The 124,366-nt window shown below is 31.8% G+C and overlaps 12 protein-coding genes across 17 annotated transcripts; 3 read left to right on the top strand and 9 right to left on the bottom strand.

Moving 5' to 3' along the window:
• The first annotated feature begins 5,652 nt into the window (after nucleotides 1-5,652).
• Nucleotides 5,653-7,220, top strand: LOC129881969 (cytochrome P450 94C1-like). The gene has a single exon (XM_055956078.1). The coding sequence runs from the start codon at nucleotides 5,653-5,655 to the stop codon at nucleotides 7,129-7,131; it is 1,479 nt and encodes a 492-aa protein (XP_055812053.1). The 3' UTR covers nucleotides 7,132-7,220.
• Nucleotides 7,221-10,910: 3,690 nt separating this feature from the next.
• Nucleotides 10,911-21,187, bottom strand: LOC129882137 (GDSL esterase/lipase At5g03610-like). Of its 2 annotated transcripts, none has more exons than XM_055956301.1 (5): nucleotides 21,078-21,187; nucleotides 20,130-20,411; nucleotides 17,486-17,760; nucleotides 12,024-12,327; nucleotides 10,911-11,171 (listed from the first exon to the last, which is right to left on the bottom strand). In XM_055956301.1, the coding sequence occupies exons 1-5, from the start codon at nucleotides 21,121-21,123 to the stop codon at nucleotides 10,954-10,956; spliced, it is 1,125 nt and encodes a 374-aa protein (XP_055812276.1). In that variant the 5' UTR covers nucleotides 21,124-21,187; the 3' UTR covers nucleotides 10,911-10,953. The 2 variants fall into 2 exon arrangements, with proteins under 2 accessions (XP_055812276.1, XP_055812277.1); XM_055956302.1 differs by having other exon boundaries at nucleotides 10,911-11,168; nucleotides 21,078-21,186.
• A 6,981-nt stretch (nucleotides 21,188-28,168) lies between these two features.
• Nucleotides 28,169-33,717, bottom strand: LOC129882136 (probable uridine nucleosidase 1). 2 transcript variants are annotated; one of them, XM_055956300.1, is made up of 9 exons: nucleotides 33,285-33,717; nucleotides 30,826-30,941; nucleotides 30,620-30,679; nucleotides 30,164-30,346; nucleotides 29,972-30,076; nucleotides 29,312-29,408; nucleotides 29,101-29,208; nucleotides 28,722-28,857; nucleotides 28,169-28,537 (listed from the first exon to the last, which is right to left on the bottom strand). In XM_055956300.1, exons 1-9 carry the CDS (start codon nucleotides 33,367-33,369, stop codon nucleotides 28,429-28,431), a joined length of 999 nt encoding a protein of 332 aa, XP_055812275.1. In that variant the 5' UTR covers nucleotides 33,370-33,717; the 3' UTR covers nucleotides 28,169-28,428. The 2 variants fall into 2 exon arrangements, with proteins under 2 accessions (XP_055812275.1, XP_055812274.1); XM_055956299.1 differs by having other exon boundaries at nucleotides 33,279-33,715.
• A 2,999-nt stretch (nucleotides 33,718-36,716) lies between these two features.
• On the bottom strand, nucleotides 36,717-44,397 carry LOC129882135 (transcription initiation factor TFIID subunit 12). Its single transcript, XM_055956298.1, has 8 exons — nucleotides 43,618-44,397; nucleotides 42,476-42,637; nucleotides 41,851-42,354; nucleotides 39,135-39,209; nucleotides 37,832-37,910; nucleotides 37,694-37,758; nucleotides 37,567-37,602; nucleotides 36,717-37,284 (listed from the first exon to the last, which is right to left on the bottom strand). The coding sequence occupies exons 1-8, from the start codon at nucleotides 44,254-44,256 to the stop codon at nucleotides 37,156-37,158; spliced, it is 1,689 nt and encodes a 562-aa protein (XP_055812273.1). The 5' UTR covers nucleotides 44,257-44,397; the 3' UTR covers nucleotides 36,717-37,155.
• A 4,674-nt stretch (nucleotides 44,398-49,071) lies between these two features.
• Nucleotides 49,072-51,949, bottom strand: LOC129882134 (uncharacterized). The gene is made up of 11 exons (XM_055956297.1): nucleotides 51,698-51,949; nucleotides 51,462-51,556; nucleotides 51,087-51,144; nucleotides 50,750-50,944; nucleotides 50,451-50,527; nucleotides 50,186-50,268; nucleotides 50,031-50,082; nucleotides 49,895-49,963; nucleotides 49,694-49,780; nucleotides 49,527-49,591; nucleotides 49,072-49,402 (listed from the first exon to the last, which is right to left on the bottom strand). Exons 1-11 carry the CDS (start codon nucleotides 51,825-51,827, stop codon nucleotides 49,309-49,311), a joined length of 1,005 nt encoding a protein of 334 aa, XP_055812272.1. The 5' UTR covers nucleotides 51,828-51,949; the 3' UTR covers nucleotides 49,072-49,308.
• Nucleotides 51,950-52,518: 569 nt separating this feature from the next.
• Nucleotides 52,519-58,551, bottom strand: LOC129882133 (uncharacterized). Of its 2 annotated transcripts, XM_055956296.1 has the most exons (12): nucleotides 58,479-58,551; nucleotides 58,217-58,357; nucleotides 57,739-57,833; nucleotides 56,516-56,573; nucleotides 55,529-55,723; nucleotides 55,241-55,317; nucleotides 54,737-54,819; nucleotides 54,552-54,603; nucleotides 53,316-53,384; nucleotides 53,115-53,201; nucleotides 52,948-53,012; nucleotides 52,519-52,823 (listed from the first exon to the last, which is right to left on the bottom strand). In XM_055956296.1, the coding sequence occupies exons 2-12, from the start codon at nucleotides 58,344-58,346 to the stop codon at nucleotides 52,700-52,702; spliced, it is 1,035 nt and encodes a 344-aa protein (XP_055812271.1). In that variant the 5' UTR covers nucleotides 58,347-58,357; nucleotides 58,479-58,551; the 3' UTR covers nucleotides 52,519-52,699. The 2 variants fall into 2 exon arrangements, with proteins under 2 accessions (XP_055812271.1, XP_055812269.1); XM_055956294.1 differs by having other exon boundaries at nucleotides 58,217-58,551.
• A 1,583-nt stretch (nucleotides 58,552-60,134) lies between these two features.
• Nucleotides 60,135-63,922, bottom strand: LOC129882132 (sm-like protein LSM7). The gene is made up of 6 exons (XM_055956293.1): nucleotides 63,787-63,922; nucleotides 62,978-63,050; nucleotides 62,139-62,220; nucleotides 61,731-61,802; nucleotides 61,267-61,319; nucleotides 60,135-60,574 (listed from the first exon to the last, which is right to left on the bottom strand). Exons 2-6 carry the CDS (start codon nucleotides 62,978-62,980, stop codon nucleotides 60,485-60,487), a joined length of 300 nt encoding a protein of 99 aa, XP_055812268.1. The 5' UTR covers nucleotides 62,981-63,050; nucleotides 63,787-63,922; the 3' UTR covers nucleotides 60,135-60,484.
• An 841-nt stretch (nucleotides 63,923-64,763) lies between these two features.
• LOC129882131 (CAAX prenyl protease 2) lies at nucleotides 64,764-75,337 on the top strand. Of its 2 annotated transcripts, XM_055956291.1 has the most exons (8): nucleotides 64,764-65,102; nucleotides 65,934-65,990; nucleotides 66,134-66,346; nucleotides 67,528-67,639; nucleotides 68,613-68,681; nucleotides 71,661-71,723; nucleotides 73,849-73,926; nucleotides 74,993-75,337. In XM_055956291.1, the coding sequence occupies exons 1-8, from the start codon at nucleotides 64,818-64,820 to the stop codon at nucleotides 75,124-75,126; spliced, it is 1,011 nt and encodes a 336-aa protein (XP_055812266.1). In that variant the 5' UTR covers nucleotides 64,764-64,817; the 3' UTR covers nucleotides 75,127-75,337. The 2 variants fall into 2 exon arrangements, with proteins under 2 accessions (XP_055812266.1, XP_055812267.1); XM_055956292.1 differs by lacking the exons at nucleotides 73,849-73,926; nucleotides 74,993-75,337 and adding an exon at nucleotides 73,642-73,842.
• Nucleotides 75,338-83,575: 8,238 nt separating this feature from the next.
• LOC129881432 (protein LITTLE ZIPPER 3) lies at nucleotides 83,576-85,324 on the bottom strand. Of its 2 annotated transcripts, none has more exons than XM_055955639.1 (2): nucleotides 84,531-84,619; nucleotides 83,576-84,238 (listed from the first exon to the last, which is right to left on the bottom strand). In XM_055955639.1, the coding sequence occupies exon 2, from the start codon at nucleotides 84,233-84,235 to the stop codon at nucleotides 83,975-83,977; it is 261 nt and encodes an 86-aa protein (XP_055811614.1). In that variant the 5' UTR covers nucleotides 84,236-84,238; nucleotides 84,531-84,619; the 3' UTR covers nucleotides 83,576-83,974. The 2 variants fall into 2 exon arrangements, with proteins under 2 accessions (XP_055811614.1, XP_055811613.1); XM_055955638.1 differs by lacking the exon at nucleotides 84,531-84,619 and adding an exon at nucleotides 85,222-85,324 and having other exon boundaries at nucleotides 83,578-84,238.
• Nucleotides 85,325-95,605: 10,281 nt separating this feature from the next.
• On the bottom strand, nucleotides 95,606-101,068 carry LOC129881431 (probable purple acid phosphatase 20). Its single transcript, XM_055955637.1, has 5 exons — nucleotides 100,922-101,068; nucleotides 98,740-99,034; nucleotides 96,871-97,445; nucleotides 96,580-96,668; nucleotides 95,606-95,890 (listed from the first exon to the last, which is right to left on the bottom strand). Exons 1-5 carry the CDS (start codon nucleotides 101,066-101,068, stop codon nucleotides 95,719-95,721), a joined length of 1,278 nt encoding a protein of 425 aa, XP_055811612.1. The 3' UTR covers nucleotides 95,606-95,718.
• A 15,108-nt stretch (nucleotides 101,069-116,176) lies between these two features.
• On the top strand, nucleotides 116,177-120,834 carry LOC129881430 (purple acid phosphatase 22-like). The gene is made up of 5 exons (XM_055955636.1): nucleotides 116,177-116,343; nucleotides 116,904-117,198; nucleotides 118,741-119,309; nucleotides 119,901-119,989; nucleotides 120,371-120,834. The coding sequence occupies exons 1-5, from the start codon at nucleotides 116,194-116,196 to the stop codon at nucleotides 120,597-120,599; spliced, it is 1,332 nt and encodes a 443-aa protein (XP_055811611.1). The 5' UTR covers nucleotides 116,177-116,193; the 3' UTR covers nucleotides 120,600-120,834.
• Nucleotides 120,835-122,160: 1,326 nt separating this feature from the next.
• On the bottom strand, nucleotides 122,161-123,138 carry LOC129881429 (zinc finger A20 and AN1 domain-containing stress-associated protein 6-like). The gene has a single exon (XM_055955635.1). It carries the CDS (start codon nucleotides 123,005-123,007, stop codon nucleotides 122,543-122,545), a length of 465 nt encoding a protein of 154 aa, XP_055811610.1. The 5' UTR covers nucleotides 123,008-123,138; the 3' UTR covers nucleotides 122,161-122,542.
• Between the last annotated feature and the right edge of the window lie 1,228 nt (nucleotides 123,139-124,366).

Below are 124,366 nucleotides of genomic sequence, written 5' to 3'. Positions count from 1 at the left end.
AAGATTCTTGCTGAGCAAAAACTTCTTCCAGGGCTCAAAAAGGTTTCACTACCCTTTTGTGAGCATTGTGTTACCAGCAAGCAAAATAGACTGAAGTTTAGCAGTTCCTCTGCTAAAAGCAAGAAAATACTAGATCTGGTTCACTCTGATGTCTGGCAAGCACCGATGGAGTCTCTAGGAGGAGCGAAATATTTCGTGTCATTCATCGATAATTACTCTAGGAGAAGTTGGGTGTATCCAATCAAGAGAAAGGCAGATGTTTTTCCAGTTTTCAAAGAATTCAAAGCGCGGGTGAAACTTGAATCTGAGAAAAAGATCAAGTGTTTGAGGACAGATAATGGAGGAGAATACACTGGTGATGAATTTAATAACTTCTGTAAACAAGAAGGTATTAAACGACAGTTCACGGTGGCATATACTCCACAACAAAATGGAGTAGCAGAGCGGATGAACAGAACCTTGTTGGAACGGACAAGAGCTATGTTGGCAACTTTAGGGTTGGAAAAACCATTCTGGGCAGAAGTAGTCAAAACCGCCTGTTATGTGATCAATCGGTCACCATCAACCGCAATTGATCTGAAAACGCCAATGGAGATGTGGACAGGAAAACCAACTGATTATTCTCGCTTACATATATTCGGAAGTCCTGCTTATGTTATGTACAACACCCAAGAAAAATCAAAGTTGGATCCAAAATCCAGAGAATACATTTTTTTAGGGTATGTTGATGGAGTCAAGGGGTATCGCTTGTGGGATCCCACAGCCCGCAAGGTGGTAATCAGCAGGGATGTTGTATTTGTTGAAAACAAGATACAAGAAAAAGAAGGTAGCACTTCAAAAGAAAAATCAGAGACTACTACAGTTGAAGTTGAAGAAATAGAAGAAGTTCAAGTTTCTTCTGAAGCAGCACCAGAGTACGAAGAACAAGAGCAAGCTGAGATCAAAACTCCAGAAGTTCGACGGTCAACTAGGGAGAGAAGAGAACCAGCTTGGCACTCAAATTATTCTATGGAGAGTAATATTGCATACTGTCTAATAACAGAAGATGGAGAGCCTTCAACTTTTCACGAGGCTATGAAAGGCCAAGAATCATCTCTGTGGGTGGCAGCAATGCAAGAAGAAATTGAAGCTCTCCATAAAAATAAAACATGGGATCTTGTTCAATTACCACATCGAAGGAAGGCCATTGGAAATAAATGGGTCTACAAGATCAAACGCAATGGTAATGATCAAGTGGAGAAGTATCGTGCAAGATTGGTGGTGAAAGGATTCGCTCAGAAAGAAGGTATAGACTTCAATGAGATATTTTCTCCAGTGGTTCGACTCACAACAATTCGAGTGGTCCTGGCGATGTGTGCTACATTTGACTTGTACTTGGAGCAGTTAGATGTCAAAACTGCATTTCTTCATGGAGAGCTTGAAGAAGAAATTTATATGATCTAACCAGAAGGTTTTGAAGAACAAGGAAAAGAGAACTTGATTTGCAGGTTGAACAAATCTCTATACGGTCTCAAACAGGCACCGAGATGTTGGTATAAGAGATTTGATTCCTTCATTATAAGCCTTGGATACAACAGACATAGTTCAGATCCTTGTGTTTATTACAAGAGATTTGGTGATGAAGATTTTGTTATTTTGCTGTTGTATGTTGACGACATGTTGGTAGCAGGCCCCAACAAAGATCGTCTCACAAATTTAAAGGCACAGTTGGCTAGGGAGTTTGAAATGAAGGACTTGGGACCAGCAAACAAGATTCTAGGGATGCAAATTCACCGACACAGAAATAATAGGAAGATTTGGCTTTCTCAAAAGAACTACTTGAAGAAAATCTTGAGACGCTTCAAGATGCAAGACTGTAAGTCAATTTCTACCCCACTTCCCATTAATTTCAAGTTATCCTCAAGTATGAGTCCTAGCAATGAAGCAGAGAGGATGGAGATGTCTCGAGTACCGTATGCATCAGCAGTGGGAAGTTTAATGTTCGTCATGGTATGTACAAGACTTGACATTACACAAGCAGTGGGAGTGGTTAGTCGATACATGGCTAATCTTGGAAGAGAGCATTGGAATACTGTTAAGAGGATCCTGAGATACATCAAGGGTACCTCAGATGTTACAATGTGTTATGGAGGATCAGACTTTACTGTTAAAGGTTATGTTGATTCAGATTATGCAGGTGATCTTGATAAAAGCAAGTCCACCACAGGTTATGTGTTTACTCTTGCTGGAGGAGCTATAAGCTGGGTTTCAAAACTGCAATCTATCGTGGCAACATCTACGACGGAAGCAGAATATGTAGCAGCTACACAAGCTAGCAAAGAGGCAATATGGATGCAGATGTTACTGGAGGAGCTCGGACACAAACAAGAGAAGGTTGCTCTGTTTTGTGACAGTCAAAGCGCTTTGCATCTTGCAAAGAATCCGGCATTTCATTCAAGAACAAAGCACATACGAGTTCAGTATCACTTTGTCCATGAGAAGGTGGAAGAAGGCAGTGTGGACATTCAGAAAATTCACACCAATGACAACCTGGCAGATATGTTTACGAAGCCGATCAACAGTAACAAGTTTATATGGTGTCGATCTTCTATTGGCCTAGCAGAAACGTAACATTGCAGTAATTGGGTAGAAAGGATGGTGTGAAGACTTAATTAATCCTCAATTAAATCTTCAAGTGGGAGAATGAAAAGTCAAAGAAAGCTGGTAAGAAAGCACAGAATTTTTGACAGCAACTTTGTCAAAAGTTGTTGCCCAGCACCGAAAATTTGGCAGCAAGTTATTGCCCCTTTTTCTTTTTGACTTTAAGAAAATTAACGCGTAGAAGTTTGGCAGCAACGCGTTTTCATCACTTATAAATAGAGGAAATTATGCCTTCATTTATTACCATCCCAGAAAGAGAGAGTAAGAATACAAAGAGAGTTATACACCAAGATAAATATTGTAGTCTTTAGTGTCCTCTTTAGTAGTTGTTCTTTTTACAAGAGAGAAGTGTTAATTGTTGTTTTCTCCTTGTATTTGAGAACAGTGTACTCCATATTTTATAGTGAGATCCTTCTACCCCGTGGTTTTTCCCTTCTATCATTTAGAGGGGTTTCCACGTAAAATTCTCGTGTCCAATTTATTTTCATTATTTTCATCATATCAAACTTTAGTTGTGGTGCTTCCTCACCCTAACAATAATTTCTAGATATTCTATCATTAATCTTTCTAACATATGATTCAACACCTTCAAATAATTAAAATATGTGCGTTTGGATCCCTTTACATAAGAGATATGTTATAATTAACTATTTTTAAAAGTATATTACCTTAATGTAAAGTACTTAGTGTTACAAGTTTAACAATTTAAACTGTGAAAAAGTTACTAGTTCTGATAATTTGTGAATATTCATAAACGAATGGATTAAAAGTGCATATTAATTCCAAGTAATCGAAGATTAAATATATTTTTTTATCATAAATCATAAGGACTGGAAGTAAAATTTATCAATAATAATTAAGGGACTAAAAGTGATATAAGAAAATAACCCAACTTGTCTTAATCTATATTAATAGCATATCATTATCTACAATAAAATTAAAACATAATGTCTTAATCTATATTAATAACATATCATTATCTATAATAAAATAAAAACATAATTAATGTTAACTTTCTCTTAAAAAATTGTTGAATTATAGAACTTTAATTAGGATATTCAGATTCAAATATGTAGTTTCATTAGATTTTAGGAGGGATGTTGTCGACATATGATTGGTTTAGATTAATTAAAAACTATATAATATAATGGTATGAACGTGCAATGATCCCTAGAAAAAAAAGATATTATCAACGGGCCTAACAAATTTTTTATTTTGGATGAGTCATTAATCTGCCTCATTGTTAATTCGGTTTAATTATTTTATTTCATTTAATTCAGTCCAATTCACTTATTTAGTACCACTATCATATAATATTGTGAAAGTTTGATATATATAATGAATGTGTCATGTCATCCAACGGAGCTTACAAAACTTAAAGCCTACCCTATACAATGTTGGAAAAATCTAAATTTTTTATAAGTGTTCCTATGAAGTGTTAGTGTTTGTTATGATAGAATATTTTTCGTAAGATTTCCAACATATAGTATGGAGATAATAATGAGAGCACCACCACACCACTCATTAATGTTAATATTTGTTAAATCTATTATGAAATTCATAATTTAAGTAGTTATTGATAGACTTATTATTATCATTATTTTCTCAAGAGTGAAGAATCTTGCATAATTGTGAAAACACATACAAAAAATTGATTTTGATTTTCAATTCAGTATTTGATATTTGTATTGAGCTCGGACTAAATTTGAATTCGTATAGGAATTATTTCTAAGTGTATTACACCCAACATGATTTGTTTTTATTCCTAGAGACTCGAACACGAGAGCCCTAATTAAGAATGGAAGAATCACAATTATTCCACCACAATTCATATTGGTGAGAAAACATAATTAAAAACTGTTGAAGGGACAAAAGATGTAACAAAAAGTTGTAAGAAATATACATAACCTTTAATTAAATTAATTATAGGACATATGATTATATTCCAAATCACATGATTATGTCTAACTTTTGAATTAAAAAAGAAAAGATAAAATTATATTTGATATTTCTATATTAATCAAACTCAAATTACAAAATGTTAGATTCTTCTTTCTGCAATTATGTACAATCATGACCAAATGTTGGTTCCCCACAAAATTTAGTGAAATTGGTTTCTTTTTATATATATTTAAAAAAAACAATAGAGATACTTTTGGAAGGGTTAAATTAAATTAAATTTTCTAGCAAACACTATCGTGGCATATGTCATGAATGAAGTATAACATATAATATACAAAATACTTTAGTGAAAAGCTAATTAGAGCTTTTCAATTCCGAGGATTACGTACTGATGATGTGTTATCAGAAACAATTACTTATACTTATCTTTTAGATGACTAAATACACTATCGACAATTTATCTCTTATTTAGTTGGGAGGAGTGCTATTTATTTTAATAAGGTGATGTTGCATAAAGGGCGGATCTATGTGCATCCGAATGGGTGCTATGTCATTTTGTAATCTCGGTTGAAAATATCTCTCTCTATATATATAAGAAAAATATAAATATTAAACGTGATATTCTTAAAAATAGTGAGCCTTGTGGTGCTAGTTAAAACTCAGATTTATCACCATAGAATGCAAGTATGAGTCTTGTTGTACGGTATATTTTCTTAAATTTTTTTTACCATGCAAGACATCGTTAGCAAATTTAGTATAAAAAGAATTGTAAATAAATAAATTAGAACCCTGAATCTTTGTAAGTAAAATATTAACTAAACCAACAGAATAAGTCTATATTCTGTATAAAAATTTGCTAATAAATATTAAGTATTTTCTTACTCTATATTGAGATTTTTGTCATAGGTTACTGTTCAAAATAATGTGGCACCCAGAGAATCAAAATCTTGGATCAGCCTCTGGTTGCATCATATATATGTTAGTCATGAATGTATAATTTATTAATTGAAAAATGTGTTCTTATTAATTACAATAATATTGAAAAATCAAGTTGATCATTCATATATATCTCCCTTTCTACTCCAATTGGTTTTTGTATTTTCATCATCCATGGCCTCTACTACTAATTTCCTGGTCTTTTTTCTCTTTATCATCTTTTTTTCCTTGTTATTTCTCCTTTGCTATTTTGTGAGACTAAAGTTTTTGTGCAAATGTGAAATTTGTCAATGTTACATTACCTCAAGTTGGTACCCTCAATTCACAAATTTGTGTGATTGGTATACTCATCTTCTTCAAAAATCCCCTACTAGAACAATTCACATACATGTTCTTGGTAACACCATTACCGCGAACCCTAAAAACGTCGAGTACATGCTCAAAACAAGATTTGAGAATTTCCCAAAAGGGAAAATTTTCTCAACAATCTTAGGTGATTTTCTTGGTAGAGGCATCTTCAATGTGGATGGGGATTCATGGAGATTTCAAAGGAAAATGGCTAGTCTTGAACTTGGACGAAATTCAATAACTTCATATGCATTTGAAGTAATCAACAATGAAATCCAAAATAGGCTTCTCCCATTATTAGCTAATAATAAAGATGAGATTTTGGATTTACAAGATGTTTTTAGGAGATTTTCTTTTGATTGTATTTGTAGATTTTCCTTTGGATTAGATCCAAAGTGTTTGGAATTGTCACTACCAATTTCACAATTTGCTATCTCTTTTGACTTAGCATCACAATTATCAGCTAAAAGAGCTATGCATGTGTCTCCAATTGTTTGGAAAATCAAGAGATTTTTCAACATAGGGAGTGAAAGGAAGTTGAAAAAAGCCCTCAAATTGATCAACATACTAGCACAAGAAGTTATAAGGCAACGTCGAAAATTAGGGTTTTCAAATCATAGGGATCTTCTATCAAGATTCATGCAGGGGGATGTTGTCAATGAGACTTACTTAAGAGATATTGTGATTAGCTTCCTCTTAGCTGGACGTGACACGGTGGCATCTGCATCAACAAGCTTGTTTTGGCTACTCACGAAAAATCCACAAGTAGCTGAGAAAATTAGAGAAGAAGCAAATGAAGTTCTTGGACAAAATCAAGAACTCACAAATTGTGAACAAATGGGAGATCTTCATTATTTGCAAGCAAGTGTTTATGAAAGTATGAGACTTTATCCTCCAATCCAATTTGATTCAAAGTTTTGTTTGGATGATGATCTTTTACCTGATGGGACTTTTGTTAAAAAGGGAACGAGGGTTACTTATCATCCTTATGCTATGGGAAGAATGGAAGAATTATGGGGTGTTGATTATTTAGAATTCAAGCCAGAGAGATGGATTAATAAAGACGGTGTTTTTTTTCAAGAAAATCCTTTTAAGTATCCGGTTTTTCAAGCTGGGGTAAGAGTTTGTTTGGGTAAAGAAATGGCTCTTGTTGAGCTTAAAAGTATGACTCTTTCATTCCTTCGAAGATTTAACGTTGAATTAGCTCATCCATCACACCACACCCCTCGATTCTCTCCTGGTTTGACTGCCTCATTTTGTGGCGGTTTGCCAGTGTTTGTCAGAGAAATTAAGAGTACTACTTAATTTTCATGAAGTTAAACTTGCTTGTGCTTGTTTACAAATGTATGCTTTTTTCTTCCTTTTTTTTCTTTGGTCAAATTGTACCTTAATCAATGCACAATATCTATGTAACTTTCTTTGTATAAAATTTCTGGCTATGAAGAATTGAAGACGGCTATTTTGGTCCTTCTCTTTCAAGTGTAGTGCTTAATTAGTGCATGGAGTACTCGATTTAGCATAGAAGTTTTTTAGTACTCCGATCCCTCAACCCCACTATGTGACACGATTTGGAGTACGAGAATCAAAATATTTAATTTTTAATATAAATTCGGACACATAAAATTTATTTTTTAAAATAGACTTTATATATTTAAAAACTAAATGAAAGTACTTGTTATAAGACGTCCTTTTTTAGTAATTAATTAAAATCTATGAGTTTTCTCTCCTAGATCTTTCGAAAACAACTTTTCTATCTCCTGAAGATAATGGTAAGATGATCTACGTACAATCTAGCTACCCTCCTCAATCCTTCTATTTGGAACTATATTGGAGTAATTGTTGTAAGTGGTTGTTAAGTTCTCCCTCTCATTTTGTTTCACCCTAAATAAAAAGTCTATCTTAGATACATTGGGCTTTGATCCGAGTTTTTACGCTCAGTACTAAACAAGAAAGGTCAATTCTTTTCTTTTGATTTATTCACATAATTGAAATCATAACTCTTGTTTTTTATTAATTCCCGGAGTGATGGTATTCTTGAATGCAATATTTATTTTAACACATTTTTTAAAAAGTACGTAAATATTAAAATAAATCCAAAATCCACATGATAGACCATTATTTCAGCATGTAAATATATGTCTCATGATTTAAAAATAAAACACACACAACAAAGAAGTGTACATGTGGAGGGTAGTTTAATGATTTAGGCCATAAAAAAGTCTTATTCCTATTAAATAAATTTTAAAAAAGACAACAGACAATTAATCTAATGTCAAACATAATAAATTAAAACAAGATAAAGCTAGATTTAGTTAATTACTATCAAACTCAAAATAAAAAAAAGTTAGATTCGAATTTTTCTGAATTTATGTACAATCATTGACCTAATGGTGGTTCCCCACAAAATTTAGTGAAGTTAAACTTTTTTTATAAATATTTTTAAAATAAATAAATAAATATATAATAGATGCTTTTGGAAGGATTCAAATGAATTTTCTAACAAACAATATCGTGGCATATGTCATGATAGATACAAATACTTAAGTGAAAGCTAATTAGAGCATCGCGATTGAGTTATGATGAGATAAATTAATTAGAATTTCATGATTATTAAAGATTGTAATGAGACACAATTCGTATATATTGAACTAAATTAAAAATATCATATTTGAACTTTGAAAAATGAATGAATTTTGATAAAGATGATTTTTTTCCAATAATTCTTATACGATGTAAATTCAAGTTACTCAAAATCTCAAAATAGATATCGCAAGCCGAATGAAAAATTAAAAAATATTAGAGCGTCTCGAGAATACACCAGGGAATAATTTCAATGCACATGAAGCAAACTGTTTGTTAAGTAGGAGGAGGAAAAAGTTAATTATTTGAAGTTAGAATAATGTTCATATCTGTCTTATCTTATTTATTATTATACTTTTATAAATAAATAAAAATATAAAACATGTTAGCTTGTAGGGAATTATATCTTTAATCTACAGAACTGCTCCATTGTTTTTAATAAACTAAATTTGTTAATCAAAAAAGTTCATTGCTAATTTTATTTAGCGATAGATTATCAAAAATCATGCCATCTATGAGCGAAAGATTAATAATGAAATTTATAACTAATTTCAATTTTTGTTGTATTTTCATGATTACTGGACCTAGAATGTGAATGCTACATATCAATATGATCATATAATATACATGTATATGTATTTTACATAGTTTGAGTTGAATGCAACGAATTTAGTATATTAATTAGAATAAAAATATTTAGGTGTCATGCAGAAATAGTTAACAAAGCAAACATTAAATGATGATAAATCATAAACAAATTCAAAAAGATAGAAAACAAAAGTTTTTGAACTCATAATGAATCTTAATGTAGTGCTATTTCTACATCTCTCTAATCAAATTCGACACCTATCAAAAGATGGTTCGCTCTTCAAAAGGAACTTACTTGCTTGTTATATAGATTGGTCACGATTGAAAAACACTATAAATAGATGAGACAAAATAAAAGGATAATCTCATACACAAAATATTCTACATTTATGTGAGGTCCAAATTATAAAGATTGTTCCTCAAGATTACGTGACATTGATTGTCTACCTTAGTATATTCTAACTTTAGTGGTTGATTCTATAATTCAAATTTATAATCTATAAGTTATATATAAAGATAATTTTATCGTTACTTCAAAATTTATAAATATGCGACGGAATCGATAATTAAAGTATATCATTGAATGTGCCTATAAAGGGAATTTTAATCATGTCAATAATCTTAAAAAGTTAGAAACATAAACATAAAAATGATGCAACTGTATTGTCCATGTTAGTGCCAAACATGTTGGCCACTATCAATGGTGGCCGTTGCATAAATTTTCTTTTTTAAAAAAGAAATGTGATTCAGTACAAAATTTGCCTAATGCCCAAATGCTTGACCACAATTGGTCTGCCATATTATAAAAGCTAATGGTTTATTTACATAAATGGCCCCTTTCTATGTCACCATATATATCTATATATCTTTGAAAAAATATTGTTCCAGATGTTTGAAACAAATACCATTCCAGATTTAAGTGCATAAGCATTTGGTCATGTTTTATTGGAAAATTTGAAAAAAAATATTGTTTATAAATGAAAAATGATATTAGAAAATTAGTGGAGTTGTTTTTGATCATAAATACAAATTGAAGCAACTTTTAACTTTTTATAAGTAATTTAAATGAAAACATATTTTGTTGTTTTTCAAATTCTAGAATTCAAGTTTGAACAAATTAAATTCCGAATTACATAACGTTTACTCATATATTACTCAACCTTGAAGATAAAATATTAGATAGTCGTCAAACGTTTACATCAACTTATAAAATAATATTAGACTTTGCTTCATATATATTTTCAATTTTCTTAAAATGAATCTTTAAACTAAATTATTTACAAGATAGTTATCTCCAAAAAAGGAAAAAAAGGAAAGAACGACACAACATCATGGATTTAATTGTCTTAACAGCACTATGACCAACATATTATTATTTTTTTGCCAGAAAAATAATCTTGCATTATTAAAAGAAAGCATAATACATGAAATGTATTCTTTAATTTGATTTTACATGACATTTATGCCTTTCTAACTTTAGTTGTGTACTTACACTTAAATTCATATAAAGTTAAACAAAGGAGACATGTGTGTTCTATGTGTATTATATCACATAGAATACAGACATCTATTTGTTCAACTTTATATAAATTTAAATATTTATTTGTGCACATTCAAAGATTAAAGAGCATAAATATCATCTGAAATCAAGTTAAAGAATACATTTATGTATTATAATTGCATTGTTATTGCTACTTTTTGACTTGATAACCTAGACAAATTTTATGACAATTTTTTTTAAAATTGATATTTTTGAGTAAAATTTTTTATCGTCTAAACATCCAGCATAAATGTCCTTTTTTATTTTAATAGTACCCCCAAATACAAAAACTTTAGAACTAATAAAGCATAACAACAAACATATTAAACAGATTTACGAATCTAGCAATTACATTTTTTTTTTTAAAAAAAAAAACACTAGAGCACACTAATTAAACACAATTAAAAAATAAAATAAAACTAGAGGATTTTTTGAGTAAGAGTAGATTTCAAAGAAGTATAAACAGCATGCCATCCAGCTTCAGTAGGATGAACTGTGTCCCAAAAAAATGCAGATTTTGGATCATTGCATACTGTATACATCTTTTCACCTTTCTCATTCATACTTCCACATGAATATTTATTGCTTATTCCCATACAACATGGCTTTAATGGCGTCTCGAACCTCATACTTCCTGCTAATTAAAAAAATTATCGAGCTTAAATAGACAAACATGGTCAACGAGGAGTCATGTAATTGATCCCGACTTACTTCTTTGGATTGACGCGTAGTTATTAATGTTTTATGCAATTGTAGAGTTTCAAACTTCTCACTATTGTCATATTAAAAGAAATAAAGCTAAAGATTTAGGGGTAAAAGAGGGAGTTTAGATTCACAAGTTACTAAACTTTTTTTTATTACGAAAAAATCACTCTATGTGAAATTGTGACCAAAAAGTCATCTAAATTCTTTTCAAGAGCAAGCCATAAAGATTCTGTAGATGACGAAAATGCATGTTCTAATGCTTGCACGAGCTCATCGAATGCCTGAAACCACTTTTAGTCTTGCTTCTCTGGCTACTGCTCCGACTAAGGCAGTCATCTAATTTAGATTTGAACTCGAAAGCTTTACTTTAAGAGTGTAAGAATTTTAACCATCCGATCACATTTTAAAGTAATGCTTTTCACTTTTGTTAAAACCTAGGAATTGACATATTTAGAGCCCTTCCCAAGAAAAAATAAGACGATCGAGCACTAGAAAAATCACCACGAAAAAATATGTTAGGGAATGTTTTCTCCTTAAGTGAATTTAGATTAGTAGGGGTTCCAAAGTAGGTATTAGACATGGTACGACCTTAATTTCGTTTAATTTGAACCACCCTAAACAAAAAAAAAAAATCAGGCTATAGAAATGACTCGTTATTGATTTGTGTGTTGGACCCTAGATCCACCTGGTCCATATATATTTCATAACATGTGTCTCATTCAAAAAGAATAAATTAGACTTTTTTCAGTATAATTTTTCAACGAAGCAGTGTCGAGTGACGTACCTGGCACTCCTTTACTTTCCAGCACAGAATTGAAAGAACTAAAAAGATCAAGAATCACAAAAGTTGAACCCATTGTCTCATTGTTCAATTTTGCCACAGCTTGTTGCAATAGGGAATTGTGAAGATCCACAGCAATATTCTCAGTAGCATTGCATTGTTGAAATGAATTCAAAATTGTGGTTTGTGGAAGACATCCTAATGGCTCCAATGATGTCACTGCTATTTTTTTGGCACCCAATTTATTGACTCTTTTCATGTTTACAACTAGTTGATTTACCACACTAGTTATGAAGGCAGGAATATCCTACAAAAAAACAAAACATATTAGTTATGACTGTAAAACGTGTATTTTTCAGACTTTTTGAAAAATGTTGTTGTCGTGTTAGATCATTTAAAAATGCATTATTTTTGAAGGATCCATCACATATAGGATGACAATTTTAAAGAGTCCGAGCAAAATAACATTAATGCATATTATAATATTACAAGTACAAAAAAATTGTGTTGCTCGAATTTTTCAAAATAAGTTAGTTATCGTCGTGTCAGGTCTTCCCAAAAATGCATTATTTTTGAAGGATCTGGAACATGCACCGGAAGGCAATATTGAAGATACTGGGCAACATAGCATAAATGCATATTATAACATTACAAGTAGAAAAAATCTGGGTTGCGTACTTCTCAAAATATGTCGTTGTCATCGTGTTAGATCTTCCAAAAATACATTCTTTTTGGAGGATCCGACACACACAGGATGACAGTTTTAAGTAGTCCGAGAAACATAGCATAAATGCATATTAATTATAACATCAAATGTACAAAACAATTGTGTTGTTTGGACTGTTTTAAAAAGTTGTTGTGTATACTTGTGTCAGGTATTCACACGATGATACTTTTAAAGAATCTGAACAACATAGCATATAAATCTTACTTAAATTCCCTAGACAATGAAATTTCAAATACGTATGCGTTTTTCTTTCTTTTAAAATGGTAGTGTCTCGACCAACTTGTATTTTTCCTAGATTATTTCATTAGATACCTGTTACCTTTCGTTGGTGCACATACAATGTAATTCTATATAACCAACAAAACTCAGACATATTAGAGATTTTTGTATCTATTGAGATTTGAATACAATATTCAAGATTTTATTCACTTCATTAACCACTAGCTAGATATTCACATCCTCGATGTTCATATCAGGGAGGATCAAGTTGTATAGACGTTGGTCTATTGAATCCATAACTTTTAGCCTATACCCGAATTTATTTACGTATAAACTCATTAGAATTGTTGAAATACTTAACTATGAATCCATAACTCGAACAAAGTGACGATTGCAATGCTTAGAACCCAAGTCCTGAACTTGAATCTGTAGGATTTACCACTTATAATACTCAGGATAGGCTGTCACATCAAACCCTTTTGAGGTGCGGTCCTTCCTCCGCTACCTTAGTACGCGAGATATTTGATGCACCACTTATAACTCACCCTTTTTAATCCCTATGGTTATAAATTAACCATATGATTCACCAATTCACCAATCCATTAATGAATACAGCTAGTTAATAGTGTAGTAGGAGTAGGCCAAGTATAATTGTTCCAAAATAATGAAATATTACATAAAAATCCAAGAGAAGTAGCTTGGTAGACTTTTAAATTTGTGTCAGCAACCATTTAATATACAAAGAGGCCCTTCTATTCTACACTAAATATCAATTCTTCACTGAGCATTTCTGTTCAAGGACTATAGTACCACTTTGACTTTTTATCTCCATTCAAAAGTCTAGACAGTAGAGGTTGTCATATATGGTCAAATTTGAATTTTGTGTTATTAATTAGTCACGACTGACGTGAGCGAAAATATATTTACATGGGTGTTAGGGGTATGTTATGAGTTTGAATTGTATTGCAACACAAATTTAGAAGAATAGAGAAGATTTTAGAGATGGGAAAACAACACAAAATAAATCAAGGGAGTAAATTATTTACTTAAATTAGACCTATCCTAACTTATTTATCCTGATTGAACCAAAGGCCCAAAATAATTATAATACTGCCCCGCCCCTTCTTCGCTTGACTAGGCCCATTTCTATCTTCACGTGATCTTCATGATACAGTCAGAGTATATATATACTATGATAATATCAAGAAATAATTGAGCAATATTTTTACTGTAGTGTTTTTTCCTTCATGATACTATTAGAGTATATATACACTCATAGATACTCTGATGGTATCAACAAATAATTGGACAGTTTATCCAATGATTAGTTGTTTTTTGCTCCTTGATAACAACACAATATATATATACTCTGAAGGTATCAAAAACAGTTAAACATTTTCACCGCAGTGTTATTCAGATCTTGATACCTTTATGATACTGTCAAAGTATATGCTTAATTACTTCTTGATACCATCAGAGTATATATATACTCTGATAGTATCATGAAGTGGTATCAAGAAGTAATTAAGCAGAGTCTTTCACTGCAGTGGTTTTTTCTTGATGATGCGCGCGAACTAGTTGATTTTCTTAAAGACGCGCATGAACTCTTTCTTGAACATGAAAGTAATGAAATATTCAATAATAAATAATTGTTCTTTTAAGGTATAACAATAATTATCCCTTTAAAAAATTCTCACATTGGAAAGAAAAAAAAAGTTAAGAATTTTATAATGTATAATACAAGTTCACACAATATGCAAACTTTTAAACTCGTGATAAATATAATTCAAAAAATAAATCCGTGAGACTTATTGAAACAAACGAAACAATACTCAACTTAACCAAATCCAGAAAAAAAATCAAATACATTTTTTATGGTTAGCAATTATACACCAAATCCAGCACATTTTTTAGTGTGTAGTAGCTGCAGGGCCTAGTATAATTTGTTTCGTTATGAAAATTATTGATTTGCACATAAAAATCCAAGAGAAGTAGGTTGGTCGACATGTAATATAGCTTCTACTGCTGTGTCAGCACTCATAAATATTTCATCCGTTGAAATTTACGTGATATTATTTAATTTAAAATAAAATTTAAATAAAAATTAATATTTAAAACTTAGAATATAAATTAAATTATAAATAAAAATGACTTGATAGAACAAAATTCTCTAAACTGATGTGTATATAATTTAAATTCATATTTTCTTTATTTCAATTTATGTTGTTTTATTGGAATTTTAAGAGTTAAACTTTAAAAAGTTTAAAATTTTTGAAAAAAAATATTTAAAAATTATATAAAATTATAATAATTTAAAATATTTTAAAAAACCGTGATTAAAAATAATTGATTGACTTTCGAAATAGGTGCATATTGGTACCAAAATTTTGGAAGCTCAAAACCAAACGTATATCACATGGTCAAATGTATTAGTGGATGATTGAACTATGACCACATAAATAAATGCAGATATAGATAGAGTATTTCTAAAGTTTGTTCATGCTATTTAATATTATCAAATGTAGAACATATGACATTTACAATTTATAACATATTATATAATACACCTGTTCACAGTTAAGGCTCTTAAACTTAGGATACTCTTTTTCTATATATAATTAAAAAAAGACATAATACATAAATATAAATTCTTAACTTGCTGGCAACTATGACCTCTAATTTTCCTAGTGCACAAGTAGACATTTTAACTATTCGAAACTTGAATAAATAGATACATTCGTCCTACATGATATGCTACATGACAATTTTGTGTCCTATTTGTATTATACCACGTAGGACATGTGTGTCTACTTGTTCAATTTTATACAAGTTTAAGTGTCTACTTGTGCATACCCAAAATTGAACGGTATAAATGTGAAATAAAGCCCGATTAAAAGGCATATTATGTATTATGCCTAAAAAAAATGCTAAGTCGTTTAATTTCTCCTATCTATCTGAAATAAGAATTTTCAATTCAAAATATGAGTACAAAAGTCAACACAAGAATAAAATAAAATATATATTTATTATAGGGAAAAAAGTCAAATATGGCATCGAACTCTGAGAAAAGGCTTATCTATGTCATTCGTTAAAAATTTAACTCATTTATGCCATTTTCGTCTGAAAAAAGGCTTATCCATGCCATTATTTGTAAACTAAAAATATTTTCCGTTTTATAAAACTATTTTCTACACATGGTCAATTATGATTCGGTCACGTCATTAACTAAATTCTTATTTAAAATGAAAAAGGTTCAAATATGCCATCAAACTTTGAGAAAAGGCCCATCTATGCCATCCGTTAAAAATTCGACTCACCTATGCCATTTCAATTAATAAATAATGGCATGGATGAAACTTTTCTCAAATAAAAATGACATAAATTAGCCAAACTTTTAACGGATGATATAGATGAGCCTTTTCTCAAAGTTCAATGGCATATTTAAGCTTTTTTCCATATACACATGCACTTAAAAATGATTAGAAGTTTAAGAAAATATAAAAAATAAAATATCAAGTGATTTATTTTATCATAAGTCTAATTAAGTTCTATACATATTCATATCTGGGTAGAAGCAAGTACTTTGTGGAATTTATCGAGGTATGTTCACACTTATGTGTGCTTTGCTCAGTTCATTTCGATTTTATGTATTATCGATTCAATTTATTGGATTTCAATTCTTAAATATGTTAAATCAATAAAATATTTTTTATCAACTTTTTGTTCTAAACGGTTCAATTTTCGATTTATCCAATAAGAAAATATTCATAAAATAGTTATATGACTTCTCTAATAATTTAGCATGACAAGACAATAATGTAACTTTATAGAATGCTCATAAAATAGAAATAGTAATAACTAACATGAAAAAACTATAAAAGTACAACACAAATAAAAGAACTAGCTAGGACAATAATATGAATTGAAAACTAAAGAGCAAAAATATAAATCAATAATATATTAATATTAGGCTGTGTTGGAAACAGCCTCTGACAGAAATGCAAGGTAAGGCTGCGTACAATAGACCCTTGTGGTCGAGCCCTTCCCCGAATCCTGTGCATAACGGAACCTTAAGTGCACCGGGCTGCCCATTAGTATTTAATATTTATGTAGGAATAAAGTAATAAATTACTATTACCTTAATGGGTTATTGGTTTACCCAATATTAAAAAATCAATACTAAACCAATAACTCGATAATTTTATTTTATAAATCCATTAAACCATTAGCCCAATAACCTAATAGCAATAACCCAATAATAATTTTTTGCGATTTGATTTATTGGTCGATTCGATTTTGCACACCCCTATGTACAAGTGACTTTTTTTTTCCCACCTCACACTGTTAGTTAGATCAACAATATTTCTATCCTCCAACATGAATCGAACCCTCAATCTATCAATTGATGATATTGAAGGTGCTCAACCATTTGAGGCTTAAGCAAGCGTGACTTAGCTCACACAAGTTGACTCGACTATCACAATGATAAGTATCGTAAGATATTATATTAAAAAGTTACCTGAACTGTACCACCCTTAGAAAGGTAAGCACCATAGTCATTTCCAGCAAGAGAAAGCAAGAACAATGAAGATTGCACAATATCTGCCTTTGTGTAAACTGATTCAGCCATCAATTTTTGGAAAAAATCAATTTGAGTTGTCATATTTGGCTCTGGAACTCTAGTATTAAAAACACCAGTTCCTCCATAGGCAAAATTAATTCCATATCTTAGCCTTTTTGTTGCATATTTCATCCATCTATATGGTACTGGTGACTTCACTCCCAAGAATCTTGCTGTTTTGTGCATTAAAAATAATTAATTATATTATCAGATCACTCAAAAAATATCTATATGTAACATAGTAATATTAAATATAAGACAAGTTATTTGCTATATATATCAATAAATAAAGATTATGACAACAACGTATTCAGTGTAATTTCATAAAGTGAGGTCTAGAAAGAGTATAATGTTATATGCAAATCTTACTCCTATTATAAAGGTAGAAAAGTTTCCGATAAGATGACATGGTTTGAACTTTTTACATAATCGGTGGATATTAGTTAAACTCGCACCTAAGGATATGACCTTGGGAGTGTGGACCACGAAAAAAGTTGAAAATTATATGAGGTCGCAAGTTCAAATTTCATTGAAAGTAAAAATACTTAATGATTTCTTTTTCTCTAAATTTTGACGCAATAACAAAGTAAATTTTTTTTACTAAGGAGTGTCGCCAGACAAAAAGTGTTAGATACACATAAAAAAAAAAGAAGGGAAAGTCAATATACAATGTGTGCATATATATATATGACTAAAATTGTAATCTAGCTAAATAGTGTAATTTTATAACAAATATGTATCATTTAATACGCTTTAGCATAAGGTTGCTCTAACACTGTCTTGACGAATAGAATTAGTTAAAATATGCGCTGATAAAAAATATCTATAAAAATAATTGAGATAGGTATAAAACTGATCGAATATCATCTAAAAGAATTTTAAAAAGACCTAACTAAAGACTTGGCATGATTGATTTGGGTAGAATAAATCATAGAAAGTGGACAAACAAAAGTGCAATGAACTAGTGACATGTAATGACAATGACCATGAAAGAACTAAAATAAACTAAGTTTAGAACTAATTAATCTTTTCATAATGTCATACTTTTACATATAAAGCCACATGTTTATTAGTTTTAAAAAAAGAATAAGTACTAAAAAAACTATTTTTATTTTATTTTATTAATAGAGAAAAGTAATGAAAGTAATTATGGTGGTCTGACAAGATGATGAAGAAAAAGAGAAAAAAAAGAAACAAAAGTTTGAATAATGCAACATGTCCACCTAGCCCCAGCAAAAAAGCATACAAGGCAAAAAGAAAGAAATATACTCATTAGCAACCCACTATGAAAGAAAAAAATAAGAAAAAAATAGAGAAATAAATTGTTAATATAAACCAAAAGTTGAAAGACAGATAAAAAGATAAAGTGAACACAATAATGAAAAAGAGTAATAGCATGGGAGAAGCAAAAAGAAGATTAGGATTAATCCACACCAAAAAAAGTAAATCCTTTTATTTGATATGGAGTTAGAAAAATATTTAAAATATAAAAAAATACATAAATTAAAAAAAAAGAATAAAAAAAATTAATTCTATATAAATAATATAATTTTTCACCTGAAATTCAAATAAATCCTAGCCTCATGTTAACTCCGCCCCTGCTTATTTAAATATTTTTAGATTTTATTACTTGCTCATTTACTATATTTTATTTGAGCCAAAAATTTATAAAAAAAGAAATAATTTCTTGCACAAAATTAAAGTATAGGTGCGTACACATAATCTCTTAAAAACTTGCAGAATTGTATACGAGTATATTATTACTGTTATTGTTATAATTCATCTAACGATATTTGATTGAATATATCAGCCAAATACATACAAAAGTATATTTTTTTAATGACTAGGTGACTAGAATCTAAAAAATCATTAAAAATAAATTATTTTTACTAAAAATTAATTAATTTCTCATCTCAATTTATAAAATGTATTTGAACTATATACAATCATAAATATTTGCGTAACTGAAATTCCACCATCTTTGTAAATATATGTCACGTCAACGAAATGGATGGAGTAATTTTTAAATAACGCGCTCTTTTGATTGTAAATATTTATTTAAACTTACATAAATATACAATATTAAGAAAATATTTATCATCTATAGCAATAAAACAAAAATTTTACTGAACACTTATAATACATTTATAATACAGTTTTAATACATATTGCAGAGAACTATTTATAAAACATATATAATACAAATTTTATAGATGGATAATACATTTATCACATACTTTAATAGACTTATAATACATTATGTTAGTTTCTTACTGCACAAACATAATATATATTTGAAAACACTTATAATACATTTATATTGTATGCATAATTTACTTTTAATACAAGTGTAGATTTATCATCATATTGTTATATATTGCTATAAATTGTAATAAATAAAAAATATCGCTAAAATCAGTAATTAATTTTTAAAAAGCACTCAATTAAGTAATTTTTCCAACTTTATATTTAGTCAAATATTATTCGTCAAATGAAACTAATTAATTAAGAAAGAACTAATAATAATAATATTTATATTTACCTAAGTAATCAGTGAGAACACGTCCATCGGAAAACCTGCCGGCGGGCTTGCCGGGAAAAGTGACACCATAAGGTTGTTTCCAAGAATTAGCCACTGATTTTCTGTTATTACCTGTATCAGCATATGAATCCCCAAATACAAACAACTTTGTTGGTTTAAAACCATAAATTTGGTTCCTTTTTTGTTCATTTTTGTAATTTTTTGGGTTATTGTGGCTATTTTTGTAATGGTCATGGTGATGGTGATGACGTGAACCGTCAACTTGAACACCCCATAAAAACCCTGTAAAAATTACAACAAAAAAAATATAAATATTTGAAGTTTAAATTTTACGCACTGACAATATAATAATAACAAATTCTATAAGTAAGGTTGAGTAAGTTCAGTTTTTGAGCAACAAATTATACTGTTTATACATAATTAAATATATAGCAGATGCCGAATTTTTTTCGACTTCTTTATGTGTTTTGTTCATAAATGATCCTTTAATGAAAATTTTAATTTCGAGACGAAAAGATGGTGTCTACTTAAGCCAGTCCTACTCTTACTTTATAAAGGTGAAGAAGTTGTTTCAAATAAAAACTTTGCTCAAATAAAATATTTCAAACACATTTTAAAAATAAAATACAATAGTAAAGAACTCACTCGGAATATAATGGAGAAAAATTTTATGCACTATGATAAAAAATAATAATTACCTGACCAAATGTTAAACTACACTGGTAATCAATAGCTGAGCTATATATACAGAAGAGTGGTCAATTAAACACCTCACAAAACTAACTTTAAACCTTGTACCCTTTGAGTAAATTCTTGATTTCGTTACTATTAATAACATAAAGAATGAATATTTATACTATCACGATGCAAAAATTTTGATTTTATCATTAATAATATAAAAAAGAAATTATATTGACGAAATATATAACTTAAATCTAGAAAGGGTACCTGTGATGAAGAGGAAGGAGAAAATGAAGAAGTTAGAGAGCTTCATGGAGATTTTGGTTGAATGGAATGAAGAAAATGGGGAAAAGAAAAATAGTGAGATTCTGTTTGTGAATTATAAACCTATTTATAGATATGATAAATAAATAAAATATTGGGAGTGGGACATTGACTGATGGAGTATAATTTGGTTCTTTTAAATATATATATATATATATATATATATATATATATATATATAAATTGGATCTTTACCAATTCAACTAAAGGGCTATTTGGTCAGTGCAACAAAGTTCATGGAAAAGGATCTATTAAGTTTTTTTTATTTATTTATAGAAAATTAACCATATTGCAAAAAAAGGGATATATTCTTTTCTACAAAAATAATTTTAATTGTTAGTATTACTTAGAGAATTGTGTTTTTTTAAATAGGGAAAAATCCCTTGAATTTGGTAGAATCCGGATACATCCCAAAACGTCTTTATACATTGCGTCTCAATTTCGGATACATTACTTAACATTCTGATACATCACATACATCATGTAAAGTGATGTATTCGACCGATAAAGAGTAGAATTTTTTGTAATTTTTTCAAATGGTAGGGAATTTCACATGCACATTGGTGGTTTTTTTTTTCTAATAGAAATTTAATATTGCAAAAGAGGGGATACCTTCTTTTGTAGAAAAATAATTTTAAATGTTAATATTACTTAAATAATTATTAAACCTCTTTATAATTTTGTTTTTTGTTTTTCGATATTTTTTATTGTTATAACGAAATATTGTTATAGAGAACATGTAACATAACATAACAGAAATTTCATAGAAAATATGGTTGTTAAGGTAAAAAGTTGTTATAGAGGATGACTATCATAAAGAAGTTTGACTATATATTAAGTAAAGGGAACGTAACATATTTACATAATCAGATTACTTATAAAGTAATTACGGGTATTTATTGAATAACAAGAAATGATAACATATAATAAATGATAAATAAATTTGGAGTGCTATAATATATTAGATTACATTAATGTTATGTTAAATTAAGGAAAAATTACCTAAATACACAATTTATTTTACCATATTTTCTAAAGTTTTCTATCATTTGAAAAAATTACAAAAATCCCTACTCCTTTCTATTCTCTAATACATCACTGTACGCGATGTATCGGCCGGATACATCGTTTTATGTGATGTATCAGGATGTCAAATACATTACTTTACGCAATGTATCGATCGGATATCAGGACGTTGGATACATCACCTTACACGATAAATTAATCAGATACAATATTTTATGTGTGTATCAGGACGTACGTGATGTATCCAGATTTCAACAAAAAAAATAAAAAAGAGATTTCAGATAAATTTTTTTAAAAAAAGGTAGGGATACAGTTAGGTAAAATTTGCTAAACGTGTTTCAGGCCCAAATGACATACCAAAGTGGTCCAACGAAGTTGAATATGGGTGCTCTCTTTTCCAAGTGAGTTTGTAACCTTTCATAGTTTTCTTATTTTATTAGTATCATTTTAAGAGTGAGTCATTCAGATCTTGAAGAACATATTGAGTTCACGTTGAATTTTAAAATAAGATGGTGAAAGGGAAAAAAATGGAGAGACTTGTCTACATTAATAGTTCTAATTACATAGCTGAACCATATGAGTAAAATTTATTGGGACAATCATAACTATAAATAATACTTTACTACAAAAGCTCATTTATGCAAAGTAAACTTCAACATATAACAACAAAAATTTCACAACTTTCTACCTATTGTTGAAAGGAGTAATCTTGATAGTAAGAGAGGTCTCGATTTCGAGTTCTAATAATGAAGAAATTCCCAAGAGTAAGCATTTTTTTCTTTTTTTAATGTATTTTATACGGCATGAATTTGAATTAGTCGAACCAATAGATTCTAAATACAAGATTGGTTATAGCAAACACAATTGCACAACTTTCTACCTATTCTTGAAAGGAGCAATCTTGATAGCAAGAGGAAGATCTCGGTTTTGAGTTTTTGTAATGAAGAAATTTCCTATAATGAGCGTCTTTTCTTGATATATTCTTATATGACACGAATCTAAATTAGTCGGACTAGTAAATTTTGAATACCAAATCGATTATAATAACATAATTGCACAACTTTCTACCTATTCTTGAAAGAAGTAATCTTGATAACAAAACCAGGGAAAACATCACGAGGATCATGAATATGAGGATTCTCTTCAACAGTAAAAGGATCTCCACATTTTTCACTTATTGTTTGCAATGTTTCCCTTCTCTTACCACATAAATTTCATCACATGGCCACTTTGCACTTATAGCCATTTCTATTGTTGCATTTGAACTATGAACAATTCACTCTCATTTGATTCAAACAAGATCAAAACCAACATTATTGACAAAACCAAGACACAATACCATGAATCAAATCGATACATGGCTACAAGATAAATGTTGTTTGTTGTTTTTTTTTTTTTTTGGAGATTTTTTTAGGGTATTTGTAGGAATTTTGTAAAAGGATTAGAGGGGATCAATAAATTGCTTTAGTTGTAGTTGGAGTGGTTATTTTAAAAGAACCCGAATTTTCGAGAAATCATTCGAAAATATGGGATTTCTAACGAAATGTCCGTCAGAAAAAATTCTTACATGCCAATTCTCAACAAATCTCTCTTGGAATGTTCACTCAGAAATTCATTATTCTCACTTAATTAATACTTCACCATTTATAAAAGTAAGTGTAGATCATTGAAAACAAGTAACAATGACTTGTTATTTTTATAAAACGCCAAATATTTTGGAACAAATTAAGTTTTTCAAAATGACTCATATTTAAGACCACAAATAATTTGTTTAAAAAATAGATTACTCTAACATACTTTGATTGTTAGCTGAATACTACTTTCTTTGTGTGGCAGACTCTGCCTAATTTATGTTTTACTACTAATTAATTATGATTACTAGCTAGTTGTTGAAGACAAAAACGACATTTTGACTTTTCTTTTTGTAAAAAAGTTTAATTGCATTTGTCAACATGTCACTCTTCATAATTTTCCTCTAATAAAATCTTTACCAGATAAAAGAACTTCAATTATTTTTTCCATGGAAGCACTAGAAATATTAGCCATATTAAAACCTAAGTGAAAATTATATATCACTAAACTATGTGGCACAATTCAAACTCGTAACACGTATTGTCTGCTTTAGTCTAACATGACTCACTTTTTTTTTTATCTCTTGACGATGCCTTCATCGAACCCAAAAGGCGCGTAATCATGTAAAGTTATGAATTTGTGTTATGCCTCGTAAAATTATTCACTTTCCTCTCCCGTTCAAATACGGGATTCGACTAAGGTATCAAGTGCACCCCTTCGTCAGAAGCTTAACAACCTAAAATTTTGTCAGTCCTTCCCTATGACCTGCCTTCCATCATGCATCACATACACCCTCTTTAGGGATTCGAGCGTCTTCGTTGAGGTTGCTTCATCACTATACTGAGGAAGTGTCCGAATTTGATACGATAGTTATCATAGCCCAAATACATAGCATGTATTGTCTGTTTTGGCCCGACACGACTCATGAATTTGTCCTTCGGACTACGCCATTATCGAATCCAAAAGTGTGCGTATCATATTAACTTGTGTCTCATCTTCTAAAGTTCTTTATTTTTTTTACATTTCGATATGAGATTTGCTTAAAGTGTCATGTGCGGTGTCCCTTTTTCAGAAGCTTGAATTGGCATTCTTTGTGTCTTGTCCTCGTTGGCCCGCCCTACGCCATGCACACACTGCATTCATTAGCTTGATATAAATACTAACGTGTGGGCCAATTTTTATAGATGTTTTACTACAATGAGTTTTTTTTTTTTTAAAGATAATTTAAGAGTTGCTTGGAAGTTTTAGTCACTAAGAAATTGGTTGAGTAATTAATATTGAACTCTTTCCTAATACTTTGCTTATTAAATGAAAAAGAAAATCAAAGTTTGCACGTAAGTAATTCAAAATCCAATAGACGTGAAAATGGAAGAACAAAGGAAACTTGTATAGATCAAATGAGTCTTCCCTTTTGTTTAATAATGTACATTCAATTAAATGAAAGTTTTATAACAACGTCATTTTTTGAGATATTTTTTAAATTATTATAATAAAATATTATAATAGATAATATGTAAAAATCAATTTAACAAAATTCATGTACACTTGTGTCACGATCCAAATACGGGTGTGATGGCACTCATCTCTGCCCACCGAGACAAGTCAGTCTAATACCCAACGAAAAGTAGATGTGGAAAAAAAGGACATAAATCAAATTTAACTTAACCAAAAACACCTAAAACAACCTCAAAATCCCCCAAGATTGGTTATCACGTGTACAAGTCACTAATACATTACCGAAGTACAAAAGAAAATATAGTCACAATGTCTTTGTCTCTAGAATAGGACTAAAACATAATAAAAGAGTAAGAGGTGTCCGCTAGATGGATGTAACAACTACCTCAACACTCGGAATGATAGCCTCGGATGTAGTAGAAAATAGTAGGAGATCAAACAGGTTCGGGCTCACAACCTACACAAGTGTAGAAGCAAGGGGTGAGTACCAAACAACACGGTACTCAGCAAGTGGACAACTAAAACTAAGCAAAGCTCAATAGATACAATTACTCCTGTCCTCCCAACCGAACTTCCTTAACTACAACCTGCATAAAACCAGCTCAACTCTACACTTGTACAATAATAACAGTAATACAGTCCACGAATACTCATCAATAGTCTCATCAATGAATCATATCAAGTCAAGTTCAGCATATACAGAGCAATAAAGGGGTAAACACGAATTCACAAATATCAACAAAATGTGATGCAATGCAATGAGATGATGCATGCTTGTCCTATCGGTACACATCCGCTGAATTACAGTTCGGAATCCATGGGGGACATTTCTGTCCATGTAACCTGCCACGGAGCGTGTGACCCGACCCCTTTGGTTCATAATATCTGTCATGGAGCGTGTGGCCCGACCTCTTTTGTTTCATATCATTTTCAGTCTCAACATAATATGTCAGAATTAATGCAATCAATTCATGTTCATATAATTCACGATAATAACACGAAAACAATAATAATTTTTCCTATCTCACATCAACATAGTCATTTCACATGTCCAAAATAAACCCATAATCACAACATATCAATTCCACCAATATATTTTATTAGATCACCATTTTATACCCATCATCTCCATTTTTAAGGTCAATCATACAGTCAATAACCTAGTCTAATTCTCATTGCTCCCCAATACACATAACACAGAAATACAAGCATCTACAAGCTTAAACTGAGGTTTAGAAATTCACTTGCCTCAAATAATCAAAGCAATTACTCCGGAACTTGGGTCTTCCCTTTTCGTTGGGCCTCCAAATCAATGTAATCTAGTCAAATAAATAATCACAATAAGATTTCGAAACTAACAACACTCATGTCTATCTTAGACCCAAAAACTCACACAAATCTATATTCAAGTTCCCAAATCTTGATGCCAATAAATAAACCAAATCTTATATTTTCTAAATTTTAAGCCTAGGGTTAAGTCTCAATATTTCCAATATCATAAATTTAATAGAATTTATATAAAATAATATGCCTAACATTTAATTACTTATCTCAATATATCAAAACTTAATTATAATATGATAATTAACTGAAAATAATTTTCAATTTGTACAAAACAGTACCTAACCTAACTGTGCAAAAGCGTAAAACTAATGCAAAATAATGTATAATCTACACCTAATCATGACTACTGAATGATTAGCCATAGTTATTTTTCAATGATTACACATATATGCATAACCTAGCAATTAATATGCAGAACGAGACTGAAGTTTGCCATTACCTGAAGCAGTTTCGGCTGTTCTTCCTCCGCGTCACAGGTAAGTTTCTCGTTCTCTCTTGTTTGTTTTTTTTCTAATTAATTAGGTACTAAGTAACAAACCCTACTAACCTATTTTAATAAATATACGAAAAGTGATATTAAATAAGTTAATACTTTAGCCCATCAATTAAATTAATTATCTAAAATTATCCGTCAATTAATTAATTGTAGTTACCGAAAAGTCCAAATTTTTAATTTAAATTTACGGAGAGAGTATTTTATGGAAGAGAGATGACTCATTCTCAAAATGACCAAACGGATCATTACATTATTACCCATCAATTAATTTAATTGTAGTTACCGAAAAGTCCAAATTTCTAATTTAAATTTACAGAGAGAGTATTTTATGGAAGAGAGATGACTCATTCTCAAAATGACCAAACGGATCATTACAACTTGATACTCTAAGAGCTAAGACTGATGCCCCTATTCCCTCCAAGCATAGCTTACTGCTTTTAATTTCCATCATTATGCTCAATAAAAAGAATAAGGAAAGCTAAAATCTAAAATATTGAAATTGTTCTCCGTTTTTGCTCTTGAAGATCCGTGTAAAATATTATTACAAAGGATAATTGTTATGGAGATTTCAAACTATATTATTTGCATTTGATAGTGAACCATAATTTCATATGTGAATACTCCTAAAACATTTTGTTAATTATGAAAAGATTATCCTAAATTTTACTTCCTTAATTATTTCCACAAAGAGGAAGGGGAAAAAAGTAAAAACTTCAACCCGACAAGAAGGGGTTGCTCGGATAGTAAATATCCTTTGTCTCTAATTTTGTTCGAATCACCCTGCGAAGGGGTAAAATATTTTTTTATTTTAAAAAAAACTACTTTTCAGCCTTTATAATTTGAAAAATATTACTATCATGAAATTTCAAATTACGTACAGACGAAACTCCACACATTGTCATAGAGTTTTACGTGTGATTTGATATTCAACGACGGTAGCTATACTTCAAAGACATGCCTGAAAAGTGACTAGTGAACACTATTTTATAATAGAACAAAGAGCACACTAGGCAAGAGGATATGGCGCCTACCAAAAATTTTGTTTTTTTCTAAAGCTCGAACTCGAAATCTCTGGTTAAACATGCAATCTATAACGACGGAGCGAAAATATCAAACCCAAATTTAAAAAAAAAAACAAGAATAAATGAAAGGAAGAATTACTAAATGATACCCTATTTCAGTTTTGCCACTTGAATACATACATGCAAAGAATCATGAAAATGCCCTCCTTTTTATAAGCCACATATTTCCCAGAACTAACTGAGGTTTATTTAGTTGCAAGGAATGCAGGAAAAGAAGATTAAAAACAATTGCTGTGATGGATGTTGTTAGAAAACAAGACGTTCCTCGATCTCCAGAGCAGGATTCACACGTGGCAGAGACCGATAGATCCAATGGTATTCACGGTTTCATTAATGTTTTCTTTATATAATCCAGAACTTCGTCCACATCAACTGTCCACGCAACTGAAACCGGGGAATATTCCGTCCAAGGATTGCTCGTATTCCACCTAATATAACGATTTATTAGTTCTAATACAGAATTTGGCGGAAAAAAACATAAGTTCAAATACTCTGTGTTGTTCAGACTCTTCAAAAATGTTGACAGATGGATCAAGTGGTGTGTTTTTGGAAGATACGATACATGAGTGACAACACTTTTGGAGAGTTCTGAGCAAAATAGCAAATACTTACTTCTTTAGTCCTTGGTCCAACAAGGTGTGCCCGACGCAGATGCCCTGTGTCTCAACCCTCACGACGCCTTTCTTGAAGGTGAAGAGTTCCGGCCGAACAAGTGCGACAAAACTAACAGGATCGTGTAGGAAAATTCCTGTAAAGAGGACAGGTATATAATTATCAGTGGTGCCTAACCTATGTTGTTCGGACTCTTCAATAATGCCGTCAGGTGCGTGTTGAATCCTCTAAAAGTGGTGCATTTTTGGAGGATCCGACACGGACGCGGCAACATTTTTGAAGAGTTCGAGCAAATAAGAGATTATCACGAGAGAAATGCAAGAAAGTGGTTTAAGAAGCAATGCCAGTCATCCAAAAACAATATAAGAACAGAAATTACCATAGACACCGTCTGATTTCACGTGCCAATCACGGTAAAATTTGCACATATTGCACACAAATTTAGCGTGTTTCCCTTCGGATTGCTTTAGTTCTTCAAGATCAGCATCTAAAAGCAGGGAAGTGTACTCTTATTTGAGAGGTGAACAAAATTATACAATTAAAGGTGCAAAAATAGAAGCGTTTGACATATTTAAGTAGTGAACATTCACCTTTCAATTTGACTTGTGTTGTAATGTTGATGCCTACAACATCAATATTTGCCCCCGACGTAAACACAACATCAGCAGCCTCAGGGTCCCCATATATCTGCTTCGTCAGAAAACTAAGCAAATGAGTAGACAGTAAAAAATTGGATGATTGAATCCAACAAAAACCTTCTTCAGCTTCGCATTATGAATACGTGAACATGCAACAAAAAGTTGAGCTTATAGAAGTTGACAGCCATATGAAATGGTGTATAATACACAAGAATTTGTAGTATTTCTCCTAACATAATGCCAAAAAGGACCCATATTATACTAATATACTCAAATTACAAGGAGAACTTGTTGTCAACTAAGCATTTCTACGTAGTATATGGTGAATATTAAAGTAAGACGTTTTTGAACAGACATTATGGGTCAAACGACTACTAAAACATGCTTCCACATTATAAAACATTACAACAACAACATCAACCTATCCAGTGTAATCTCACAAGTTGGGTTTGGGAACGGTGGTGTGCGCACACATACCTTACCCCTAATTTGTGAGGTAGAGAGGTTGTTTCCGATAGAGACCCTCGCCTCAAGACAAGTTTGAAACAGGAATTGTAGAACATTGTGAATATTATAGTATTTATAAAAACCAATGGGAAAAAAATCACCCACATTTGCTTCGGCAGCAGGATTAACATTTCCTAAAGCAAAGAAGGAACCACCGAGTACAACCACTCTCTTCACCTTGCTTGCAAAGGTTGAGTCCCTCTTGACAGCCTAACCAACAGATCACGATGAAAATTTTGTAAATGCAAGACGAAATCAGAAACCTGAAAGTTCTGGAAGTTTTGAGATACAACGTACCAAAGCCAAGTTTGTCAATGGTCCCAGTGCAAGTATAGATACTTCACCAGGATATTCAGAAACTTTTTCTACCAAAAATTCAGATGCAGATTTGTCGATTTTCTTTGAATTTGGAGAAGGTAAAAATAAGTTGCCTAATCCATCTGAACCATGAACAAAGTCTGCAACACGTGGTTCCCCTCTCTATAGCAAGAAATAAAAGTTAGGTGACAGTGTGTTGAGAAGCTACAAGGGAGAAAGGAAATTAAGCATAAACTCGGAAGAATTTTGGGTAAAAGCAATCATCATTTTTCCTCTTTAATCTATTGTAATATATATCTACATGGTAGAAAAAAACTTTAAAAATTAGCTTCATGGTAGGTATTAACCACCTGTCTCTTTGGAATAGTATGTGAGATTGCAAAGAGAACAAATTGTTACTGAACGAATATATGGTAAAAATAAAAACAAAATTACCTTCAGAGGTTCAGGGCTACCCTCTGCCACGGGAACATCCGGATATCCTGCAGCTTCACACTATCATTTTGCAAATTAAGTTAAAGAAGCAATTGATCAACAACTTGATCCACAAACATCTAGCAGATGGAACTTGTAAACATCATGAAAGGAGAAAAATTTATACTCATCACAAGGTACTAGACAAATAAAAATAGAAAACATACCAAAAGTAATGCATTTCGTGTAGCATCTTTTGTAGTAACGTTGCCAAAGATTGTAGTCAAGCCTATGATCTCAACTTCCGGTGTCTGAAATGCCATTAGTATTGTCATACTGTCATCTGATATCAACGAAAACAAAATTAGCTCCAACGTGCTAATGGGAACCACATAGAACATGAAGCTCATTGAGAAACACATATAAACACAACTCAGCCAGTTGAATACCTATTATGAGAGAGATACAGGGCTTTTTTTTCATTCACTGGCACAATTTATCCCCCATAATTGAGATGATAGAAACGAAAGAATTTCTAGAAAGCATCACTAAGTATTATACTTTATTTTTTTCTTGGTTGATGAGTCACCAAGTATCATATTACTAAGAGTGCACTAGTTTCTACTTGAATGAAGCACAACTATGCCAAAGAGTCATCACAAGATATGCTCTTGGAAAATTTCCTCTTTCACGAAGAAAATAGTTTTGCCGGAAAAGAGATTTCAGAACAGAAAGGGCAAACCGTTCCAAGTTAAGTGCTAAGCATCCTTCAAACTTCTCGATCTGGTTATGATTGGCCAATTTTACAGATTTGAGTCAACATGAAAGAAGACAGACACACTGGGAAACCTCATCAACTCTGCTCTTCTGGGATAAGGAAGAGAATAGAAGGAAATCATACATTCAAGGTAAACATACTGCTATTACATAGTGTTTTCCCTTCTCGAATACATCTTTCTCTGATCAAAGAACGACTCTCCTTGTGAAATTTGTTAGAAACGGTACTATAATTTCTTAGGTGTCTGTGTTAGTACTATCTCCCTATTTCTTTATGAAAGTAACAAAATTTTCCTTGACTAAAAGAAGTCTCAAAATCAGAAAAGATCATAGATAAAGTTAATTGCATACTTTCATATATTAAAAGTAAAGCTAATTTAAGATGACGAAAAGCTACTTTATCTCCAAGATTCTCTTCAAAACAAACTGAAACAATCCCAAAATTCATAAATTCCAGAAAGAAAGAGAATATATTCTATCTGATTATTGTAATCAAAAAGCTGAAAATAACCTGGAACCCTTTCTTTATAGAATCTGCCCTTTTGTTTTGCATTTTTAACAACAAAAAAGAAGAATCTTCAAGTATACAAAAATGAATCCCAGAAAAGATACCACATTCCCATAAGAACTCCCAAAACTATACAAAATTTCCTAAAATGTCATCTAGTTGTCTAAGAAACTCAAAACCCAATTCCAATCAAACAAACAATTCATCTGGAAAAAACACTAAAAATCTCAACTTTAAATTCATCCATAAAAAAATGAACACCCAAATTCAAGAAACTGAAAAAAATACTGAAATTTACTAAAGTTCCCAACTTCAAACAAAAGGGTAAAGATTTACCAAAAATTTATCTATTATTCTAAGAGATTCAAAACCCAGTTACCATCAAATAAATATTTTACTAAAAGTCTCAAAATTAAACTCATTCATGAAAAACAAACAACACAAATTCAAGAAACTGAAAAAAAAATGCTGAAATTTGCTAAAGTTCCCAACTTCAAACAAAAGGGTCATCTATTTGTCTAACAAAATCAAAACCCAATTACCATCACATGAACAATTCACTGAAGGTCTATCGGAAACAACCTCTCTATCTCCCAAGTTAGGGGTAACATTTGCATACACCCTACCGGCCTACCCTTCCTAGGCCTTACTTGTGGACTACACTGGGTATGTTGATGTGGTTGTAGTTGCATCACATAAACAATTCAGCTAATTACTAAAACTCTTCAACCCATTCATGAAAATAAAAACATCAACACCCAAATTCAAGAAACTGAAATAAAAATGCTAAAATTTGCTAAAGTTCCCAACTTTAAGCAAAAGGATCATCGATTTTCTAACAAAATCAAAACCCAATTACCATCACATAAACAATTCGCATGATCTATTGGAAACAACCTCTCTACCTCCCAGGGTAAATGTAAGGTCTATGTACAACCTACACTACCCTCCCCATACCCCACTTGTGTAATTACACCGTCTATGTTGTTGTTGTTGTTGCATCACATAAACAATACAGCCAATTACTAAAACTCTCAACATTAAACTCTTTCATGAAAAAAACAATTCAGCCAATTACTAAAACTCTCAACATTAAACTCTTTCATGAAAAAAAACAACTCAAAACACCCAAATTCAAGAAACTGAAAAAGAAGCTAAAATTTGCTAAAGTGCCCAACTTTAAACAAAAGGGTCATCTAATTCTCTAAGAAAATCAAAACCCCATTACCATCAACTAAATAATTAGCTAAAAAAATTCACAAGAACCTCAACTTCAAATTCATTCATGAAAAATAATCAACAGCCAAATTCAAGAAACTGAAAATAAAAATGCTGAAATTTGCTAAAGTTCCCAACTTTAAACAATTTTTTTCTTAGGGTAAGAAGAATTTTTACCAATACCAGGATCAGTGTCAATGATGATCTTTTCACGTTGCTTAGCAAAAGAATTGTTTGAAGCCACCAAATCACCATCACAAATCGACATTCTTGAAAAGTTTTCAAGAATTCAAAAGAGGAATTTTTTTTGAAGAAAAAAAAAAGATTGAGGAATCTTGGTACCTAGAAAGACAATGAAAGTGTAATATAATAACAAAAATCAAATCATAGAATAAGAAAAAAAAAATGAAATTGTGGGGTTTATTAAAAAGGTGAAAAAGGATAGGAGTTTGTAAGAGTCAGCTCTGATGATGAGCTGAATTTTCTAATAAACTCTGCTCCTTTTTTTCTTTTACGTTTTTCTTTTCTTGTTTTTGGTGTTTTATTGAGTTATGTGTGAATATATCTGAGTTTGGGAAAGAAAAGTAGATAAGAATATGTGGTTTGATTCCATTGTGTTCTCTTTAGGTTTTTTCGCTTTTGATATTTAGTATTCGAAAATTAAAAACGATTTTATTTTATGGTTCGAATTCAAGACCTCTAATATATTTAGAATTTAAAAATTATGGGTTTATATAATGATTTTAAATTAGAGAAAATAGTCTAAAATCCCTCAATCTATATTCGAAATTTCAACTACACACTCCAACTATATGGGTGTCTTATCACCCCCTAAATATTTTTTTATCTATCTTATACACCCCTGAATGTTGACTTATCCACATAAATCAAATATAGTGAATATTGTGTATACACGCATGGGTCCCACTTAAAATTAGATCCACCCACCTTAATACTTTTCTTTTCCCTCAATACTCTCTTTCTATTCCCTACAATCAATCAGAATCAAGAAAATAACTCAAAAAAACTTTCTTCTTTTCTCATCTCTCTCGCCCCATTGATTTCGATCAATAAGTTTGCAAATTCAGCAAAAATTCGTATTTGCATTTCACTTCATCGTTGAGCATTGAGTATGATTCATCCATACAAAGCTTATTCAAGTTTTCATTTGTCATTTTTAATGAATTTAGAGAAAAATTAAAATTCAAATTAAAGATCCTAAATAAGAAATTGAAGTTGATTACAAACCCTAACTTCAAGATTTGAAGTAGAAAGTAGCATTAACGACAAAATTCTAGCTATTTTTGGAAGAAATTAGAAAAAATTGAAGAAGAAAATCGGATGTAAATGGTGGGAAGAAGCAATGATATTTAATGTTGGGGAAGATGACTTTTGGGAATATTTTTTCCCAAAAATTAGGTGGATATACACGTGTATGTAATTTTGGGTAACTTGGATCATTTTTGCCTCCTGTAACGCGCCTAGAGGAGGTGTTCTCACCTCCCATGACAGGTCAGCACTCCAAGGTGTATAAAATATAAAATGTTCAGGGGGTGATAGGACATCGGTATAGTTGGAGTGTGTAGTTGGAATTTCAGGTATAGATTGAGAGGATTTTAGGCTATTTTCTCTTTTAAATTAATATATAATAATAATTTGATAAATTTGTGTCCTAATTTGATTTCGCATTGTGTTTCTTTTGGGGTTTTCCACTTGGCATCTGATATTTGAAAATTAAAGACGAATTTAATTTTCAGAATTCGAACCCGAGATCTCATTTTGATGTTATAAGTAAAGATGAGTTCAGAATTTGAAGTTTACGGATTCCGCAGTAATCTCAAGTTAATATATAATAATAATATGGTGTATTGGTATATCCTAACTTGATTGGCATTGTAATCACTTTGGGTTTTTTCACTCATCATCCGATATTCTAATTAAAGACCATTTATTTTTACAGCCCGGACTTGAAATTGCATGTACGTTATAGGCAGAAGTGGATTCAAAATTTTAAGCTTATGAATTACTGCAATAATCTCTAGTCAATATACAATAATAATCGAATAAACTAGTATCCTAATTTGATTGGCATTGTATTCATCTTTGGATTTTCCACTCGACATTTGATATTCGAAAATTAAAAATAATTTTATTTTCAGAGCTTGAATTTGAAACCTTATATTAATGTTAATATTAATGTTATAGCCGCAAAAATGGATTCAGGATTTATAAGAGGATTCAAAATTTTATACCAAAGAATATTTTCTTTGGTTAAATCTATTAGAAGATAAGACCAAATTACATAGAGTGGAATTTCAAATTGTTTTATGGGTTTCTTTTCCACCCAATAACTATCAAAGTTTTGACAATTTCAGATTAAATTATTTTAAATGTGGATTAAGAGAGCTCTAGATTTAGTTTAATATACAAAATTGGATTTGATTCGATTTTTATTTTTTTTTGACAAATATGTAGATCCAAAAACACAATATCGAACCCAATTAAGATCTCTGCATGTTACGTGAATTTAGGAGTTCTTCCTAAGGTAATTTGATCAATAAGATCATCTAATTTCTATAGAACTTAATTACTAAAATAGTCTTAAAAGGGTGGATAACAGTAAGCGTCGCGGAAGATACTTTTCATGAAATCTATTTCTCCATACAAAACTTGTGAATAAGTGTTTATTAGATATTAATTCACGTCGTGTTAAATTAATAAAGAACAGTCTGATGCACTAAATTTTCGCTATGCACGAGACTCGAGGAAGAACTGAACTACAAAGGTCTGTTATACATAAACTTACTATGCAATTCTATAAATAAAAAAAATTATTTTGACGGCTCGAATATCATGTTACATCACTCTAACCCTAAAAGACAATAATTTACTTCTTGTTAAACTACGAAACAAAGAATAACCATCTATGAGGATATTTAAGGAATTGTAGGTTTATCCAACTCAAGGAATAAACATTAAAAAAAATTGGAATTTATATAATTTTTGCAACCAACCAAAAGGATATTCTTAAATTACCTCCTAGTTAGTGAAACAAGAAATACAAGGATGGTGAGAAAAAGCTTTTTGTGTACGTTTTAATGAAATGAAGTTGAAGATAAGAAATCAAACAGTAATATATGGTGCAATAGCATAGACGGTATACACTTGATCGTGATCAAAGTTTGGCTCTAATTAATTAGCTAATAGTAAATTTAACTACAATGAAACGCTTGCCAAACACGATGAAAAGAGTCATCCCACTTAAGCAATGTGCGATAGAACTTGCAAGTAAAGATTATATAACCTAATTGATTTCAAATTGAATAAGCTATCATCCTCTTTGGATCATTCTATAATGTTTCAATAGTTAGTTACAACTAGGTCCTCTCAATTTTCATTTAATATCCGATATTTGATATCCATACTGAAGCTTAGATTAAATCCAAATTATGCAATGTTGGACCAATTTTCAAAAGCGGCGCATCCAACAAAAAGAAATTCCATTTCTAATATTAGGTTAACTTAACAATAAGCATAAGTTAAAGAAAATATTATTGGTTATTTTACTATTAAAAAGTTGTTGGACATAAATTATTGCACGTTATAGCACATGTATTTGACCTGGAAATTACATGGAATAATCCATTGAATAATTCCTCATGCACATGGATTGATACAAGTGACTTTTGAACACCAAACAAAATTGAATAATAAGTGTTCAAATTTAAAATACAAGAGATATTATCAACAACTGAGTCAAAAAGACGTCTATTATCTGTTAAAAAATATTTACATATGAGAAATATCACCATAAGACATGACAATCTAGAATATCTTAAAAAGTGATATATCACCTCCCACATTTTCCCGATTTGAACTCAAAAATAAATAAATACATTTTAAAAAAATATTTTCTCAATACTAATTCTAAGTTGGGAAATTTAATTTGACATGGCAGAAAAAAGATTCAAGTCCAAATTTTACTGTGAAGTCAGTAGGAAAATTCATTAGATCAAATCTTCCTGTCTTTTGTTTTCACCATAATGCACAGCTTTCATGTCTTGGCATTAGGGGAACCCAAAATATTAGCTGCACTCTTTGCCAAATGACCTTTCATATTCCCACCAGCTTGTGTTGGACCCTTTGCATTTGTCATCTCGGTCGTGAGAGCCGATTTCTTTATCTGTCAAACGAATGACGACTGATCAGCAAATAATGACCGATATATGTCACTGGGGCCAAAGGTAGCCTTCAGATTACGGGTTAGGCAAAATCAGTAGCTTTGGCTCAAACCATGTATATGTGTTAAGAAATTCAGATTAGGTTTAGAGCTCAGTTGTAAATCTATAAAGTTCAAATCTTGGATCTGCCTCTGTTAATGTCACATTATCTCCTCATCTTGAAATAGATACATAAAGACGAAATCAATCACAAGCAACAGGACGAGGTGAAAAATTCAACTTACCACAGCAATTCTCTCTTTGTGGATGTCGCTTGTAAACTGAGAAACCAGAAAAGAAACAATCACATAACCAGAAGACATCAGAATAAAGATTACATCACAAAAAAGTCTAAATATGTATTGAACTCACTGGCTTCTTGTAGGCTCTGATCTCATCCCCGCCAAAACCTGGGAGAGTCATATTCCAATTCCTTTCTGTCTCAAATACAATTTAATAGGTTAGGTACTGCATATCGTTGGACCAGTCAGGAATAGAAAGTAACTTTACCAAGATGCAGAAGGATGTCCTTTGCTTCCAATGTATTGGATTTTCGATGCTTGGCCAAGGAACAGCCAAATGTGGTAATCTGGTCAAGCACAAAGTAGTTAAGGATCAGTGCAAAAATGAGGAATGTGCCGTTAACATAGTATTGTCATTTGGCTGGAGAATATACAGGTCCAAGGGACTCTGATAATAACTTAAAAGTCTTAAACCACCCAAAAAATATGAAAACAAAAAAAATATATTCAGAACTCTGATGTTACATGCCGTGGTGTAGAATGAATGAGTAGCTCATTGTAGAGCTCTTACTTTCTAGAAGTGTGAAGAATGATAGGCCTTCCCTTTCCTCCTACCCTAGGCCACCCCGACTTAAAAAGGGGATCCAGGTTCTCTGCATGTGTTACCAGAACTACAAGCTCAATAAATGCAAGTCTCAATACACAAATCCTATTGGAGCTTGATATTGCCTTCCCAAAGATTGTTTTAGATCCATTAGCCGCACTCACCCTGTCAAGTAACTAAGACGCCCTCTCCTGTTAATTTTCTTTCCCTCAACCCAGAAACTGATAAGGAACGGCTGATTTGAAGAGAGAGATTGCACAATTCCCTCCTCTGTACTCCCTTTAGGTTTGTAGAATCACACATAATATAACTACAAGAAATGAGCTTCCAATCGCTTGTCCTTTACATAAAATTCCATTTCAAGAAAAGAATAATATCCAATTGAAAGAGATAAAAGATACTGGTCTGCATATGAAGAGTCTTTCTCATAATTAAAACAAGAACTTAACTGACAATGGGAGCAAATCTGAAATTCTCCTTAAAACTAAGAACATATTCATTGCCTACTTAACATAAAAAAAGAAAACTTTATGTAGAATAGTCAGAACTAAGGGAAAATCTTATTTCCTGCTTCCTAGAATTCATTGTGTTCATCTACAAAGGAAATCATAGTTTAGTACAAACAGAGACCTCGATCAGGTGGCAATTTCAACCTTTCTTGTACTTATCAGGAAGTAAGCTATAAAAGAAACCGCGTACCCCTGAGCTCACCATATTCTCTTTTTAGTTTTTTGGATAAATACCCCTGAGCTTACCACATTAAGCTGAATAGAATTGCACAACTAAAACGTAATGGCATTATCTATGGAAACGAACTAGCTAACTTTATCCTATTAAAGCATGGCTAAATCTTCAGCCCCACTAGAGTACTTCTGAGAAAAATCTACAATATACCTATCAGATTGTCAGGTGAGATTTCAGAGTGAAAGGAATGTTTCAGTGTGAAAAAACTAGAATATGAACTTACAGATTCCACAAATTCCTCTGCTATATCAACGAGGATGTCTTCAACTTCAGCATCCAATTTCTCTGATGGATCAATCTGTCAACGAGAGATGCAGGTCAAGCAAATGAATCATAAAGGCAAAGAGAATAGATAGAAACCTGCAAATAGCAGGAGAGACAGAGGATAAAATGTCGAGAAATTTTGTTCATTTTCCAAGTTGACTATGAACGACAAGACTTCTATTATTATATTTATTTATACACCTCATATTTCAACATGATTGCCCCTCCTTTTCTTACATGCCTTTACCCTTCAAGAAGTTACTTTGGACAAAACAGGAACTCTTACCAAAATATCAACTAGTAATAGCACTCCATTTCCAGTGACTGACAAAAAACAGTGTTTTTTTCTTCAAAAATACCGTTGACCGAGTCACTCAGGGGATGGGGTGGTGGTTGAGGTATATGGGTAACCTCAAGATCCCAGGTTTAAATCCCTACAAGGTTCAAATCCCAATCCTAGCACTCAATTTCCATATACTCGAACCTTGATAGGCATGTTGACCCGGCACTTATACTTGTGGTCTGCCTGTTGGATTCAAGCTGGCACAGACACAATCATATAATTTATAACTATGAAAATTTTCGCCAGCTTCCAACTATGATGAAGTAACATGATTACACAATGGGATGTATGGATTCAATATGTATACTATCAATGGATCCTACAAGCTTATAAGCAGCAAAAGCTTTCAATAATATTTTATCCTCCCGCATCTTGTTTGCATCCATTTACTTGCTAGAGATGAATCCTTATAATCAGACCTAACATATTCTGATGGCGAATTGAATGTCTGAATCTTGACAGTTTCCCTGCCCAAAGTAGGGCGGGCAAAGAAAGAAATTTTAGACTTAATAAAAGAACTCAAAGTTACTATAAATACAGTTTCAATCTGCTTAAAAAGATCCAAGTATCAGCATTATAGATAGAGAGATACAAAAAAATAAATCATAGCTAGTAATTGCTGTAAAAGCAATAACCTGACAGTATACTACAGAGTAAACACCATTATTTAGGACGTGTGCTTAACCCACACATCATGCATTGCACTCATTTGGTTTGTTCAAACCAAAAAGCACATCCTCATAAAGTTAAACCACTGTTTCTAGTGAAATCTTCCTGTACTACAGTCAAAAGCTAACATGGACTGCACACCAGAAAATCCACAGCTGTAGTGCTGCCTTACACTCAGGTAAATGATGACTACTCATTCCCTACCAATTTACAGATGAATTGGCATAACTGAGATTAACTTCCTGAGTAACAGTCATAATTTATACTGCTAAACTTGAAGTCCCTATCATGCAGAATCATGGTAGCCCAGTTGGTTTGGCTACCTAAACTTTCACCTTGGTGGTGGGGGTTCAATTCCCCGCCTTGTTAATCCCCTATCAAGCTGAAACATCTTCCTAAGAGGTTTGCTACTTGCCTCTTCGAGAATTAGAGGTAGAAAGATTTGGAAAGCTACAGCTTGCAGGATAACAGGATAAAGCTTTACAAGCAACATCACCATTTAGGAGGGCATCATATGTTTAATCTTGCCATTGGGCAGCAGAATTCTGACAATATAAGAGCCAATCAACATTACCTAGTGATATAGCACCAAAAACTGAGACAAAGAGAGAGAGAAAGAGTACAGAGAGAGAAGAATAAGAGAGAAAGAGGGAGGGGGGGGGGGAGGAGGATAAATAGAAAGACTACTGTAATATCAAATCAATAAATCTATTAGACATGTCTTCCCGCACAAAATGCACGAATGTTCTAATTATCAAATAAAGACACCTAAGCAAATAAGAACATTTGAAACTACTAGAATTTAATATCTAACTAAAATGATAAGACCAGACAAAATCATATATCCAATTAAAATGATAAGACTAGACTAAAGATAAGACTAGATAAATTCTTTAATAAGACTTTATTTCAAACTAAAGGATATGATAAATAAAAAGCAACTGTATCCTCTTTTTATTAGCTACATCATCTAGTTAATAGTAATAACTTCTCAAGTACTGAATCTAATATAGCTGCATTCTCGACACAACAAGCAAAAGTATCTCAACTGTCAACTAACATGGAGCTTAATAATCTTATTTCCACACAAGTTTCAAAAACACCTATCTCATGGAACTTCAAGATTAGTACTGATGAGAAAACCAACAACAACTGCGCCTCATTCCCAACTCCTAAACATTGATAAGAAAATTAAACAACCAAAATGCAAATTCGTAATTTAAGGTGGAAGGTCCTCCACCTTTGAAAGGCAAGAAATACCATGCAGGAAATTAACGTTCTGAAGTGATCCAGCTATGATCTACATGCCGACATAGTAAATACAGGTAAAGCCTGAACATATGTTCTCCTTTAAATTCCATCAATCTATACAGGAATACTTATTTTTTAAAAATCGGTATAAAAGGGCAGCCCGGTGCACTTAAGCTCCCGCTATGCGCAGGGTCCGGAGAAGGGCCCGACCACAAGGGTCTGTTGTACGCAGCCTTACCTTGCATTTCTGCCAGAGGCTGTTTCCAAGGCTTGAACCCGTGACCTCCTGGTCACATGGCAGCAAAATCGGTATATATAGGAATAATTTCAAGAAAAAGGACTCTCTATATCAGGTAGATCATGAAATATTCTCAACACTTGGAGACAACGAGTTTAACATGTCCACACTAACCTGGGTCACAATCTCTTGGATGCTTCTCTTGCTTAGAATCCTAGTACAAGGATCCCCCATCTCTAAAGTGGTAGCAGCCTTACTAGGAGGTCCTGGCTGGACTGCAGTGGGTTGCATCAATGCATGTGATGAAGGTCTCTGCATTCCTAATCCCTGACCCCGGCCAAGTGGTTGATTAGATAATGATTGTTGAATCCTGGATGGAGGCATCAGTTGCCCCAAATGATCTTGGGACTGACTTGAGGTTGAAGGCTGTGACTGTTGGGCAGAGGATGTAGTAGTAACAGTATGCTGATGCGGCGAAAGAATATGGGACCTTTGATGCAAAGACTGAGGACTAATTTGAGGTCTCAATGACGGTGTCGGCAAAGGGGGCTTCCCCGGTGCTCCTGAAGATAACCATGGCTGAGTCTGTGTCCTTGGACTTTGAGAGGTAGTAGTATGTGATTGGGATGGCGGAAATCCGACTGACTGAACTCTCAACATGCCATGGCCTTGAAAATTCTGCAAGGGAAAATGAAGAAGAAACAAATAACCTCAATATTTTTACAGCTACCTGAACCTCAACAACCAAATAGTAAAGGGAAGTACAAAGAACTGATATCTCTCGTAAGGAATTACTAACCTGTGTAGCAGCAGACTGACTACTGATGCTCGTCTGAGGTCTAATAGAAGAGGAGACAGGTCTCAACTGCTGAGGAGAAACCCCTGCAGGCCGCATTGGTGAAGTTGAACCAAGTGATCCCATCATTCCCATCCCATGCATTCCTTGAATAGGCTGCCTCACCTACAGATAACAAGAATCAGTTAATATTCAATACACAATGTAAATCAAGAACCCAGAGGCGTGAATTCAAACAAAATTTGAAGTACGCAAATTCCTAACTCAAAGAACCATATTCATAATTCAACACAAACAGACCCAACCACATAAACCAGAGTGACCAAGATCCAAAATCACCTTACAGTTAATTAATTGCGCTCCTCTATCCTAATTCCTACATAAGATACGAATACTAAATCAAGTAACCTGAATCATCATATGTCTTTCTTACTATTAATTACTCCCTCAGGTCATTTTTGTCTGCCGTTTAAAGTCTTGGCATACCCAGTAAGAAAATAATTAAATGACACCAATCATTACGGGTATTTGACCAAATATAATGGCATGGTATTACTCAATTATCTCCAACACAGTTATGTTAAGCTTTACCCCGCTACTGACTATGGCACTTTGTACTGTGTCTCCCAAATAAAAAGTAGATGAATGACGGAAATTGAACCTTGCATGGTAAAATCACAATCCATTGCCTTGATCCAATTGGCTACATCCATCCTTACGCCCTACACATGTTAAAGTCTCAATTTTGATTCTCTATTACCCAATAATGTGGAACTATTCATATGGTTAAATCAAATTGTTTGAATTCTAGCCTTAGCATAAGCTACTTTGCACGCACCTCAACTATTCAACAAGCACCATGATCTTCATATCCACTTTATCTACCGCTAGGTCACTACCCCGGGAGCTTCTCTAATCTTTTTTCAGTAATTTTACTGCTTTAAGCTTCTCCTTTTTAATATTGAATGACCTTCAGAGCTTACCTTTAGCAGATTATTAGTTTATAAATTAGGCTGCAATTGCAAAAAAAATCGCTGTTCAAAAACCAAAACAATCTAGTAGGCAAGAATTGGCACAGACAATTGGAATTGCATACATATAGGAAAAAGGATGCAGCTATAATCAAGTAATGAGAAATTTAATACCTGTGAGGTAGTTGAGGTGGGCGGCGTAGAATCAGGCAAATTGCGACCTAAACCACCAAATTGCTGCCCAAAAGAAGGCGACGTCAATGAAGAGAAAGAGCTACTAGGGTGATGAGCAGGTACTCCCATAGCCATACCACCTCTAGGGTTTTGGTTTTGCATAGGAACCGAAGAAGATGAAATCGAAGAAGAAGATGATGATGATGATGATGAGTGAGGTGGTGGTGGTGGAGGTGGAGGAGGTAAGGAAAAGTGTTGAAAAGGTGAAGGCTGTTGCCATGGCCGGCCAAAGGGTTGTCTTGCTTGAGCATTTTGTGAAGTGGGTGCTAAAGTGTTTTGCTGTTGAGCGGCGGCGGCCGCACCGCCGGGAGTGATGGTGGTGGTTTTAGTAGCTGAAGTGGTGGTGGTGGTGGTGGTGGTGGTGGTGAGGAAGGTGGTTTTAGTAGCTGAAGTGGTGGTGGTAGGGTTTAGGTTCACTGGTTGTGATGCTACTGATGTAGTGGTAGAAGGGAGTTGACTGGTTGCGGCGGAGGAAGGAGGTGGTGGCGCCGGAGATGGTGCCGGAATTTGTTGTTCAGTTGGCTGTGAAATGGATATCGCCGGCACCGGCGTTGTCGGCGGTGATTGACACTGCTCCATTGTAATATATAAATTTCTATGACTTCCAATGATTAATTGAGAGGTTTTTGGGGAAGTGATTTTATTGCTAATATATAGATGGAATATATAGTTTTTGTTATAAAATAAACTAGAAGTGAAAAGTAGGAGAAAAAAGAGAGCTGAGAAGATAAAATGTATTTCGTGTGTTCTTTTTTTGAAAATTATGACCATTTTATAGCCAAATAAAAGAAAAAGTTGTAGGCAATTTGAATCCTTTTGAGTGGGTCCACAAAGTAAAACATCCACCTTAATAACACTCTCTCTTAAATGTCCACGTGTAATGTGTCTTATTAAAAACTTACAAGAAATAATATATATAGTTATCCTGAACATCCATAGATATTGTGTCTCGTTAAAACCTTACTAGAAAAAATTCAGTAGGAAAAAGCCTAGTCAAAGAAAAAGAATACACACTTCTCATAATACGCATTGAGTGCTGCCTCATTAAAACCTTAACAGAAAAATCAAGTGGGACAAAACCTTGATTAAGAAAAAAAGAGTACAACGCGTATTTTACTCCTCCCGATGAGAACATCACTTAATATCTCGAAAATGATGCATTCCAATTTTGTATCTAATTTTCTCAAAGGTTGAAGCCGGCAATGCCTTGGTAAAAATATCTGCTAAATTGTCACTTGAACAAACTTGTTGGACATCTATTTCACCATTCTTTTGAAGATCATGAGTAAAAAAAATTAGTGAAATATGTTTTGTTCTGTCTCCTTTGATGTATCCTCACTTCAGTTGAGCTATACATGCAGCATTGTCTTCATACAATATTGTTGGAAAGTCTCTTTTCAAGGAGAGACCACATGTTTCTTGAATGTGTTGAGTTATTGATCTTAACCAAACACATTCTCGACTTGCTTCATGAATGGCTATTATCTCTGCATGATTTGAAGAAGTGGCAAGCATAGTTTGCTTTGTTGAATGTCATGATATAGCTGTGCCACCACATGTAAATAAGCAGCCTGTCTGCGATCGACCTTTATGGGATCAGACAAATATCATGCATTTGCATAATCAATTAATTCTGACGTGGATTCATTTGAGTAAAACAATCTCATATCTGTAGTCCCTCAAAGGTATCTGAATATATGCTTAATTCTGTTTCAGTGTCTTCGCATTGCGGAAAAACTAAATCTTGCTAACAAGTTTATAGAGAAAGTTATATCTATTTTAGAATTGTTGGCAAGATACACTAATGCCCCAATTACACTAAGATATGATATTTCAGCACCAATAAGCTCTTCATCATTTTCATAAGGTCGAAATGGTTCTTTATTAATATCAAGAGATCTCACAACCATTGGGGTACTTAGTAGGTGTGCTTTATCCATGTAAAATCTCTATAAAATATTTTCTGTATATGTTGATTAATGGACAAATATCTCATTTGCAAAATGTTCAATTTGTAGACCAAGACAAAATTTTATCTTTTCAAGGTCTTTCACTTCAAATTTCTTTTTCAGACATTTTACTGCTTTTAAAAGTTCTTCAGGAGTTCCGATAATATACAAATCATCAACATATAGGGCTATTATGATAAATTCATATCCAGATCTTTTCATAAAGACACAAGGGCAAATTAGATCATTTTTATATTCTTCTTTTAGCAAATATTCGCTAAGACGATTGTACTATATTCGCCCTGATTATTTCAGCCCATATAAAGATTTTTGAAGTTTTATTGAATAAGTTTCTCGTGAATCTTTATATGTTTCAGGCATTTTAAATCCTTCAGAAATTTTCATAAAAATATCATTATCCAGAGAGCCATATAAGTAGGCTGTAACGACATTCATCAGATGCATGCCAAGTTTTTCATGAACTGTTAGGTTTATAAAATACATAAAAGTGATTGCATCCACCACATGAGAATATGTTTTCATATAATCAATGACAGGTCTTTGCGAAAATTCTTATGCCACAAGTCGTGTTTTATATCTTACGACTTCATTTTTCTTATTTCATTTCCGCATAAAGACCCATTGTACCCCACTGGTTTTATACCTTCAGGTGTTCGGACTATCGGTCCAAAAACTTCGTGTTTTTCAAACGAAGCTAATTCAACTTGAATTACATCTTTCCATTTTGGCCAATCATTTCTGTCCACATTCATCGATAGATTTTGGTTCAAGATCCCCATTTTGTTGCATTATTTCAATAGCAACATTATAAGCAAAATTATTGTCGACAATTACATTATTTTGATTCCATATTTTTTTCTGATGAGTCATAATTTATTAAAATTTCTTCATCATTTTCAGGTGTCTTAACCTCTTCTAAGGTTTTATCAATTGTTATGTCTCCTCGCTCTTCTTGAGCAAGTTCTTTTATATCATGACCATCTTGATTGTTTGCTCTTTTTCTCTTTCGAAGATTTTTATCTTTGGAACCGATCGATCTGCCACATTTTAAGCGTGGTTTAGACTTATTTATATTAATTAATTGTCCTACTGGGACATCAACTCGAATTGGAGCATTAATAACTGGAATATGAGATTTAGTAACTCATGATAGGTCAGTAAATACATCTGACAGTTGATTTGCAATATTTTGCAAATGAATTATCTTTTGAACTTTCAGTTCATATTTATTTGTAGGAAGATATAAATGAGATAGTGATAATGCATTCCAATCTATTTTCTTTTTCAGCTGCTTATTTTCTCCTCATAATGCTGGGTATACTGATTCATCAAAATGACAATCAACAAATTTTGCAGTAAATAAATCTCCAGTCATAGGTTTCAAATATTTTATAATAGAAGGAGATTCATACCCAACATATATCCCCAATCTTCTTTGGGGACCCATTTTTGTACGTTATGGTGGAGCTATTGGAACATATACCGCACATCCAAATATTCTAAGATGAAAATGTTTGGCTCGTGACCAAAAGTCAATTGTAATGGAAAGACTTTATGATAACTTATGGGTCTGATCCACACAAGACATACTACTACAAAATAGCATGACCCCATAATGAAATAAAAAGTTTTATTCTCATAAGCATTGGTCTAGCAATTAATTGGAGACGTTTAAATAATAATTTTCTAGACAATTTTGAGTATGAACATGAGCAACCGGATGCTCAACTGTTATCCCAGTGGACAAACAATAATCATTAAATGCCTGAGATGTGAACTCACTAGCATTATCAAGACGAATTGTCTTTATTGCATAATCTAAAAATTGTGCTCTTAACTTAATTATTTGAGCAAGTAATCTCGCAAATGTCATATTACGAGTTGATAATAAGCACGCATATAATCATCTTGTAGATGCATCTATTAAAATTATATAATATTTAAATGGTTCATATGATGGGTGAATGGGCCTACATATCACCATGTATACGCTCCAGAAATGTTGGGGAATTTAATTCTCACTTTGATTATTAATGGTCTAATAATCAATTTGTCTTGAGAACATGCAACACAAGAGAATTCTTTAAATTGAAGGATCTTTTGGTTTTTCAAAGAGTGTCCATGTGAACTCTCAATTATTTTGCGCATTATATTAGAACCGGAATGGCCCAACCGATCATGCCAAATAATAAAATCATTTGAGTTAGTAAACATTTGGTTTACTATGACATATGTTTCAACCATATTAATACTTGTGAAGTATAAGCCGGATGAAAGAGCGGGTAACTTTTCAAATATAAACTTCTTGCCCGACATCATTGTAATAATGTAAAGATATTCATTTTTTTCATTATTTGTAGTCTCAATATGATAGTCATTTTGACGAATGTCTTTGAAACTTAATAAGTTTCTTTGAGACTTACTACAATATAATGCTTCATTAATTGTTAAATTTGTTCCTCCGATAAGTACAACTTTAGTTTTTTCGGATCCTTCAATTAATCTTGAATTATCAGATATTGTATTAACATTAGCTTCTTTCATAATCAAATAAGAGAAATATTTCGTATCTCTTAAAATAGTGTGTGTTGTGGCACTATTAATAAAACACATATCATCATAATTGATTTTGGATCCAACTGATGACTGGGAATTTCCATATTTTGATAGAAGTTAATTTGTCTGGGAAAAATTAGAGTTTCGTGCTGATAACGTGTTATAAAATAAATTAACTTAGTAAATTAATAAGAAGGAGAGGGTAAGAGAAAAAGAGAGTTGAGAAGATAAGTGTATTTCGTGTGTTCTTTCTTTGAAAACTATGACCATTTTATAGCCAAAAAAAGAGAAAAAATTGTGGGTAACTTGCCCCCTTTTGAGTGAGTCTCACAAAGTGGAACATCCACTTTCATAACAATTTTGTTTTATTTATTTTACTTTTATTTAATATGATATTTGTGCATCCACTTGTGCTTTATCTCTAACTTTCACTAACTTCACTTGTTGCGATAAACCAACACAAATTACAAGTAACTTTGTCTATGCACCAATAAGACCATCAAAGCCTTTGTGGCACTAGTGTACCACAGTAATCATATGAAATTCTGGACTAGCTTGACTTGCTACGTCAAACCAACACAAATCTCAAATAATTTTATTTATGAAATCCTGAACTAATACAAATACCTCAATTGTTTTATTAATGATATTATTTTTTATTATCAATGCGAATATGTCGACTATTTTATTAGGTGCTCGTTCAGATATCTGCTACCACATTTCAACATAGTTATTGAGTACTTAGAATTTCAATTATTTTATTAAATACTATTTTTTCTCACCAGCACAAATATCGAATATTCTACCTTACTAATAATTTGACCTTGATATAGTATAATCAATTCACGATAAATAAAGAAGAAACTAATTGCACACAGAAAACCAGAATTATTATTAGAATTAGAAGTTATTTTATACAATAAAACTTGAAGTAATTGCAATTTGATTACAATTAGTCCATAACATAATCATCAGTCGTAAATCATAACTATCCAAAAATGAAAATGAAAGGACGAGTGATAACCTTAGATTTAATAATATACTCCCGGTTCACTTTTACTTGTCACGTTTCGCTTCTCAAGAGCCAAATTGCAACTTTAAGTATTTAGTCAAATTGACTCTCGTTAAGAAGTTGGTATCTTTGATCAGCAGCATTTGCTTCTTCAATAGTAGCTGGTGCATTTACAGGATCCTTCTCACTGTTGATGAACAAACAAGTAGTATTAGCAATCAGTGTGTTATATGCGCCATCCCTATTCAATATGATAGTATGAGAGTTCATAATCAATGATAAGATAATGAATTCAAAGAGCATGAACATACGTTTTCGAGTATATGATCAGTCCAGTAACCACAAGTGCAAAAGCTACAAAGTACAGCCATTCAACCTGCAATTTTCAATTAGGGGTGATCAGCACACTGAGAACTGCAAGTGTGGCGGAAACCATCAAAATTCGTTGAATATGGGGAAAAGAATGGATAAAAAGTACCTTTTGCTTGTAGAAAAAGGTCCTAATGACAACTGCCCACACATCGGATGTGAGAAGAGATAGATTGAACAAGGTTGAGCCACTCATCTGCATTTGAATTACTCGTGCCTTACTTTAGTACGATGAACCAAATATCCGACAACAAATACACGTCCACTATATTAATTCAGTGGATGGAACTATGACGAGTGAGCGTTTTACCTTGAGAAGAAACGGAACAAAGGTGTAGAACATAAAGCTTGCCACTGCATAGACACAGAAGGCTAATATCTGAAAAATGAGAGACAAAAACGATATTAGAGGAGCGAAAATAAGAAAACGAATCTAAGTCACTTACAAGTTCTGCAGACCACTTGACTGATTCCAGACTCTTCCTTTCCAAGATTGGTCTGAGAGAAAAGTTCAGTAGTTAAAAATGAGAAACTTTACAATTCAAAGTTCTGCGGCTAAAAGAAATGTATGTGAAAAACAATTTTTAGGGAGAGAGTATACATCTCAATTATAGTAACAAGCAAGCCGAAAAGACCAATCATGGAAACCACTTCAATATGATCTTTCTTTTTGACACAGAACTCCTGTACCAAAGCTAATTATAGTTAAAAATACCATAAGTTTTTGGTAAGACGAGATGCTTATGCTTACATTTAGTGTAACAATTTAGTAGAGATGAGTTGAGGTGTCTAGATATGCACACTCAGGTTTGAGCGTCTGTTTATGTATTATGTCTTGAAAATATGAAGAGACAAATTACACTAACCTCACCAACATTACTTATTGAGAAGAAAAATGTCCCTATGATGACAAATATATCACCAAGAATAGGTTTGGAACCGCCTGCAATTGAAAATGATCGAAGCATAAGCAAACTACGCAATTTCCTTGATTAGGCGTTTCCCGCCTAGCCCCTAGGAGTGGCAATTAGCTTCTCTCTGCCATCCACCCTTTCTGTTCCTCTCAAGATAGAAGTCCTTTCGAAAACTCAAGGAAAGATTGGATGATAAGAAACATTTTCCCATTTACGACCTAAATAAACCATTTTAGGAAACAGACAAGTACCACTTCCATCACTCGTCTTAGCATCTGATAGAAGCACAAATCCAAGACCACCTAAACAGACTGCTGCACCAAAGAATTGCCATGGAGAATATCGTGTGCCCAAAAATAGCCACGTCAAAATCATTACCCAAGCTATAGTCCAGCAATCCAGTATGGTCACACTGGTGATTGATGAGTACTGAAATGCATTATTTACTGCAATACATTCAACAGAAGTTAATTTCATATCCTGGATAATTTCTGACTCAATGTTGAAAACGAGTTCATTCAGTGCACGACTAGCTTTGATTAATATCGAAAAAGCAGAGAAAATCCATTTAGTGGAGAAGCATCTTACCAAGAAAACTTCCCTGGACATCAGCTAAGCCTAAAAGGGCATACCAATACCAAGGAATCTGCAAACTCAAGACAACATTCAATTGATAATCATCAATCATATATAACTAAAAACCAAATGCACTTAATAGAGTGATACTCCGAAATCATTTTCTTAAGGGTACATTTTTACAATGAGAAAATAGAGAAAAATCTAAGAACAGCATTCAACAAAATCCACAATTATAGCACAACAACAAAGAATTTTTGTTCACAAACTTGTTCTGACTAGTCAATGTCAACTTAGTAAAGTGACATTGTTTGCGAACACAACTTCAAAAACTCAAATTTTCAAGTTTCAACTTCAAAATGTATGGTCGTTATGAGCAAAAAATACCTGCAATTTCTGCCTCCTGTAAATCATGATTCCTCCATACACCAAAGCTAAAGCTGTGTAAGAGAAGAATGACAGGGAAAGTGGAGTATTTGCACCTACAAATGCAAAACAAAACAAAACACAAATAATTAAGATTCTTTAATATACAAAACCCCATTAAGCCTAACAAAACAAATCATAATAATCCAAATTCTTCAACCTCCCAAAAAGGGTAGTAAAAAAAGTTCAAAACTAACCAAGATTTGCCACTAGAGAAGAAGAAAAGCTCATGAGGGCCCTAACAAAAGACACAACTTGACCCAAAAACAAAGGGTAAAAAGTTGTCAATATGCCTTCATGATTCCCCCACCAGCTGCTGCTACCCATGGCTAAAATACCCCCTTCACCCCAAAGCAAAAAAAATCAAAACTTTATGAGGAAAATTAACAGAAAATAGCAATTAATAGAAACTTCAACTAAAAAGAGCTTCTATAATACAGAAAACAGATGAAAATAGAAAGATCTTTTATTTATTTGTGGCGTTTTTGGTCACTGTCACAGATCCCAAATCTGACAAGAAAATAATATATTAATAGAAAAAATATATATTAATATTGAAATTTTGTTTGATTATAAAAACTTGATTATCTAAAAAAAAAATTATGCTCTTATACAATATTATCAAATGAGTAAACCATAGTTCATATTTACTTCTGGACCTAATGCCTCATATTAACGATGGAGGGATTCCATCCCACTGAAATGATTAATGGTGATACTTATGACACTTTAATTTGCTTATATTTGCTTCTTAATTGTAGAGTTATGAAACAACCAGTAGACACATTGATCAAACGACAAATAGTACTCCTTCCGTTTTAATTTATTTTTCCTACTTTCTTTTTAGTCCATTTCAAATTAATGTATTTTTTCTTTTTTGACAACTCATTAATTTCAACTTTCCACCTGACATATTTAAGAGCACAAGATTAAATGGCCTTTTGACAAATCTTGCACTACTTTCTTAAATTCCGTGTCAAGTCAAAACCAAACAAATAAATTGAAACAAAAGGGAGTAAGAACCAAATGCCAAATGGTATAAAAATAAGTGAATTTCACTCTGAAGTTTCAACGAGAAATATGGGAAAAAAGTTTAAACTCCAATTATATAGATTTTGTAGAATTCCAGAATTGCTATGTTATGGTGAAATAATATGTAAATACATGTAATTCCAATGAATCTTGATTTATACAAGTAGTCATGAAATAATTTCATCATGTCTATGATCAGCTTGCTCTTCATTTTCATTAAGAAGTTGGTATCTTTGATCAGCAGCATTTGCTTCTTCAATAGTAGCTGGTGCATTTACAGGATCCTTCTCACTGTTGATGAACAAACAAGTAGTATTAGCAATCAGTGTGTTATATGCGCCATCCCTATTCAATATGATAGTATGAGAGTTCATAATCAATGATAAGATAATGAATTCAAAGAGCATGAACATACGTTTTCGAGTATATGATCAGTCCAGTAACCACAAGTGCAAAAGCTACAAAGTACAGCCATTCAACCTGCAATTTTCAATTAGGGGTGATCAGCACACTGAGAACTGCAAGTGTGGCGGAAACCATCAAAATTCGTTGAATATGGGGAAAAGAATGGATAAAAAGTACCTTTTGCTTGTAGAAAAAGGTTCTAAGGACAACTGCCCACACATCGGATGTGAGAAGAGATAGATTGAACAAGGTTGAGCCACTCATCTGCATTTGAATTACTCGTGCCTTACTTTAGTACGATGAACCAAATATCCGACAACAAATACACGTCCACTATATTAATTCAGTGGATGGAACTATGACGAGTGAGCGTTTTACCTTGAGAAGAAACGGAACAAAGGTGTAGAACATAAAGCTTGCCACTGCATAGCCACAGAAGGCTAATATCTGTAGAAAATAAAAACAGAAAAAGAAAGAGAAAAAATGTCATATCACCTTATATGATTTTTTATATTGAAGAACTAAGGCATTTCTTAGATCAAGAAATATGATTTGAAGCAAGAATTTATTGATGTAAATACTACATCTTCTCATCCTTCGACTTTTGTTACTATATGTTGTTTCTTGCATTTTGATAATTGTATTCTTTTATTGTAGTTATCGTTCCCTTTTCAAAACGCTTTGTCATGCTTTCTATAGTATTTTTTTATGACTTCTTCACTTCCATTAATTTTCTTTTCTAGACTGCTTTAATTTGCTTTTCCTTAGCCGAGGGTCTATCAGAAACAACATCTCTACCTCCCAGGTTTGCATACATTCTACCCTCCCCACCCCAAACCCAACTTGTGGGACTACACTAGGTATGTTGTTGTTGTTGAAATATTATATCTTCTGTTTCTCGGCAGATTCACTTTTTCCTATGAGAAGTCCATAAGAAATATGGTAGTCCTTTCGCGAAGTCTTGAAACCAGACAAAAATGACACATGATAAGGGACACATTATACAATTTTTCTTGCATCCCATTACAGTTCTCGGATTCAAGCGTTAGAAAGAACCAAACCACCCCCACGCCCCTATCCCCGTGACCAAACCCAAAAACATCAGGTGGGCAGTATGTCAATCCTAAGGTCAGGATGTTCGCAGAGCTTACACCTACTTTTGAGGGGTAGAGAGACTGTTTCTGTAGACCTTCTGCTCAAAAGAAGTGTAATCAAAGCTATTGAAGAGTACCAAATGTATAAAAATAAGCATTTTCAAAAACTTTCCATTTTGCAGTCATCCGTTCAACCAATAGAACATATCAGTTGGAGGAATCGCGGCTTCCATATCATCAGTTACGAGGATGATAGCAATATTCCTATAAATTTTCATTGTCTTTTACAAATTTATAAGTGGACTATAAAGCTAAATTGAGTTGATTGAAACTTATGAAAACTGCACAACTCTTGTCTCATGTGTCTTGAATCATTATTTCAGACCAAATACTGCAATTGAACTGGATAACGGTTATGGAGATACTCTTCTATAGAAGAAACTTACAAAGGGACAAAAGAATGAGAGACAAAAACAATATTAGAGGAGCGAAACTAAGAAAACGAATCTCAGTCACTTACAAGCTCAGCAGACCACTTGACTGATTCCAAACTCTTCCTTTCCAGGATTGGTCTGAGAGAAAGTTAAGTCATTAATGCTCATCACAATTTCTTTGTGTTGGAAATGAGGTATTATACATTTCAAAGTTCCATGGCTATAAGAAATGCATGTGAAAAAAAAACAGTTTCTAGATTAGAAAGGATACATCTCAATTATAGTAACAAGCAAGCCGAAAACACCAATCATGGAAACCACTTCAATACGATCTTTCATTTTCACACAGAACTCCTGCACCAAAGCGAACTATAGTTAAGCATACCACAAGTTTTTGGCAAGAAGCGACACTTATGCTTATATTTAGAGTAACAATCCGGTAGAAGGGAGACATTTGGAAATAAACATAATACATAAACATACACTTAAACTTGGCATCAGCTGACAATTAAGTACTCCAACTTTGAGAGTGCACATCCAGACACCTCAATTTAGTCTCAACTGGCAATTAAACCCTCCAACTCGTCCCCAATGTCTTGTGGACACCTAAAGCTTACGTGACACATAAATCTTGGAGGTGTCTAGATGATCATTTTGGAAGTTGGAGTGTTCAACTAACACACAGTGGACACGAGTTGAGGTGTCTACATGTACACTCTCAACTGTTTGTTTATGTATTATGCCTTGGAAATATGAAGAGACAAATTACACTAACCTCACCAACATTACTCATTGAGAAGAAAAATGTCCCTATGATGACAAATATATCACCAAGAATAGGTTTGGAACCATCTGCAATTAAAATGATCGAAGCATAAGCAAACTAAGCAATTTCCTTAATTAGGCGCTTCCCGCCTAAGAGTGGCAATTAGCTTCTTTCTGCCATCCACCCTTTCCGTTCCTCTCATAATAGAAGTCCTTCTGAGAACTCAAAGAAATCAAAGATGAGAAACATTTTTCATTTACAACCTAAATAAATCATTTTAGGAAACAGAACAAATACCGCTTCCATGACTCGCCTTAGCATCTGATAGAAGCACAAGTCCAAGACCACCTAAACAGACTGCTGCACCAAAGAATTGCCACGGAGAATATCTTGTGCCCAAAAATAGACACGTCAAAATTATCACCCAAGCTATAGTCCAGCAATCCAGTATGGTCACGCTGGTGATTGATGAGTACTGATATGCTTTATTTACTGCAATACATTCAACGGAAGTTAATTTCGTATTATGGATAATTATGACTACATTGAAGTTCTAAAAATCATACAATGACATGAAATTACAACAGAAAACCTTTCTACCACATATTTTCAATCACAAATAGAGGACTAATCGTGCGATGAAAGAAGAATAACCACTCGATCAGGTTATGGTTGGGAGCATATGTTATGCTTTAAATTTCATTACATATAATTCTCATTATGTACACATATTGAAAAGAAGATTGCACAATGATGTAAATTATACTCCCTCTGTTTCAATTTGTTTGTCTTACTTTCCTTTTAGTTTGTTTCAAAAAGAATGTCTCTTTTCTTTTTTGGCAACTCTTTAATTCCAATTTTTCAAATGGCATGTTTAAAATCACAAGATTAAAGGGCATTTTGGAACATTCTACGTATCTTTAGTTTAAGACCAGATTCAAAAGTCTTCTTTACTTTCTTAAACTTCGTATCAAGTCAAAACCAGACAAACAAATTAAAACGGAGGAAGTATAGAAAAGGGAGCAACTAAATAGGTTGGAACTTACCTATTCCCAAAGTTCTTACTATAGAACTAACACCTAATTTGCAGTTAAGGTTAGCTAACATGCACTGAAAAAATACTGAACTTTCTCGAAAAACCTCGAATTTCATAAACAAAAGGAATTTAACGATATCTATTCCACGAATAGATGACACTTCACTTCAATGTTGCAATCGCAGTAATGGTTCAAAAGTTAATACGAACAAAGCAGAGAATGTACATTTAGCGGAGAAGCATCTTACCAAGAAAATTTCCTTGGACATCAGCTAAGCCTAAAAGCGCATACCAATACCAAGGAACCTGCAAACTCAAGACAAAATTCAATCGGTAACCATTACGTAAAACTAAAAACCAACTTCACTTAATAAACTGATACTCATGAATTATTTTTAGGGAAAATTAAGCGGATAAGCAAACATATACTAGTTAATTAGCTAACATAGCTATAGTTTGAATTAATTATGGCTCGCGGCAAACATTTAGCTGTAATTACAGATTGAGTTTTGTATAATTCGCGTGATTATACAGTTGAGTTTTGTATAATTCGCGCGATTTATACAAACGTTGTGCGCGAATCGAATTTTATAGCTAAATATACAAACACTACAAATTGTATAGCGAATTATATAACGTTGTGCATGAATTGTATAGTGAAATATACAAACGTTCTATAAAAACTGCGAATTGTATAGTGAATTATACAAACGTATACAAATATTGTGCGAATTACACAAACGCAGCTATAACTATAGCTACGAATTGTAATTAGCAACCTATAACAATGGAGCATAATTAAAGTATTTTTGAGTGGCTATATGCGAAAATTCCCCAAATTTTTACTACTATAGCATAACAATGAACAAATTTTAATGAGTTGTTCACAAACTTGTTTCATTAATGTCAATATTATTGTGTAGCGGAAGGAATTGGTCCAAATGGAGTGAAATATAAAGGATTCATATAAATTCAAAACCAGCTAGTTTTGGGCTGAGGGAAGGAGCGGAGTCATAATGGTGGATACGTGTTTAGTAGAACTCAACAGTGTTTGTTCCTTATATTTGCGTTAAATGTACAAATAATCTAACGAGAACCCAATAAGCAAAAATAACTACGGTCCCAAAACTCATAAACTAAAAATCTTAGCTTTGCCTTTGATTTAGGTCGTAGTTATTATTAGTTATGTTTGTTACTTAAGCAATATCAAAATTGACTCTTGAATAATACTTTCTCCGTTTCAATTTGTTTGTCCTTACTTTCCTTTTTATTCAATTTTGAAAGGAATGTCATTTTCCATTTTTTAGCAAATCTTTAATTCTAAATTTATAACTCGCATATTTAAGACCACAAAATTAAAGGACATTTTGATATATTTTAGGTATCTTTAATTTAAAACGACAAAATTTAAAAATATTCCTTACTTTCTTAAAATACTTACCAAGTTAAAATCGTAAGAACTAACAAATACCTGTAATTTCTGCCTCCTGTAAATCATGATTCCTCCATACACCAAAGCTAAAGCTGTGTAAGAGAAGAATGACAGGGAAAGTGGAGTATTTGCACCTACAAATGCAAAACAAAATAAAACACAAATAATCAACAAAATGCTTCCGTTTTAATTTGTTTGTCGTATTTTCCTTTTTAGTCCATTTAAAAATTTCTTTACTTTCAATTTTACAGGTACATATTTAACAACACAAGATCTTTAATTTAACAAGATACCAAGATTCAACCTTTTTTCCATTTTTTTAACTTCCTGTCATGTCAAAATCATACGAATAAATTAAAATGGACGGAGCGTCAAGATTCATTAATAAACAAAACCCCATTTAGCCTAACTAAATAAATCATAATAATTTTTTTAAAAAGTAATCCCTACCCCCAACCCCACCCCACCACTACCAGCTTCAACCCCAGAAAGGTAAAATCAAGAAAATCAAACTTACCAAGATTTGCTACTAGAGAAGAAGTGAAGCTCATAAGTGCCATAACAAAAGACACAACTTGTCCCAAAAACACTGGGTAAAAAGTCCTTAATACCCCTTCATAATTCCTCCACCAGCTACTATTATCCATAGCTAAACTACCTACCCCCCAAAAAAGCAAAAAAAATCAAATCTTTACCCAAAAAATAGCAATTAATAGAAGCTACAAACTATAAATAGAGAAAAAAGATGAAAAAAGAAAGTTCTTTGATGTAATTATGACTTCTTTTATTGGTCAAATTTACAGATCCCAAATCTGAGCTGATTTGTTTTTTTCGAAGAAAAAAAGGAGTCGTCCTTTTGTGGGAGTAATGAGCAGAAATAAATACAATTATATATAGTAATAATAGTTAGTCTTACAGCAGTTAGAGTCCGTTTGGATAGACTTATTTTAATCAATTTATAAATTAAAAATTACTTATAAATAAATAAATAAAAAGGTATAACTTAACTTATTTTTTTGATTTATAAGTTGTTTTCAATTTATAAGTTGTTTAAAATAAGTCAATCCAAACAAACTCAATTATTTATTACGGCTTATTTTAAGCACAAAATAACTTTAAATTAATCAGTCAAATACTCAAAAAAACTAAAAACAGCTTATAAATAACTTATAAGTCAATTCAAACGGGTTCTTATCCACCCAACGGTCAAACCACGTTTTTTCTACTATTATCCACCCAACTATAATAGATTGTTTTTGGATTGTTCTACATATTGCAGTAACTATTCTAAATCGAGTACATATACGTTTAAATTTTATTTTGGCTCAAAAATATCCTTCTCGTCATACTATTGGCTCACTTCTACCCCTCCATTTGACGAAATAAAATGTGACATTCCATGTGTATTAATTTACGTCACATGAGATCTTCATATAAGTACCTCACCTCACCTCATCAATTAAAAGACTCAAACCCACCCATTAAAAAACTCAAACTCATCTCTAACTCCCGTAGTTATAGTTTCTTCGACTCCCGTAGCTATGGGTGCCACAATAAATTTGCAGCAGTTTTTAAACAGACTATTAATTGGCTATTTAATTTGCTAAACTATAGTTTTCATCCAGTAGACATAGCTAACAAAGGGGTGTCTGACTGCCGCAAATTTTTACAAGAGTTGCTTAAAAACTGCTGAAAATTAATTGTGACAGTCATAATTACGGAAGTCAAGAATGGGTTTAGGTCTTTTAATGGATGGGGTGGAGTGGTGTGGGGTGGGATGCTTATGTTGAGATTCTATGTGGAGTAAATTAATACACATGGGATGCCACATTTCATTCCGTCAAACGGGATAGAAGTGAGACAATAGTATGACATGAAGGGTATTTTTGAACCAGAAAATAATTTAAGGATATATATGCTCTATTTTGAATAGTTGAAGAATAGTTTTGGCCCTTTTCCGTTTATTCTTTTTAGTTGTTAGTCCGGCACCTTGTGACTGTGAATTGAATGAATAAACGGATGAAATCATCTTCAATTAAGACACTACACAAACATAAAATTTGAATATGAACAAGTGATTGGATTTAATAATTTAAATATACATTCTATATTAGATTTAAAAAATATGACTTATTTATTTTCTAAAATTAGAATTCTCACTTTTTGTAAGTTTTATTTTTGTTATGAGCTAAACCAATATTTTTGAGGATATTTATTATATTTTTTTGTTACTTTTAAATAGAAATTAAATAATAATCGTTAAGGTATACATGCAAAGCACATACAATAGACTATTATTATAATAAACTTAATTCTATTAATTGACTGTCACATTCACATGTTGCAAAATTTTGTTCTTTCTTCATTTTCTCAAAGGGTGTGGGGGTGGAGGAGGTATCTTGAGCACCTGTACAACGACAAGAGCACGGTTCATGTAATAAGAGAAGATTGGCATACACTGTCCATTAAGAATGACAGGCACAAATCGAGAAACAGTGAAGCCAGAAGTCGATGTTTGATACAGATCTGACATTGTCACAGGTGAAATGGGAACTAAAATGGCTTTACATCAAGAAGAAAATGTATCAACGACCGAAAATGGAGCAGGAGCAGTTACAAGTTTGCTACCATATAGTACTTATCTCCAATTTCCACGAGAAGAAGCATTTTCTAATAGAAACAGGAAACATTTGCAAACAAAAGGCGAAGGTGCACAAAAGGCGAAGGTGCAGACTGTTTACAGCATTATACTTGAGCTAAATTCGAAATAACAAGGTTGATTCCTCTATGCCCCGTCTGGCTGGACAAAAGGATTGGATATCTCATCTGTACCATCTGTTGGAGCCACAAGCATTACTGCAGTACCCCTGCAGACCTGCGAGCAAAAGGAAGGCTTTTAGAAGCACAGAAAAGAGGTCAAATTTATGTTAACTTCCACATTACCTAACAATAGTGGTAATCTATGTTGCTCGGACTCTTCAAAAATGCCGATGAGTGCATGTCATAATCTATTTTTGGAAGATCAAACTGTTGTAGCATTTTTGGAAAGTGCGAGCAATATAGGCCGTAATAAATTCTTGAACCAAAGTTATGACACTTCTGTAAAAGGCATATATTCTCTGGGAATATACTGCAAAATTCAAATGAATACTACTATTCAGACATAAACCTCTCCTATGTAGAAAATGCTTTGATAGTTGAAGCTATCAAATGTGCTTTTTATGCCTACAAAAAGTTTGAAACGTCTTTTTTATAACTAAAGATAGAACAACCTGGGATTGTTTTGATGCCAATACGATGAAATACATAACATTACTTTATAAAAGAAATTGCTCTATTATAGATTGAACACTTGACAAAACAATTTGAGAAAACACTACCATGACTTCTCATGTAAAGGAACTTCTGTGCTCCCTAACCCCATAAAAGGGTAAAAAGCAAATGGTAAGAGAAGGCGAGAGATTTATGCGTGCTTAGGGATGGTTCCAGTAGTTGGACAGAAGGAACATTCGGAAGCTTACTGCAAAGCAGAAATTTGCTATAATTGTACGATAAATGAACACATACTATTAAGCCAAGACTTCGTTTCTGATCGGTAGTCTTCAGGGGATCATCAGCATCTATGGCAAAAAAGTTTAAAATCATCAACTGTACAACAAATGAAATTCCACAAAATGATGAGTAGCTAGCTAGCATCTAATTAAGCAATTTGCTGCTCCATTGTACTGAAGTAACTAAGGGATTCCAAGGAAAATGTTATCCACTTAACAAAATGATAAAACAAATATACAGTATCAGCAAAGACAAACCAAAACTTGTAGACGCTAACATGACGCAGAACATGTTAGTCAAGAAACATTGAAACAATACATTTCCTTGACTAACCACCATTTGATGATAAAATTAGAATTTTCAGAAGCTACATAGTGATAGGAAAATAGAATTTTCAAAAAGAGTTGCATAAAACCGAAACAAATGAATTTTCAGCTAATGTAAAAACTCCAAAAGACTACTATGAGTAATTGTGTTACCTCTTAGGTGTTCCACAGCTTCATCCAAGACAAGATTAAGCAGCTGGTCATAGCCTTTAAGTGTTCCTACCACTGTGAAGAGAGAATTAATCAACAAAATAAAAGATTGTAATTTGTGCAACTCACAACCCCGATTCACTATATGGCGACGTACAAACAACATAACCCCATAAGCTACAGCAAGAGAGCATGAAAAGAGGTAAAATAAGTCACAGCAAGAAGTCATCCCCAAGGAAAGAATGAGTCTTCGGCGAGCCGGTACCCACTACCTGTTCCAGAAACCTCTTTTCTCATAGCTCATAGGTAAGTGTGAAACTGGCTAATAGAGAGGAATAAGTTGTTTTTTTAGCAAGGATAGGTGTGTTTGAGTGGATGAAGTTCTAATGATAAAGAGATTGCATGACACACCTTGCCTCCCACCAGTAAGCTTGACTTGCACACCCTTGTCAACAAATTTTGCCAAATCTAGAACTGTTTCTTTTCTGCCAGACTGAACAATGTAACAAAAAAGTGTATGAGGCAACTATGACAATTAAAATTCAATAAAAGAATTTACACATCTCCTTCTCCTTGCTGTTGCATAAAAAATATGGCACCGCACCTTTACTGACAGGTAAAGGCTACCTCTTTGACCTCTGTCTCATCAACAATAACCTTAAGACTTTTTCTTCTTTTCTCTTTTCTATCCCAACTTACAAAATCTAGACAACTTCCAACTATTTTTACAAAAAAAAAAAGAATTCCCTCTGGTTCAAAATATATGTCCACTTAGCCTTCATCTTGGTTCAAAATAAGTGTCCGCTTACATAATCAAGAAGGAATTAATTGTTTTCCTTGTTTATCCTTTCTTGTTCTTCTCTCTTAAGCCGAGGGTCTTTCGGAAACAGCCGCCTACCTTTCAAGGTGGGGATTAGGTCTGCGTACACTCTACCCTCCCCAGACCCCACATGGTGGGATTATACTGGGCTTGTTGTTGTTGTTGTTAGATAAGAGAGTTTTTATGTAATCAAGAAACTATGTTAATTAGGATAGTAGTTAATTAAGGATAATTTAGTCAACATACCTAAAAAAGTTCTAGGAGTTAGTATTTTCTTAATGGGTGTGAAAAAGGCTAAGTGGACTTATGTTTTGAACCGGAGGGAGTAATAACCAGTGAGTTTTCAACTTTCATGCTGACCCTTTCTCGTTTAACTTTTTTTCTCCTGAAATCAACAAGGAAATTGACTATGGTGTAAGTGAGAACTTACCATTCTTCTGTTTATCTAAAGAGCTTTCTTTATCCAACTAATGGGAAAAAATTGCTACAACAAGGTGGATACCCTGCAATAGGAAAACATTAAGCAGAAAAAATGAGCAGACAGTCTAGCAAACTTACTTGTAGAGAGTAGATACAGATACACGCTTTCTAATTATTGTTAGCCTTCTAAGAGTTTTAATGATGACAACACATATTATAGTCAAGATCTCACAAGTCCCATTGATTGCACGAAGAAATCAAATTATTGTTTTTCGATAGCATCATAACATTTCGACTAATTCCACGAGATACATGCCACTTGATGCCAACCAAGACTATAACAAATGGGAAGAAATCAACTAATATTTTGTCTCTATTGAATTTGAACTTGAGACTTCATTGAGCACTAAGCCACATCCTTGGGTGCAAAAGCAAACCAAGTGATCTTGACACAAAACGGAATGAAGAGAGTTCATGGCCGCTATCCCAGCAGGATAACAGGTCAACAAGGAACGCGATCATGAGGCTAGTGGCATTATAGCGCAGCAGGGCTATATCAGTTGAAACGACTAATGAGCACACAATTAAACGAGCAAGGAGATATAAAATAAATTGTTCAAAAATTACAGAAATGAGCACACAATCAAAACAACTAAGTAGTTAATAACCAGCAACAATAATGCAGCACATTCAGTTCAGAAATCAGAAGATTGCAAACCAGAACAATTAAAGAACGAATTTTTCCAAACCATGTCTCTAATCTCTAGAAACTTGAGAAAAAATTAAGGAAATAATAAAAATACGAAGAAAAAAACTTACCTAGAAATCCGACGAAAATAACTGAACTGTCGGAGCACCACCGGCAACAACCGTATCAATGGCGACGGAGAGAAGGAACCCTAGTTTCTACTGAAAGCAGTAAACTGATTGGGTTAGGCATTTTATATTTGGGCCTGTTGCGTTTATTACATGTGGACTATGGGTTTGAAAATTGGGCCGATTTACACATTATGTTCCTTTTATTTAGTTTGTTGAGAGATGACCATCAAAAATAGTATTTTTACTTTCACAAGGTATAAATAAAACTGCATTACACACTGTCGTTCTCATTTGTCACTCGTATGATTATACTGAGTTTGTTATTATTTTTTTTCTTTAGGTCGCCATTTAGATTTTGTTTCTATTTCTAAAAGTTGGATAAATGTAGCTCTTGAACAATTATCTTATGAGATAAAATTAGTTTCGGATCTAATATCTTCTCATTTGCTTTTCAATTTCATAAATAAAATATTAGATTATCATTTAATGTTTTTCTGACTTACAAAATTATAGACTATGATCTAGCATTTTCTAAACTCTAAAAGATTTATAAATTGTGAAAAAGAGAATTAAAAAATGCTGAATATATCATTAATATTGTTATTGTATCATGTTACATGTACAACAATGATATAGTTAATATAATCTGACAATTGATATGTATCATATTACACATACAAGCCTAAAAATTGATTAGTAAATAAATTTCGTTAGATATTCGATAATCGAAAATCGAACCAATAAGTTATACTCTGCATAAATTATAAGATCCTTCGTTAATTCATAGGGGTAAAATTAATGTATCGAAACTCCATACACCTAAAATCCTAATTGCATAACTCAAAAATTCATTCGGTCCAAATATGAAGTTGTAAATTTATTCTGTTCACTATGAAATGACGAAACTACCCATGCTAACGCCGCCGAATAAAATAGAAAAATAAAATAAATGAAATACCGATTTCTTCCATTGAAGCAAAATATAAATACTAGTTGCAGAGATTTTGTTCAACGATTCTGTGTTGTAATTTATGTATTATTATTTGCTAATAAATCCGGCGACGATGGAAGTAGCATTCGCCGGCGACTCCGTCATCGGCGATGGAGGCGGAGACGGCGGTGGAGATGTGTCGAAATCGCTGGCAGTGATTGCGTGCACTGCGATGGCGATTTTGTATGTTGCGATCTTGTATGCTCCGACGTTGATTCTCCGATTACCTCCGCCATATTCACTTCAATCACATTTGATCCGACGGTTCATATGCGCTGCCATTTCCTCTGTTTTCTCGCTCATTGCTTGCTCTCTCATCCTCCCTGTAAGATCTCTTCCTTATGTAGAATAGTATTTTCTACTTTGTTAAAATTTGACTTGGAAGTAAGCAATTGTTGAAATTTGAAGGCATTTTCTGGCCTTAAATTGAAAAAAAAATCGTTGCTCAATATGTTTTTGTCGTTTTCTGTGCTGCTATGTTACAGGATCAGAGTTTTTAGCAGCTCTTCAGTATATAAGCAATTTAGTTTATACAACTAATAGTTATTATCTCATAAAGTTATATATGTTCTCTATTTCAATTTTTTATAATTGTTAACTGGGTAACCATGTGAGAAATTAACTCATTTAGTTTACCAAGGCCAAGTGTTAAAGATGCTAAAGTAGGAGCATGATGTCTCCTCTGATCCTTCTGTTTCTCCTTGTATGTGATGTGTGTTGAGTTTTTTTTCTGTCTGCTTATGTATATTTCAATTTTAATTCTCAGTTAGGATATGTATCATCTCTTATGTAGCTCTTATATTAAATATGTAATATCTGTTTGGCCCTGAAATTTGCTCAAATTTTGAAAATCTGATTTTCAAATAGTTTCAAGTTCCCAAAAACTAGCTCACACCAGTTTTTTTGGTTTTGGGACTTCCACTCACAAAACTTCAAAAAAAAATTCAAGTAAAATGCATCTCCAAACACAACTTCAAAATCTCAAAATTTTAAGTATCAAGTTTCAACTTCTTAACTTTTTGCTGGAAACGAGGACTTGCATAATTTTACATTCATCCATGAGCGAATTATTGGTTTTGGAACTTTTCTGCAAAGCTTCTTTTACCAATAACTTCCTCTTATATTCTTAGTCTGATACAATTTTCCAATATTTCAGATTCAGTGGGGTAAATCTCACCTTTTCGGTGTTTATGGCATCAGATTGGATCATATCGTAAGTATCATATCCTCGCTGGATTAGTTTTTTTGCATGCAACAATGCTTTGCATGTGGTTGTTATCAAGTTCTGCTCTTTTATGACTCGCAGATTGAGAAAGGGTGACTGATTGCTGAAATGCAATTTTATGTTTAAAACAGTGGCAAGCTGTCGTCTTTCCTCTTACATTGACTTCCTTAATGTACGCTGGCACCTTGATCCTCAAGCTGTTAGCATTGCTAGACCCGGGCCAAGACGATGGGGAAATTGGAAGAAGCCTGTCACTTGACAGTATTAAAAATGTTGTCCATGAATTTATTGAATCGGTTTCTTCAATGGCGTCCGATATTTCAGCATGGCGCAATTATTTTGTGGTCAGTTACTTTACTAGAATGTTAAGCTGGTTACTTTCTCTGTTCACTTTGTTAATTCTCTTGGCATTAGGATCAGGATTTGCTTAAATCATTCTATTTCATGGTTGAGATCAATAATGAGTTTACCCTCAAACTTCTGTTATTACTAACTCACTTTTGTAATAGTTTTCGTGCCACCATCTCCCTGCATATTTGGTATATTTACAGGTGTGTTTTCATATGTTAGATTATATGACAACACCAAATTAGAAATATATCAAGTCTTTGTTTCTTTCTTTTTGACGGGTGGAAAGATCAATTCTTTTCTTTCTTTTTTGATAAGTAAAGGTGTTAGTATCAGGAAAGTACTGAGAGAGAGTACAACAATACTAGATAGGAATCGTCTAATGCTGTAAGGAATCCATAAATACATCAAGATCAGTAGAAGAAAATTCAGCGTTGTGCCAGTTTCTTTAACTATGACTGCATCTACACTTCAACAGCAAAGTGTTCTCTTCCTTCCCTTCAAAACATGTTTTGTTCCTCTTGAGCTGAACATTCCAGAATATGATTAATGGAACGGTCCTCCAAATCTTTTTCTTTACTTTCTTATTCTCTGACTTTGCCAACTGCTTAGCAGTTGTTCCACATTTGCTGGCATGACCTATTGAATCCCATACAAGTTAAGAAACATACGCCAAAATCACATACAAATTTGCAGTGTAATAGAAGATGATTTACTGTCTCGCTATTTTCTTTGCACAAATAACACCGTCAACACAAGCTAAATCCCATTCTTTGCATAAGACATGCTTCATGTGCTGCCATCCATCCAAAGCAGGCGACTTTGGAGGGAAAGATCAAGCCTGCTTGTTATTAATCTCTTTGAAGAAAATATCATGTACTCCATCACTCCCTTTTGGTTCATCTGATTTACACTAGCGTCTTTGAAAAAGATTATGCCTAAGTGGGTTATCATGTTAGAGTTGGAGATACTTAAGGATCTCTCTGAAGATTTTTCCAATTTGCTGCAACATGTTGGAGTATTTTACCTTATGTTTCTTTCAAGAAAAAAAAAAGATCACATGGTGTGCATTTTCTCCTTATTTATGTCGAAGCAAAATCTCAAGAAGCTATAATTTATAAATGTAAAAATATGTTTTGTACTTAATTCTTGTTTTGGACAATGTCCTTTTTAACAGGCCCCACTTACAGAAGAGCTGGTATTTAGAGCCTGCATGATACCTTTGCTTCTTTGTGGAGGATTCAACACCTATACGGTGGTGTTTCTCTGTCCTATATTTTTCAGTTTAGGTAAGTACAAGCTACAAGGATTTCATTTTTAGATGAAACTTTCAAGAAATATGAGATTTAATTGAATATATTTTTAGGATTTAAGAGTTTAAGATATATGTCTTTCCGGAAGTAAGATATTGAATTTTCTTGGTAATAATACATGTCTAATCAATTTTTATGCTTATAATCATATTTCCTGCTAAGAAAGAAACTCAAAACACATTCTAGTTGTTATTCTCCTGTGTTCTGATCTCGATAGGAACTAGCTGGCTCACTCAGGCGTGACATGATATAATTGGAACAAATACAAGCTAAGCTACTCTCCTGTTTTTGCATGGAGACAATGCGACTACACAGACACTATCCGACATAGACAATGGAAAATATTTTCATAAAATAAGGACATTACATCACTATGATACATTGGTCCTATGAAACAGTGCGACTCTAAGACATTAGTTAAAACCATGAAATTCATGTATTTAGTGAAATTAAATAATATCTTACTCAAAAAATTCATTTAGGTGATTAATTGGGCGAATTCTAACTGAAGCAAGTGGACATGGAGTATTCAGAACTAACAATGAAAATAATAGAATATACATGTGAATAGTTTTCAAGCAATGATTAAAAGATAGGTATTGTATAAACTATTACTGATCTTGATATCAAAGTATCTACAATGCCCATAGTGACTTTAGAAATTTTTGACTGATATTAATTTTAGTAAGTTGGGGGACTCATACACAAAAACCTGAATACAGTACTTTCGCAACTTTCTGCTTTAGCATTAGAAATTCTATTATTGTTTAGAACATGCTGTCAATGAACTGAAACTAACAATATTGCAGCAAAATTGATATGGAAATTCCTTGTTTGTTTTATATTTTCCAACTTTTAGACTTAAAGATGAAAGGTGCTACTTCTATTGAAACTATGGATAGTATTTCATTACCTCATCTGGAGCAACTATTGTGTTATCTGCCTGCAGCTCATTTAAACCATTTGTTAGAATATGCTCAACGAAGCGGCAGCTGGTTCAAAGCTCTTACCATTGTAGGTATGATCTTTGTCTCCGCATCAAATGTTTCTACATCAAAAGTCTCATATTTAAATGACCATTTTATGATACTTTCATTGGAAAGAGTGTCGTGTGATTTAAGTTTGAGTTCCTATTAGAGTGAGAAACTCCTGGAAAAGTAGTATATTGTAATGGGAGCAATTGCATCGAATCTTGAGCATGAATAAAGCCTATCAGTTCTCTATGTTCTTCTTTCTCCATATATTTGGACGGGTTAATCATTTTTGCATTTTTACCACATAGGGCAAAGCGATATTCAGTTTGAACGTGTTAGAATAGGAATATGTGTACACAATCCTACTTAGAATAGGAATAGAAATAGAAATAGTTTATAGTATCCTACTTGGAAAAGAATTGTTTTATAGTGTCTATAAATAGGGTCTTTGTGTAATATTGTTCTTACACAATTCAATAATATTTTTCTCCTATATTTCTCACATGGTATCAGAGCATTGGTGAGAAAAATTCAAGGGTAGAAATAAGTCACCGCGTCAATTTTCGGTGGCTGTTGGGACTGATTTGTGTCTTTTTTTTAGGGCTGTTCTGGTCGATTTTTTGAGCAATTTTTGTTTTAGTTGTGGTCGTCCAGTCATTCCGGCCAGATCCGTGCAATTTTTTACCAGATTCGATCGTCGGAATTAGGGTTCTAGCGAATTTCTGGCTGTTTCCGGTGAGAATCAGATTTTTCGGCAACCAAATCTCTATAATCCCGAGTTTCTTGTTGGTTCCAAATTTCATACCATGTCTTTTGGGTGTGATGTTTTTGGTTCCAAAAATATGGGGATTGGAAATTCAACCCCTATAATCATTTCAGAACCATTAATGGGAAGTTCAAACTATTTAGCTTGGGCTTCTTCGGTTGAGTTGTGGTGCAAGGATCAAGGTGTTCAAGATCACTTAACAAATAACGCTAGCGAGGAAGATGCAAAAGCCAAAGCATAAAGGGTGAAGGTCGATGCTCAATTGTGTAGTCTCCTATGGCGATCTATCGATTCCAAGTTGATGCCCTTGTTTCACCCATCCCAGACATGTTATTCAGTTTGGGAAAAGGCTCGTACTTTATACACTAATGACATATCAATCTTGACCCATTGACACTCCTATGGGTCCGAATGACGGGATGTAGACCCATTGACACTCCTATGGATCCGAATGGTAAACTCCTTCCTGGCCAAGGGGAGCCACTCAGTAATCCTGAAAGGTATAGACGGCTGGTTGGAAAGTTGAATTATCTCACAGTGACTAGACCTGACATCTCTTATCCTGTTAGTGTTGTAAGTCAGTTTATGACTTCTCCTTGTGATAGTCATTGGGATGCAGTTATTTGTATTTTGCGAAATATAAAGTCAGCTCCCGATAACGGACTACTCTTCGAGGATCACGGCCATGAGCATATCACCGGATATACAGATGCTGATTGGGCAGGATCATCCTCTGATAAACGTTCTACATCCGGATATTGTGTTTTAGTAGGAGGTAATTTGGTGTCGTGGAAGAGTAAGAAACAGAGTGTGGTTGCTCGATCTAGTGCAGAAGCAGAATATCGAGCAATGGTTGTAGCAACTTGTTAGCTAGTTTGGAGCAAACAGTTGCTGAGAGAACTAAAATTTGGAGAAACTGGTCATATGGAACTTGTGTGTGATAATCAAGCAGCTCTTCATATTGCATCAAATCCAGTGTTTCATAAGAGGACCAACCACATTGAGATTGATTGTCACTTTGTAAGAGAAAAGATACTCTCAAGAGATATTGTTACAAAATTTGTGAAGTCAAGTGATCAACTTGCATATATCTTCACCAAGTCCCTCACCGGTCCTCGTATTAATTATATTTGTAACAAGCTAGGTACATATGATTTGTATGGACCAACTTGAGGGGGAGTGTTAGAATAGGAATAGGTGTACACAATCCTACTTAGAATAGGAATAGAAATAGGAATAGTTTATAGTATCCTACTTGGAAAAGAATTGTTTTATAGTGTCTATAAATAGGGTCTTTGTATAATATTGTTCTTACACAATTCAATAATATTTTTCTCCTATATTTCTCACAGAACGCATACATGTCATGGCACTCCTAAATAATTAGAATATGTTAAAATAACATCAAAGTTTGAGTTAATAAAGCTTGTCAGTTCACAAGGAAGATAGTCCAAATTATAGAAGAATTATATGAAAATGCTTTCCGTACTCTCACTCCCTGGAAATTCCAAGTCATGTTCTCCTTGTCTCTGAATCCTTCCACACCCTTTGATTAATCTTTCTTCTGCCTTCCCCCCCACTCATTCTCTTTCCGTCTCTCTTTTTAGTTTTTTGTGGATCATCTTTATAGGTGATCAACATAGAACTAAAGCCAGCTAGCCTCTGGATCAAAATACCTGCTTCGTTGTTGGTCGCAATAGTTGAAGTCAAAGAAAGGGCTACTGAATGTGACTGATGGTATGTTACAACACCAGGCATTGTCAGTTGCATATTCATCAACAAATTCACCCTGTTTAAATATGTCGGATTATGCTACGCACTTCGAAATGTAAGGGCAAAGTCTCAAGCAGACGGGTCACGAGAGAGAAGCTGGCGACATATCATTTTTCCAAACCTTTAACCACTTAGGGAGATATCAGAGAAGTAACTAATTGTCATTGATAAAGGCATCAAGAAGATGCATAACTACAAAAGATAACAAAAGGTTAGCTCCAGAAAAATATATATGATAGAGTCAGGGAGCTAACAAAATCCAAAAAAGTGTCAACACTGTTTACTGGGGAATGAAAATGCTAACTGAACAATCAAGCTTAGCAACTGGCCTTAAGAGTGTAGGTTGGACTTGAGATTCCACCAAAACATCTGCGATTTCTTTCTTTCTCCATATAATTGGATGGATTAAGCAGTTTTGCATTTTCACACCATAGGGCAAAGTGATGTTTTAGTTTGCATTCAGACATGGGTTTTATGTTTTCAGGCTTCCAGGTCGGCTACACGGTCATCTTTGGATCATATGCTTCATTTCTCTTTGTTCGGACAGGTTAGCCATGCTTACACTGTGTTTTAATCGTATGGAGAATCTCCTTTCACCCTTTATTCATTTTTTTTTTCATCTCCTCTTTTATCATGGGGGTTTGGGGTGGAGACTGCTTCTTCTTCTTTTTTCTACTTTTAAGAATTAGGTGTAGCTTAGCATATCTTTGGCTTGAAAGAGTAGCCTTTTGAATACTTTTTAACATCCTATTACTTTTCGTTCTAGAATTCTCTCGATCCCGCCTATGAATTAATAGAAAAACAATAAGAAATTAAGACTTGTTTTTTTTTTAAACTATGGTCCCTCTATTATGGCTCCAAAGTTCTTCTCTGTAGGCTCCATGCTCCACTACTGGGGTGAATCCAGAAGAGGGTGGAGGCTAGAGGGTGCAGTGACCCCCCTCCTCCACAAACGTTTATAGTTTTAGTGTTTTGGAAAATGTTTGGAAATCCCTTTAAGATGTTAGTTCCTTCCCTCCTCCCCCAAAGAAAATGTAACAACAAATACCATTTCACTACTTGAGACCCTGCGTGTGTAGTAGGGAGAATGGGGCTGCTGTCGGTTGATGGAGGATGAGTGGAGGTTTATGTGCTCAATCTAAAATTTTAGTGCTTAAGAAAAAGCACATTTCCTTCCAGTAACGACAGCTGCTAATGTTTGAAGAATTATTTCATTGAAGTCCTTAAGCTAGAGTTTTACAAATTTTCCGGTTTTTTTCCTTATGAATGTGAAATTTCCATATCGCAATCCACGTCTTAATTTGATCTCCAATATACCAAGTTTGAAAGCATTGTGTACCAAGTTAGCATGTGTGATGAATCTCTATTTTGTCATAATAGCGGCCCTTGCCAATGGTTCTCCTCTCTTCTTTCTATTGTTGGTCTATCTTTTATATAGGGGAAAAGGGTCAAAAATACCCCTCAACTTTCATTTAATAGTTAGTTTTACCCTTCGTTATACTATGCGGTCACTGATTGCCCCGCCGTTTTACAAACTTAATAGATATACCCTTTAATTTGACAGTTTTTCCAAAATTACCCAATTTTCAATTGAAATTATCCGATTCCATCTTTTTAACCCGAACTCAATCCACTAAACTAAACAAAACCCATAACAAATTATATCCCAAACTTAATTTATCCAATCTTCTTCATCTCATTCATTCCTCCATGAAAACTTCATACCTTTACAACAACAATAACCTATATATTCTTGTGGATTCATCAGCTTGTTGATCCAAATTCTTGACTTTAACATAATTGGTCCTCATTGGAACCAACCATTGCCGGCGATGCTTCTCTCTATTCCAGCATCTCCACCATTAATTTCCCACTTACCATTTTTGCCCCTTCTGATTCCTCCATCCTCACTTGCCCTTCCTGCTCCCTTCCCCTTTTTCTCCAAGAACACTATGTTCTTGGCTTTTCCAACCCCCCTATTTAAACAACATTTTCTCCAGAATTTCTTCTAATGATTTGCTTTTATTCATCAATTGAGTCTGCAAAAGAAATAGTTACAGATTTATACAAATTTATTTGTTTAAGCAACATTTTGACCAGAATTTCCTCAAATATTTTTACTTTTCTTCATCAATCCAATCTGCAAAAATAGTTCTAGATGTATTCATATTGTGCTGCAATTTCAGTTTCACTTGCCTCAAATCGCAAGTTTTGAAACTAATTTCAGACAGTTCTTGGCTTTTCCACATCAAGTGAAAAAAATTCATCTTTATTAGATTTCTTATTTTTGGGGTTCTTGGAGATTGATTTGAATTTGTGGAGTTAGTAGTTAATTTAGGTGAGATGAGAAGGGGTATATTTGTTTGGGTTACTTGTTAGTTGGGTCGGGTGAGGGTTTGACTAGGGGTACTAGTTTTTTTTTCATTTTCAGGTAATTTATGTTGATTTGGGGTTTTCCGTTAAAGGGGGTACAGGTGAAAAGTTTGTAGATGGCGGGGTATCAATGACTGCATAGTATAACCATAAGAAGAATGTTATACTGTAAGAGCGAGGTGCAAGGTAAAGCTTATTATTAAACGAAAGTTGAGGGTATTTTTGACCTTTTTCCCTTTATATAATTATCTACACATTCTATGCTTTTGTTTGACGCACTATACATATATTTACTGCAGGGCATCTTACTGCTCCACTAGTTGCTCATATTTTTTGCAACTATTTGGGCTTACCTGTAATAATTTCACGGAGGACAGGTATGTCATTCTTTTCACTAGCTGAATTCAACTGTCTATAAAGGGATTGGAAAGGGTAGAAGGTGTGCATGCATGATGCTAGTGTAAATATAACGTGTTGACTGTATAGTAGGTGAAGTGAAAAACATCGATATACATGGGAATCAGTTTTGGGGTTTCACTACGCTTCGGTTCCTTTGCTTTGTCCGAGTGTGTTTGGCAAGGTTACAGTACAACTTTTAAGTTAGGATTTCACTCATAATAGAGGAGATTGTATGATTAGGCATGTGGTCTCAGTCCTACAAATATAGCAGCGTCTTCTTTAAGAAGAAATTTTATGCAGGTTTCAAGAAAATATAATGGATTTGGGAGCGAGAAATTTGGGATATGTTTGGTATTTCTTCTACCAATTATTCGGATCACGCTGTATATCAACAAATTATGATTTCGAGGGTCATCCATTGTGAAAAGATCTTCCTCATGGAAGAATAATAATCTTTAACAATACCTTAAATGGATGAATGGTTGTCTTTCCTAAAATTCCTTGTGTAGGTGGAAGCAGTAGCAGCAGCGAAGTCATGAATTTCTCTAATGATGTTCAAGAATGTTAAAGATTTAGTATTTATTTGTTAAAGGCAATATTTAACCTACATATACAGTATAACTTTCCGATGGCGTAGAGTGTTCAACTAACCACCCTTCGACATACGTAGTTGCACCCTAGGGTGGAAAAGCTTATAACTGTCCTTCTAGGTTATAGCATGTTTATCACCGAACCAAGTATGTTAAGTTACATATCCATACCTGCATCCAAGCGTATGGTATAGCGGTCAATGAAGTGAGTGAAAATCGTAGAAAATTTGGGTTTTAAATCTCAACATAGATAAAAGAACACTACCTGGTAGGCAGAGTTAACCTTATACCAGTGCTGGTGGGAGGTGACAGCTATCCAGTGGAATAGTTAAGATGCACGCAAACTGACTCAGACCCCAATATCCCTCAATGAGATAACCATTTTTACATTTTGGCCTACTTTCCTTAAACATACTAATGATAATTCTTGTTTTTCCTCTTTTATGGTTCTTAGGAATGGTAACAGTGGCATATGGAGCTGGGTTGCTAGGTTTCATCTGGCTTCTTTTTCCACTCACCAGTCCTCATTTGTACAATGCCACAACAGATAATTGCATGTGTTGGCATAGATATTGTAGTTGGAGCTAATTTTATCAACTCCTAGAAGATTTGTCTAGGCTTAAAAAAACAAACTCCTAAATCCAATGTAACATGAATAATATGGAAATTTATTTTTGTATTCGATTGTATTTGTATTTATTTTTCCTTTTTGACCTTTGTTTGGCTAGTAGCATTATCTTGTCCTCTGAAAATTTGAAGGAAGTTCATCATCAATTTAGTTTGAGACATTTGCTTGATATATAGTTTGTTTTTAATTTAGGTAAAAGAAGGGCAGAGTTATCCTGAATTTGTGTGTGGGGGGGGGGGGGGAGTAACAGATATCCAATGTAATAGTCGGGGTGCATATAAGTTGGCGTAGACACATCAACAACAATAACATCATACCATGTGTAATCTCATAAGTGGGGTTTGGGAGGGTAAAAGTGCATGTACACAGATCTTACCTCTACCTCGAGGAGGTAGAGAGGTTGTTTCCAAAGGATCCTCGAATCAAGTGCAGCAAATCAAAGTATATACAAAAAGAAAATATGACCATGAAATATGGCAATAATAAGGAAGACAGTACAAAGCCTACAAAGAGAACAAATAACAACAACAGAACAATGTGATAACTGGAAGAGACAAGTGTCAAAAACATACATAAACTATCTCTTTTTTAGTTTCATACCTAAATTATTGAGAGTGTGAGTTTCATACCTAAACTATCATTTATTAATTTGAGAAACATATCTCAGTGGTGTGTAAAGATGGCAATTTTAGCTCATATTTATTTAAATGGATCACTCATATTTTTTTAAATGGGTAAATATGAATTGATTTATTTCAAAAGCTCATATAAATATGGACAAAATGGGTAAAATATGAATATTCATATAGACCCTTAGATCACCGAAAATTTCTAATTGCACTAAAGGTATTTTTTTAAAAAAGAAATTTTGGGTGGGGGGCAATTTGGGGAGTGGGTTGGGTTTCCTGGTGGGGGTGGGTGGGAGGGGGCAAAAAAAAAATTGAAATTTTTTGATTTTTTTTTAAAAAAAATTGGGGGGTAGGGGTCCGGGTGGAGGTTTGGGGTAGGGTGATGTTGGGGGTGCAAAAAAATTATTTTTTTAAAATTTTTTTATATTTTTTTTAAATTATGGGATGGGGTGGGGGTAGGGGTAGGGGGTTCGATAGGGGGATGGGTTAGGATGGAGAGAAGGTTAAACGATTTTTTTTTTTAGAAATTATTTTAATTTTTTTAAAAAAATTTGTGGCGGGGTGGGATAGGTCGTCCAAGTGGGGGGTGGGAAGGGAGGGGGGATTGGGATGTGCAAAAATTTTTTGATTTTTTTTTTTTAAAAAATAAGGTGTTGGGCGAAAAATTTCGTTGGGGGGTGGGGTTACGAGTATAGAAGAAAAATTAAATTTCATGTTTTGTATGAAAATTAATTGTTTAAAAAATAATAATTTAGGGGTGGGTTGGGGGTTGTAGGAGTTAGAACTTTAGTAATTTTGTTTTAATTTAATGTCTTTTGGCTTTATGAGATTAAGGTGAGTTAGAACCATTTTACCAAAATCATATTTGATCAAATTTATATTTACTCATATTTTATATAGGTAGATTGTAATTCAATCCGTTTTGGCTTAATTCATATTCAATCCAGCCATTTGCCACCCTTAGTGGTGTGTGTAATACAGTCTCTCTGCTTTCTCTATTTTTTGAAAAAATCTTGCCACATGAGCTTTCACATGGATAAAATATTACACATTGACAAAAATTAAATGAACTATTAATATTAGTTAAAAGTTAAGACTAAAGTATTTCTATTCCCCAAAAAAAGAAATTATTTTTTATAAAGGAAATTATTTTTAAAAAAAAAATTAAAATATTTTGCTCACGCACTCCACGATCTCTTCCCCTACCCCTACCCCCCACCCCCCCGCCCACAATTCTCATCCTTTTATTTTTTAATTTTTTAAAATTTCTTTTATAAAATATTTTAAAAAAATTCATACTTCATCCCCTCCCCCACTCCTTCCTAAAAAATGTTATTATTTTTATTTTTTTTAAAAATAAATTATACCCACCCCATATAATCCTCCGCTCTTAATTTATATTTTTTTTTATATATTTTTTTTCGTTTTGTGTTAGCTATGTACATATATTTTTAGGAAAATATTTTTTCCTACTTGCGTACCGAATAAACAAAAATAAAAAATTTAATTTTAAAAAAATCTTGTGGCAAGTAAAAAATACTTTCCTAAAATCATATACATATATTTAACACAAAATGAGAAAAAAATTTAAGCGGAGGGTTAGGTGGAGTAGGGTAGAATTTTTCTTAATAAAATAAAAATAAAAATAAAAATATCTAAATTATTATTTGAAGGGAAAGGGGGAAAGGGAAATGAAATAAGATTTTTTAAAAAAAATTATAAAAGAAATTTAATAAATAAAAATAAAAATAAAAAATTTGAGTGGGGTGGGTGGGGGTATGGTGAGAGAAAGTGGTGGAGTGAGATAAAAAAAATATTTATATTTTATTTTATAATTGTTTTTGGGCGATAGATAGTAATACTTTAATCTTTAATTTTTAACTAATTTTAATAATTTATTTAATTTTTGCTTTTGTCCATGTAGAGTGTGAGGTCACAATTTTTTTTTTTACATGAAAGAGAGAGTGTAAAAAACATATCATGATGAAAGTGGAATAAAAGAGAGATGTGTGCTTCTTAAACTAATAAGTAATAGTTTAGGTATGAAACTCAAAAAAGAGGAATAGTTCAGATATGTTTTTGACACATATCTCTATCCGGAAAGAAAATATTGTATAAGACTAATACTACAATAAACCCACTACTCCAAGGCTCAGACCATGTCTAAATCTGTCGAAGTGAGTCGAAACACAACTACCAACTAACTTTTAACTTAATGTGTGACCTCCATATCTTTCTATTGAAGGTCATATTCTCGATGAGCTGAAGTTGCGTCATTTCTTGTCTAATCACATCTTTTCAATATTTCAAGAAGGGAAAGGGGGTGGGGGGCGAGTATGAAACAAAAAAATATTAGGAGATTTTTTATTACTTGTTCAAGTCTTGATGAATACAGTTCTTCAATATATGTACTAATAAAAATAGTATTTATTTTGTAAAATTAATTAAAATGTGTGCAAGTTGGTTCAAACATTATGAATATGAGGAAAATAATTAGTATTACATTGGAAAATTTTGGAAGCGGACATGTTGAAGTGATGGAGAAATACGTACTTAATTTCAAGCTTGACTTTTTAACAAGATCGTCCCATACCAATGAAAATCCATTCAACAAAATAATCAATGAGTACTCATAAAGTACAAGAAAATAAAATGTTTTCCTCTCATGAATTATTAGGTATATGTATGTGTGTAAGACTACAATCATATTAGCAGCGTAATTTCATAGATGGGATCTAAAAATATTATAATATAAATAGATTTTATCTAGACAGTGAGGTTGTTTTTTGGAAAACCCTTATTATAAGTGACACATAAAATATTTTTCTCTTTTATTTTATGAGTAAGAAATTTGCAGTGATATCACTTGGAAAAAATTACGGTTAATGTCATTTTTAATCCCTCAATTATTAATAAATTTTGTTTGAGCTAAAACGAGGCATGCGTGTAAGATACCCAATATAATTTGATATGTGGGTTTTCAAATAATATATTATACATGGATTTTACTCTATCTCATGAAGATAAAAAGATTGTTTTCGAAAGATTCTCCGTATTAAGACTCTTGGAGTCTTGGTTATAAATGTATATATATTATATGTTACTACATTATTATCATTTCATTTTCTTGATTGTTTGAAAAGATGGTTTTAGAAGAAATGATGCCTTTTAGATATAGTTTCTGATGACCAAGATCTTCTCAACCAAAAGATGACCTAAGTCTTCACAAGGATATAAAAAATATATTTTTCAGAAAAATTTAAATATATTAAATAAGAAAAAAACACGTAGAAATTGAAATTTGCCATCATTTCTGAGTGATGGGAATGGATAATTAATTATTTATTGGAAGATTTTGGCCAATTGTGTGTCTGTATATATATATATATATATATATAATAAGGACATTTTTTTTACAGTCATCATAGCCTATGTGCTTCTGTATTTATTAGCTTCTAGTTTGACTTGTTCTGGGAAAATATTGTGATATATTTCAATGAAGTGACCTGCAAAATCCTAGATATATTCAGAAAATGATGATGATGATAATGAATAAGATCAACATAATTTGAAATCTCTTGGATAAGAAATGAAGTAATTGACTAGGGGAGATAAAAATGTCAAAGATATGTATATTTAGGTACTTCCAAAAAAAAAATCATTTCCGTTGGTTTCATATTTAATAATTTGTATGGGGAAATGGTGTCGAAATGTGGAGTTCTTCGTTATTGTACTTAATGAAATAATAAATGAATTTAGGTTTGTAATACACTATACTTAATTATTGACTTAATACATCAAATGTCTTTTAAATGTGTCAGTAAAATTTATTTAGACACTCAAATTATAATTTGTTTTAATTAAATATTTAAACACATAATAAAATATTTCTATTAGATATTTTTTCGATTCAAATTAATTAAAAAAAAATTGTCTCAACTCTCAAGTGCACATTATGTAGATAGATTAATCATTTAAAATATGTCATTTCTTTTAATTATACACATTGGCCTCAATAAGTCATAAAATCTCATGTTTGTTCCAATTTAAGTTGATGTGTATAATTTAAGGAAGATTAATAATATATTTTATATGATTAACTTAACTACTTAATAACAATATTTGAGAACATGCAGTAAAAATATTTCATTATTTAAATTGAAAATGTCTAATAAAATATTTTATCATATGTTCAAATACTCAATTGAAATAAATGGTATAACTTGAGTGTTTAAGTGATATTTACAAAGAATTTAAGGGAAAATAGACTTATTAAGCCTTAATTTGGCTTTCATTTAGGTTAGTGTTAGTCTCCTTCTTACCTATGATATCCCCAAGAGCTAATTCGATAGCAGTTGCATCGGAGCTAGCTTGGAAAGAGGAGAGGCGAAAGAGAGATTTTCGAGCCTGCAAGCAGCAAGCTGTTGCGCGCTAGCTTGTAGTTTAGGGGGCATCCAGTAAGAAGAAGTAGCTCCGCCAACAACGCACGCAAGCTGCTCAGGAAAAGCACAACCCTAACTAGCGAAGGGAGGTGATTAGCTCAATTGAAAGAGAGGGATGCCTGACTCTTTAGAAAGTATACAAGTGTTGAAAGAGTGAAGTCTGGGGAGAACGGTAAGCATACTATAAGTTGGATAAATAAAGATACTCATATAAACATCTCTTTGTTTTAGTTCTTGTTGCAATGTTCAACTTAGGTTCTGCACTAGTTGTTGTTATGTAAATAATGTTTTGATATGTTTTATTTGAGACGAGATCAGTTTATTTTGATAGTTTTTTATCTTCATAAGATAGAGATAAGATATGTGTATACATCCTTCTCCTCAGGCTACACTAAATATATTTTTATTGACTATAATTTATATTTATATTGAAGAGTTTCATTTTAAGGGTAAAATTAACAAATATCAAATACCGATTGAAAAAATCAAAAAAAGAATCTGATTAGTTCGAATTGGTATCAAAAGGCCTAGTCTAGAGGTACCCTTCGGGGTGGCCCAGTGGTTTGGGCTTGAAATTTTTATGTTAGAGATCTTAAGTTCGAAATATCTTGCCAGCGAAAGCAAGATATTAGCCTTCTGGATCGAGCTCATCGCACCGATTTTGTCTAGTGCGGATTACCTCTCATGTAATGTTTGTGACTATTGCATAGAAACGAAAATTTTACCTTAGCGATTGTGGATTTTCCTTTTCATAAAATAAAAGCCTAGTCTGTAGGTAAAATTGTAGTTGATATGAGTGTAAAATGCAAATGAGTAGAACTCGACTACTATGAATTCACATTGATAAGTCTTACTCTAAAGATAAAAGCATCATTCCTTACCAAATATCATATACATTTCTTAACACATAGTTGTTAAATAAATATTGTAAAATCACAATAATGATCAAATACAACAATGGGGGCAGTACGATTTTTATTAAGAGATCGAGATTAATATTTATTTCTTCCCTATCAATTTATGTTACATTCTTGTTGTTAGTGACTTCATTTTTTTTATATTGATCTTGTTCTTGTCTTGTAGAATTTATAGTGCTTTTTGTTTTAGCCAATATGGAGTGTGTGTGTATATATATATGTTATTGTTCTCTCTTTTTAGGGGTACTTTTGAGCCGGACGTCTTTCAAAAATAACCTTTCTATCTCCATGAAATAGTGGTAAAGTCAGCATACATCTACCCTTACCAAATCTCACTCATAAAATTACACTGAGTATATTATTGTTGTTGTTCTTATATTTTAGTTAGTTTCAATTTACGTGACACTTTGGTCTATTTCAATTTTAACGTCCTAGGAAGTATACAAGTGAAGGATGGTCAACGTGACGTGGATAGCATCAGCAAATGACAAGATGCCATGTCATATCCAAAAGGGATACAGTGGGGTCCACTGTCCTAGTTTCTAATAGTAAGAAGTACTAAAATCCTCATTGACTTTATAACATATAGTATACATAAAATAAATCTTTTGTATGACGTTTCCTCTGATTAGATCCTTTTTCAACTCACAGAATCTCTTTGATTTGCCAACATTCTTTTTTTCCCCCTTTTCTTTTACAAAATAAATAAATAAATGAATATATCGATCAAGAACTTTCCAACTCTACCTCGTCTCGTACTAACTCGGAAACCACCTCTAATGTATAGTCGGTACAGTAATTGGAGTGCGGACCATCACATCCCTTGTTCTTCAAAAACTTTCCAACTCTACCTCATTTCCTACTAACTTGAAAGTCACCTCTAAGTTACAGTCGTTACATTAATTGAAGCATGGATCATGACCTTATATATAAATCACCATCCCTTATTGTTCGAGAACTTTTCAAGTCTACCTCTTCTCCTATTAGCTTGAAAACCACCTCTAATTTATAATTGTTGCAGTAATTGGAGCGCGGACCGTGACCTTATATATAAATCACTATCCCTTGTTGTTTGAAAACTTTCCAACTCTACCTCATCTCCTAGTAACTTGAAAACCACCTCTAATTTATAGTCTTTGCAGCAATTGGAGAGCGGACCATGACCTTATATATGTATTACCATTCCTTATTGTTCAAGAACTTTCCAACTCTACCTCGTCTTCTACTAAAGAACCACCTCTAAGTTATAATCGTTGTAGCAATTGGAGCGTAGATCATGACCTTATATATAAATCACCATCCCTTACTATTTGAAAACTTTCCAACTCTACCTCATCTCCTACTAATTGGATAATCATTTTTAATTTATAGTTGTTATAGTAATTAGAGTGCGGACCATGGCCTAATTATATTACATCACCATCCCTATTGTTCAAGAACTTTCCAACTCTTACCTCATCTCCTACTAACTTGTGAATCACCTCTAATTTATAGTCTTTATAACAATTGTAGCGCCAATCATAACCTTTGGTACTCTTTTATATGTCAACTATTTATTTTATAAGAATAAATCATAATAATGTATTCCAACTCGAGAGTTAGATAACGATCGATTTAATTAGATTTGCCATAGGTGAGAAAGTAAACGGACAAATATAAGACAAATTGAATAATTGAGAGTAAATTTCAATCTTTTTTCTTGTTAGAACTACACCAATCTAATTTAAAAACAAAAATGTTAATGTGTTGTAAATTAAAAAAAAAAGAAGGGAATTCGAAGGCAAAGTATAGTTTTCTAATAACATTTTGCTATAATAATTAAAAACAATATTTAAATAAATAACAAATATTATAGAAAAAATTAGCTGTATATGAAAAATAAAATCAATAAATAAGGAAATGATTCTTCATTAAGTGCAAACGAATGGATTATTATCAAATATCACTCTTATGGTAACTGATTTATAAAGATTGTAACATAATATTTAAGACAGCTAAGCCAAGAAAGGCAAAGTTCTTTATGCCTCTGTTTTAATAGGTACTAATTTTAAAATTCAATCATTATAATTCTATTTCAAGTTAAATTATGCAAAATACTATGTTGTGACACAAGAGATTACATTTTTTTTCTTTCAACTTATGGTACATTATTTATTCTAATATTTTTATTTAAAAACAAACACTAAGAATTGCAGTTAATGAATACAATTGGTCAGCATCTCTTTTAGTAAGAAAAAAAAAATCAATGGTTAGCATTTGATCATAGATTTTGAAAATTAATCTTCAAAATATTTTCGAGTATCCAAAAATTTGTTTGAGTCAATTTTGTAGAAAAATTTCACTTCCACTCACAATTTCAAATTGCAAAAACTCAAATTTTAATGTTTCAATTTCAAATTTAATGATTAGACAGGAGCTTAAAACTTTTGTGATATTGGGCTAATTCAGGCACTAAAATATGAAACAAAAAGGATAATTAAAGAGAGAAAATATATAAAGGAACCATATTTTATATTTCTTTTTATAGCTAATAGATTTGATTACAACTTCTTAGCTCCAAAATAGAACTAACCCCACATACTAAAACAAAAAACATATATTCCTTAATTCAACCTACCTATTCTTCTTCCTTATATAACTAAAAACCACCAAAATTTAAAAAAAAAAAAAAAAAACACCAACAACCATAACTTCCCTACTTTTTGACCCCCTTACTATAATACTAATAATATTTAACACCCCCAAAATAAAAATAAAAAAGAAACATAATACTAGTTCAATGACTAGGTGGACCCCTTGATCTTTTCTTGATTTTTTTTTTCACTTTTTCTTGGATTTTGATGAGGCATTCTTGGATGAAGAGCAATTTGAGAGATTGAGATCAGGAATTGAGTTGTTTTTTCCTCCTCCATTGTTGTTGTTGTTGTTGCTGCTAGGGCCAGCTTGTGATAGCCTATGTTTGAGTTCACTCAAAAGTTGTTGATTTTCTTGATTCAATAACTCTGCTTTTTTCCTTAGCCTTTCATTTTCAGCCATTATGTAGCAATTTTGCAAGTAGAGCTTTGAGTTAATTCTATCCATTTCCTACAAAAAAAAATAAACATGAGATGTAAGTTAAAAGAATTAGGTTATGTTGCTGGAATCTTGAAAAAATGTATGAAATAATTCTAAGAGAAAAAAGAAGTGCATTTATAAAAAATCTAACACACCAATGCTAGTCGATTCCTTCAAAAGAAGTGTACCAATGTCGATGAGTACATGTAATTTTAAAGAATTCGACATAGGTATGACAATATATTTAAAGGGTACATGTCACTTAACTAACATGCTATTAAAAGTTAAACTATTGAATGCACCTATTGCATTTATGATTTACCTGCAAGAAGAGTTTGAGAAAATGTAAAAGGGAGGAAAGTAAAGGAAATGATGATATGCATAGGGGGTTTTGAAGGGGGGAATTAATGAGAATGTGTAAAGGAAAGTAGTAGGGGAAATCATTACAATTCAGAGAAAACAAATGATCAAAAATTTAGAAAAACAGAACAAGAAAGCAAATAGAATAAGGAAAAAATCTCCAAATCTTCATACTTTCAAGAATTGGTGCTTTTTTTCTTATTTATTCTGTTTACCTCATTTGGAAGACAAGAATAAAGTATATAGCAAGAGACAAACTTCTTATTTACACACAAAAAGAAAAGAAAAGGGAAATCAAGAAAAAGGAATTTGTTATATTCCCAAGTTGAACATGCATAAAAGATCCAATTTTGCAAAGAAATAAAGTTTCAAGAAACAATATAATGTTTTTAGAAGAAAGAAAACAAGTGACAAAGAACATATATTATTCCTAAGAAGACATAAAAACATAACCTTTGACATTTTTAGTTTATGGGAGGAGACAAAAGGAATAAGAAAGTTGCAAAAGTTGTAAACTTTAAAAGAAAAAAATTGCACCAATGCCAAAGTCCTTTGTCTAACCTTTGTTAGTGAAAGAAAAGAAAGAAAAAACAAGTGAATTTTGGGGTGGGGGGGGGGGGAGGGGGATTCTTGTTTTTTTCAAAAAAGATTACCTTTTGAAAGGGCGCTTTGGTTAGTTATAGAACAAGAAGTATTGTAGAAGAAAGAAAGAAGATTTTGTTTGGTGAGTTTCTCACTTCCAACAAACAACAACTAATACTTCTTGGGCAGTAAAAAAAAGAGATATATATAGTGGAAAAAAGTAGGAAAGAGAAAGAGTAAATCTTTGGGGGTAGAGTGTGGGGTGGGGTGGGGTGGGGGACAAGGCTTTTTGTATCTCTTTTTCTATCTGCACAACAATCATGCATGTGTAAGCATGGAAGGCGGCTTGTGTATAATTGTATAGTTGTTGTATCTATAGGCAAGGACTTAACTTAAACCTTCTTCTTTCTATTCTACTATGGTAATGATTACTAACCAACGGATTCATAATTTAAAATTTATGAATTATTATAGAAACTTTAACTTAACATATATAGCAATTGGATTCACATTTTACATATGTTTAGTTTACGATTATAAGATTCAATTTTATTTTAATTTTTTTACAAGTCAAAATCAAAAAAATAAATTGAAACAAATAAAATAATAAGTTACTAAGTATATACGTAAGGTTTAGAAGAAAGTTATTGAGTTTTCTTTTTTAAGGTTAAAATTTACAAATAGCTATTTTTTAGTTTCTATAATTGAAAATTAATGTTGTGATTTCAAATTTCACACGTAAACTCAATGACATTCTTGAAATTTTATTTTTGAAATTTAAAATTCCATGAAATTGACAATTTTCCGACAATAAAATTGGAAGTGATAAGTACGCCCACATATATAACCCATAGGTTGAACTCTAAATCTATCATAAATAATTATATTTATTAAAATTCTCTTAAAAATTCTTCTATATTGTCACTACATGTAACTTAAATTTAGTTATTATTCATAGGAAAGGATTTAACCTTCTTCCATTTTACTATGATGATGATTATAGTGTTTTTTTTCTAGACCAAGGTAGTGGCGTCAAGTGAATGATTATAGTGAAAGGGCATTTAAGTCATTTCCTAAAAGACAATCAAGGGTAGTTTTGTCATTTCATATAGAGATTTGGGCCTTAATATGGGCATTTTGGGCAATTCATAAGTGTGTCCAATGATGATAAGAGTTTGGCCTTCCAAAGATTCGCAATGATGTTTTGGATTGGTTCGAACCCAAGGCAGGCCCATCATCACATCCACACACCCCCACCTCCCATTCCCCCCCCCCCTTTAACTATAATTAATATTTTCTTTTTATCTATTTTACATAATTCTTATTTTGTCCTCTTTATAAAAATTTCTTTAGAATATTTTTTGTATATATTAACTTGACTCATTTTCCCCTTTATGTTTTTTAAATTCGATGTTTAATATCTGTATAGAGATTCGACTAGAGCTGAATTTGTAATGAAAAGTACTACGTTAAAGTAAAGCACTTTCATTTGAAGACTATTTTATATTTAAAATTCAAACTCAAAATTTTTAATTAAGAATGACGAAGTAATCACCTGATTATAGCTAGTGATTTTGAGGAAAACTGGAATTTGGAACCTTACTATTGGAGCCAAAAAGAGGTTGTTTGTCCATTAGTTATTTCTTATATTAGGATCACCAATAGGGGAAAAAAATTGATTGGACTAAATAAGGCAATTTTTTAAAAACTAATTGTATTCAATTGGGATTAAATAATACAAATACATAAGGATATGATAAAATAGTTGAAATCCCTTATGAATTTTACCATTTTATCACTTTATATTTATTATACATAACGTCGGTCTAAATAAAATCGATCATTGAATTTACGATTACAAATGCCTAGAAAAGGGCAATAAAATAAAATAAAATATAAAATATTAATTCATGTGTCCACATTATTTAAAGTTTTTAGATTTAGAATACCAATAATTAAGCTAAATTGCGTGAGTGAATTAACATTAAGCATGATAGTGTTTTGTTTTTTAGTTAGGTAAAAATGCTAATAATAATCATAATTAATTTTCTGCCAAAGTATCATAAAGTAAGCATTCTTTTTGCCATATTAAGTGTGATTAATTTGAAATAATTATGAGAGGTTTAATTTTACAGATAGACTAACCTCATGGGTTATGAGTGCATTAACGTGTTTTTTTTTCTTTTTTTGGATGGAAGTATCATATTCTTTTTAAATTTTTTTGTCATTCATGTTAATAATGTTTTGGTTTAATATTTTTCAAAAATCACAAGTTTTTTTCTCGTGAATATTGATGAAGGCTCCTTTTGCTTTTGCTTAAGGTTAATCATCGTTTTAGATATTATTTATGGCATTATTTACTTTAATTTTATAAGCAATTTAAGTTTATCAATGAACACTACATTTTTCAAAAATAAATATATTTTCAAATATGGACTCAGATCAATAATAACTGTGGTAGTAATATTCTTTCGCCCAGCTATCGACCTGAAGCACGAATCAAGTGTAATTATAGAAATATTTTCTCGTAAAAAAATCGTGTCTCGACATCTGGTTATTTTAATAAAATTTTATGGCATGTGAATACATATTTGATGCTTTTCCTATAGGAATATATGATCAATAAATATATTAAAAAAACATTAGTGTTTGATTAAAACAAAATATTGATAAAATAAAAATATGGATTTATATATATATATATATATATATATATATATATTATAAAAATGACATTAATCTTAAAACTTTTATGGTTTTATATAGAATTAATTATATAAAGATGTTTTATGTTTTAATTTTTATTTTTTGGGACTTCTGCCCTTATTTATTGCAAAGTGTATTTGTTCTGAAAATACTAATGATGACAAAACCTATATAGCTAAAATAAATAATAATGGCATCTAGACTTACTGTTTATTCTTTCTTAATTAAAATAATACTAATAAATAAAAACCCTCTGCTTTTTGCAGCAATTGAAATTAATTTACTCCATTTTTTCTTATAATGATTTTGGTTTCATAAATGAATGGTAATGGCAGCATTCATGAAAAAGATTTGCATGGCCATAGATGTCAAAGGCATTCATTTTAATCCAATTGAGTACACCCCCCACCCCCACCCCCTACCCCTACCCCATCCATATTCATCATCACCTTCCTACATTTGCCTATTAACTACAATTATTCACTTAGCCTTCTTTTTACCCATTCAACACCAACACACACAAGGGGTAAACCAACCCCACCCACCCAATCAAAATTCGTGGTCGGATGATAAATATTTCTTCATTTTCTATCAAAAATTTGAGTTGAAATGTTGAAAAAAAAGGAAAAATCGCTTTTGATTGGAGATGTTTTACTTCGATGAGAAATCTGAATTAATCGAACTTTAAAATAGGTATCAAACACCAATAAGAAACCAAAAAGGATGCATTATCCCTCACCGCTCGGTGATAAGTACGTACGTATTCTTATATTTTTAATTAGAGATATGAGATTCAAGCTGATCTAAAAATGATCGTCATTGATAGAAAGTATTTTATTCTATAAAATAAGATTTTTCATAGAGAATTGAGATTAATCAGATCCCAAGATGAATATTGAAAACTAATAGGAAAACAAAAAAGAAAGTGCCCCTCCCACTTCCCTAGACTCTCATGAGAGACAAATATTAAATTTTAATTTGAAGAGTTCAATATTTAAATTTTTACCGCTCACTCATTATAATATTGTAGTGTTAGATTTAAAATATATATAGTGTCAAAAATATTGAAAGTTCGATGGAACAATTGTTTAGATGTTCCATTCATTATTATTGATTGAAATCCCCTCTTCTTAAAATGTATTACAATATTTTTAATCAAAAATCTCGATTTTAAATTTTAAAAATAAAAACATCCCACATAGAAAGTATTCTATCTTTTTTAATAGGCTTTATATAACATAAATTTAAATTAGTCAAAAAGATTAATAAATTTTTAACGTCATGATTAAAGATAATTCCAAAATTTATTAAAGATAAAATTTTGGAAGATTGGGGGGGGGGGGCTGGGGGTAAGGGGTGGGGCTGGGGGTAACTCGTGTGTAATCCTATTGGGACATTATTGATACATGTGAAGAGTTCTCATATTTTGGGTACAAATACATGTGAAGACTTTTAATGTCAATTGAAACTTACTCTTATTATCCACGAGAATTACGGTGGAGTGATAAGTACTTTATTTTTAATTAAAGATTTTGAGTTTGAGTTTTTTTAAGTATAAAGCTGCTTTTATTAGAAATTTTTTTAATATTTTGATATGAAACTTTTCAGTGCGAATTCAAATTTAATCAAACTTTAAAATGAGTATTTGACACCGAATAAAAAGAAATAGAGTAACTTCTTTTGTTTTTTTTTGAAAACCCCATTGCAATGACCTCATCAATATGGCATAATAAATTTGAGTTTCACTTTTTATTTGTTCTGAGATAATTTCTAATGATTTCACATAATACCATTACCCTGCAACTCTAATGATGATTTTTATTTGCCATTATTTATTTTTTTCCTTTGGTGCATTGAACCCTACACGTGAGTGTTTATATTTGTTACTCATCACTTTTAAAATTTAGAATTTAAATTTTATACATTGCTAATAATCACGTGACATTACAAAGTCGTAATCCAATAGCATTTAGTTAAATAAGAACAAATTAAATTTATAAATAAATATAAAAAAATTATTATAATATAAATTAAAACGTAAAAGTTTTTAAAAGATGTCTGTGGATTAGTAGTAGTAGTACACACATCAGCCATCAAATTTAAAACTTAGATTTTTGATCTGATGGCTTAGATTGTAATATGGAAAGATCATAAAAATGCTTTTTTGTTTTTTTCTACTCATTTTTTTCATTTATTTTTTAATTATTTATGGGAATTAAATTTGGTCCCTTGTAAAGAGAGTGATAATGATGAGAAGAGAATCTCGAAGACTGCAAAAGTTGAAATTTGGTATGGAAGACAGAAAAAAATGTTGGTAATTATGTGAATTATATTAATTATTATTATAGTACATAATTAATAATTATCCACCTTTGTTAGCATGAATAGTTTCCTATAACAAGTTATTTTTCTAATTAAATACATTAAATTAAAGGATAATTTGCACTTCTGGTCTCTAATTACGAATGAAGTTTTGAGTTCATATATATTTTTGTTGTGAAGTGGGAATGAAAATTAAATTTTATGAGATCGAATCTTTGTTGTTCCTCAATAGCTTAGTGATGGAGCGATTGACTGTCAATCGATTTGTTGTATGTTCAAACTCTTAAAAAATATACAAAGGTACATTTTTATCAGGTGTTTGCTAATTCATTGTTATTTCACTCATAATTTACAAATTTTTTTTGCTAATTTATCGTTAAATAGAATTAGCGACAGATTTTACTGTTTAACTATAAAATTGTCCGTTCAAATTTTGATTAATCCATATTCATCTCGTATAGGACACATTTAAAAGGGAAATATTTTTATTAGGATATTTGTTATGCCTAATATTCAAACTCCAGATCTTTAATTAAGCACGAACGAATCTTATCCGTCTAATTACTAATTTTTAGTAGTAATATATCCTATTAGTCGTTCATTTTCGAGTAAGTTTAAGACTATTCCAACAAACTAATTGAGTAAAGTTAATGTTATAACAATATTAACTAAACACGGATTCATGATTAGTGATGATGCCAATTACTTTTCCATATTTGGATTAGATTAAAATTCTTGAGATTTTTTATTTTTTTTTGAAGATTGATGGACCACAAAATTATAAGGTAGTTACATTTCAAATACCAACAAAGGTCGTGGTATAGTGGTAAGTATCATTTCATTTTTAATCATATGTCTCGGATTCATGCTCTTTGGATACAATGTCGCCTTTGTTAGAGAGTGTTTTACCCCTATGTGTGACTTTCTGACGCGAATTTGAATTTAATCGGATTTCAATGTGGATATTGGACACCGAGTGAAAAAAAGAAGAAGTTACATTTCAATTTTTTTTTTTAAAAAAACAAATTAACGATTGATGGACCCCAAATCTATTGAGGTAGTTACATTTTTTTAAATACAAAAAAATAATGTTTTGGTCCACTTAATCTAGATTGAAATACTTAATTAGAAGGGAAATTAGATAGAGGTGCTATTGGTGTCAAACCCTAATTAAATATTTATTTATATTAGCTTTTTGTCTGTCTTATGTCTACCTTTTATCCAACACTTTTCGTCATGTTTAATTTATTTTTACGGCATTGCTAGATTACATTACTGATATCATCACCAGTAGATCAAGTGAATGATATGCATTTTAGTTCCACCAACATTTTTTTTTTAAAAAAGTTAATTAACTTACTATTTTTATTGTTTTTGGAATTGGAGGTAAGATGTATATCTATCATCTATTTATACTAACTTTTGATCCACAATGATGAATTGAAAATTAATTGAATAGTAAAATCAATCACTCATATTTATGTTATAATAAACTATTTATATTATATCTTTTGAAGTGCGACTCTTCTCTAAAATCTTTCGTTAACATAAAATAGTTAGGGTATTAGATTGTCCCTAATTTGTTGACTTGCCCGTATATAGTATTGGCCCATCTATTGAGGTACTTTATTGGTTGAGTGAGAATCATAAAACTTTATTTATTTTTTAATTAATAATATCATAATAAGACTCAACAATCCTCATCTTATCTGATTTGGGCCCAATATATTATTTTATGGGAAATTTACATAAATGTACTACATTAAGAAAATATTTATCATTTATAATAATAATATTTTTTTCACTGAACATTTATAATATAATTATAATACAATTTTAATACATATTAACTAGAATAATTTATAAAACTCATATAATACAAGTTTTATTCATGGATAATATATTTATCACATTCTTTAATACACTTATAATACATTGTGTCAATTTCTTACCAAACAAGTATAATATATTTTAAAACATTTATAATACATTTATATTGCATGCATAATTTACTTTTAATACATAGTAGATATATCATAATATTGTTATATATTGCTATAAATGATAATAAATAAAAAGTATCGCTAAAATCAGTAATTATTTATTAAAAAGTGTTTTTTCTAATAATTTTTCCTTATTTTATTCACACTTTAATTGGTAGGCCTGATGCGCGGAGAGTATTACGTTGAGTTGTTCCACATCGATGGGTGGCAGAAAATTTTCTATGTGATTTCAGATTGTTCTCACCAATTGAACTAATTTTTAAAATTGAGTTAAATTCAAGATTCTTTTCTTATTAATAAGTGGGATTTTCTAAATGTGATCTTTATGTCACTTAATTGTTGCCAACTTCTAAAGTAAATTAATTATTCCACCTATTATTTACTATCTTTCATAAATTCTCTCACAAGGCTTAAGTAAATAGAAAAAATCACCATAGTTTTTTTTTTGTTTCTTTTGAAATTTAAATCGCGATCTTTCATAATTTCCATCCCACTCCATTAATCACTGGCTCAAACTTTTGGTCGTCACCTTCAAAACATGCATTGTCATTTTTCTTAGAATAGTGGTTCAATTCAATTTACGCGTAGCTCATCTAATTTAATAAATATTTGTTATCTCCCATTAGCACAAATAATGAGTAACAATATGAAAAATCAGTAGAACAATGAAAAGGGAGCATTTCTCACAAGAGGTATATATATATATATATTCTTTGTTTTTTAATCTGTGTTTGCCTTTATAATTTACAAGAAGGATTTGTTATCCTTCATCATCATCATTCCTGTGCCATGACCATTGTGCATGAGTTGCATTTACCACATCTAATTCTCTACGCTCGAAACCTACCTCTCAAAAAATTGAAATTTCTGATTTCGAATCTTTATACCTGTAATATTTGATCAATAAAAAAGTCGATATATATGCATATATCTACGTGCAAGAGAAGTAAATAAATAAATTGAAAGATAAATTAATGTGATTTGCCAATGATGAATAGTGACACGGCGATGGTACTAATGGTTGATTGGATATCTGATCAAAACAACTTTTACAATGATAGACATTAAAGTGTGAAAATCTACTCAAACTAATTTTTAAACAAGTTAGTTTGGTCCAAAGAAAGACAAATTAAGGTGAAAACACAATATAATAAGTACCCCTACTCATCAAAAACAAGAATTTTGAAGTCATTATATTTGATACCAACACAAACAATTGACAACAAATAGATTAAAATATCAATCTAGTGCATATATAATAATATCAAAATCAACCATCCCACTAATCACTTAAATTAGAAAAATAATCGGCATACATATAATATATATGTATAATATGTTTGTAATCGATCCTGTATAATCAATGTATAATATATATATCGTCTAGAAAAAATAAACATTAAATCGTGCTGGTTATTCGTATAAAAAAATTCCCTAATAATAATAAGAAGAGACTTGTGCAGTCGATTCAACTATTTGAAATTAAGGCGTAGTTAATTGATTGATTAAATTAGATACAAAGGAAAAAAAAAAGGATTATGTAAAAGTGAACCAAACTTACTTGCTGGCTAGGCCTTCTCTGTTACCACCATCTCCAATTGTGATGTATATTGGAACACAATTGTTAGGTTTGTCTTTGTATACTCGAGTCTATATATATGTATCACATGAATTAAAACACAAGGAAAAATTAATTGTCAATAAATCATTGCACGAAAAAATCATCATTAATCCTATTTAACGACATATTATTAGAATTTTTTCTTGTTTTAGATTAACTTACTATTTTTATTTTTAATGTTTTTGGAATTGGAGGTAAGCTGTATATCTATAACATATTTATACCAACTGTTGATCCACAATGGTGAATTGAAAATTAATTGAATAGTAGAATCAATCACTCATATTTATATTAGAATAAATTACTTATATTATATCTTTTTGAGGTGTGGCTCCTCTAAAATCTTACATGAACATAAAATACATTGTTGACTTGTCCTAAATCAGAAATAATTTGTCTCCTTATATAGTATTGGGCCCATCTATTGAGGTAATTTTTTGGGAAACTTACGTAGATATACTATATTAAGAAAATATTTATCATTTATAGCAATAATATTTTTATTTTCAGTAAACACTCATAATACATTTATAATATAGTTTTAATAAATATTACAGAGAATAATTTATAAAACACGTATAATACATTTTTATTCATAAATAATATATTCATCACACACTTTAATACATTTATAATACATTATGTCAATTTCTCACAAAATAGACATAATATATTTTAAAAACACTTATAATACATTTATATCACATAATTCACTTTTTATACATAGTATTGCTATGTGTTGCTATAAATGGTAATAAATAAAAAATATCACTAAAATTAATAATTATTAATTAAAAAGTACCCACTCAAGTAATTTTGGGTTGAGTGAGAATCATTGATGTTTATTTTTTAAAATTAATAATAGAAAAAATTACCTAAATACACAACTTATTTTACCATATTCTCTAAATTTCCTACAATTTAAAAAAATTATAAAAATTCCTACTCTCTCATATTCTCTGATACATCACTGTACGTGATGTATAGATCGGATACATCGCTTTATGTGATCTGTCGAGAAGTCATCAAGACAATTGGCTGAATCCTATGAAACCATTTCATACAAGTTCATTGATATCTTCTTTTTATAAAGCAAATCGACTCCGATTCTTGAATAATCCACATCCCTTCTGCTTCTAATTAAACACAAGATTCTCCTTTTCTGTGGAAAAGGCCCGTACCAAAAAATCGGATTTTACGTATGGACAATTTCTCAATCGTGCCATGAGTGAGGAGATCGAGATTGGGTTAGTGTGAAGTGTACCGGGTACAAGATCGAAAAGAATGCATTGGATGGATGCAGTGTCCGATTTGAGATTCAGATTGATCAGAACAAATAGATATAACAAATAAATGCTTTACGCGATGTATCGATCGAATACATCACTTTACGTTGTATATCAGAACGTACGTGATGTATCTGAAAGTGACTAAAAAGAAGGAATTTTGAATAATTTTTAAAAAAAGTAGGGATAATATGTAAGTGGAAAGAATCACTATGAGATGTAAATAAAATTTACTTAATAATATCATAGTAAGACTCAACCAATGCTTATCTTACCTGATTTGGACCCAATATATTATCTTATTGAAATTTAAATCGCGATCTTTCATAATTTCCATCGCACTCCATTAATTACTGGCTCATACTTTTGGTCGTCACCTTCAAAACATGCATTGTCATTTTTCTTATAATAGTGGTTCGATTCAATTTACGCGTAGCTCATCTAATTTAATAAATATTTGTTATCTCCCATTAGCACAAATAATGAGTAACAATATGAAAAATCAGTAGAACAGTGAAAAGGGAGCAATCTGTCTAGTGCCTTAATTCCTTTATATATAAAAAGTACATTTCTCACAAGAGGTATATATATTCTTTATTATTTTCTTTGTTTTTTAATCTGTGTTTGCCTTTATAATTTACAAGAAGGATTTGTTATCCAAATAGTATCAGCAACAACAGCTTCATCATCATCATTCCTGTGCCATGACCATTGTGCATGAGTTGCATTTACCACATCTAATTCTCCATGCCCGAAACTCGCCTCTCGAAAATTTGAAATTTCTGGTTTTGGATCTTTATACCTGTAATATTTGATTAATAAGAAAGCCGATATACATATATCTATGCGCAAAAGAAGTAAATAAATCAATTGAAAGAGAAACTAATGTGATTCGCCAATGATGAATAAAGGTAACATTGCGATGGTACTAATGATTGAATACCTGATCAAATGTATAGTCTTTTCTAAAAACAGCTTCTACGACGATAGACTGTGAAAATCTACCCAAACTAATTTTTAAACAAGTTAGTTTAGTCCAAAGAAGACAAATTAAGGTAAAAACACAATATAATAAGTACCCCTACACATCAAAAACAAGAACTTTGAAGTCATTATATTTGGTACCAACACAAACAATTGACAACAAATAGACTAAAATATCAATCTAGTGCATATATAATAATATCAAAATTAACCTAATTAACCATCCCACTAATCACTTAAATTAGAAAAATAGTCGGCAAATATATAATATATATGTATAATATGTTTGTAATCGATCCTGTATAATCAATGTATAATATATATATCGTCTAGAAAAAATAAACATTAAATCGTGCTGGTTATTCGTATAAAAAAACTCCCTAATAATAATAAGAAGAGACTTGTGCAGTCGATTCAACTATTTGAAATTAAGGCGTAGTTGATTGATTGATTAAATTAGATACAAAGGGGAAAAAAAAGGATTATGTAAAAGTGAACCAAACTTACTTGCTGGCTAGGCCTTCTCTGTTACCACCATCTCCAATTGTGATGTATATTGGACCACAATTGTTAGCTTTGTCGTTGTATACTCGAGTCTATATATATATCACATGAATAAAACACAAGAAAAAATTAATTGTCAATAAATCATTGCACGATAAAAATTCATCGTTAATCCTATTCAACGACACATTACTAGAAAATTTTGTAAATTATGAGTCTCAGCGACGAATTTTGTAGTGATGATTAAGAAAAGATAAATAAACGACGGAGTATTAGGAAAAAGAAGAAGCTTACAAATCTCTCGTAAGCATGAACATGTCCCGCAAAGACGATATCGACACGAGCCTTAAAGAGTAAATCCTCCATAGATGATTTCATGCCATAAGATTCATACTCTCCTTGATGTGCATTGTTAGAATTGTACCATGGTGCATGTACAAGAACAACAAGCCATGGTGTTTTTTTCCTATCAACTTCATTCAAATCATTTTTGAGCCAATTGTATTGGGCCGATTCAGGCTCAAAATCAGTGTATGAGCCCAACATAATGATATGAAGCCCAATAACTTCAAAAGAATAGTACAAGTTTGAGGTTGAACCACTTTGTTCAAATGGCATGAGCCATCTTGCATTGTATGATGTAAAAGATTGGCTATGTAGAACTGGTATTTTCTCAACCTCATGGTTACCCTGAGTCACCATCCACGGGCGTTGGCTTGCTAGCGGCTCCACCAGGCGTCCGAACGAGTCCCATCGTGGTTGCAAAGTGTCTGCGTACGATAAGTCCCCGGGCAACAACATAACGTCGTAATTTGACTTTGAAATATGATCTAAGGTTGATGTTGTCCAATCTGTTTGCCCTAAATCACCTATAATTCAAATTTACTTGTTAGGGTAATCTTAAAATATCGATACACTCAACGTTTGCATGCATTAAAATGCGGCTATGCGACTACTAAAATAACAGTAATTAGCGACAGATATATTCTGTAACGAAACAAAAAAATCAGTCGTTAATTCTATTTAGTGACAGATTATTAGAAACATTTTTCATGGAAAATATTCTCCTTCATACCAAACACATTCTTAATATGATTAAAAAAAATAAATCTTGTCAAAATATGGAGTTTGATACTCGAAAAGTCAAAGTGACAAATTAAAGTGAATAGAATAACAATATTTCAATTTAATGGATGTTGTTAACTGTTTTTCATTTCACATTATGAGCCCGTTTGGATTGGCTTTAAGTTGGTCAAAATCAACTTAAAGCCCCTTTTCAGCTTTTGAACGTGTTTGACTAATGCTAACTTTAAGCCAGAAAGTTCTTAAAGTCAGTCAAAAATGAAAAGTTAGGATTCCTAACTTTTTTTTTGTTAAGTGCTTAAAGTCATTTTCTTTGACCATGGAAATTACTTTTATATCCCTTATATTTTAACTAAATTTCCAAACTACCTTTTTTATTCTTTTAACCCAAAAATTCACAAAATTTTCCTCATTTAAGCACTTTTATCCAAACACTCAACTGCTTATTTATAAAAATAACTTTCAGCACTTTAAACTTCTAAAAGCATTTCATACATAAAAGTTACTTTTTTTAAGCCCATCCAAACGGGCTCTATATATATTTTTTTTGGTTTTTTTTTCCACCCGGTATCCGGAGCCCACATGGGAGCCCGTACTAAATTCGGATTGCGCACTGCAGGGCCCATTCGAGGATGACGCTCCCAACAGAATTTTCTCCATACCTAGGCTCGAACCCAAGATCTCTAATTAAGAACGAAAGAGTTCCGCCACTGCACCACAATCCATATAAGTACATTATGTTGTTAGAGTTATCATTTATGTATTTCCTTTTTTCAAATTGCTTTGCAAATACTTTGAGAAGGACCGCATCCTGTGAAGATGTGATATAAGTTGTCTACCTTGACTCAAGCATGTGTGACTGATTCTACAATTCAAACTCGTGACGACCTATAGATCACATAAAAATAACTTTTCTGTTGCTGCAAGATTCCCCTTCGACTAGTCAAACTATACTAAACTTTTTTTTTTTACATTATCAATGTGTGTGTGTATATATATATATATATATATATATAATTATTAGAATTCAACAAATACAATATTTGAACAAATAATTATTAATCTAGATAGGGATCTTACCTACAACTGCAAATTTGATTGGAAATCCAGCTGGAGGGGTTTTGAAATTGAATTCTGGGCTTGAAAATGGGCCACAGATATAGTAGTAAACTGTATTGGGCTTTAATGGCCCAATAACAACATTATGTATTTCACCAGATTCATACAAAATATATCTGTATTTTGTGGTGTTTCCATTTGATGAAAATGGGTAACTTCCCGGAGATGTACCGTACTTCACCGTCGCCGGTGTACCGGAATCTTCCGTTATCCATGAAATCCTCATTTTGTCTTCACCAACCATTGAAATGTGCACCTGAAAGAAACGTCCAGTATAAAAGCTTAAACTGTTGGAGAGTAAACTAGAATATTTTATTTTGTCAGTAATTAGTGGCGATGAAACTTGAATCTAGAACTTCTAGTTATATTGTGTTGATAATTGTGTGAATTATGAGTGTGTTCATTACGAAGAAAAATGTTTTTTTAAAAAAATAAGTAGGTTTCGTTACTTATTTTGGAAATGGAGTCTTTTTTACTTATAGATTCAAGTTATATAGCTTATGAATGATTTTAGGTAAAAAATAATAATTCAATGTGTAAAAAATTAGAGAAGTAAATAAAAAAGGGCAGCCTGACACAAAAAATACAGTGTTCACATAAAGTTCAGAGAAAGAACACACTTTAAGGAGTGTGATGCAGACAATCTACCTAACATAAATATTAATAATTGCTTTCACGATTCAAATTTATAATAGATAGATCACACAAAAATAATTTTACCGACATTACTCCAAGACTCTCCTAGCAGAACCACTAAACAAGTCCATATTAAATTGCTTTGCTATTTTGTTTAATTTTGTTCATTTTCAAACTTCCTTTTTTTTTAACAAAAAATAATAATCCTAACATACATAGTGGTGGCCTACTAATGTCGTTGACCAAACTTAAATATTACTTGTACAATTCTCCCCTCTCTCCCCACATGATAACACGAATGTGAACAACCAACACCGATTGTTTCGATGGATTAGTGAGTATTCTTTTATTTTTAATTTTTAATTTAATCAGATTTCAATATAAATATCAAAATCAAGTGAAAAATAATAATAAAAACACATAAATATGAACATAATCCCATGACGTGTGGAGTGAATACATCATCAACTTTGATCGAAGATTTTGAATTTAAACCTTGAAAATAAAATCGTATATAATAAACTAGATCATAAAAGGTAGATTAAGATTCGACATGACCATTCCGAGGTTGTGGGTCAAGCCCCGAGCATGTAGTCATTTCAACCATAAAAAGAAATAAAAGAGGGAAACACACACACATTGTAGCATAAAATTAAAGTAATTTATCAGCTTAATCTGAGATCTCGATTCGAATATTATGTATAATTATTTTTATAAAAAATATTTATCCTCACAAATAAAATTTTTCGTGAATCGAATCTCAAAACGAATATAAAGCTTTAATTAGCTCAACTTCCTCAAGACCCTAGTTTTGTGTGAACACAATACTTATTATTAAATGTAGTGACAACAAATTCTTGTAATTTTCGATGATTTCTATGTATAAGGCTGACAACTATTTGAACATTTTGGTTATTTCTTGTTTTATTCATGACTAGCTTACATGTGTGAGCCTTCATTATCATGAATTTTGAATAAATTATTTAAATAAAAATTTATATTCACATAAATATTAATAATTTTTTTAAACCAAAAAATTCATTAAGTTGTTTTTCTTAAAAGAAAAAACTTTGCACAATCAATTGAATGTTTTTTATTTGTTAAGAGTAAAAGAAATTATATTTAAGGAAGAGATACATATAATATAGTTAATTACTTATGAATTTAATGTAAGAGCAATAAGTTTTTTTCACTAAGAAAAATTAATATATAGAAGAAAATTCATAAATATTTAAAGAAAATTCAATGTCTCTATACATACACACAAAATAATTTAGACCTTTATATACGAAAGAGGTTTAGATAAACCCTCTTATTGTATCATAATTCCGCTCAAGCTTATGATTAATGTTATCAAACGCTTATGAGTATATCAAAATCTTATATGGCATATAAAAAGGATCAGAAACAATAATTACAACGAAGTAAACATCGTATCATATCCTAAAATTCTTATAAAGGAATGAAAATAAAATTTGTACAAGAACTGTATAAATTAAATTGTTACCTGTTGAGGAGAAGAGGAATCAAGTTCTTGAGATAAAGATAAAAAGATCGATTTTCTTGCTGGTGGCCTTTCATAGGAAAGTGAAGTTTTAATGGTTAAAATTATTGGTAATAAAAATAGCAAAATATGAACCTTAATAAAAGTCATGGTGATGATAGGAATACAGAGGAAGTTGAAGAAGAGCTATATATAGGAAACTATAATGTGAATATATGACAGTGGGGCGGGGGTGGGGGTGGGGGGGGGGGGCTGTGAATTCCTAGATTTTAAGTATATGAAAATTTTAAATTTCTAGAATCAAAATTCTAAAAAAAAAAAAGGTAATTTATTAAATTTTGAATAAATTACTAATCTATATTTAAAGAATTTCTAAACATATACAAAAAATTCTAGACTCTAGCTAGCTAGTTTCTGTCCTTAGTTTTGAGTTTGAACCTTGAGATAAAAAAAATAACAATCATACTAGTAAAACGTAATTTTTCTTTTACCGAATGTTATGGATTTGAATTAATCAAGTCTATGATTATCGCCTATTGGATATTAGTTTTTTTTTTTTTTTTTAATTTTTACCACCGTCATTCTCTCTGGACAGTTTTAGACTATAAGATAATTTTACAACAAAGAGATTACGTCAATTCATGATTTTACACATTTTCTAAATTATATTAATATTTATTATAATAAGTATCTTTCAACAATATAAGTATCACGTAACTTATAATCATCTTCTTATCATTTTTATTAAATTTCATAATTTTAATAATATGAATATCGAATAACTTGGTTTGTTAAAAGTCAATAGAATATTTATTGACTGGAGCGAATCTATGTTGTTGTAAGGGGGTATCACGGCACCCAGTGTTTTCAGTTGAAACTCTCTCTATATAGGTATATATTTATCAGCATTTATATAAATATAATACATGCTACCCCTAGTACCAATTGACCGCGTATGTCACGATCCAAAATCGAGGTCATGATGTCACACATCCCAAATCCTATCCCGATGTGTAAGCCCTAAAGTAAAACCATACGAGACTCCGAAAGGCGAAGTCAGGCCACAAAATAAACAAAAGCTGGACACAAATGAAATATCCCAAACCTTGGTGCCATAAGTGTAAAGAGCATCTAGTACAATGATCGAGTCTGATATACATCATAAGTCTTCGAATAATAGTAAAGACTAAATAAAAGCTAGAAATAATGGAGGTCCGAATCCCAAGACCTCACCACTAATCTGAATGAGAAAATATCTGCGAAAGAAGAGGATCAACCGCCACGCGGGATACCCTAACTAAGATCTGCATCAAAAAGGGACACAAAAGTAGGGGTGAGTACAATCCAGATGTACTCATTAGGTTTAACCGACTGAGTATAAGTAATTAATCAAAAACTATGAAATAAACTAAGGAACGCTTCCACCTGCACGCAGAAAAGTTCCACTCCGGCTACGCTATCGCCAATTTATATTGAACAGCGTGGATAAAGTAAACACATAATTATAGTTCAATATCACAATAAACAGATAGAACAATTATCACAGGTATCAATGCAATACAATGCACTATAATGATGTAATGATATGCTGTTGAGCTGTGCTACCAAGCAGGACTCATGTCACGACCCAAGCCTAGGGCCTAGACGTGACATGGCGAATGAGGAACCTGAAAGTACCTCAAACAAGCCTCTTAGCATTTTTTTAGCCTTTCATAGGTAATGATGATAAATAGACAAGCGGAAATCATAATAATAAATCTTCAACTTACATATGTCCAACAATACCTCTAACTATTAGATTTAATGGGGCTAAGACAAGTTCCTAGCTCACCCTCAATCATAATAGAAGAAATGCCATAATAAAATATCTTAACATATCATAAGCTAGAAAGATAAATGAGTATTGTTCCCGGAACATGGAAACTCACCAAAAGTAGTCTTCAATGGAATATCAACTAGCCACGTGGAGGAGAACGAGGAGGAGCACCGATCCCTACATGGTGATATCATGTAGGCAAAAGAGTATGCGTTAGTACTTTGAATGTACTAAGTATGTAAGGATGCATGAACATTGTGAAAATATTATAACATTTATGTAATATGGAACATAATGTAATACATGCATAATAAATCATATGGGTATTCTTTAAAACATTCATTTTGTGGGAAAATAACCATAACCGACATTTAAGACCATGCGAGCTATTACATGGAATCCAACATAACCCCCTACGTTGGCCGGGGAGACTACTTGCCAGGTAGAACTCCGTCAACTTCATTCATTTCTTTAACTTTAACTTTAAGGGCTATTTATGGATCCATTAGCCTAAGCCTACAAGGGCTCCTATGTTGGCACATAGTTAATGAGACAAGGGGTTGCTACTAGGATTCCCTTACCGAATCCCACCTCAATGACCCATTCGGTGCTAAGTCAATCCCACGGAATAGTTTAATACTTCAAAATATTCATAGCATATAACTTGAGAATTCAAACATCATATTCGGTAGAATAGCTCATTAAAACATTTGATAATTCAAATATGCAAGAATTGTCCTTATTGCATAAAGAATCCATCATTCATATCATTTCATCATTCTTTCATTTCATAAGACTCTCTTTTTGATCATAGATATTGTTTTCATAAATATTTATTTGGAGTCAAAGCTTTCAAGTCAAACTTTATTAAAAACATAGTAAAACTAGGTGGGATCAAATCACTTCAACTTGCAAATATGTATGTAAATAAATATACATAAATACTTTAAAATTCATTAATTAAAAATCATGCTTTAAACAACCCACCATGAATTTCAAGAACCTTTAAATAGATAAATAAAAGAATTACTTGTAAACCATCAATTCATACATATGAAATTATGTTGCATCAAAATAGAGCAATAATCATTAGTTTAACCATGATTCATACTATTAAGTAAATTTAAGAATTAACATAAGAAAATATTACTTGAAATCAAGATATTTAATTGAAAGAGTTTTTGGACTACATGGGTGGAAGAACCCATGGATAAACACCCACATAACTTAGAGTAAAGCTTAAAGAAAATAAACATAATTTATCATATAATCAAAATAATTTAGAAATGAGAGTGGAAGGAATACTCTCATTGAAACCTTACATACCTGGAGATCGAAGCTTTAGTTGGTACCGAAAGACTTAATGAACACTCTTGAGTCCTAGCTTCTCTCCTCGCTGGAACGTTTTGTGTACTACCCGGAGTATATGAATCACCGGAATAGTATTTCTTCACTACTAAGAACTAAAACTATATTTGAGAATGTGTAAAGAAGTGTATAGAGAGAAGATTTGCTTGAGAAAACTTGATGAATAAAATGAGGAAATAAGGTGGGTATTTATAGGTGGGAAAGATGACCTAACAATAAATAAAATAATTATAAAGAAAAATCTGAAAATTTAGTGGAATATATTGATGTCATGGATGATGTTAAATGAAGGACAATTTATGTCATGAATGATGTCAAATGTATCTAGATCTTTCTATGGTAGGTAAAATGAGTTATCTTTGACAGAATACTCTTTTTGGGAGCTGTGTTTGAATAAGATAAATTCCTTATTAGGATTTGGTGTATCATAAGAATTGTAGATATGGAAGTCTAGTTTCATATCGTTCAAGAATCAACCAATTTGGATAAACCTACAGTGAGATATGATTTTTCTTCTATAAACACTCATTTCCGTCACAGCATCCTACCTTACAAAAATTAATTTATTTGACCTACTTAACCCCCGAATCTTAAAATATGGTCTTCATAAAAGTTGTAGGTAATGATCTTGTGGTTACTCAGAAATTTGAATCACTCAATTTGGATATTCTTATGAAAAGTTATGCCTAAAATACAGAGGCTGTATCATGTTTAGGCGAAAATTGAAACATCGTATACAATATTTTTAGGGGATATTACAACTCATAGGGTCTCGCAGACCATATACTTCGTCACAATCTCAAATGTATCAACTACCTCACCACCCAGCTTGTGGCCAAGGACTCATGATACTAATATCTCTTCCACTCGCCACCTACTCGTGGTCAAGGGATCACAATATATCCACTACCCTGCCGCAAAACTGCCTCGGTCAGGGACTCAAGATACAAGGGTTTAAATGTGTCACATTTCTTTCTCAAAAGAATTTTCATAGATCTCAACTTTCCAATGATCAATGATAATATGAATAAGGATTAATGCATTTACATCATATAAGGCATGGAGGTAATTTACAACTCAACATGTAAAACAAGGTTCAAAGTTCTCAAAACTTAACCTAAGCATGATATTCACCCTCAATAGACAGTAATGAGAAAGAAATGCCTCAAATTAAGTGTTCACCCCTTACTTAACAATATTTCAATACTCAAGCATGCTCAAATACCCCAACTCAACCCCTCAGTGGGGAATTACAAGTCAGATAATGTAACACCCCTCAAAATTTTTCCCTAAAATTCGGACCTTTCTTGTACACGTGTAGGGTCAATCATATTTATTTCGAAGGATGTGCTTGAGTTAAGATGAGTCCCTGAGAAATTGAAGAGTGTTGGAGGTGATGTGGGGTCACAGAAGACCCCTAGGACCGAGCTAAGTCCAAAAAGGTTTGTCGTGGCTAAGTTAGGATGAGTTCGTGTATGGGATCGACTTCTAATGACCCTATTTTTTGAAAGACGACAATCTGGGTGGCCCACGACCCATCAAATTAAAGGTCATTGAGTTTTCTTTCCAACATCACTAAGAATGTAAATTTTTGGAGTTCGGAGTCGAAAGATATGACGATCCTCAGACGAACTAGCACAATAGGGATTTTCAGGTCTGGGTTGCAAGTGCTGGAAGACTGGGCTTGGCACCGCAGTGGCGCGACGCGCTACTATCACGTCAGGAACACGCCTCAGTAGTTTGGCCCCTGGCGCGGCGCGCCACTACGAGGTGTGCAGGGTTTTTCAGGCCAAATTTCCAGAACCTAGAAAAATATGGCCTTGGCGCTGTAAGGGGCACGACGCGCCACTATCGCGCCAAGAATGGGCCTTAGTAGTTTGGTCCTTGGCGCGGCGTGCCACTAGCAGATGTGCAGGTTTTTAGGCGTAATTGGCCTGGCGCTGCAATGGCGCGATGCGCCACTATCACGCCAGGTGCATTTTTAGACTATTTTCAGAACTTTTGAGGAGGGTTAATTTGGGAACTTACCCAAATTATATATGTATCACCCTAGTCCATTTTGAGATCATATTTTCAGCCCCCTCTCTCTCTCTAAAAAGCCCTAGGAATTCCTCTCTCTCTCTCTTTTCTTCTTCTCTATTTCCAATAAGAAGAGTTCCAAGAGCTTCAAGATTCGAGTTCCCCATTGAAGACCCAACACCAAGGTTTTCTTCAAGTCTTCTCTAAGGTATGTAAGGCTAACTAAAAACATGGGTTGAGTTCACCCATGTGCCCTATACCTTTTTTTTAAGAATAAATGCCCATAGAAATGAAGTTTCTTGCTAGGGTTGTGTTCAAATGAGTTTTGTTGTCTATTAGAGTGATTCTTGCTATGTTGATGAGGTTTAGTCAAGAACTTCCAAAGAAGAGTCTTTATGTGAGTATGAGTTGATGAAGATGGGTTGTTAAATATGTTTTATTAATTTTCTTAGCTATGTGGATTATGATAAATGATGCTATTTTCTCAAAAATGATGCTTATCTTGAATTGTTGATTTAAAGCCTTAGAGTTGTGATGAGTTTCAAAGATTGATTTAATGGATAGAGGAAATGATTGGTTATGTGTACATGTTGCTATAAATGTGCCTTTAAAATTCTCATGAAAGATATGATTTAGAGATGATTGATTGTGCTAGAGTGGATTGAGTTGACAAGGTTTAAATGAAACTTGTCGGTATAATTTGATTGAGTCGATTGGATGGAGTTTTATGAGCATTGAGTCTTGGGAGGACTATCGAGCACCGAGCACCGAATTGGAATTACCATAAGAAAATATTACTTGAAATCAAGAGAATTAATTGAAAGAGTTTTTGGACTAAATGGGTGAAAGAACCCATGGATAAACACCCACATAACTTAGAGTAGAGCTTACAACAACAACAACAACAACAACAACAACCCAGTGAAATCCCACAACATGGGGTCTGGGGAGGGTAGAATGTACGCAGACCTTACTCCTACCAAGGTAGGACGGCTGTTTCCTGGAGACCCTCGGCTCAGTAAAACCATAAATGCATAAAAATGTTAGATAAGAATAAAAAATTAAAAGCTTTATGAGAAAAACAACAAACAAATAACGAATAGATAACAAATAAATACAAATAAATAAATACAAATAACAAATAACGATTAAATAAATAATGAAAGCATCACAGGTAAAAAAAAATAAAAATAAAAAATAAAATAAAAATTGAGTAATCAAAGCGTAGAATCCTAAAGAAAATAAATATAATTTCTCATATAATCAAAATAATTTAGACATGAGAGTGGAAGGAATACTCTCATTGAAGCCTTACATACCTGGAATCCGAAGCTTTAGTCGGAATCGAAGACTTAATGAACACTCTTGAGTCCTAGCTTTTCTGCTCGTCGGAACGTTTTGTGTACTACCCGGAGTATATGAATCACCGGAATAGTATTTTTTCACTACCAAGAACTAAAACTATATTTGAGAAAGTGTAAGGAAGTGTATAGAGAGAAGACTTGCTTGAGAAAGCTTGATGAATAAAATGAGAAAATAAGGTGGGTATTTATAGGTGGGAAAGAGGAACCTAACAATAAATAAAATAATTATAAAGAAAATTCTGAAAATTTAGTGGAAAATTATGATGCCATGGATGATGTTAATTGGAGGACAATTTATATCATGAGTGATGTCAAATGTATCCAGATCTTTCTATGGTAGGTGAAATTAGTTATCTTTGACAGAATACTCATTTTCGGAGATGCTTTTGAACAAGATAAATTCATTATTAGGATTTGGTGTCTTCATAAGAATTGTAGATATAGAAATCTAGTTTCATGTCGTTCAAGAATCAACTAATTTGGAGTATCTTACAGTGAGATATAAATTTTCTTCTACAAATACTCCATTTCGTCACAGCACACCATCTTAAAATAATTAATTTATTTGACCTACTTAACCTCCGATACATAAATTATGGTCTTCACAAAAGTTGTATGTAATGATCTTGTGGTTACTCAGAAATTTGAATCACCCAATTTGGACAATCCTATAAAAAGTTATGCCCAAAATACAGAGACTGTATCATTTTTAGGCGAGAATTGAAACTTCGTATACAACGTTTTTAGGGGATGTTAAAGTTCCAGACTCAATGAAACTATTGAAATTCAAACTGAGATCTCCTTGACTCGGAATCTGTTAAGTTACAACTAAATTAGTTTCGGCACTTGAAATACCCAAAATACCCTCTGAACCTCTAAAAATTACAACAAAACCATTTCTAGCGTTAGAATCATCCCCCGAAATCATTGGAATCATCATAAATTCCATCCGAGTCTCCAAACTCGATTTGTTGACCAAATTCAAACTTAAAACTTTTAAAACTAACTTTCCAATTTGAGACCTCAATTTCACATATCAACCCCAAATATGTTTTCGACGATTCTCTTAGACTAATTTCCACATTTCGGAGCTGATGGAACTGACGGAATCCCGTTTCGATACCTGTAGCTTCATTTGATCCTGAAAACCACTTTTTCACAATTTAACTTTATAGAACTCAAGAATTTGTCCATTTTACTATCTATTAAGACTTTAACACATTCAACCATACAAACTAAACAACTAATACTCGGGGGTACTAATGATAATTTCGCGCCAATTTTCGAAAATGACCCTCAAGGTCATTACAGTGTCGTGCCAATGGCAGAGCGTCAAGTTTAACTCCCCCGGGTCATGGGTTCGAACCTGTGCTTTTGCACTTTTTTCTTACAAATAATGTTCTTTTTATTGTTTTACAAAAACGTTGTGACTGAGGGAATTTAAACCCAAGACGTTCTTTAATGTAAAATATACAAACAAACCAACAAGTCAAGTATACCCATTGACAAAAAAATATTACAAAGATTTTTATTGGATGTTTGAACAAGCTTTTAAAATAAAATTATTGTGATTTTTTTTTTCCAAAAGTGCTTTTAAAAATAAATATTTTTGATGAGAATCAATTTGTGTTGAACCAATAAATTTTAAAAATACTTTTGAACCACAATTAGTATTTGGCCAAACTATTAAAGGTTTTCTCACTTTCTGTTGAAAATGATTCTTAATTTTTATCAATCATATCCACTTTTTGTTCAAAATCTTAGTAACAAAAATGTATTTTTTTTTTTATCAAAAGTACTTTTTTAAGGAAAATTTATTTCTTTAGATTTTGAAAAATATTTTTTGTTATATGTCAAAAACACTTATTTTCTCCTAAAAACTTAGTTAAATACCTCATTTAAAAAAAAAAAAGCACTTTTGGGACCAAACAGGCTATTAGAGCTCTCCTATATAAATATTGAAATCGTGCTATTATTCATAAAATATGGCACCACAACTTTAAAATTCTGAATCCGCCTCTGTTAATTGACCAGTTTTTGGGGATGAAAATAAATTCAGTGCTCATGGGCTGCTCTTATGTTTCAAATGTTATGTCAAGCTGTCTAATTAGTTAGGACTATCGTCATCCACACATGTTGGTACTCTTAAAAAAGTGACACATAAAATATTGAAATAAATTTGGTGACTGTTAAAGCGATTGCTATTAGAAAAGCTTTAAGAATGTGCTATCAATAAAGGAGGGAAGAGGGTGAAGATCTTATCTTATGCTAAAAAGACTGTTAATATGCTGGAATTTTTTTTATTTATAGTAGTGATTTTTGTTGGATAGGAAGTAGCGGCGGACCTAGAAATTTTATGAAGGGGGTTTAAAAAAGATTAAACACGCTCATCAGAAAAAAAAAGTGCTTATTCGAATTCGAATTCGCGAGCTGAGACAAGCTAAGGCAAAAAATTGAACCCCATTTGTTACTGAGCTAATCCTTTGGCTAAGCTCAGGGGGTTCAATGTTAAATATATACACATAAATTAATTTTTTTATCTTATATATACAGTGTAATTTTTTAACGAAGGGGATTCGAATGAACCCCTCAATTACACGTGGGTCCGCCCCCGATAGGAAGAATAAGCATATTTATGGAAAATCAAGCTAAAGTGTCAACTTTTGTGTTCAAAAATCTAAGAATATAAATAAATTCAATGTGATTCAACATACTTGAAACCTTTCCGATGTCGACACACATAACTTCTATCTCCCATGATATAACCACTTATTTCTTTCATTGCGGATCAATATGGGAGTTATAAAACATAATTTTTTTATTTATTTTTCACCAAATTAGCTCACTGAAAAAAAAACGAATAGTGAAAAACAAATTTTCATTGAAATACTGAGAATTTTTTTTATTTTTTTCGTAAGAAAATAATATGAATTTTCTTTTCTTACCGATTCTATGAAAATATATGTGAAAATAACCGCGAAAAATATTTCAGTGAGAAATTTCAATGAAAAAATAATATTTTTTAATAGTAAATATCATCCATTAATAGAATGGTCGAAAAATATCCTGAGTTAATACTTTAATCTAAAAATCTTTTACGTCAACACGTTGGACCAAACTTTCAAATATACATTTTTATTTAATTTCTATTTTATTTATTTATGGTAAAGTCATTAAGTTCACCTGAAAAAAGGTTCATATAATTACTTCACCTAAAAAAGGTTCATAATTGCAGTTCAACAGGAAAAAAGTCATCCTAATTTATGATAATTTCCTTAAACTGTATTTCCATCCTTTTAATTTGGAAGCCTACATTAATAATCATTAAACAATCTAATCAATTGAAAAACTAAATCTTATTAATTGCTAACTCTGATACTAAATATTAATTGTTTTGACAAGCTTAATTTGTCAGAATATTTGACATTTGAGAATATACCAAAACTTATGAAAATATTAAATGAGTCACTTTCCATTTTGGATTTTGGCGTTTAAATTTTGGCTGTTTGCTGAAAAAAAAATTCTTTAATGAAATATAATACTTTGATATTATTTTTTAGGTCCTTTTATAAGAAATATGAAAATTTCATTTTCTTTTATTAATCATATTGTAAGTGATCAAGAGATTTTAATTCCTTCGATTTAAGTGATAAGTAATAATTTTCTTTTCAGTATATTCCAAAAAATTATTATACTTTCTTATTTAGAGATAACTTTGGTCAACTAATTTTACTATCAACAGATTATTTATAGGAAAAATTAGAAGAATATACAATTTAAAATACATATTAACAGCATATACACTTACTTCTTTTTATTTACAAAACTAAGTTTTTAATTACATACATAACAATAAATTAATTTTTTAATTTTATTTATATATTTTATTATTGGCAGTTTTTTGTTCCTTAATTATTGATAATGTCCCGATTTTTAAGGAATTGATAATTATTGTCTTTTGGCCTCCCAATCAAAAATATATTTTTATACGTTTCTCTCTCTATTTAATTGTATATACAATAATATCAACCAATGAATGTATCCCTCAATCAAATCTTTTTCCTTGATAGTTTTCTCTCTTTCCACTACAATTAATGCTGCCTTATTTACCTCCATTTAATCATCTCTTTTACTTTTGTAAACAAATATATATCTCTCTCTCCAGGGTGATTTTTTCGATAATTTCAAAGTGAAAAAATTGATTCTTCATTGTTGAGTTATTCAAATTATCACCATTCTCATATTTTGTTTCTAATCTTACTCTCTTTTTACAAATTGCTTCTCTAATTTCTAAGTGAAATATTTATGCCTTTATTGGTTGTATCAAATTGTTGTTATTGGTAGACATAACGATTTTGAAATTTGAGTTTGTACAAATTTTTTTCTTCTTTTGATAAATAACCTGATTTGTTTTAATCAATTGTTTATATTGGTTTTTTGCTGTGTAAGTTGGTATAAAACTTTGGTTACTAATTTGGTATAAATTGTGCTTTTTTGGTGTGTAAGTTGGTATAAAACTTTGGTTGCTAAGTTGGTATAAGAATCAATATTCATATAACAATATTTTGCTGTGTAAGTTGGTATAAAACTTTGGTTATTAATTTAGTATATATTGTGCTTCTTTTTTTTTTCTTCCATTTGGTTGAGTTGTTGGTAGTCTTATTTTTTTATTTTTTTGATTTACAACCTGATTGTTATATAGTGATAAATGTGCTTGTTTATATAAATTTGACCTTCCTCCAGGAAATCATTTTGAGGATTGTTGATTATTTGAGCTCCTTCGTTTTCTTCAATGTAATCATCTACAATGGGATCCATACTAGTCAAGCATATTGCATTGGAAGTGACTACTTCTAAAGCTGTTGTTTGGACATCAATTTAATACTCAACTGCTTTCACAGCTCTATCCATACATGTTACACATAATGGATATTTCGAGAAGAAATCAGAATTGTTTTTTTTTTGGTCTAAGTAAACTTGTACACCCATATCGTTATGAATCCTCATCGGTGAAGATTGATCACTCACAACAAATTTGATTACCAACCCAAATATCGTCGTGTCCATACTTAATTGAGAAGCAATAGTGGTAATCAACCCTTCATATTTGCTGTTTGGATCAAATATTACTCCTTCAATCTTGTAATCTACATGTCTACCTGCGTTATATTTTCAAGTTGATGTTACAAAGGCACTTTCACCAATATATAATAAAAAAAATCACTAACTATTTATCATTTAAACCTTAATATAATCAAAAAAATAATTTGTTAATCACAAATGTACTAATGTTTAGGATTATGAAATCCACCAACATGTAGACCAAAAAAAATAATAATCATGAATTTATCAAATTAAATTCATAACCATTCTAAAGATACATTCACAAATTTATAATCAAAAAAATAATCAAACTTATATCATATAAATCTTAATAGAATAAAAAAAATTATCCTTCAAGATACATAAGTATTATTTATACAGTTTAGGGTACATACCAACACGTACACCATGAAATGAACCATGCATACAACTTTTTTAAATACTTAACCATTATAAATGCATATTCATCAGTATATAATCAAAAAAGAAAAAAACACCAAACATATATCATATAAACCTTAATATAATCAAAAAATTTATCAAACTTTTAAGTACATATGCATTGTTTTTACAGTTGACGAAATATATAAAAAACACCAAAAAAAATACAATTACAGATCACGATTTATTCACAAAATACGAAAAATATAATTTAGACCAAACATTAATCAAAAAAAGGCTTAATGGTGATTGCCTGAATATCATAAAATGTATATGTATGCTTGATTAAAATTTTAAAAATAATTACATATGCCGTCATCAAACAAACAATATACCAACTGAAAATTCTTTATTATAAAGAAACTAAATCAAAAAATATAACTAAAAAAAATACTCCAAAACTACAACTAATCGAAACAAATACCATAATTCATACCTGTTACATTCATCTTCCGTCATAATGAATTAAAATTGAAAAATTGTTCATAGCTTTCAATGAATTGATTTTCAGAAAAGAGAAGGTAGAGAGTTTGATTTTGGTTAGAATACTCTCTTTTTAGTTTATGGGCGAGAAAGAATTAAAATGCTTGAGATGATTGTGGAAAGTAAATAACCGAGGAATTTAAAGAATTAGGATACCATTAACTATCAAAAAACGTGGGCTCTAATTTTTTTTCCGTATTTTTTAATTTTATTTCCTTGTTTGAAAAAAAACTATTGCCATGTTGGAGAAAACTAAAACTATTGTTATATAGGTAATTTAGATGCTTATTTTGTCTAGTTAGAGTTTTTACCCTTATTTACGTTGGTATAAATATTTATAGTTTATTTTAATCATAAATTTTAAAAGTCTAGACTATGTGGCCAATCTAATACAATTGCATAAATTAAAACGAATAGAATAATGTTACATGACCTAGTTTAATGACCATGTTACATCTTCCAAGACCTCTACATATCATGTTGTATTTGTATAATTGTATAATCACGTTGACTTCATAGATAAAAGATGAAGTATCCATTTTTTTAATAAGGTGTCTTGTATTCATTTTGAGATCTCAATTAGTTTAAATTTGTGTTATATAAGATCTATTTAAAATAAAAACGTTATTTAATAATTTTTTTCATATTCAAAATTCGAACTTGAAATCTTTGATATAAAAAAGATTTTATCCATACAATCACAATCCACACCAACAAATGAAAGCTCATTAATGAAATTGTACTTGAATAATATTTCATAAATATGCTTATTCTTCCTATCCATGACCATTCACCATATTATATTAAAAACTACAATGGAGGTTTTTTTTTTAAAATTAATTTGTCAACGTTATGGTATTAATTAAGTTGACTAACCATAAAAATTGTTTCTTTTAGATGGTTAAATATTCATTTCAAGTGGAAGAGAAATTTTGGAGCAACAATAAAGTTATATGTTCATGTAATTTATAAATCACGAGTTTTAATTATGAAATCAGACATTGACACGTTTGCCTACATAACACTCCTTGAGATGTATTTCTTTTTGATGCGAACACGGTTAGCACAATTCATGATAGACGTATACACCGAGCTACGCAAGTCATGATGATACAAAGAGGAAATCTGAAGGATCTTATTTGGCACCAATGGAAGGGCTTCCTCGTGTGGATGATAGCTTGGAGCATGGAAGACCTAAGTGGAGAGATTCAAGATGAGGAGATGGTGGGAGGGATTAGCCATTCCTGTCTACATTTTAAATAGTTTGAATAAGCCACTTTGGGCTACTTGTGAAAAAAGACTACTCTTATAAGAGACATCTTATAAATAGATGCCTTGGCCATTTTTCTTAACCTTGATTTAAAACTTCTTAACCTTGATTTCATTTGAAATTGCTCTTTTATGGATTCAATTGAATTGTTTCTTTTCGACTTCATGTTTCTCTTCTTCCTTGGTTTAATTGTGGATTCAATTAATCCCTCTTTTCTTCACTTCTCATCCCCTATTTCTCGTCTATTTTACTTTTGTATTATTTGAATTTAGTATTTGATTAATTTCATTTGATTTCAGCTCCAATTAGAATCTTATCACTTTCACAAACACTTAGTAATTATGGAATTCATTTAACCTATAGATCATAAAATCAGACATTAATGCTTGTTTCGAGGTAGACTATTTATTAATACCCTCATGACGTGTTGCTCTTCCCAAAAACTTACATAATTACAGTATGTTTTGTGCACCAGACTATGATATTTTTTTAAAAAAAGAAATCAAAAAATCAGTAATGGTTCACATGATGAAAATTTTCAAGAATACAACTGAATGATTTTAATTTTGTGAATTTTCTTTATTCTTATGCAATCGAGGAACTTCAACACCACTAAGGGTGTCTTCAATACGTAGGAAAATATTATTTTTGATTTTTTAAAACTTTTTTTTTTTATATTTAGCTGGTCAAAATGTTCATCATCGTCCACATACTAATTTTCGTTTTCGCCATTAATTAGATTTAAGAAAATCTTCATCTGATATTATTATATATATCAATTATAATAAATCAACAAATATTTATTTAATGTTTCAACAAATATTAAACAATTTTTTCTTTATAAATGTGTTCGCATGACTTTATTTTTTGTTGTGGGGGTGGGGTGGGGGCTGGAGATTAGTGGGGTATATGATTGAAAACCAATATCTAAAGAGTGAGAGAAACATGTTTGACGAAATAGGCTCATACTTAAAAATTTGAACTTGAAATCTTGATTAAAAATGAGATGATTTTATGTATCTTACCATAATTCTTTAATATTATAAACGAACTCTTATATTATCAAATTATATAAAAGATAACTCCAAGTACTAATAAATAAATAAATAAAGTTAGTTACTTGAAAAATAAGATAAACACTCTATTATAACAAATAAAATAAAAAACCATTTTTTCAGTTATTGTAGTCATTGCCGTAAGCATATCCAAACACAAAAAAATGTCATTGTACTTACTTCACGCCAATGCCATCTCACTTTACATATTTTATTAATTCTTAATTAAAAATAATAAATTAGTTTTTATTTACAAACTGTTTATAAATACTTGAATTATTTTCTCATATATATATATATACACACACATTTCACCTCTTTCTAAAAGCTTGAGCTTATGTTACTTACATATCAAAATGGCAAAAAAATATTCCTCACTTCTCTTCTTCCTCCTCCTCCTCCTCAACTCTCTCCCAAATTTCGATGCATCACCGGAATATTCCCGTCCTCCTCCCCGTCCCTCCATCTTCACCGGTCTTACACGACCTGAATCCGAGCCCGAACAGGTATACTCAACAACAACATTTTAGTCACATAACATAATTTTTTTGTTTTCTCTCTTTTGAGTATCCAAAATTCATGGGTCTAATTAATTCAGATTGGTGGTGAGTTAACCTATTAAGAGGCCCGTAATAGGTAAAACGTTTCCTACTAAATGTTCTTTGTAGAAATAATGCTTACTAACTACTTTTCAAGCCTATTTTCGAAAAATAGTCATTATTGAGTTTTAAAATCTACAGATGAAACTTCACTTTGACAAATAACCACTATATATCATATATAGTTTCAACATTCGTAGATGGCTAATTTTTTTTAAGTTTAACTATCTAGGCTTTGAAATTCACTAGCGCGATTAATTTAGATCCGCATCGAATAAGTCCGCTAAAAGGCCCGGACCATTAAGGAGGAAAATCGCTTCCAACCAAAAAGTTTTGCATTCTCAAAGCTCGAACCAAAAATCTGTGATTAAGATACGTGGGATTCCATCCATCCCACTACGCCCTTAGCGGTGATTCTTGAAAATTATACCATGTTAAATCTCTCTCTCTCTCTCTCTTTTTTGTAGGTACATATTTCTTTAGTAGGGAAAGATCATATGAGAGTAACATGGATAACATCTCACAAACATGAAAAATCCATCGTAGAGTATGGTACATCACCGGGGAACTACGATAAGTCATCGGTGACCGGAGAAAAAACATCGTACCGTTACTTATTCTACAACTCCGGCGATATTCATCACGTCAAAATTGGGCCGTTAGGCCCAAACACGACGTATTATTATCGATGTGGCGGAAATGGGCCTGAGTTTAGCTTTAAAACTCCACCTTCAACTTTTCCCATTGAGTTTGCAATCGTTGGTGAGTTTAATAATATGTTGTAGTAATCTTTATATTTTGCTTCTACGTTTTCTTTTGAGTTCATGCACTTTTTTGCACTTAAGTTTTTTGTTTGTTAAAGGAAAAAAGAAAAGAAAATAAAGTTAGTTAATTAATTGTAGGAAGTTCTGGAAAAAAAAAGGTTAGAACTTCTAGCTAGGAATAAAGAGAAAAGTTGATCTAATAGTTTTTCTTTTTTTTTTAGTATGATGGTTCAAAAATTAAAGTTATTAGCATTGAACCTAGTATATTTTTAAAATGATAGGGTTCAAATTTTAAAATATAACATTTGTTATCTTTTAAAACTTTTTTTTATATATATATATATTTGTATATTATTAACGATATTGAGTTCAGTTGAACCCGCTGCATAAAGTACTATTGCTATCATGCATTTCTTTTCCTTTCTTTTCAACCAAGCATTTGATCCATTTTCTCTATGTTAATTCTTTGATTCACTTCAACGTTTTCTTTTCCCTTTCCTTCATATACAAACAAAAGCTTAAGATAACCAATAAGGGTTGTCGCAAAAATCATCTTAAGGAGCGTTTTCTTCTTAAATGTTTTTTATATGGTACGAGTTTAAAATAGTTGGAGCTCTAATGCAGATAATAGACATCAGATGAGAAACTATTAAAAAAAAGGCTTAACTTGCAATTTAATTGACAAGGAAGATCTGAATTTCCGCTGACACGAAATTAATAAAATGTAGTTAGCTTAATTAGGTAAATTAAAATAATTAAACTAATCTTTTTCTTAGAAAAATGTACTCATCTTGGTTATAAGCAGATCTATTAGATGAAAATTAACTCCAAAAGTCAAATGATTTACAACAAAATCAAACATAAATCATAGAATTCCAATGATTATTTTGGAGTTTTCTACTGTAGAAGTTGAAACTCCAAAATAATGATTATCTTTTAATTATCAGGCTAAAAAGTGACACTATGCCGTACAACAAATTTATTGTGGCATAATTTATTGCTCAAAAAGATATTGAATTAATTGCATCCAGAAACGTTAAAGCCTTTAACGACATTTATATACATTGTTGATTATAATACTCATATTTATTATTGCCGTTAAATGATTACCACAAAATCCTTTAATTATTATAATGTGAGTGAATCGAACATAAACTCATCTAATAATTACAAGCGGATGTAGAAGATAACTTAAAATATGTTCATTCGAATCCAATAACTTAAATCGGGTTATATATACATTAAAATATTCATTAAATAAATATAAAAGGTATACATAGATTTTGAATCCAATAAATCAAACGTGTTGTGATGAAATTTTGTACACAAAACTCATAATGTTGACATGATATATCTTTGATCAATCCACCAATTTGCCTAATATGTGTGTTTTACTAATCAGTGGTGGAGCCATACAAATCAAATGTTGGTTAGCTGAACACTTTTTATTTGAAAAATCATACTGTGTATCTCAATAGTTTTTATACATATATTAAATATTTGACTACTGTTGATTAAATTTCTAACTTCGCCGCCACAGGAGACTTGGGTCAAACAGAATGGACAACCTCAACTTTAGAACTTGTAGGTAGAAAAGACTATGATGTACTTTTGTTGCCCGGAGATTTATCCTATGCTGACACTCAACAACCACTTTGGGATTCATTTGGTAGATTAGTTGAGACGTATGCAAGTAAAAGGCCTTGGATGGTGACACATGGCAATCACGAAATCGAAACTTTCCCAATATTTTATCGTCATGGTTTCAAAGCTTACAACTCGAGATGGTTAATGCCATACGAAGAAAGTGGTTCCACGTCAAACCTATACTATTCCTTTGACGTGGCAGGGTGCCATGTCATCATGTTAGGCTCGTACGTGGACTTTGATGCTCAATCGGATCAATACACGTGGCTACAAGGTGACTTGGCTAAGGTTGATAGGGAGGTGACACCATGGATTTTCGCGCTTGTCCACGCACCGTGGTACAACTCTAATTTAGCTCATAAAGGGGAAGGTGAAAGTATGAGGAAATCAATGGAAGAATTGTTGTACAAAGCTCGAGTAGATGTTGTCTTTGCAGGGCATGTTCATGCTTATGAACGTTTTGTAAGTACTAAGCTACCTTCTTGTTTAATTTGTAGCATATATATATTTCATATACATTGATAACATAAAGATCTTTATATTATTGATGGTTTCTTGAACTTGTGGTGGTCAGTTATCCACCTTAAAGAGATGTTCAGACATAATATAAATTGAATTTACTTGTAAAAATTCACAAGTAACTGCATTGTAACCAATTTCACTCGAAAAAGGGGGGAGAAACAATTTTTCGCTCATTTTTGTTTCACTCACAAAACTTCTAACTTCTTTTTCCAGGTGAAATTCATGTCTAAACATAACTTAGACTTGTAAATTCTCTTCTTCTTTTTTTATCTTCAACTTCAAATACTTTTTGAAAAAATATTTAAATCAAATCTACGTCCAAACGCTTACTAATTTAAGGGTCACTAATCCCACCTTTTTATGGATAATTGCAAGTAGTTATCTTTTATATAACTTAGATTTATAATGTGAACTTCTTGCCAATCTATAGAAATTTAACTTAAGTCTTTTCTTTTCAAAATGCAGTTAGAATTAAACAATCACACACTATTTATTTGGTATATCATTGTTTTGTTTTGGTATATATTGTAGACTAGAGTTTATGATAACAAGGCAGATCCATGTGGTCCTATTTATATCACAATTGGAGATGGAGGAAACAGGGAAGGGCTTGCTATGATGTAAGTTCCTTGATTCTTATAGTATTTATTATTTTCATAATTGTTTACTTAACCAAAAGAATATAGTTTCACCAAAAAAAATTCAAGTAGGGTATGTCAAAGTGTGTGTCCATCGATCTCATCTAAAAGTTAACTAAGCACACTTTTATTAATTTTGTCTTCAACATCACCACTACCGCACAACATGTTGATGATGTTTTTTGTTGTTAATGGATGTAATAGGTAAGACTCCAAATCAGAACCCTTTGCCTGTTCAAATACCATATTGAATAGCGTCTGACAATTTCATAATTATTAGAAACAGATCACATTTTTTTTACTTAATTTCATCTTTCAACGAGCTAACATGATTATTTTATTTTATTTTTTGACATGTTGAAGCTTTGAAAACCCTAGTCCATCAATCTCAATGTTTAGAGAGTCAAGTTTTGGACATGGTAGATTGAAGGTACATAATGAGACACATGCACATTGGTCATGGCATAGGAACAATGAAACTAATGAAACATTCATGGCTGATGAGTTATGGCTTAAAAGTTTTGTTTCCTCTAAATCATGTTTTCTTGAGAAATTTCAAGAAATGAATACTCATCAAAAGGATGAACTCTAGCAATGGCAATAAATCAAAATTGTTTGAAATTTTCAATTACCTTTTTGGGTATCTCAATTTGATGTTTGTACACCATAATATATAATAGAACCAAACTTTATAACATAAAGCATCGGTATACAAAGGCGGATATAGAGCATAATTACGTGCTGGACAGAATTCAATAGTTGTGGATAATATATTGAAAATCAAGTTTCTTTTTCTAGAATTTATAAACTTAAAATTCTGAATGTGTTTCTATCTGAATTCTGTAACTTTAGCTCTGACCTTAAATTTGTGTTAAACGATTCACTAAAATTTAGTGTATTCTTTCCTTTACTATTTTCTTTTTCAGCCAACATACTACAAGAAATTACAGAAACAAATTTATAAAAGTTAAATATTTCTCCCACATATGCAATTTGGATGCAAACTCAAACTTTGATGTGATCCAGTCTAATATTTTTTAAAATTGTGTACTGTTGACACGTGTCATTAAAGTTTCATGGGTAAATGAGTATTACGAACTAGTTTTTGTGGTCCAAAAAAAATAAAATAAAAATTAGTTGGCAATGAGTTTAAAGAACTACTACCATAATGTAGGGCGCTAGAAAGACCATAGATGAAACAAACTAATCAAGTTAAAGTAGTAAGTTTTGCGATATCTTTAAAGATGAATTTAAAATTTAAAATTTATACAATCTTTCTCATGCATAAAAATAAGTAATTGGACTATATGATTATCTTTAAAGAAAAACACTAAAAAGGTCATGTCAAATTTCAAAACCCCCCAACTAGAACTGTTCAAAATTGAACTGTAATTAATAAGTTAATGACAATTGATTTATTGGCTTATTTGGTATTGATTTATCGGATTAATAGTTGGTGAACAAAATAAAATTTTATAGTTAGTGATTTATTGGTGCGAGACAAATTACTCAATTTTCTTATTGATTAATTGTTAATTTATTAAGAATTATCATAGTTACATTTTTATCATAATATATTCGTTAAATAATTGCTTTTGTGCATGCACCCTCAAAATTTAGACTTTCATATAGCTTAAGTAGAGCTAAAAAAATTATTTTATTAGATTGGAGATAAAATATTATGGTGAGTGAATATGATAAAGGGAGCATGAAAGGATTAATCCAATACACTGCTCGATAACCATCCGTTACTTATTAATCCGATACCGAACTAATCGATAGCTTATTAATTGACTATCAAATTAATATAATTAAAAATTGATATCCAATAAATCAAATCGTTAAGTATAATTATCCGTCTCTGTCTGATAAGCAGCCCTACACCCGAACACAAAAACTTTACGAAATATCAAAAATAGATCAAATTCGTAAAATTTATACCATAAAAACTGCACCAGACATTAATTTTTTTTTTAAAAAAAGAACATAACTACCCAAACTACACTTCCAAATTTTAAACTATCCATGAGATTTTGGTGCAAATTCTAACTGAATCATTAGGTAATTTTTTTATAATTTTCAAACTTTGATGGATAGAATTACTAATATCTCTATAGATGAGAGGTAGCAGAGAACTCACAAACTAATTCAAATAAGATCAACTGATGTGACCTGACAAAATAACTTATTATACGACGACGACTCTCATCGATCGAATTGGCATGCAGAAAAGTAATAACAAGCTTCTTCTCTCCATATATTAGTACAAGAGTCAACAAAATTTTACGTCTTTTGTAACAAAGCAAGCCAAGTAATATAAATTATTTTTCCAGAAAAAAAGGATAATTATTAAAAAAGAAAATCGAAAAGGAAAAAAATAATATACATATCACATTCACCATTTTTTTTGTGGAACCAAACAACCCAATATTTTCCTTTTATTTTCAATTTGGCCCCAGCGGAGAACCACCACCATCACTACCATCATACCATTCTTTCCGATGAAGAAAAATTCATCTAATCCAACGGTTGAGATTAAATCTTCTCCAATTTGTCAGCTTTGAGCAATGGATTTGCCTTAGCTATAGCTTCTCTCCCCATTGACTTGAAATCGAATGCACATGCATGTACCTCCGGATACCTATGGATCCCACAAAAAGTGGTTCCACACCTACATCTAAATCCCAGTAACCCCAATTTCTTCTTACAAATCAAACACCTATTTTGCTGCGCCATCACTTGCGGCGCAGCAATAGAAACAACAGTTTCGATTATTAATTCTTCTGACACTTTTTTTTGTGAAAACATCTCCGACGAGGTTGATGATGGAGGGTGAAATAGAGAATCCACGGATTTCACATTTGATTTCTCTTCTTCAATGTCGTTATAGCATTTGGAACAATAATTTTTGGTGTTACGACTACCAAAGAAACCACAATTATTAGCGCATAATTGGTGGCGTCTGCCTTCCGGCGACTGAAATTCATGTTCTTCAGCCATAGATAAATTCTGGGTTTTGTGATTAAAGCAAAAGGGTGTGGGAAAATGGAAGAAAAAATGGAGAATTTGAGGTGAATGAAGAATCTTGAAAATAGGGAGAAAGGATTTATTTTAGCAAGGAGAGAAGAACAAAAGGGGGAATTTTAATAATGAGAAGGATTGATGATAATATAATATATAGTAATAAAATAATAATAAAAAATATCAGGATTGGACAGGCTGGAAGGTCAAAAAAAAAGGGCGGGGGGGGGGGGGGGGGGAGGGAACTTTTTAATTTTAAAAGAAATTATAAGGAATATTTATTTTTAAATTTCATATCCGAGATTCAGTATTCGTATTAGGATCGACTAGATCTAAATTTGTGTCCGCATGTCTTGTGTTGAGAGTAAAACATTCTCTAATAAAGACTATTTCATACTATTCTAAATTCGAACGTGAAAAATTCGATTAAAGATGAAAGAGTCATTTCCACACCACCATGATGCTTGTTGGTTATTAATTGTTATTTCCTTGTGTCATTTATATTTATCTATTTTGGATTTTTCACGCACCTTAATAGTGATTAATATTAATATTTAATCACAATATACATATTAAAAATATATAATCTTAAGTCTTGAGAATAATTTGAAAAATAAATAATTAATGTGTTGGAAAAACTAAGAAAAAATAATTATTTTATATGTTAAAAGTAATAAATAAAAGTAAAAATTTATTTTTAAAATAATGGAGATATAATTTTTGACAGGAGTAGGAGCATTTCTATTGACACTTGCAAGTGAAGGAAAACCAAGAACTTTAGAGGAAATGATTAGATATAATTATAATCTTACAGAAAGCTCATATTTTACTGCATCCAAGTTTTACTGCATCCAAGTGTATAGCTTAATAATCAATGAATTAATAAGAATCATAGGTTTCATGTTTGAATTTTGTAAATTAATAAGAATCATGAGGTTTCATATTTGAATTTTGTGCTTATATATCTATTTTAAAGTATGAAGTTATTGGATTTTTTTTGTTATTGAAAGATAATAATAAATACCTTATGCACACCACTATTAAACAAAACATCTTATATTTTACTTACAAGTTTTTATTATATTTTTTTACCTTTTTTTGGGGGGGTGGGGTGGGGTGGGGTGGGGGAGACATGCATAAGGATGTGTGGTTTGAGTTGGCAATTGGTTGAGTGTTGGTTAGGTAGTAGGTTAAGTTTATTTGGTGTTTTAAGTTATTTGAATAAACTTGGTTTTATTATCCTTTTTTTGTGTGTGTTTTCTTACTTTACATGTTTGCTTAGGTGTATTCATAGTTTTGGGTCAATATTGTAACTCTCTAAATTAATTACCCAAAGAC

The sequence above is a fragment of the Solanum dulcamara genome, chromosome 3 (assembly GCF_947179165.1).
Source record: "Solanum dulcamara chromosome 3, daSolDulc1.2, whole genome shotgun sequence".
Taxonomy (NCBI): Eukaryota; Viridiplantae; Streptophyta; class Magnoliopsida; order Solanales; family Solanaceae; genus Solanum; species Solanum dulcamara.
The sequence above is the reverse complement of the archived record's forward strand: the minus strand, read 5'-3'. Positions and strand labels throughout refer to the sequence as shown.

What these genes read in the sequence shown, in the direction of transcription:
- LOC129881429 (XM_055955635.1), bottom strand. Translation starts at nt 123,007, where the DNA reads ATGGCTGAAGAACATGAATTTCAGTCGCCGGAAGGCAGACGCCACCAA.
- LOC129882131 (XM_055956291.1), top strand. Translation starts at nt 64,818, where the DNA reads ATGTATTATTATTTGCTAATAAATCCGGCGACGATGGAAGTAGCATTC. An exon ending in CTTGCTCTCTCATCCTCCCT is followed by an intron (nt 65,103 to 65,933) that starts GTAAGATCTCTT and finishes CCAATATTTCAG; the next exon opens with ATTCAGTGGGGTAAATCTCA. An exon ending in CATGGCGCAATTATTTTGTG is followed by an intron (nt 66,347 to 67,527) that starts GTCAGTTACTTT and finishes CCTTTTTAACAG; the next exon opens with GCCCCACTTACAGAAGAGCT.
- LOC129881969 (XM_055956078.1), top strand. Translation starts at nt 5,653, where the DNA reads ATGGCCTCTACTACTAATTTCCTGGTCTTTTTTCTCTTTATCATCTTT.
- LOC129881430 (XM_055955636.1), top strand. Translation starts at nt 116,194, where the DNA reads ATGGCAAAAAAATATTCCTCACTTCTCTTCTTCCTCCTCCTCCTCCTC. An exon ending in CTGAATCCGAGCCCGAACAG is followed by an intron (nt 116,344 to 116,903) that starts GTATACTCAACA and finishes TCTTTTTTGTAG; the next exon opens with GTACATATTTCTTTAGTAGG. An exon ending in TTCATGCTTATGAACGTTTT is followed by an intron (nt 119,310 to 119,900) that starts GTAAGTACTAAG and finishes TATATATTGTAG; the next exon opens with ACTAGAGTTTATGATAACAA.
- LOC129881432 (XM_055955638.1), bottom strand. Translation starts at nt 84,235, where the DNA reads ATGGATAGAATTAACTCAAAGCTCTACTTGCAAAATTGCTACATAATG.
- LOC129882137 (XM_055956301.1), bottom strand. Translation starts at nt 21,123, where the DNA reads ATGAAGCTCTCTAACTTCTTCATTTTCTCCTTCCTCTTCATCACAG. An exon ending in CTCCTTCCTCTTCATCACAG is followed by an intron (nt 20,412 to 21,077) that starts GTACCCTTTCTA and finishes TAATTTTTACAG; the next exon opens with GGTTTTTATGGGGTGTTCAA. An exon ending in TGTTCTCACTGATTACTTAG is followed by an intron (nt 17,761 to 20,129) that starts GTAAATATAAAT and finishes TGCACAAAACAG; the next exon opens with CAAGATTCTTGGGAGTGAAG.
- LOC129882132 (XM_055956293.1), bottom strand. An exon ending in GCTTACTGGTGGGAGGCAAG is followed by an intron (nt 61,803 to 62,138) that starts GTGTGTCATGCA and finishes CTCTCTTCACAG; the next exon opens with TGGTAGGAACACTTAAAGGC. An exon ending in AGCTGTGGAACACCTAAGAG is followed by an intron (nt 61,320 to 61,730) that starts GTAACACAATTA and finishes TTTTTGCCATAG; the next exon opens with ATGCTGATGATCCCCTGAAG.
- LOC129881431 (XM_055955637.1), bottom strand. Translation starts at nt 101,068, where the DNA reads ATGACTTTTATTAAGGTTCATATTTTGCTATTTTTATTACCAATAATT. An exon ending in ATTCCTCTTCTCCTCAACAG is followed by an intron (nt 99,035 to 100,921) that starts GTAACAATTTAA and finishes CGTTTCTTTCAG; the next exon opens with GTGCACATTTCAATGGTTGG. An exon ending in AATCAAATTTGCAGTTGTAG is followed by an intron (nt 97,446 to 98,739) that starts GTAAGATCCCTA and finishes TTTGAATTATAG; the next exon opens with GTGATTTAGGGCAAACAGAT.
- LOC129882134 (XM_055956297.1), bottom strand. Translation starts at nt 51,827, where the DNA reads ATGGGTAGCAGCAGCTGGTGGGGGAATCATGAAGGCATATTGACAACT. An exon ending in TAAGACGAGTGATGGAAGTG is followed by an intron (nt 50,528 to 50,749) that starts GTACTTGTCTGT and finishes TTTCAATTGCAG; the next exon opens with GCGGTTCCAAACCTATTCTT. An exon ending in CCTTTTTCTACAAGCAAAAG is followed by an intron (nt 49,592 to 49,693) that starts GTACTTTTTATC and finishes TGAAAATTGCAG; the next exon opens with GTTGAATGGCTGTACTTTGT.
- LOC129882133 (XM_055956294.1), bottom strand. Translation starts at nt 58,346, where the DNA reads ATGGATAATAGTAGCTGGTGGAGGAATTATGAAGGGGTATTAAGGACT. An exon ending in TAAGGCGAGTCATGGAAGCG is followed by an intron (nt 55,318 to 55,528) that starts GTATTTGTTCTG and finishes TTTTAATTGCAG; the next exon opens with ATGGTTCCAAACCTATTCTT. An exon ending in CTGATCATATACTCGAAAAC is followed by an intron (nt 52,824 to 52,947) that starts GTATGTTCATGC and finishes GTTCATCAACAG; the next exon opens with TGAGAAGGATCCTGTAAATG.
- LOC129882135 (XM_055956298.1), bottom strand. Translation starts at nt 44,256, where the DNA reads ATGGAGCAGTGTCAATCACCGCCGACAACGCCGGTGCCGGCGATATCC. An exon ending in GGACATCCTTCTGCATCTTG is followed by an intron (nt 37,759 to 37,831) that starts GTAAAGTTACTT and finishes TATTTGAGACAG; the next exon opens with AAAGGAATTGGAATATGACT. An exon ending in TCAGAGCCTACAAGAAGCCA is followed by an intron (nt 37,603 to 37,693) that starts GTGAGTTCAATA and finishes CTGGTTTCTCAG; the next exon opens with TTTACAAGCGACATCCACAA.
- LOC129882136 (XM_055956299.1), bottom strand. Translation starts at nt 33,369, where the DNA reads ATGTCGATTTGTGATGGTGATTTGGTGGCTTCAAACAATTCTTTTGCT. An exon ending in CACGAAATGCATTACTTTTG is followed by an intron (nt 30,680 to 30,825) that starts GTATGTTTTCTA and finishes GCAAAATGATAG; the next exon opens with TGTGAAGCTGCAGGATATCC. An exon ending in TTGGACCAAGGACTAAAGAA is followed by an intron (nt 28,538 to 28,721) that starts GTAAGTATTTGC and finishes TCGTTATATTAG; the next exon opens with GTGGAATACGAGCAATCCTT.